The sequence below is a fragment of the Phoenix dactylifera genome, chromosome 4, assembly GCF_009389715.1.
Source record: "Phoenix dactylifera cultivar Barhee BC4 chromosome 4, palm_55x_up_171113_PBpolish2nd_filt_p, whole genome shotgun sequence".
In the NCBI taxonomy this organism is placed as follows: Eukaryota; Viridiplantae; Streptophyta; class Magnoliopsida; order Arecales; family Arecaceae; genus Phoenix; species Phoenix dactylifera.
In genome coordinates, this window is record NC_052395.1 from 24,416,251 (window position 1) to 24,530,845 (window position 114,595).

A 114,595-nucleotide genomic window follows, 5' to 3' on the forward strand; every position below is an offset into this window, starting at 1 on the left:
GAGGACCAGTTGTTCTTTGGATATTAGTATTGCGCATGTGCTAAGCACACGTTTTTTGGGAACGGCGGAAGAGGATAATGGGAGAAGGGGAATGAGAGTTATTGTGCGTGATCTTCTCTCTTTCACTCTCTTAATTATAAAAATTCATGTGGTATTTGTTTCTCAAAGGCTTCCACCTTCAATAATTATCTAGTTTGTCTAAGAGGGTTCGTTGTTGGGGTAGTCCCATGCGGCCAATTTTAGGGATTTCCATTATATAGCAGATAGAAATAGATTTTCAATTGTCACTTAAGAAGAAGCCACAAAGAAAATTATAGCCCTTAGTATTGGGTTGCTTCCTATGCTGCGAATCATCTAGAAGAATTTTTCTAAGAGTATCTCGAGGTTGTTCCCTCTCCTCTTCGTCAATTTCTTTTTTCTGATTTTTTGAATGTATTCAAGTTCGGTATGAGTTGCCGTTGTATTAAAAAAAAAAAAAACACTATAGCCATATATATATATATATATATATATATATATATATATATATATATATATATATATATATATATATATATATATATATATATATATATATATATTATTTTTTATTTTTTTGTTTTGGCAGGTTTTTTATATAATGCGTATACGAATACATTCAATAAAATCAAAAAACACTAGCTCGCAAAGTGCCTGTGGCAGCTCCCTCTCTCCTGACCAGAGAATGTACCCTGAGTGGTGGGCCGCGTAGGCAGCCATCCAGTCGGCCACCCCGTTGGCTTCTCTGAATACATGCTTAGCGTGGAAGACCACCTCATCTTCCATCATCATCCCTATGTCTCGGATCAGGGGATGGTCCGTGCTCTCACCTCTCGCCCTCCTGAATCTGCCTGATAATTATGGTCAAATCGCTCTCCAGAATGATCGAACTGGCCTGCAGTACCTGCCGCGTATGTCGGAGACCAGCCACCTAATGGTACTTTTTGAAAACAAGGGACATTGAAGAGGTGGAGTGGTAGCTTTCAGACTTCAGTTGGAGTCCTAGAGCCGTACAATAATAAACTGAAGCTTATGACAGCTTCGATTCGATCTCTGCGACACAATTATACAATGCTAGCTAGCACGCTAGATCTGGTCCGCCGTATAATAATACACCGAAGCTTATGGCAGCCTCGATTCCTTCTGTGACACACAAGTATACAATGCTGTCCATCACTCTAGATCTGGTCTTAAAAAAATTGGTAGGTGCCCATCGACCACACCAGCTAGGTTGTGGCAGTTCAGTCAAATGGCCCAATGGAACTCTGAAAACTGGCTATGAACATGCAATGAAGCTCATAGCTTTAAAGGCTGCCCTTAGCTTTAATTATGCTGTGGGGATTGCAATAAGCAAGACATGGTGGTTCAGTGCGGAAGACTCACATCGAAGTGCTCCATGTCAATGCAAAGAATAGGCAGAATGTGAATTCCCGGCTGCCTAGAGCTGGCCTTTGAGATTGGATCGAAAGCAGACAATGGTCCACAGGATCTACTTCGTCAGCAACAAAAAGAACAGAGGCCAAACTGGAGGGGTTGGTTTTGTCATTTGTGTCTCTAGGTCACCTTGGTGGCAGTGGGCCGGTCGTCATTCTATAGATGCGTTGAGAGCTATATGGGAAGATTTGGTTTATACTACTTTTATATAATAATTTTGGAAGGAGACTACTCCATAATTATTATCTCATAGATTTAAACACTCCGATTTGCTCAAAATGAATTTCGACGATAGTATCACGATGGATGGATGTAGCGGCACCGAGTTTGTCATCAGAGATCAGCATGCTAGATTAGTGGCGGCTGGGAGGCCGATGCATCTTCAACCAGATTATTGCTGGGGCCAAGGTCAGAGTCGTTTGAGAGGGCGTCTCCTATACAAGACGAGTCTTGTGTGCGGTTCGCATTATTCTTGAGGGGGATGCTGCCATGGTGATTAAGAGGATCCAAAGTCTCAGGCAATTTGTCGGAGGGATGCAGTTGCTCCACGACATTCGCCGTCTTTTAGATGAATGCATTGTCTTTTGGGCTTCTTCGGTGTACAGAGAGGCCAACAATGCTGCGGATTGGGTGGCTTTTTATGAGATCCATCACTCCGAAGGTGTAATCTAGGAGAGATATGGCTCTGTACCCGTTTATGTGTGTCACTGATGTACCAAAAAAAAAAGAAAAAGAAAAAAGAAAGTCGAGACACTCATTTTGAGTATCACTGCATGTGGAGCCACGCATGCCGCAAATAACGCGGCGTTACCAGGTTGCGATCAATGTAGTTGAATACAGTGGCACTATCTTTTAAGAGGCGACTCCAACTATACTTGGGTACCTCAGGGACATTACAATTTACAGGAGCCGATGCGATGGGTTGTTTACATACCAGGGTTTTTTTAAAGCAGCCGTTACAACAACAGGAAGAAAAAAAAAAAAAAAAGAAGAAGTGGCAGAGATTTGCAAGTGGGTTCAGCATGTTGTGTGTATAATATTAGGAATATATGAATGATTGGCTGTTAAATGATGTGAAGGTTTGGTTGGGCCTCAGGAGATTGTAGCTTTGGGTCAGGAAGTAGACTTGTTTTTTTTTTTTTTGTGAAAAATGGCAATTCATATAGCTCTAACATGAGTACATCCTGCCAAGTCATAAGAAAGTAAAAAGTACAATGAGGACGGTAAATCTTACTGTGGGCGTCCAAAGGATCTCTCCGGAGTGTCGCGCAACAAAGGAGGCGACTCAGTTTGCTGCCCGGTTCGCCTTCCGGAACACATGTGTCGCCTGGAAGTCATCCAACTCCATAGCCAGCCTACGAGTCTGACGAATAAGAGGGTGACCGTCTACGAATAAGAGAAAGTAGACTTGTTCGTGAGCCGGGCAGTGCGCAACATCAAAACTTTTTTAAACGGGTCTGGCCCAAGGTTTCTGCAGGTCCGACAGGTCAGGTCAGGCCTAGAAAATAAGCAAGCTTTTCCCTCGTCTCCGCTCAAATCTCCTCTCCTCCTCTTCTTCTCCCATTGCAGTCGGCAATCACCCCTCTCTTCCTCTTCTTCTCCTCCCATTTCTGCTTGCAACCACCTCTCTCTTCCTCTTCTTCTTCTTTCATTCGACCACGCTCCAATTCTCCCATCCTAACTCCTAAGCCTCTGGTGCTGCTGTCAACGTACGGCAGTACCATCATGTCAGTCCACCACCACCAATGACCACTCCCTCCTCCTCTGTTGAAATCACTACATTGTCCTAAAAACTTAAGCTGATAGAATGTGGTAGATTTTTTACATTTTTTTCTCACATGTGGACCAGACTATTTTTTAATAGATAAGTTGAAATAACTACTTTGTCCTAAAAGCTCAAACAGGTAGGATGAAATAAATTTATTTATATATTTTATATTTTTTTACTTTCTCTGCGTCACCGTTAACTTCAAAGAAACCCATCTCTTCCTAGGCCAACGACAGCTCTGCCGCTGCCCCTGCGCTGAGAAGCAGCTCCGACGGTCTTTAACCCAGCTCTACGCGGATCTTTTGTCTACAAAAATAAGCTTGAAAAAAGTCTTCTGTTTTTTCCTCCCCAAATTCTACGTGGTATCTGCGAGAAATCAGTGGGTTTTGTTAATGGATATTGGCTGGTTTAGGGCCTATGACTTTCAGGATTTTACAAGTATGAATCGTACTGATCCTATAAGTTTTTGGGTTCGCAGCTGAACTTTTCCTTCATGTTTGCTGCATCAGTGAATGCATGTGCTTTGCTATTAGTGACTGCTGCTTCTATGATGTGTGTCGAGAAGAGAGAGCTGTCATCATCACTTGAGTTGGAGAGGGGGTAATATGATAGAGGATTATAGCTTAACTGATCTTGAAGATGGCACCAACAATACATGCATGAGAGAGAAGAGCACCTATCTTAAAGAGGAAACCCAAAAGTCAAATAAGAATAAGATTCTTGCTAGTAACGGAGCCTGCGAATCTCATAACTAATGAATCTCATAACTTTAAAAAAAATAAATACGAAATGATTAATTACTTGGTGTGTATCATCTGGCCATGCGTGCTAATAAAAAGTATGTTCTGAAAATTATATATCGATTTATCTGAAAGTGCGTATTGGATCACTACTAGGTGTGTATGAGATAAGCTTACAGTATATATCAAAATATTTATAAATAACTTAATGTTTCATGTGAAACAACGCTTTTGACATCAATTGATAGATCTGTGTGTTCTAATGGTTGCAACTTATGTTAAGGTTCTTAAAGTTTTGTTAGTAGAGCTTAAAAACCTAGGTTGTCTTGATTTATTATTCTACATGTATTTACGATTCTTCTAATGTACCCTGTTGTAGGACTATTGTGCTGTTCTGCGTGCTCTTTCTTCGCTGGGTGTCAGTAAATTCGGGTGGACAAGTTCTGTTAGAAGAGATGGTTCCGTCGGGGTAAAAAAAAAGAGGACTCCAACTGAATGTTCAGTGATGGTCGCAGTCGCCGTTTCCCAGTTCTATCAAACTTATTTCAAATAACATTTGGTCTTCAAAATACGCTTGAAGTAGGAAGAGAAGGAATGGCCTAGGGGGTTATGTTTCACAGAGAAAGGATACACCCTATGGGTGGAAGAACAGATACATAGCGAGTCCAGAGAATCTCATCGGAGCGGTGAGCAGCAAAGAAAATGACTCAATCCGCAACTCTTTTCGACTCCTGATAGATATGCACAATCTGAAAGACATCACACTCCTCCAATACCCTTCGGATATCGACCAGAAGAGGATGGTCTGCCTTCCTCAGCTCAACTTGTAGAATCTGCTCAATGATCTCCACTGGATAGCTCTTTAAGATGATACTCCCCATCTGGAGCACCCCTCCGATATAGGAGATCCCTCCCCCGCCGCCCTGAGTTCAATGTAAAATGTTCAGGCCTCGAGCTTGGGATATCGACGAGCTCGAGGGATGCATTGGCTCCCAATCCATGACACGTTATCTTCCAGAAAGTTTGGCACCATACCCTACGTCGCCTCGGACGATAAGCCTACGCTACTCTGTTCTCTCGGCCTTATCCCTCTCGTTCTCACGTCGGGAGTCCAATCTCTTGTAACCGTTTCCTTCGTCACCACGTAACAAATCCAAACTCTCGAAACACGGAACCCGGACACAAAAAACAAAATTATATTAAATTCACCAACTGAAGCAGCCAAGATCTATCTCAAATCCAGTTGACTGATATATATATATATATATATATATATATATATATATATATATATATATATATATATATATATATAAACGAAAACTTTGGCACCCAATTCACGATGCTTGGAATGAAAAGAAAAGAGTTTTAATTTTTGGCCTGCCGAGATTGTTGAATCTTTCTTTCTTCAACTTGTTTGTAGAGGATATGTTTGTGCATCTAAGATTTCACATTGGAACAAAATAGCAAATTGGTTTGTTTTCCATGATTGATTCTATTATTTTCTGCCATGAAATGCAATTTCTCTTTAATGTCTGTGTGTGGGTACATGAGGCCCATTGGATTTGCTCCTGTGTTCTCTCTAAAACTTCCCAATGTTATAGGACTTACCAGCAGTCTAGTTAGCTAGCTCGTTGATTGCACAATGAAACCTAATTTTATAGAATGCAAGTTTGAATAAACTTGAGCTCAATATTCCTCCAATTTGATGAGTGCAATTGACCCAAACTCATCACAAGATTGACCGTGTGAAAAAAATATACAATGGATGAATCCGCTGCTTCACATTTCGTTTAAATTTGGGCTGAGGTTTGAAATCCTTTTGGAATAGATTTGGATTATTCATCATGATCAAGTTTGACGACTTCAAGTCTTGGCAGCTGCTGATGAGTTTTGTCTCCACCAGAAATGGACGCGTGGCCATTGATTGGACGGCTATGATCTGTTGAAGCACAGGTGTCCATCTTGCTAGTTCACACGCAGTTCATACGCAAGAAGAGACGAATCCAAAGCGTTAACTAGCATGAGCTGATGAGCTTCCAAGTATTTATGAAAGCTTTTGGAGGTATGGTCTCGTGGAGATGGCAGCCAACTACAGCCTAAAAGAGAGAAGAATTAATTACATCATAATAACCATGTTAGAGAGATGAACGTAATAAGTTGTCATCACCAAACATATTGGAAGAGGTACCAGTCTGCAAAGTTTTTGTTCTTTTCTTCTTGGGAAAAATGGGCTGTAACCATGCCTACTTTTTTCCGAAAGGATATGGATCCTTTTTCCTTTATAAAAGGAGAGAATGGAGGACACTTCCATCCATTAATTCGTTGCAGCCCTTATGCAAGCACCACCTCTCACGGTTTCCTCAATGGCTTCATCTTTTTCAGTGCCTTCAATGGTTAGTCTCTCATAACTAATTTACGATATCTCCATTCTTACTTGTTTCCTACAGCTGATTTAGTTTTTGTTCAGAGATGGCGGGACTGGGTTTCTAATTTCTGATTTCTAGTTTTGACATCATGGCATGTATCAAGGAACTTAGAACCAATTGCTCAAATGGGATTTTGATCTCTAGATTCTAGGCTTGGCTAAATCATTCCAGCATTAAACAATGAATTATCGACGAGTACTAAATTCATCTTGTTGATGTGCAGTGGGGGATATAAGGTTTCTTATTTAATTTTTTGGACATGGTACCCATGCTTGTCTCCAAAACCATGGGTTCCAGCTACTTTTGTATGTCCTATGAAATGGCTAGGAATTTTGTATGCATGAGGTATGAAACTTCTCATACGACGACGACGACGAACCTTTTATGGGTCCGCTTTTGTAAAGTGAAATATTCTATGGCACTTGACAATATTCCATCAGATTCCCAGAATACCAGTCGTTTTCTTTCTTCTTCTTTTCTTTTTGGTGATAAGGATACCAGTCTTCTACTTATTTGGCTATTTGCAAGTTCACGAATCGCTCAGTAAGAAATTTTTCCCATCACCTTGCTTTTATCAATAGCTTCAATAATTCCATTTCCAAATAGATATTAGAGAATAGCTGACAGTGACCCATCACACTATCTCAAAAAAAACAGTAACGCATCAACCTAGTTTATGAATTTTGTTTTTTCCTATAAAATGTATTTGTTTTTAATTTTACTTTTTTTGAGCAAAGAAAAGTATATCTCTCAGCTATTGCTTTTCCTCCTTCTGTTCTTCAGTAATTATCTCCCACCAATGGATGCTTTGCATTCCATGAACAGGCACATTTCCCCCTTGTTTTAATCATATTTTTTGGTGTTATATAAAGCTGATATATATAGTTTATTTGAACAAGAAATAAAAATGATTTGAGTGTTGCATTCTATATCATACATATACATAAGTACATTTATATTTATGTACATACATACATACACTATCATTAAAAAAAGACATGTTGTGATGTAATATATCGTTACTTTAGAAGAACACAGTTCTCTAGTTTCAGTTACTAGCACATTATATAGATACTTGATGTGAAAGAAAACGGTGCAAGCACACAGCATCTGAGTTATCGCATCGCAACCATAACACGGAGGGGTGGCGCAAAATTATGAGCTTTGCCTCGGTAACTTACTATTTTCATGGTAGACCCTAACCCATTCTCCCAGAAAAACAGGCCAGATGAGAAATTATATTCTACTCCTTGTGCACCAAGCCAATCACAGCTGCTCGATTCTGCAGCAGTATACTGAGACAAACGCTTGATGAATAGAATCCACAGAAACAAGCAGATATAATTAATTTCTCCATTGAGTTCTGCTAGGATGGCAATAGCCTGACTGACTGGCAAGACCCAGATCTGGTCTCATTTGGAAGAGAATTGATAGGGCCAATCCATGATTGGAGTTCTGAACTTGAAGAAAAACCTCAGATGCTTCATGAGATAAATAGATAGATACAACTATTCTATGATCAGCCTTTTTTTTTTGTTTTTTGGATGCATATGATCAGCATTCGGTAGCATAATTTGTCAATTGGACTACTGCAGATCATGGAGGAAGAAAGCCGGTTGGAGGCCGAGGTCGCCGAGGTGCAAGCATGGTGGAACAGTGAGAGGTTCAAGCTCACCCGCCGCCCCTACACCGCTCGTGATGTGGTCTCCCTCCGCGGCACCCTTCGCCAGAGCTATGCCTCCAATGACCTTGCGAAGAAGCTGTGGCGCACCCTCAAGACTCACCAAGCAAATGGCACCGCCTCCCGCACCTTCGGCGCCCTCGACCCGGTCCAGGTCACGATGATGGCCAAGCACCTTGACACCATCTACGTCTCCGGCTGGCAGTGCTCCTCCACTCACACCACCACCAATGAGCCTGGCCCCGACCTTGCCGACTACCCATACGACACTGTCCCCAACAAGGTCGAGCACCTCTTCTTCGCCCAGCTCTACCACGACCGCAAGCAACGGGAGGCCCGAATCAGCATGAGCCGCCAAGAGCGAGCTCGTACTCCTTATGTCGATTACCTGAAGCCCATTATCGCCGACGGCGACACCGGCTTCGGCGGCGCAACCGCCACCGTCAAGCTTTCCAAGCTTTTCGTCGAACGGGGTGCGGCAGGGGTCCATATCGAGGACCAGTCGGCGGTGGCCAAGAAGTGCGGCCACATGGCTGGAAAAGTCCTGGTTGCTGTCGGCGAGCACATCAATCGTCTCGTCGCAGCGCGGCTGCAGTTCGACGTCATGGGTGTCGAGACTGTCTTGGTGGCTCGAACGGATGCTGTTGCGGCCAATTTGATCCAAACCAACGTGGATTCTAGGGACCATCAGTTCATACTGGGAGCCACCAATCCTAACCTCAGAGGAAGGAGCTTGGCTAGTGTGTTAACTGAAGCAATGGCAGCCGGAGCGGCCGGCGCGGAGCTCCAAGCCATTGAGGACGAGTGGCTGTCAATGGCCAAACTGAAATCCTTCTCTACCTGCGTCAAGGATGCAATCAGTAGCCTCAACATCAGCGAAGACGAGAAGCGGCGGAGGCTCAACGAATGGGCCTATCATTCAAGTTACGAGAAGTGTCTTTCAAATGAGAAAGGGAGGGAGATAGCTGAGAGGCTGGGTGTTAAGAACCTCTTCTGGGACTGGGACTTGCCCAGGACCAGAGAAGGCTTCTATAGGTTCCAAGGCTCGGTCACGGCGGCAATTGTCAGGGGCTGGGCCTTTGCACCTCATGCCGACCTGATATGGATGGAGACGTCGAGCCCCGACCTGGTGGAGTGCACTAAATTCGCCGAGGGGGTGAAGTCCATGCACCCTGAGATCATGTTGGCCTACAACCTCTCGCCATCCTTCAACTGGGATGCGTCGGGGATGACCGACAAGCAGATGACGGACTTCATTCCCCAGATCGCAAGGTTGGGTTTCTGTTGGCAGTTTATAACACTGGCTGGGTTCCATGCTGATGCACTGGTGATTGATACGTTTGCGAGGGACTATGCGAAGAGGGGGATGCTGGCTTATGTGGAGAGGATCCAGAGGGAGGAGAGGAACAATGGGGTCGACACACTGGCTCATCAGAAGTGGTCAGGGGCAAACTACTATGATAGGGTGCTGAAGACTGTCCAGGGTGGGATCTCTTCTACTGCAGCCATGGGCAAAGGCAAGACCGTCGTCCTCCCTTCTTTACTTCATATTCTTCTGTGTAGTTTATTTTTTTTTAAAAAAAATATTTTTTAATATTAATATTTAGATATATCTACAAACTAATAATAAATTAACTTTGATCCTCATCTATGGCCAAAGAAAATTAAGCACTCCATTGACAAAGATATAAAACGAAGTTTGCACTTCAAAGCACATTCAGACAGACATATGCATGTATATTTGCAAAAGAGCAATAAGTCTTTTTTTTTTTTTTTCTGTTTGAATGGTTTACTTATTTAGGATAATTAATTTAGCTATTATAGGAAGAAATGATGAAAAAGATTATTGAAACTTGAGCCTATATGGATGGAATTGCATATTTTTGTTTTGGTTATTGTATTTTAATGGCTTAAACTAATAAAGTTTATTGACAAAGACTCCAGTGAAAACAATAAAGCTAAATTTACTTTAGAAAAGTGAAGGAAATGAAATGAATAATCAAGATTTAAATCAAGAGTCAAGAGGAATTGTCTCTCTTATATTTTTTTTCTTCGTAATTCATTTAAGTGTTCATGCGAGAAATCCACACATTTTATGTTGTTTGTTGCTCACAGGAGTTACTGAGGAGCAGTTCAAGGAAACATGGGCTAAGCCTGGAGGTATGAATGATGGTGGCAACATGATGGTTGCCAAGCCAAGAATGTAAGGAGGATTTGCTCATGATGCAATGGTTCTCCTTGGATTATGGGGGCCTCGCTGGTTTTTTTTTTTTTTCAGTTCATATAAATAATAACCTGTAATATCTCCATGGAGATTGGGCTGGTTGATTTTGATGTTAAACCTTTAGGACCTGTGGTGGTTAATTTACTGCATGGAAGAAATATGTCTACATGTCTTTATGCAGAAGTTTATGCTGGCACTTGATTGTTGGACATATAATCTAATATCACCTTGATTTATAGCCTTCATACGATCTCCCATGTGTTCCCCACATCATTTTGCCATGGTTTTGATGACTATATTATGGTTTACACCTCTGAACTTCTTGTAACACTCATTCCTATTATTTGGTGCCTGTCTGCTCATAATGAACGTCACCTTTCTCTCAAATGTGCAACTGTGAATAAAACTACTAATAAACATCATAAGGGATGGAGTTCTCTAACTATCAAAAATAAGAACAAGAGAAGAAAATATAGAGCTTTCAAAGCAATATATATGTGTTTAAGTTTTCTAAATTAAAAATATTTTCAAGATCATTTTGAAGACATGCAAGAATGTCTATGTGGGTGTTGAGTGTGTTATTAGCTTTCTTCTCTATAATAAATTCTATTTGTCAAGAGACCATGTAATCATGTCACTTGAGCATCATTGAAGATTTTAATAACACTAATATTCCTAAATAATTGAGCTCTTTCAAGTCTTATTTACTCAGTTTAGCTTTTATAAAAACTATTCGAAATAGAGTATTAGCCGTTACACTAGTTGTAATAATGGAAAACAAAAACTAATATGAGAAAATAATGATATTATTTGCTCAAGCTGCTGCTTTTCAAAAAAAAATTATCTACAGCTATTATTTTAATTTACACACACAGAGAAAAAGACAAAAGAAAGAAAGAACGTTGCGACAACGGCCGTTTCTGCAATTACGGAACTTTGTGGCACCTTAACGCCACTTCCCCTTCTTCTTCTGCTCCGGCGGCCGGCGTCGCTTCCCCTGCCTCCTCCGAATGCCCCCCACGCCTCCCCCACCTCCTCCTCCGCCCCGGCCCCTCTCTTCGAGCGCAGGTGCCCCGCCGCCTTCGATGCTGTCGTCGGCCCCGCCTTACCCGTGTGATGTAAGGTAACGTCTGTTCGACGGTCCAAACCTCCCTTCACGCAGTCCGTGCTCTTCTTCCCTGACTTCCACCGCCTCTCCAATCCCTTTCCACCCTCATAACCTCCGCGCAATCAATTCCGCCGACGAGCGCTCGCCTCCCAGATCTCCTCGTCCAGCGCAAGGACTGGATCCCTCTCCACCGATCTAAACCCTGCCTCCTCTCCCCCGATCTCTTCCTCCAAGTCCTCTCCTTAACCCAGCCCTACCCCGAGATCTCCCTCCACTTCTTTAATTCGGCCAATTCCAAGCTAGGGCTGCTCCCTGACCTCCGCTCCCTCTCCAGGATGGTCCAAATCGTCGTCGAGTCCGACTTCCTCGACCCCGCGAAGCACATTTTCTATTCGGTCATTCGATCCGAGCCGGCGCCGGCGGTGATCGGTTCGATTCTCCGCGCCTCCACCTGTTCTAAGTTTCGTTCTTGAATCTTATGCTTGTCTGCATCAATTGCCAGTTGCTTGGAGACTTTTAGAAACAATTAGGGTTTTGGAGTGTCAGCTGTCGGCCACCAGCTGCAATGCGCTGCTTGATGCATTGTGCTCGGACGATAGGACCGGGACGGCAGGGTGTTTCGACGCTGCCGTCGTCAGGACTGGGAGTTTGCCGGATTCCAATCCGTGGACGCGACTTCTTATACTGCACCTCTTGGGGCACTTTTCAAGAAAAGGAGGGTTGAAGAAGGCCATGAATCTGTTGAGATGCTGAGGTTGGGGCTTAAACTTGATGATGGCCACTTTCTGGATTTGTGCAATAAAAAGTTTCATTATTTAAGTTCCATTCATGAATCAAGTATGAGTGGCATGTTGCAGGGACATCATTTTTGGATTTTCAACATTTGCTGGTTTCTTATTCTGGGTATTTGTATTTAGGTTGGATTAAAGTGCAGGTGGGAGAAACTTTTCTGCAATCCACAGGTTTGATGCATAGACTTTTCATTTAACCATATCTACAATGAATTATAGCTGCCAAGGATGAGTTTTTCATGTAAATGTCCTTAGGCATGATTTCTGGAAAAAAAATATTGGACAGAATAATTCCTAGCCATATTTCTTGACTGATTGAGCTGAGAATAGCTGTTTGCTAAAAGTGCCCATTATATCTAGAATAATTCTTCCCTCTTTGAAACTTTTTCCAATCTAGGAAAACACACAGTCCAAAAGATTGAAGTCACTCAATTGAGGTGATATGAAGTTGAAGGGTTTCAAAGCAGAGGGCAGGACTAGGGAGACTTGGATTAAAGTTGTGAGAAATATTATGACTGCGCTTTTTTCTGTTAGTGAACTTGTTGGAGGAGAAATGTTGATGAACGAACTTAATGTTTATATTGAGGGTTGCATCAGAAATGATGAAAATTGTAAATTGACTAGAATCAATCATGGTGGGGACATGATCCTAGCTAGTGAGCAAAGCACTTGAATTGTAAATTATCTAAAACATGAAGATCAATTCTGGAAGTGTTGACTTCCTTTTCACCTCAAATTTCTCTGTGGTTAGCTATATTAACCCTCTTTCCTCAATTCAGTAGCTTGTCTAAATCCAGTTGTTTCATGGGTTGCTATAGTGGAAAAAATCAAATGCTTTTGCTATTGTTTTGTCAAAGAATAATGCTTTGGCATTGTTTATGAGCATCATTCAGATGTTCCACAATGCAAAACTCCACGTGCTTTGTATGTGTTCGACCTGAAAATTTGAGCGACAGTTGTCATATAGCCTCTCAAATGAAATATAGTCTTTGCTGAAAGACATCACATGAAATTTTTATTAGTTACAGGTTTAGAATTATTTTTTTGTTCCCTTGGTAAGAAGAGTTACGGCTGTGATTACTAATAGCATGCACAATATAGCGAGGACACAGAGCTCTTGCTGACTTCTACAAACATCAAGTGACCGATTCATAGAATCAAATATTTGCAGGAGAATTTTCTTGGGTTGATGCCTTGCAAGTATGACACCATATGAAGGATTGTCAAGTTGTGGAATTCTTGTTGAAATGTTTCTGGATGAAATTCACAATTATTATTATAGACATTAGAACTGATAGGATGCAAAAACATAATTGTTTCCTTTGTATTGTATTCATGCTTTGATTATGCTATTTTATCATGAAGATGATGGGAAACAATATCAATTTTATTTTGTTGGAGTATGAAGAGAATAACATTATAGTTGCTTTCTATTTGCAGACTTCGAATCATGTTCACTGATTAGAACTGACGTGTGCATTACCTCTTCTGCCAACCATCATATCCAACTCAGCACTTTGAAAGGGACCAGGCAAATGTCTGAACTTGAACTCCTGGCTGGCATTAAGGTTGTAGCCATTTATTTCAAGAACTAGAGGAATCTGTGCTTTGGAATGAAAATTATTAAGTTCTATCTAGCTACAAAATGAATTCGATGACATATAGCAAGGTCATGAAGGTTTGCTTTCTTTCAGTCATTTCTTCCATGGTTTCAGGATCGAGAGCACAATGATTGCAGCAATTACCAGAAGGATAATTATAGCAATCATCATACATTTCCTTGAATTTTTCTGAAGATTTTTTGCAGTGTGGAGGGCTTCTGTTCCAGACTGTACATGGTTCACAGCATTTGACACCTGGAAAGACAATAGCAATGTGAGTAAAGTAGATAAAAACAATGAGAGGGGTGTACTTAACTTTGCAAGAAATTAATAAAATTAATGATTGGGCTTCCCTAACAAACTAATGCATTATAATTTATTCAACTAGAACTCCGATTGACTGTATAATTAATTTGAGTATAATTAATGTGCGTACAATTGATTCACGGTGTCCTTGGAAAGCTTTTCAGGGAGTGAATAGTATTTGGTCACTCTGTTTCTGCCTGCTACTATATTGCTATACTAGATTAATCATCTTGATGATGGAACTAAGAACTAACAAACCTTTCTTACTGTAAAAAAGGAACTGAAATGAAAGTTACTACAGCATCATCCAAACATCATAGAGACATAAGGAAATGCCAATACCACGGCACATTGCCATTTCCCCTGAAAATTTAATGCAGACTGCTTGAAGGAGGATTTTGGTGGAAATGAGTATAGCATCAGTACTTAAGATGTTATTAGAAGTGAAACCAAAGACGCCAACCTTATGCGACGTAATCCAAGCGCTAGGTACTTTGTGCTTTTAGACCATGAGTTTGAAACCTATTGAGGTGAGTGAGGATTTTTGGATCATAATCGGTAAGAGTACTGGTGGAGTGGTGTAAGTTTGTGAAGCACTTTGGTGAGGCAGTGTTTGGAGACTTTGGGGCCTCGCATTCTGGTTAAATGCCCGGTCCCTCTTAGCTGAAGTTGTTCTGTGTGGGCATCACACAGGTGGTGAGGCAGGGGAGAAACATGTACAAGTTAAATAATCGAATGATAAAGAGATATCAATGGTATTCAATTTTGTAACGATATGAAAAGCAAAAGCAAAAATTTGCAAAGTTGCTATGCCTACATGCTAGTGCAAGCACTAACAAGCATGTTAGAGGCAATAATAGAATTGTTGAGTAAGGCCTGTTCGAAAGAATTGTTGGCGGTAGGATTTTTGAAAGTAAAGTTTTTATAAAAAGCTGTTTGCTATTTGGTAACTACATTTTTAAAGTACCGTGTAACTTTAGCATGTGTTTGGCAAACAAACTGAGAAAATACTTTTAGTATGACAAAATGACTATAAAGAATATTACATAGTATTATACAACAGAGCATAATAAAATATAATATATATTAATATATAAATTTATAATATAGTATAATATTAATGTGATGAAATATAATATTATTATAATATAGTAATATAATATTATATACTATAGCATAATAATTTAATATAATATTAAATTATTTAATATAACATATCAATGTATTATGATATAATGTAATATAATATTATATTTATAGTATAATATAATAATAAAGGTATAAAATATTATAATTATTAGCGTGAATTAATTTTCTATCCTTTTGATGACTGTGGTATAATATAACATCATATTAAATTATTTAACATAACATATTAATGTATTATAATATAATATTATATTTATAGTATAATACAATAATAACGATATAAAATATTATAATTATTAGTGTAAATTAATTTTTTATTCTTCGATGACCATTTATCTCTTTATGTAATTATTATATTTTATTATGGATATTTTGGTCCAAAAAAAATATTATAACTTAAAATAGCTTTTCAACAATTTTTAAAAGTGCTTTTTCCGAGATGCTCCAAAATTGAGTTTCTTCCCAAAAAGTTGTTTTAGCTTTCTAAAAAAGCTAAAACAACTTTTCGAAAATTTTATTAAACATTTCTATTTTATCTAAAAGTACTTTTGGAAGGCCAGAAAGTGCTTTTTGGCCCTCCAAAAGCTCCTCAAAGAGGGCTTATCCAAAGTTACTGAATAGTTTGAGAGTAAATAAGTTAATGATATTTCACCTGTCCTTAGTAAATTTCTGAATATAGCATCCTCTTGGTTAACAGTAAGTAGAGGGAAACAATTGTGTCAATGGGCTCCATAAGAAGGATCAAACAAAACCTGAATCATAATTGACATGAAAAGTACATAATAAAACCAATTCAGATTCAGATTAGGTTTAATTTTCGATATTAGCCTTGTTACTGTTGTCAATTAGGTATGATTATCATTCAAGGGGTGAATTGAAGTCAACTTTTAGGAGTGAAATATAATTCATCAAAGTTCAAGTCTAAAGTGCTGAAAATCTGACTGAACTGTCCATGCTATTAGAGGAACTTGGTTGAAAAGAGGCCAGAACTATTATTTAATTTCTTGCTTGTGATACAACCACAAAAGCAGGAGATGCAACTTCCTGGAATTGCCCTGTACTTGGATTAGGAAATTTGAAAAACAAATCGCCTGGTTTGGCGAACAAGATTTTTCTTCAGGCAATAGATTATCAGCCAAGGAACCAAGTCGTAACACAATCCCATGTCACACATGATTGGAGAAGGAATGAAAATATTGAACCTGTTAAATAAAACATTCAAGAAGGGGGTGCTATTTTGATCCAACTACATCAAAGATGAACTGATCATCGACCTTGAAGTTTCCAGTTCTATAAAATCTAGGCCAAAAATCTGGTTCCAGAGCTCAAGGAAGTGAGTCTAGATCATACCGATTCCAACTTTTCTGCGGTCCTGCCTATGATCGGCGATAGCACAGTGTCATCCATCCTCTATTGCGAGATGAATGAAAACACGGCAGTGCAAACCAAGTTTGTTGGAATTGTTTTCTGGGGCTTTGAAGTGATTAGCAAGGAAATGAAAGGGGATAACAAGCTGGCTGCAGATGCTACCCTCAGGAGCGGCCCAATATATTTGTGGCCTAAGGCCATTTTGTCTTTAAGACCTTCCCTGCAGTAAGACGGCCTAAGGCTAACTTACAGGAGGACCTTTTTTTCTTTCTATTCTTTGAGGTATTTTCTGGGCCTTAAGTGACCGCCTAAGTCACCTAAGGGTTGGGCCAGCTCTGGCTCAAAACATGGATAAAAACTATCATGGTGTGGTATCAATGAAACTGTTTTTATGCAGTGTTAATAAAATGAACGAATGAGAAATGAAGGTCGAGTACAGTAGAGTTTTTTCCATTGTTTGAATCATGGTGACCACAATAATGAATGCTTTGGTCAAAAGAACTAAAACAGCATAGCACATCCATTTCGGGACCTATGCTGCAGCGTTGTTCTAGTTTGGACATGATCAACTGCTTTTGAGACCTAAGGAAACCAAAATCATTACATAATCTATACAAGATAACCCGTCAAATATTTTCAACAGTAGCAAGCAAATACGTCCAAGTAAAGGAACAGGGCGGTATGCACCTTATAATAGAGATAAGCTCACTCTTATGCAAAAACTCCACAATAACAAAAAAAATTCAATCCATAGATCATAACATTCTGCTGCAGAGTGGTTACCACACATGTTTTGAGCACAATGGCTAACCTGACATTCAATGTTGTCTAGTATCTCTCCCTGTGCCTCAACTAGTACTGCCATATCCATGAAAATCTGGAAAGAAAATAATATTAAACCAAATAATTGCATGAATAAGCTTAATTATCTGGACATCGACAGAAGCTACCTGATGTAGTTCAAGTAGTTTTTTCTCAATCTCTTTGACAGCATCATGCCTTTCTTGAATTTCTTCCACAGTGCCAATCACCTGCAGAGCCTCATTATCAGTTATCAGAGCACTAGTAAAAATCTGGAAGACCATGTAAAACCTCTTGGAACAGGGTTGAAGACATTGGGTAGTAGATGACCAACATGGTGTGATAAACATATTGTTTGCATATTCTCCATAGCATACAGTGGAAATTGGACATACCTGCCCTCGACCCATGTCCTGAATTGCCTTTTGAAAGATTTGCTCACTGTTTCCAGTCTCAATCAGATGGTCAATCATCTATACAAGTTTGAGCAGTCACTAAGTAGTGTAATAGAGAGGCATGATCATGATGAAAATTCTGCATTAGGTGTAAGGCTAACCTCTTCAGTTGGCCGTGCTCCTGTGACTGTTCAAATAACAAGATCTTGAGCCGTAAGTCCAAGGACATAAACGCTGACGAAGAATGTAATATAAAGGGAACTACAGAACATGAATCTATTAGCTAAGAAGGAAAATAGAGGAAAGGTTTTGAACCTGCAAAGATCCTTCTTTCGACAACCTCTCTGTATTCATCTTGGATAGTTTGCCGAAGGTTCTGCAAAAGATATTCACTGATTAGAAAAGATACAATAGCAAAGGCAAAACATTTTTTGTGAGATGGATTGAGAAATAATAGCTGATATACACCTGAAAATCATTCATTTTATCCTTCAATTTCTTTTTCAAGGCACTGCATACAAGGGAAATAATAATAATTGAAGTCAACAATTGTAACAACACAATCTTCTGGCTCAGTTGACTTTTAATAGAAATGATAGAAACGTCAGATAAATAGCTTGTAAAACTCACGCAGTCATAGTCATCCTGGAGCGGTCGACGCCTGTTCCCTTCTCACAGCCAGGCTTACTTCGGTTTATTAAATTCTACAGAGGAAGCAAGTAAGTACTGCTGAAACTAAAGTCATCATCCTCAAAAAAGTAGTGACACAAAATCCAGAGGATGAATAATACATCTTTGTCAATTTCTTCTAATCGTGTTTTGATGTTACGCACGATTTTTCCCACTTCATCCACATATTTCTCCATTTGCTGCTTGATTGCTGCGATGAATCAAACATTAATTTTTGGCAACCATCTTGCTTGATATTTGACAAGGAAGATCATGATGGAACATAAAAGTTAATAAAAGAGAACTGCACCTTTCATGGCAGAGGCTTTAGTAACATATCTAGACTCTTCCTTAGCTTCCTGGTATAGTTTAGAAATGATTAGTTAACATCACATACTGTACATGTTATAATTGATTGCTGCTTGTGCCTTGGCCTTGTCATTGCATAACTTCATAGCACAAGATAGACATACCTCAAAAGAAGCCTTAGTAATCTTTAAGAAATGCAGAAAATATAAGTATAAAAGAGACGGGAACAAAATAATTTGCTCTAGGCAACTCAAGCGGACATATTACCAGAACTATAAGTGATTTTTTTTTTTTTAAAAAAAAAAATGCAATCTTCGTACCTGAAGTTTTTGAAGGTGTTTAGATAGCTTTTCCATCAGCTTTTCAACATCTTTAACCTAACATCATAAGAACCAAAATTCTTGAGAAGATACAAGAAAAGATACATTCTGACGTATAATCTAACATCTCTGTAAGTACTAATTAAACTATGCATTCCAAGGCAAGTGCTAAAAAGCGTGAGAGAAAAGGAAAGCAAAAGAACATGCAAGCGAACAAAACCAACTAGAAAATGAATTAACAGTACATTTTGTATGGTAAACAAGAAAGAAGAGATAGAGAAGATAATCAAGCCTTGCAAGCTAAACATATAGGCCACCACATTTACATCACATTAGATTCAAAAATAATTCATGACTCCTGCGTTCAAATACATGATGTATTGTCAGAACTAGACAGAACTGAGGTCATAGTAAGAGGTACCTGTTTAAAAAAATCTTCCATTCCATAGTCTGATTTTCCTTTTGGAACCTGAATTCCTAATTCCATATCTTTCTCCTTAGGAGACCGATCTGAGCTCATTACAAAGGAATCCTGCATTGGAATGCACCATGGTGAACAACATATTACTGATGAAGCAGCAGGACAAAATAAGTGCGTATGTGGTCTGAATGAAGATAGTAAAGATAAAAACAGAAGCCTAGGAACAAAATATTAGTGATGAAGCAGGAGGACAAAATAAGTGCGTATGTGGTCTGAATGAGGATAGTAAAGATAAAAACAGAAGCCTAAGAGTACATAAATTACAAAGTACACTGCTTTGCTTTGACGCCTTTTGATGTCTCGTTGACTTCTAGTCATCAGTCTATACACTGATGGTAGGGAGCACCTGTCACATGAAAGTTGTCCCCAAATTTTGCCATACTAAGGGAAGCCATCCAACTTTAAAATGTCTTGCTAGTTACTGAAGAGATGTACCCCTGTGGCCATATTTTCTTCCTTTTTTTTAAACTGCAATTCTAGATTTTCATAAAACTGAGTTCTCATAGCTCTATTCCAACTATATATTCTTGCAGCCAATTGTTCAGCTGGTTGCCGCTTTTTTTTCTTTGCTTCACATTTCATGAAATAGAACAAGATGAATCTACACCTTTCCCCAAGAAAAGTTTCATAATGCTTAGGAGCAACCTGAATCAGTTTTTACTTGCAATTCAGGTCCCTAAGTTTTAGCTACATGTCAAATAAAAATAAGAGTATCCGACATATGAACCTCTTTTCAGTTAAAGTGTCTGATTTATGACCCTTGAAACGAAAGCCATCAACTTACTAAGGTATATGGTTTGTTAGACTCTTCATGGTATATTTTATGAATCGATTCCAAGTCCGATCCAATAATCTAATTCAGTGTCAACTATATAGAAAGTTTCTGAGCAATTGTGGCTGTACTTTGTAACCATAGCCAAAGTACACTTTTGATGACTATGCTGCACGCACAAGCAAATCCTCAACTCAAAGACACGTACCTTTTTCAGCCAAAAATAATTAAAAAAAAGGCATGTACCTTAATTTTAGCAACAGCAAATCGAGCAAAAAAATGGATTCAAATTAAACTAAGCTGTTTTCTTGAAGAAGTTAATTTCCATGGGTGCCAACTGGTTCAGTTGGTAAAAGTGGGGCGAAATTCATGTATACAAGTAGCAGCTTACGTATATAAAGAAGTTTAACCAGTTCCAAACCCTTGTAACCGGTGCGAAATTTGTGTAGACAAGCAACAAAACTCCCTTTAAACAAAGAATTCTTTTACATTTGGACACGAAGCCTGGAAGAAGTCTCAAAATTAAACGCCAAAATTTTAAAGCCCCACAGGAATAAATGCAAGACTATGCAGTTTATATATAAGATTATGTGATCAAAAAAAAAAGAAGAAGAAATAAAGAACCTTTAGGCCATGAAAAGATCATATATGGGGAAAAAATTGGAACAGATTAACTCTACTTTTGCTTGCAACTACAAAAAGGAAGGAGATTATTACAGATAGAAGGTCGTTCATCTTGTTAGGATTCCACAAGGAGGGGATGCTGAACGAGCCTTAGGAAAGTTGAAGAGGGGTTTGGAAGACAGGGAGGAGAATCGAGAAGAAGTTGGCCGGCAGAAAAGAAGCGAGAGGAAGAAAAAAACGACAAAAGGAGGCGATGCCTGGCGTTAAGAAATACAAGCATTGGAGGCCTCCTGCATATAAAAATTAGAAGCATAGAAGACCACGTATCGTATGAAGCTTCCCACGTCCCAATCCTGTCGACTCGTTTGGCTCCGGGAAGGGAAGGAGGAAAGTATGGACAATAAAAAAATAGAAAAAATATTTTCTATTTGATTATTTTTTTAAAAAAATAGAAAAGTGATTTTTTATGGGTTTATATTAAAAAGAAAAAGAAATTAATATATGATATAAAAATGTCCAATTTTTATGGGCTGGAATTTAGAGTTTTTTTTTCCCAAAAATATCCTTAAACTTTTAAATAGAATAAGATAAATTTTTTTCATTTATTTAGGGCATAACATATAATATATATATATATATTAAAAAAATAATACTCAATCAAATATAAGTTACTTTACAATATGCCATTTTTTCATGCTCAATTAAATATACAAAAATTATTTTTTTAGATATTATATATTCAATCATCAGTTTTTTAGAAAAAATATTTTATTAAAAAAAAGGGGGCAAACCAAACGAGCCTATGTTCATGGAAAGCAATGATATTTTCACCCTTGATTTTTTTTAAAAAAAGTTTCCCCTTTTTTTCACGAACCAAATGAGCCTTATGTCCATGATAAAATCTGCCTTAACAATTTTTTCTTTTAATTTTCATGCAAGGTGTTAATTGAATTTGCAAGGGTGTTTGATCACCGTTGCAGTTAAATAAAGAGTTTTTTGCATAGATACCCTTCTAAATATCAGATTTTGCGTGAATACCCTTTGAAAATTGGTATTTGCATGTATACCCTCGTAAAACTCTGTTATTGTACAAATATCCCTAATATAACGATTGTTCTAACGGTGTTAAAAAAATCATATTTTTATTAATTAAAAATAAAATTAAAATATGAAATGACGTTATTATCCTTGCTCCCCTTCCTCCCCCCACGCCGGTCTGCCCCCTCCCCTACCCCCCGCGCCCGGATCCCCCTCCTCCCACCGCGCCCGTCTGCCCCCCCCCCCCGTCTTCCCCAACCCCCCGCGCCCAGCTTCCCCCACCATCAACAACCCCAACCCGCGCCCCCCCCCACCGTGCCCGTCTTCCGCACTCACCGCGCCCGACTTCCCCCTCCTCGCGCCCGTCTTCCCCACTCCCCGCGCCCGGCTTCCACATCACCCCCTCCCCCCCGCCCCCGGCTTCCCCCCGGCGCCCGTCTTCCCTCCCCCCCCCTCCACGGGATCGCGGGCGACGCGATCGGGAGATCGCGCTCGCGAGATCGCGATTGCTGGCGTTCGCCCGCGGGCGTTCGCGACGGCGAGATCGCGATCTCCTTCCTCCTTCCTCCCTGGTCTGTGACCCATGACTTGAAAGACTTGCAATTGACCTTCCGTCAAAACAGATGAACCATGACTTACCAAGCCAAATTTCATATCCCACTATTTTTTATCTATATGACTGATTGGAGGGAACTTGTCGTCTCCCAGCTCTCCTCTCACGAGGACAAAAAAAATCCCAGACCTTCTTCCAAAATCCAATTCCATTGCAGAAAATTGACACGACCCATATTTCGTTCAGTGTTCCCTCACTTTCTCCCTTCAAAAGTTACAAGAAACAAAAACAAAAAAACAGAAGGAAAAAAAAAAAAACCAGCTACTGAGACACCAGAAGTATCAACAGTGTAATAGATCGAGAGAGAGAATCCTGACGGGCCGAGGTTCCTTTGGATTCTGTGAACCTATGCTTGTTGCCATCCTTCCACGCTTGAACCTTACTCCCCTTATGATATTAATCCCATCATCAGATCAATTGCAGGAGGTAAATCTAGATGCAGCCAATTTGCAAATCCCATTGTATATTTTTGTTATATTCATGATAAAGAAACAGGCCTTTGGTCGTAGAACCAAATACATTTCCTAATAAATATAGAATTATAAAGGCTATCACATTAATTAATATATCTAAATTCTTTCCATCTACTAGGATTTGTTTTGCGTAAATACCCTTCTAAATATAGAAAATTGTATGAATATCCTTGTAAAGTTACTATTTGCTTGTATACCCTTATAAAAATTTCTATTTGCACGCTTACCCATTAAGGGTATTTTAGTCATTTTAATTTGAAACCGTTAATTTTTTAACGGCGTTAGATGGCATGGGTATATATGCAAAAATAAGAATAAAAGCGGATAGAATAGCAAAACAAGTATTTTACGAGGGTATACATGCAAATATCAATTTTGGAAGGGTATTCACGCAAAATCCGATATTTTGAAGGGTATCCATGCAAAAAACTCTTAAATAAAAGATATCAAATTTCACAGTTATGGAGTATGTTTATTTCCCCCTTTCTTGTACCTTAAGTTTGAAAATTATATTATTATGTAAAATTTTTGTGATACTAAAGTATTTTTTTTTAAATATTTCTTTTTTTTTTTGCTTGTTCATTAAACAAATCCTTCTATACTTTAAGCCAATCTAATGGGATGAGAGGGTGGATCTCTTCCTATTTTCTTGAAAATAACATTTACTAATTTGTGTCAAGAAAGTAGTTGCCCTAATTTGATTTGCCCTAATTTTTACATGAGAGAAGAATTAAATAAACTATCAAGTTAACAGTTTGTTAGTAATTGCCTCTAAAAGAGTAGCATAGCTACAACTTAATGTTTATATCCTTGTATCAATGTAAACCAAGTAAATATAGTGGCTCCAATAAGTCATAGAACTTATGAAACTTTTTTTACTTATACTCAATTATCATGAAACTAGTTGTCGGTTAATTCTTTAATATATGCAATGGGTCTGGGTTTGTAAGTAGTAAGAAGCAAAAAGCACAATATTACCATTTGAACTACAAAGATTGATATTTATAGAGCTTAGCAAGCACAAGAAAACCCTACTTAGCAATCAGACATTACTCCAAGTCTTTTTAATTGGCATTCCATTATGCTCCTTCTTAAGCGTTTGCAAAAGTCCAGAGAATTCAACGAATCTTCTACAGAAATCTGTCCAATCTATATTTTTTTAAAGGCCCATACTAGTTTTTGTTTAAATTTTATATAAGTTTGTTGGTACGCAAGAAGAAAAAAAAATTATAGTTGGGTTGATATTTGCCTATTCAAATAGACCGTCGACTTCGGAAAATTCAGTCAGATTTTCCAATCAGCCCTTGTTGGGTTTTTTTTGAAAAAATTACCTTTCCATCCCTCTAAAGACCTCACTATAACAGGAGGTCCCTGTTGACCCAAAAAAAAACTTCCAGTCCACCGCTACATGATTCTTTAATTTCCGGTCCCTAAGTTACTGTTTTCTTTAAAATATAGTACCCAAGTGCCCCCAGGTTACGTAAGTACCCCCATGTTACCGGAAGCGGGAAAAAAAATATCCCGCATTCTGTTTTCTAACCGGAAGACACTCTGTTTTTCTCTACCGAAGATGCTCCCAAGTAAGCTTCCCACTTGCAGCCCTTAAGCGAAGATGCCCCTGGTGATCCCACAAAAGATGTTTACCGAAGATGGCTTTGGAGGAAGATTTTGAAACAGAAAAAATGGTAAAAAAAATAGCCCGCAATAGGGTACGCATTTTGTCTCCGTTCTTCTCTGTTCTTCTTTGTTTTGTCTTTGCCAATGGAGATTGTTTGGTCTGAGAAGAGATAGGCACCTATTAGGATGGATGCTAGACGGATAGGGAGAGAGCATGTCGAGCCTTTGTATTGACCTAAAAACGTTGAGACTCCCTCTTACTCTTTACTAATTCCCTGTTTGAGAGAATGCTGATAGTCCCTCTTTCTCTGTGTAGTAAGACTCTACTCCACTATATTCCTAAGTTTGTTTGCAATTCGGAATTATCTGTTCATTGCCTCCTCTTTTTTCCATTGTCATGGCTTCGAAAGACACTGTTAGCTCTGTTTTTATGGCCATTTGTTATTATGGTAGCGAAGCTGTGATTATTTCCATCTCAAAGGACACAATTCTTGATCAAATTTTTAAGAAAATAGTTGAAAGGTAGAGACATTTATCTTCTACAATGATAGAAGTTAAGTTTTATATTCTAAACAAGCCTAGAATGCTTGTTACGCTCATGAGCGATAAGGATGTTCGTAACATGCATCAAATACACGTCAACTTAAATGCCAAGGTGATCGAGATGGTTGTTACTCATTCTCCAACCTTGATCGAAGGTGTTGCTATGGTAATTGAGAGGTATTCCATTTTTAAAATTTTAGTTTGTGCAACGGACTTTAGTAAGTTTGCTAAAATAATGTTTATCCTATTGTATGGACAGTGGCTCATCCCATTGTACTAAAATTAGTTCGAGAGGGAAAAAATTTTCCAAGGGTAGCTCAAGTAATTTTGGTCAAGTTGTTGAAGAAACAAGAGCCGCAATTAAAGATGAAGCAAGTCAAAAAAATTCGTTGGATGATTGAAAAAATAGTATAGAGGGCGTTGGTTAGGAGTTCATGAATGCGGAAACTCTACGTGACACCATTCGCAACTATTGCATTGCAAATTGCAGGAATTTTGTCTTCGTGAAGAACGATCGTGATCGAGTTACTGTAGAATGTGTTTATGAAAGTTGCGAATGGCGTATCCATGCTTCTCGCCTTGGGAATGGTGAAAAGTTTGCAATTAAAAAAATGCACTATAACCACACATGTGGAGGAGGGTTGCAGGTGCGGTCTCATCCAAAGGCTTCAAAATATTGGGTTTCGAAAATTGTTAAAGATCAACTTCAAGATATGCCGTTATATAAGCCGAGTGATATTGTAAAGAATATTCGTCGACAATATGGTGTTGAATTGCCGTATCATCAAGCTTGGCATGGTAAGGAGGTGGCTATGATGGATCTTTATGGTAATAGCCGGCTATCTTATGAGCAGATTCGCTGGTATTGCGATGCCATTCTTCAGACCAACCCCGACAGCATTGCAGAGTATGAAACAATTGAAGGTCGATTCAGACGTCTATTCATTTGTTTTCATGTTTCACTAATGGGTTTCATAAAAGGATGTCGTCCTCTGATTTTTTATGAATAGCACATTTATAAAGCATAAGGATGGAGGTGTACTGCTTGAAGCCACTTCCAAAGATGGAAATAATGATATGTTTCCTATAGCTTATGGTGTTATATACAGAAAGTGATGAAAATTGGGAATGGTTTTGCCGGTTTCTGAAAGAAGCTATTCATAGTTGTAGTGAGTATCGTGGTCAACAGTTCACATTTATGACGGATAGACATCAGGAAATTATTAAATCCGTGCCGAAGTACTTTTCTGATTCTTAACACTCATATTATATACGTCATGTGAAAGAAAACTTCAAGAATCAGGTTTGCATCGTCATATTATGAATAATTTAAACTACAAAGTATCTAAGTAATATAGCATGTGGTATATCTGATTTTAATTATCAATGCAGGTCCTTGTCCATTATTTCACAATAATGTGAAGAATACAAAATTTTAAGAACATACCTATGATAAAGAAGAAAATCAGTAATATCAAATTTCACAAGTGATACCAACATATCTAACAACGTCCACCCCAACGTCGAAACTCCACAAGGAGTTGTAGCATTCGAAACGCTGCTCCTTCAAGTCCAGAGAAAGTAGATACTAATGCCATCCCGTATTCATCGGAATGAAGAGATATCTACACTTTTGAAGATCGGCACATCTAAATTCCCGAAGCCATGTTTGAATACTGGGCAGCAATGACTCTATGATTCTTTTGGTAACATTAGTGGTAATTAAGAGGTAATCCAATGGTAGATGCTGGAGCACGGCAGCCTGCATACAATTTATTTGTTACAGCCCCATTGGCATGCTGAATTTCAATTGGAAAAATGTAAGGATGAGACATCATGAGCAGTAAGTCAAAATCTGGATCTCGCAGCGCAAATATAAACACGGATTGTCAATAATCTCAGTATACGCACGAGGCAGAAGCTCCAAAATGCGAAAGCACATAATGATTACCTGTACGCAATAAAAGAAGTACGCAGTCAATACCAAATTATATTCCTCCAGTAGTAGTGAGGTAGGAGCATACGTCACTCCGTAGCGGCTTGTCATGTAGGAGCTGCACTAAGGCATCAGGGCTGCATGCAGGTTTGGTACAATCTTCGTCCTTCCATATTATATCCCTACATAATTCAAATGTTTAAGCAACTTTCAATGCGATAATTGTGAAAAACGTTAAGTTAATATAATTAACTTACCCAAACTCATGTTCTTCAAGGAAGAATTTAATAGCTTCTTCATAGTAAATAGGGAGTATACCTGTCCCCTTCCTATGATAGCTACGTTTCAGTGCCACTCTCTCAAGATCGTTAACTTTAGTGGACGACACTATATACTAAGTTGAATAAATGATGAAGACAGAAATTTTGGTTAGGAAACTTAACTTTATAGACTTAGCAAAATCAATATGGATACATAAACACATATGGACGAGACAACATTTCTATACCGCTCCGGGGGGGGGAGGTTTCCTCTAATGTTGGAGCAGATTTTTGGAGCTCTATTAATGAACTTGTCGGTGGGTCGAATATGTTGGTTGACCGAGCGGGCGAATCTTCGATTTAAATAGTATTTTCCGTACAAACCTCACCTATTTGGGCAACTTTGACCTTTTTTTTAGCCCTTTTATAAGTCTTCGGATGCTGTGATATGGCCTTCACTTTCTCCGATGGCTTTCGCTCGCGTGCTCCCAGCTTCACGCGCTTGCATAAGGAGGACACATATGAGCTCGGAGCTCCAGCTTTCTTCTTAGCTTCAGCATCAGTGGACCAAATAACCTGATAGGAAAATGCATTTGAAGACGATTTATACTACCATTCTAAAAACTGCGAACACTACGTACCAAAAAATTACATACCTCCACCGAATCAGCACTATGCTGCATATGATCTTTCTGAAGAGCATCGTCGTGAATAGGTGGAGCAACTGTAGTATGCTCCTTCATGTAACCAAGGAAGATCATATTTAAATCAAGCGAGTCGATTCATACTAGAACTGATAGTTAACTTGTCAGACCTTATGCAGAGGAAGCATGCTTACCTCAGCGGGAACTGTAACATGCTCCCCAGGTTTGTCATCAACCAGAAGGCCCTTATCTCGTAGGACCTTCTCTATTGTCGACACCCTCTTATCGAGCTGTTCTATACGGGTATTCTCGACATCCCCAATAGGATGAGGGTCTGGTAAACTAAAGCCATGTTGTAGCAAACACGTCTCAAGCATTGTGATACGTGTGTGAATGCCCTGCAGTGGATGTCGATCACTTTGGCTGGATGACGGAACCTAAAACAACACAATAATGAATGTGGTGTATGAATTGAACAAACTGTAGGCATACGGCTATGGGTGCAGACTTGAACTATGTGCCAACAAGTAAAAAGTGCATGCCAAATCAAAAGTGCTTTTAACTGTGTTCGGAAATGCTATGTCACAGTAAGCTGGTAATACCTGAGTTCCGACATGCACGGATTGTTGCTGTTCTGAGTCCGTACGCCTCTCAACAGGCCGTAGTAATTGTGGCCTTCCTTGCGAGAGAAGGTGCAACTCCTCCTCTCTTGGCTCTAGCTTCTCAATAACCTAAAGCGAGCGAACAGTTAATTTTACGAACAAGTTAAAATATTTCCAATGTAAGAAATCAACATTCAAACCTCAAATCGTTTTAAATTTTTCATAACATTCGCAATCACGTCCACCCTGCGGGGGGATGGGGTGTTGTTCCAGCATACGAGACGTGGATACATGAACGGTGGCCGGTGCCTTCCAACAATGTTGTTAGCATGCTCAACAGCCCATACCTGCCAAAAATGTATTGTAAACATCAAAATACATCTAAATATATATATCGTAACAATGAAATTTAAAAAAAAAACATCTTTTGATGCTTACCACCAGAGCGACCGTGCAGCCATCCATGTATCTACCATATTCTTAGCCTGTGATGTTTCTAGTCTTCACACTATCGGCTAGACTAGGTATTTGCTGCCGAAGAAAAGAGAAAACGGCAAGACCCCAACTATACGAACCTAAGCGGTCTAAATCATCAACATATGAACATAATGTCTTAGGGACATAGTAGCGTACGGTTGGGAAAAGGATAGTCCCAAAAAGATAAAGAACCCATAATTTTATAAAATCCTCCACATCTTGTCGCTTGCTCTTACCGACAAGGACTTGTAATCTATTTTTAATTGCATCTCTACTGGCTTTCTGGTGGTCACCATCAAAAAACCGGGTGATGAGGTCAGACGTAACCCTCCCCTTCCTATGCAGTTGCACCTCATCACCCGTGGCACTCTAACCAAGGATTAGTGCGAAATCAGTCCTTACAAAAGGCATTATAACCCTACCAAACCAAAAACCCTCCTCAACATTATTCCAAAGGGAGAGCAATGTGTCCAAGACATGCCTACTCTGTTTTATATATGGTAGACCTAGCATGTGCCCAAATGGAGTGCCACGTATTCTATCCTTCTGTTCATCAGACATGCACGGGATTAGGGTGACCATAAAATTTACAAAGTGGGTGAAATAACACCTTCCATTAACCATATTACTCGGGCTAACAGAGGATTTTTTGCCGGTACTCTGCTTTGGGGCCATCTTAGATTTCTGCATCACAAATATAGTTACAAATTATATTTTTAATAATATCAATGGAAAATAAATCATCCTAAAAACTAAAATAAATAACACAATTAGCACGGAATAGAAAAATTTTTCCACAACAAATATCTCAAATGTACTACCACAACCTCTCTGTCTATTAATTCGACAAATCCTAACCATTCCAACAACTATCTGGAATGCCGTACAATACTGCATATCACATCCGTGTTCAAATAAATTATTCGAGAAAGTATGCGGTGACAAACCTGTTGAAGGAATGCAGAGACGCCTCAGGAAAGGTTGGAGAGACCAATGTCCACCTAAGCTTCCGCTACAAACGAACAGGGCGAAGTCGGTTCGAAGGTCGACTCCGAGGCCGGATAGAAAATATCTCCTTGCTCCTCAGAATCGGGCCGGAAAGGTTCTACTTTTCCAAAAGGCGAATGGCTTAACAGGGGAAAAGAGGAAGATCGAATATCGTTGGAAAGTGGTTTGCAGTTCTAGGGTTTGAAACCAGGGCATAAAAATCAAGCGGAATCGGGCGAGATTTTTATGGATTTTTTTCCGTCCGAAGAGAGGATTAGGATACGAACATTGGGGATGAAAGGAAGGCTGGAATCAGTGAAGTTTGAATAGGGCTCGTTCAAATAAACAAATAAGCATACGAAGAACGACGGAAGAGGAAAAAGGTCAGGGGTATTTTGGTTTCCTTATGGCATTTCAAATGTCAATGGACCGCTTATTAAAAGAATATAAACGGGTCTAACTTTGAACCGCTAAGCAACTTCCCCTTTTTTCTTTTTTTTTTTTCTCCTCGCGATTTAGGACTCCCCGTCATGGCTCCGATGAGGCAAACATTCGAGCACATGGTAAGCGGAGGCAAGGTTGCCGCACTTTGGAGTACATGGCAAGAGAGAGTTCGTGAGGACGGGGCCGAGTGCGAGGCCGGCGGCGTGGAGGGGGTGGCCGACGGAGGGAGGCGACGCCAGCGGCGGGGTGGAGGGCGGAGGCAAGGGTGTAGGTGTCGGGAAGCGGGCCGTAGGTATGGGAGAACATGCGATGAAGGAGGAGGAGGGCAGGGCGGTGGCGGCAGAAAATGGCATGGGCGTAGATGAGGGAGTTATGGAGGAAGACCAAGGCAGAGGGATCTGAATGAGGAGAAGAGGAGATGGGTGTCAGAGGCGGAAGTAGTCGACATCGGAGGCACAGAGCTTGGAGCGGATGAAGTGGTGACGGGCGAGGCTGGGGCGAGGAGGTAGGCGTGGGCACCGTGAAGGGTCGGGAAGTCGTGGGCGGTAGCGCAGCTGTCGTGGAGCGATGCATTAGCGCATCGCTAATGCGTGGAGGGGCACGTCCTACGGGATCCCCATCCTCCATCATCACCCCCACCTCTCTGAATCAGATTGACACTAATCAGATAGAGTTATGGTTAACTGTTGCATTAAGCTTGATTATACTATATATTATTTTGTTCTTTAAGTCTTCAATATATTTGTTGCCGCAGATTTGGACCGAGATCGAATTGCAGCTCGAACGACCCTAGAGCTGGCTGGAACCGAGCTGAGCATGCTAGTTGAGATGTGTTGGAATCGGTTTCTTCTGATGATGGCCTACAAAAAGTTCACTTGCTGAAGTATTTCCGTTAGGGAACCCTTCCATGCTTAAGTCAAAATAGAGATGCAACAATATAGAAGGAAAGAGAGAGAATTTCAGCAGAATTTTGTTCTCTCTAAATAATATGGCATACCTACCTGAGGTTTCTCGGGCTGTCCTTTTATATAGAGAAGTCGGATTTGTCGTTTACCTGGGTTGACGTTGCATTGCCAATATAAAATGCTTCATCGTTGATGCTTTTAAAAAGTGTCGCTAATCAGCATCGACATTTATTATAACTCATGACGCGGACTAAAAGCGCCGTAAAGTTGGTTTTCAATGCTAGCACAGCCGATGCTTTTGCAATGCTTTAGAAAGCATCGAAAATAAAACTACCGACGCTTCTTCGTGTCGATATATACATTAAAAAGCGTCGGCAATGTCTGATTTTTCTATAATGTTCATATGTAGCCTTGATGGATTATTTTTATCGCCTTCTCTCTTTTAATCACAAATAAGAAATCATGATAATTGTTATAATTACTATCATAACGTCATATATATTACAAAATATTATATATTTATCTTATAGGAATATAATATAATTATAATATGAAGACATACAAGTATTATAATTATTATTAGTGTAATAAGATAATAATTATTATAATATGTTATCAATGTTAATCAATTATTAAAACAAAATCAATGATAACTATATGGATTTTTATTATATTAGAGTATTCATTATGTATATGTATTATACTATAATTTTGTGTTATACCATAGGATTATATACTATACTAATACTACACTATGTTATATTATATTATACAATATTATATAATATATTACAATATTCTATCACAATATACTATATTAATGTAATACAATAAACTATGTTATGCTATATTACATTATATTTTATATTATGATATTATAAAATAATATCGGTAGAAATTAAAAAGAATGATAGAGACTGAATGTATACTTGATTATATCAAATTATTTGGTGCTACGTTTTAAACAGATTTATACACCCCCGTTCGATGTGGATATAGGCAGCCGTCTCAGCTCCTCTAACATGGTTTTCTTGTGTTTCATCGTCTGTCCAGCAGTCACAAGGGCCTGAGGCAGACCTCCACATTCCTTGATAACATCCCTTGCCATCCCTTCCAACTTTGGTGATTCCATCGCATTCCCTGCAACCTTCTTCAGCAGATCCCATGATTCCTTCTCCGACAGAACTCCCACTTCAATGACCATTTGGCACTCCATTGCCCTGCAAACATTGCTGCTCCGAGCTGTAATTGCAACTTTGCAACCCTTTTGCTCACCTCCGCGTGGAATTCCGACATTGCTAAGATCAAACCAGTCCCATAGATCATCCAAAATTATGAGGATCTTGCTCGTATCTTTCAGTCTGGCTGAAAGTTTGGCTGCAATTGCTGACTCACTCTCCTCATCAGACTTCAATCCTAATTTCTCCGCCATCTCATTTTGTAATCTTTTCATGCTTATAAGAGTTTGGGACACAGTGATCATCACCACCTCATCAATGAGTCCCTGGACCTTCGCTCGCATTGCAGCTTCTTTAACTAAAGTCGTCTTGCCAACACCTGCAACGCCATGTACTCCAATTATCTGAACTTTATCATCTCTTAGCGCATCCAGAATTTTGCTAATAGTTGATTCCGTAGATGAATGGTCCTCAGTTAGTTGAGTAGAAGGCATGGGAGGACCACTAATCGGAGGAGGCGGGCTATGTGACACCCTATCAAAATTCCCTTCGCTTAAGAGCTTCTTAATTACAGCCATCTTCTCGTCAGCTTTTTTACCGAGCTTGCAACGGAAGCACAAGTCCGGCAACAATCCACTGCAGCATTTGGTGTTATCCACCGAGTCCACAAATCTTCTCATATCCTGATGGATGGTATCAGAGTTTTTAAGCCATTGCTGCACTTCATTATTGATGATATCTCCTCTCTTAGTAGCCAAATCTACCTTCTCTTGGTTATCTTTTCTTCTTGCCTCCAATTTTTCGAGATGGTGTTCAAGATTTTCAATCCTTCGATCGTAACAAAGTGCATAGCTCATACGAAGCTTGAGAGAATTCCATAAGGTCTTTCCAAGATTCATGATGGACGAACAGTTTAGTTTCATGTCCCCTGCCAACCAATGAAAATACACTGAGAGTGATGTAATTAGAGGAGAAGCCGGGTGGCTCCTTCGGGTGGCTTCTCGAAAAGAGAAGAATGAAACCGGGTGTGCTTTGGGAGAGAGCCATGAGGAAGGACGAGGAGTGCATATTAAGCCAGAATCTTCTAAGAAATCCATGCATGTCACGCAAAGAAGCAGAAGGTAATTGTAGCCCGAAGCTTAAGCAAGGTAGAAAAACACGCTGGGCAAAAATTTTTAAAAAAAATCCACCGTCAAATAAGGGCGATTGGTCTAGTGGCACGTTCTGCAAGAGGTCACAAGTTCAGTTCTTGCAGCGCCCCGTTGGAGGAGGGTTCATTGGAATTTTGTCGACGTAGCTCGATGCTGGAAACGTCTATATTTTGAGACTGTTTGGTAGCAACCAAATGCAATGGCATCGGAATTAGCAAAACGAGGGATGGGTGCCACATAATCGATTAATTATATATATGATAACTGCAAATTATATTTGATCGCTGGTGCAATATATGCATGGGCCCATAAAATTTTATCTGACACCTCCAATCTATTGTTCTGATTCTCACTTATTGTAGTGGGAATGGGTTGTGATGTAGACCTATCCCCGTCTTTAATCGTACCTCATGAGTCTCACAGAATAATCAATTTATATGAATCAATATACAAGCTTGCGAAGGAAGCAGTGCTAATGTTACACAAAAAAAAAAAAACCATAAAAAACTACTCGTCAAAATAAAATTAAAAAAAAAAAAAAGTGTCCTCCAAGATGATGGTTGCTGAAGGCTGCTAGATTTTTGACATTTCAGTTTCTGGAGCGGAGCTGAAGATAGCATGGGCCAGCTTAGGTCATGCTCGGCGAGTGTTATGGGCTAGCTCAGTCATGCGTGAAGATGATTCGGCCATGGTGATTGGCTGGATTTAGGATGGTACTGGCTGCGGTAGAGAGTGCCATCTATTTTTTCGGAACATTCGGACTAATGATCAGTGGCGATGTGGCCTTTCAGATTAAGCACATGTTCAGAGATGCTAACGAGGCTGTAGACTAGGTGGCTTTTTATGTGGACAGTCACTTTAGAACTATCCTGTGCGTTGGAGAGACGCGTTGCTAAAAGTATTTTAAAATTTATTATTTTCTAATTTTGTACGATATACCCGTATTAGAATTGAACCATCTGTTTTGGGGAGAGAAAGAAAAGAAAAGAAAAGAAAAGACAAGACAAGACAAGACAAGGCAAGAAAAGAAAAGTAGAAGCAATCAGCATTCAAAAAAAAAAAAAATGTACGTTTTTTTTGGGGATCCAGCGCATAACATTCGGCACTAGCAGTTGGGTGCAAGGCGTCAATCACTCGTGCCTTCCTATTTTGGGTCCCACGTGCGAACTGCAAAGCAGCATGGCGGAATCAGGAATCTCCTCTTTTATTAAAGCAATCGCCGACTTCCACGTGTTGCAGCTACTTTTCTTTTGCGAGCTCCGAAAACACTCGCCATGCCGTTCTCGACTTGGAGAGAGAGAGAGAGAGAGGGAGAGCGGGGGGCGTCCGTCGAAGGGTTGGAGTGCTGTTTGCGTCGCCCTTCTTTTTCTTTTTTCGGTGAAGACGTCCTTCTTTTACTTTGATGGCTTTCTTTTTTTCTTTTTTGTTTTGTCTCTCGCAGCCGGCTGAAGATTCTTTGCGTGGAAACGCCGCGGGCAGGCACCCCTTTTCTCACCGTCTTTGGATTGTCTTTGAGCAACCTTTCGAAATGGCCATCTGCATTTGAATTTTCACAGTACTGCCATTTTCTATACTCGAATAGAACACGAAAAGCATCAGGGAGGGAAACTATTATCCTCTGAAGTTATGGTAATGATCATTAATGAAATGGCATTTTCTTTGTCCATGATGACCATCATTAGGAAGAGATATCATCATTTTTCATGGGATGATCGATTAGTGGTGCTTCCATTGTTATTTTTAATGCACACACCAAGTCACTCACTCACACAGAATAAAACACTATTATAAGTTTGAATGACAAAAGAAAAAAATGAAAAGACGATTGGAAGATCAAAGGCTTTTGTTGCTTGCTTTGGACTTAAGCATGGTACATCGTTTACATACAGCAAATAAAAGGTGCTACTGGTAATTTTCTTTTTCCAAAGCCAAGGGGTCTACTATATTAGAAGGATTCGAAAACAGCAACTAAAGTTGTTCCGCTGTATATCTTTTACACAAACATGAGAGCATAACATCCTCATACTAGGCTCAGCACCAACATTTAAAGAGAGGGAGAGTGGCGTGGGAGGGAGATGGACAAGGAGGAGAAGATGGGCGTGGAAGACCAGCTTGAGATGGTGGCGAAGGCCTTTGTGAACCACTACTACCACCTATTCGATACCAACCGCGCCGCCCTTGCGCCTCTCTACCACCACACCTCCATGCTCTCCTTTGAGGGCCAGAAGATCCAGGGCGCCGAGGAGATCGGTCAGAAGCTCGCACAGCTCCCTTTTGAGCACTGCAGACATTTTATCTCTACCATCGACAGCCAGCCCTCACCGTTCGGTGGTGGCATTCTCGTGTTCGTCAGTGGCAATCTCCAGCTACAGGGGGAGGAGCACCAGCTCAAGTTCAGCCAGGTAAAATCTCTTGGTCTTTGGTTATTCCTGTCAGTCGCCTAGAAGACGAATTGGGAAGACATGTATGGACCCAATTGGACGCTATGTCTATTTTGAAGAAGGTTTGGGTTGTATCTTTTCTCTTGAAAGGATGATTTTCACTTCTTTTGCAACATGACTGTTGGATCGCGCAACATCCATCCAATTGCGAAAAAAAAAATCAATCATTCATTCATGCGAAAGATACAACCTAAATCCTTTGAATAAAATTTGGACAGTTTAGCCTCCTTTTTTTAAAAAAAAAAAACTAAAATCTATAAAGCATGCATGCATGTGCTCCCCGCAATTTTTTTAAGAATTTTAGCTATTTTTTGATGACTTTTCAATCTAGGAATGCAAACTGATTGGGTCGACTTGTGACCACCAGTTAGACCCAGCCCGATCCATTTTTGAGGGACTTAGATATGATCAATATCAAAAATTGGATCCCATTAGAAAACCTGGTCCACTATGGGTCTTGCGATTTCTTATCCAAGTGCAATTTGGATTGAAAAAGAATATGTCCGATTTATTCTAAGCTCGATCCGACTTAACTGAAAAATCTACATCATGTAAAAAACCTTTTCTCCTCCTCTTTCAATATCTTAGCCAATTTACTGAGTGAATCTTCACCTGAACTCATCCAACTCAATCTCTCACACAGTCTCACTTGACTATATTTATCTATTAATTATCATATTTTTAGCTATAAAAGGGTAACTAAATGTTTAAGTTGAACTCCAGACTCAATCCAGTTCCAATATGAAGCCGAACATTTTGCATTGAGCTTCATCATGTGTGACCCCAACTTGGCCCTAATAACCCACTGGGTCTATAATCTTTTTCATTAGCCCAATGATGCCAGGAGAATAAATGGGTCGGTTTGGGATCCAAGACCCCAAATGAAAGCGTGTCATATTGGGTCTCACGCAAGCCCTCATCCAACTTGATCCATTTCCACATTCATTAGGTGTTTTGCCTTAAATTGGAAACTAGTATAATACTCTATTGATATTGTGCAAAACTCAGTATGAGTGAGATGAAATGTATATGTCTAATACTTCTAGGGCTGTAACTGTTGTTCCAAAAATATTAGCAACTATTTTTGAGAAATTATAGGATTTTAGATAATATATGAAAGAATTTATTTATTATGATTGCTGGAGGCTTGAAGGAAGTCTATAATTTGAAAATTTTGCTTGATTTTGCTTGCAGATGTTTCAGTTGATCCCTACACAGCATGGGAGCTTTTTCGTGCAAAATGACATGTTCCGCCTTAACTATGGTTGATTGCTCATGAGCCTAGAAAAACAAACGAATGAGATGGCCAGAATGGTGGTGTACACACCATTTAATTGTCCAGTCTCATATTTTAATGAGTTGAATGAAGCATTCATATGCCATGGTTGTTAGATTTGCTAGTTATTTGATTTTCAAAATGAAGTTTGATTACTTTAAAGTATGTTTGGCTGGAGGGAGTTGGGCTGTGAAATGAGAATGAGGATGAGGGACTTTTATTCCAATCACTTAGTTGTGAAGAGTCCCATTTCAAAACCAATTTCAGGAGGAAATCAAATTGCCCCATTCCTCCAAATCTAATTCCAACTTTTCTTTAGTATTCAAATTCCATTCTGATTCTGATTCTAATCACGAACCAAACGTATCAGTAAATATGTCCATTCCGATTGTCATTCCAATTCTTTCTAATTCCAATTCCGATTCTGGTTGCAAACTAAAGGCATCCTAAGATTGAATTTTCTTTCCAATTTCAGAAGTTTTTTGCCTCTTACTTTCATCATCAAGTCCTATATGCTGAAAAATGCTATTTGTTAGCCTGAAATCAGCATCTCCTGAAGAGACGCAGCACAATGAACGCCATGCTTCGGTGTTTGTAAGGATCATCCAATATTTGTAGAGAGGCTTCAGAACATGTTCACGCTTCTAGCTAGTTTTCCCAACAAACTACTCTGGCCGTTGCATCTCTGGATCGAGTACCAAACATGATGAGAAGTAAACTCGAATGGGCTTGCATGTCTAAAATTCAAATCCAGGCAATCTACTATTTATTTTTTCTTAAGAAAACTGAAAGTAAAACTGCAACAAAAGAGTCAGACTATTTGACAATGTGATTGGCACACATTAATGGATCTAAACAGTAACCAACAAAATGGCAAATTGATGTTATTATATATGGACATCAGGGAAGTGCCCTTAATTTCTGATACTTGGATCTCACTATGCTCCCTCGATTAGAAAAAACTACTGTGTGTACTTGATGGTTTCTCTATTATTTCATCTCTCTATCTCAAAGATGGATATGAATAACATAAATCTACTAAGCAATTTCCCTAGCTCGATATCAGAGCTCAATGCCAGTACCCAACCGATACACCCTATACCGAATATCAATAATATAAATACCTCAGTGTCGATACTCTTAAGTGTGCATACCGAGTTTTAATAACCTATCGGTACGATATGGTATTACCCATTGCGGGCGTTACGGTCTGCTATAGAAAATGATACTACTAAGTGCGACAGCTTATAAGACACTTTTAGATAGCTACTAACCCTAACTTTCTGTCTCTCGAAGATTACTTGCATAAGAACATAGGAAGGATCGGAGAAGATGGGCCACATGTGCTTTTACCATATTGTATATATTTCTTATCTTGTGTCCACATGTAAAGCAAAGTTTTAGAAACCAAATAATAGCATAATTTCTGAATTAACAATCAAGCTCCTGATAGCCCACAAGGCCTGCATGATACATACAATGTTCTCCAAGCAAGAAGAGGGCATGCATGTATCCTAATTCCTAACAACAAAGAAGACAAGATCCTAGTCCTTTCATTGTCCTAAGTAACTCTAGATAATTGTGTGATTTAATTCAGACTATCTTTGGGAATACCGCAACATGGCTTGGAAGCCCTATTTCCTACAAAAGATGTAGGTGATATCAAGTAAGGGCAGAAAAGAACATTGGAGAATTAATACACTATAAAGAAATGCTCTATTATATCTTCTTGCCATGCCTGCAAGCCTCATGGCTCGTCACAAGTACTCTAGCTGCCTATCTATGAGCAAATTAAATCAAACAAAAGGCACATATCACAGTGAACACTTTGCATGATTATAGATAAAGAACAACAGCTATGAAATAAGCATGTAATCACATTTTCCCTAATATAACAGCTACATGGTATAGAAAGAAAGCAGTACTCAACAAATATGGTGGACTATGGACATGAAGGATTTATTCCTGATATGTAATCCATAGTATACATGGTGGACTATGGACATGAAGGATTTATTCCTGATATGGTGGACTATGGTGGACTATAGAAAGAAACCGTTGTATATATATATAGTATACATTGTGTATCATCACAAATCCATCACCAAATATTCTCGGTGGTGTGACTTATCACTTATTTATCATTAACATGATCTATCTTTTAGTTTTAGACTAACCACGATTATGCTCCAACCCGTGATCGGCAAGCTCAAATACTATATTCTTGCTCGTAGCAAGGCTATCCGCAATGCCATATTTCTACCCATAGCGAGCTTTCCACAATGCAATATTTCTACCCATGACGAGGCTATCTATATTACCATATTTCTGCCCCTGATGAGGCTATCCATAGTGCTGCATTCCTTCCGGTGATGAGGCTATCCATAGTTTAATTCCGAAGGAGTCTATTTATAGACTCTATCCGTAAAACCAAAGAGTCGTAATGATTTTGAAGATATGTCATATTTCGGAAACACCGTATCTTTTCGAAAACCAACGTTCTCTTTCGAAGAGTCACAACCCTTCTAAAAGTGGCGTTTCACAAAAATGTATTTTAAAATATTTAAAACAACTAAAATTTAGGAGATAAAAAAATTTATTTTTTTAAATTAAAACTCCAATAGTCGATGCCACCGAGGAAGTTGAGAGAAGGAGCAAAGAGGATGGGTAAACGAGTGGATGGGTCGCTCAAGAAATCCAAAGAGAGAAACAACACAGCTAGCATGCCTCCTGTTGAGTTTCCTTCTACTCAATCCCACTCATAACAAGATTCGTATAATAGGTAATGTGGGATGATTTGAAAACCTATGTATATTTAGAGCTATATGACATTGCATGGGATTTTTGTTTAGAACCAATATACTCCCATTTAACATATACATAAAAAAAAAAAACAATTGCATCATCATACTGGAAATTTATTCGTCTTCCCCTTTTCTAAAAGGAGATATTCATCCACTTTCTAGAAACTGTACTTCTCATAAAAAAAAAAAGCCATTATTTCAACGAAAAAAAATAATAGACCACATTCCAATTACTATGTTCTTCAATATAACCCATCTCATCAGAACCATACCTTGTAAGGCACCCCACTATACTTCAACCAAGTGTCTCCTTGTATCAGTCGTGCCACTGTGAAATCCTCTACCTCTGATGAATCTGTGAACGAATGACATCCGGGCCACTTTACCCGGTCTTTAGTGTTGGCCCCTGGCCCCCAATTCTGATACTCCCCATAGTACACCGTATCAGGCCCCGCGTTCCATGAAATATACCCCTTAGGGTCGATGTGCTCGGCGAGGAACGATTGCATGAACACCACCCTCGCATACGTCCTCCATGGCCGGCCGAGGTACGTCCGAACAGAACCCATAACAGGCTTGAGGTCGTCGGCAGGCAATACCTGGCAATCCTGGAACGACATGCCCGAGTTTTGGGTCGGGCAGATCCGACCTTGGGCGGTGATGGTGTTCTTATTGTGGCCATTCAGGGGCTTGCGAGCAAAGATTTGACAGTTCTGGAAGGCGGCTGCAGCGTTCCCAAAGATGACGTCGACGGTGCCCGATATCCAAGAATCACGGTAGAACTGGCGATTGTTATGTGCATAGAGCGTGTCATGGTAGCCTTCGATGCCGCAGCGATTGATGACACTCTGGTCTCCCGCAACAAGGAGGGCTACCGCCTGTACGCCATGAGGCCCTGCCTTGTTTTCTATTTTGAGATCCTGAAGGATGAGGCCAGCACCGAAGGCAGCTGCGGAAGTGTTAGTATAATGGTAAGACATCTCCCAACCTTTCTCTGAAGTAGATATTATATAATGAGAATGGTGTGAAATTCTCAGCATCTATACGATATTTCTTAAGGAATTCAGTTGAAAGTAACTCTCGGAGTGCGGGTGGTGAGTGGGTGCGGGCGGTGAGGGCCGACCCCGTCCAGGGTCCACGGCGGCAGACGCTGGGGTGGTGAGACGGACGGTGGCGGAGTGCTTGGTGTGGGCGCCGGCGGTGAGGAGGGTGTGGAGGGTGTGAGGTGTAAGCAGCATTTCATCGAACACTGGGCGAGTGCAGTATTGATGGCGGACCACAAAGTGCTTGCGCCGGCCGGAGCGAGAGCGGAGGGCTTGGCGGGGCAGGGCAGACAGCCGACCACGAGGGGAAGGTCAGGTCGTCCCCAAGATGGTGTCGGAGTCGTCTCCGTCGTGGTCGGAGGTGGCGAACGGAGTGCCCCGGAAGCTGATCTGGAACACCAAGCCGCATCTCGACAAAGGAGTTGGCGAAGATCCAGTCCTAGTTTCCTGATGTGCTGCAACCGCCGATCGACTGACTGGAGAAGGCTCAGAGTTAGTGATGGGCATCGGGCCGTGCCGGGCCCGACCCGGCCCAGGCCCACCGAGCCACAGAATAAACAAGTCGTGCCTGGCCCGGCCCGCTTCGTAAACGGGTCGTGACGGGCACGGCCCGCTTAGCCTAAAAACTAAGCCCGGCCCGACCCTAGGCCCGTGGGGTGGCGGGCCGTGCCGGGCCCGGGCACGAGATGGGCCGTGCCTGGCACGACCCATCACGGGCCGCGAAATGGGCCGTGCCTGGCACGGCCCGTAACGGGTCCAAACGGGCCGTGCCAGGCACGTTGCCTGCGTGCAAACTACCTACCCCTTTTCAAAAGAAGGTCGATTTCAATCTCAACAAAGAAAGAACTAAAATGAAAGCAACATTGCTTGTTGTCCTATTACTCTTTCTTTTTGCCTGCCTTGTGGAGCTTTGGAAAGGAGAGAATTTGAAGAAAGTCACTCTCGGAAACTCTTATTGGACGAGAGAGAGTCAATATGATATTGGCGTTGGTTCTACCAACGAAACGAAGCACTTTTTGGTCTTTTTCATTCGGAACCCTATTAGTAAGTATTAGTAAGCGGGCCCACACCCTGACAGATGCACTATTAGATCCATACACCACAGAAAGATTCACATCCATCCCAATTGTTGGCTAAAAAAACAAGTTAACATCTCTTCGGATTCCAGGACTTTAGATACATTCCAGATATGGGGATCCCAAAGCAGCCAAACTCTACCTCTCGGGCTGCTACTATAATTGAAAAGATAGCTACAATCCTTCCAGAATTTCTTAGCAACCCTACAACACTTGTTTTCCTTGACTTTTGTTTCAACAAAACCCACCAAGTCCACTTTCTGAGATCTGATAAGAGATCTTATTACCCTCTGTCTACTTCTTTTATTCATTCCACGGACATTCCAGATAACGCACTTCATTGAGAATCCGGAAGGTTGGTAGAATTACTCCCCTTAGGTTTTTACCCAAAATACCCCTCCCAACAGTCCAAAAACGGCTAATTTGAGGGGTATTTTGGGGGACGGGCCATGCCTAGCCCGGCCCAGGCCCGGTTCAGGCCCTTATGGGCCGTTCCGGGCTGGCTCGCGGGCCGTGCCGGGCCCAGGCTCACGAATCGTGCCAGCCCAGGCCCTTATGGGCCGTGCCGGGCTGGCTCGCGGGCCGTGCCGTGCTTGGCCGACGAGTCGTGCCAGCCCAGGCCCTTATGGGCCGTGCCGGGCTCGGCCCGCGGGCCAGAAATTGGTAACCCAGCCCGGCCCCCTTTTATGGGCTGTGCTAGGCACGACCCGGTACTGTAGCAAGCGGGCCGTGCCTGGCACGGTCCACGTCGTGCCGGGCCGTGCCGGGCCATGGGCGGCCCGGCCCAATGCCCATCTCTACCCAGAGTGCATGGGAGACTATAGCTATGCTAGTCCGGAGCCTGGGGAGGCGTGTGCCAGGGGAATGGGTGGCGCGCGAATTCCGGGCACGGGGCAAACTCGCCTACGAGGTCGAATACATCTTGATGAAGGAGGACGTGATCACGGTCAGGTTTCGGAGTGAGGGCGACCCAGCGGCGGCGATGGCTGGCGGGCCATGGCAGGCGGCCGGCCAGCTACTGGCTGTGGAAGAATGGAGGCCGGATTTCGTCCCCGACATGTGCAGTGTGAACCGCACGGTGTTATAGCTCCTGATACCAAAGCTGATGCAGGACAACGTAGAGAAAAAAAAGGAGGAGGAAGAAGAGGAGAAGATGAAGAACTAGGCTTCGCACCTAGCCCCGCTCAGAGTTTCACATGCCAGAGCTAAAAAGAAAGGGAATCATAATTTCATTCAACCATTCAATAAATCCTAAATAAGTGCATGAACCCCTATATATATATATAGTCACAAAATAACAAAAAGATCCCTACAAAGAAAATAATTTTATAAAAGTCCTAAAATAACAATAAGCAAACAAGCTCCTAAAATAAAACAAAATAAAATAATATAAAATCAATCCAAAATAAAGTCAAGCTGGCTGGACCCTCTGAATTGGCTGGACCCTATAGCGATCGTAGACTCGAGCGCTGACTGACCTGGCACTGGTGTTTGCACCACCAGGCCTCCCATTGGAGTTTTGGGAGAGGGATTCCCTCCTCGACATCGTGGCATTGGTAGGGAAGCCTTTGGAGCTGGATGGAGTCTCGAAACGGATCCGGCGAGCGGGCTATGCTAGGGTAAAGATTGAGCTTGACACGACCAAGCCTCTTCGGTCGGACACCTTCCTATAGGGGAGGAATGGGAGGCTATGACAGGAATTCATCTACAAAGACCTGCCGATCCTCTGCTCCTGCACCAGGATTGGGCATCATGGAGATTAGTGCCTGTTCTCAAGCTCGGGGGAAGGCAGCAGTGGCAGTAAGGCCTCGGTAGAGCCTGGAGAGATGGCCACAACAGTGGCGACAGAAGGTTTGCCCGAGGAGCTCCCGGAGGGGGGACCTGGAATGGTTGGCTGACGGCTCTTCGGATCCTAGATGGCGGCGAGGCAGATCCGTCAGCCGAGGGTGGCCGAGGTCAAGGGAGGGATGAAGAAGAAGGGCGAGTCGCCCCCGGAGTCAACTCAAAAGGCGAGCATCTCCGATCCAGTGCCAAGTTCACCTAGGAGTGCGCCGAGTCTGGCCGCATCCTCGCTGGATTTGGAGGGCTGGCAGAAGCCCAAGAAGGTGGCGAGGCATGAATCGCCGGAGAAGAAGGCCCCGGGTGGTGACATGGTGATGGAGGTGGCAGACGTGGGGCTCTTCCACCCGAACTTAGGGTTGTGAGGTGAAATGGCAAGTTAGACTTGCCTTGTCCTGGGTCCGATTCTGGGTGGACCGAGCGGTAAGCAGCTTGCGACCCGACCACGAAGCTGGTGGACTGGAGCCAGGCCCACAACGGCGGGACTGGCCTAGGAGGGGCGTCGGGCGGTACTGGGCCTAGCCCATTGAAAAAACAGGCCAGGAGCCCATCGATGAGGAAAGCCCCCAGTGGGCCAACAACCCATGGAACGGGAGGGCACAAGCTGTCCCTCCCGTGTCGGGGAGGGGCCATTGTGCTAAGGCGGCGGTGGCCGCAGGTTCCGCAGCTGGAACCTCTCTCTGGCGGTGCGAGGGGGGGGGATGGCCCGGCTCCTCTTGGGGCAGATCGGCTAGAGTTGGAGGAGCTAGGCAGCGGGCCACCAACGTCCCTCTCCCGCAGACGCAGGAGATGACTCGGGTGGAGGCCGACATGGAGGTTCAGCTGCAGCTAGAGTCTAGGAAACTAGTAGCCGGGGAGGACCAATTGCGGGGAGAGGAGGAGACGAAGGGGGAAGGGCGTGACCTCAAGAAGGCGACAACCCCTTCCACCTATAAGATTGGGGAGTCAAGCCGTGTGATGGGCATGGCCAATTCTAGGGACGGCTCGAGCCCAAATGGACCATCTCATGGGGAGGTGGCCCAAATGCTGAGGCAGGTCCTGAATGGCTTGGCGTGCAGGTCAGCCAGGTGGGAAGCGAGTTTGGTGGGGAGGTGGAGCCGGAGGGGGCTCACGGTTTGCTTCTTCACAGTTTGCAGATGAAGATCCTGATGTGGAATTGCCGAGAGGTGGGAAAGCCATCCTTCGGACCGGCTTTTTGGAGATTGGTGCATGTACACGACCCTGACATTTGTATTCTGGTCGAGACCTGCTTGTCGGGGACCAGTTTGCAGTGAGTGCAATAGTCGATTCTCAGAGGCCGAGGAAGCTATGCAGTGGAGTCACAAGGCCTATCAGGGGGTATTCTTGTTGTTTGAAGGATTAGGGAGTTCAATTTGGATATTTTCCATAACTGCAACCAGCAAGTGGTCATAGGTCTGTCGGAGGGGAGCGAGCCCACGTGGGTCCTTTTAGTAGCTTATGCAGACATGGATTATTGGGTGTAGAGGAGGTTGTGGGTTGAGGCCTCCAGTTTGATTCAGTTGGGACACCTAATGGCGATGATAGGTGACTTCAACTGCATCGATGTCCTGAAGGAGAAGAGGAGAGGGAAATCCTTCACCAATAAGATTAAAGTTAGGGAGTTTTAAGAGTTCATCCACGACAATGGATTGGTGGACCTAGGGTTTACCGGCCCAAGGTTCACTTGGTGCAATAACAAACTGGGGCGGGCATGCATCTGGGAGTGGATTGACAGAGCATTTGCCTCGGCCATCCAGACTCAAAGATTTTCGGACTTTGGGGTGTGCCATCTACCTCGGATCGCCTGAGACCACTGCCCTATCCTGGTAAGTACCTCATTCCTTTTTCTAGTGCATAGTCCTTTTTGATTTGAAAATGTTTGGCTCTCCTACCCTCAGTCTTGAGAAATGGTGCGAGAAGCTTGGCGGACACCAGTGCCGAGGGATGTGATGTATAGGGTTACCCGCAAACTAGATCTGACTAGGCGACGACTAGTCAGATGGAATTGGAAAGAGGTGGGGAACATCTTCAGGAGGATGGAGGAGACCGAAGCTGCCATTGCTAGACTACAGTCACTAGATGCCGATGGGTCAGGGCTCTCCGACACTGACCTAGGGGAGCTCAGGTCCCTTCTATCCAGGCACCATTTATTACTCAAGTAGTAGGAGGTTTTTTGAAGACAGAAGTTATTGGTACAGTAAATTGCAGAGGACGACAGGAACACAAGGTTTTTCCACCAATCCACTATCATCCGGAGGCAGAGAAACAGGGTGAGCAGGATTAGGGACAGTAGTGGCTAGATGATAGAGGACCATGAAGCTATCAAAAGGACCTTAAAGCATTTCTTTAGGTCGAGATGGACCGATTCGGGGGGTTGTGATAGTGTGTCGGGTGAGCTAGCTTCACTGTTGGAGGTTTTGAAGGAGGAAAATGCAGCCTTGGTCAGCCCAGTGTCTGAGCTGAAGGTTCAGGATGCCTTGTGATTTCTGGATGAGGATAGAACCCGGGCCCAGATAAATTTCCTCCCGTCTTTTTCAGGAGATACTGGCAGATTATTAGGCAGGAGGTGACGACGTCTATTCAGCATTTCTTCTTTTCCTCGGCAGGGGCGGCCCAAGCCTTAGGCGACCGAGGCAGTCGCCTAAGGCCTCGGCCGAAAGGAAGGCCTCCGGGAGTCTCCTACGAGCCAGCATAGCTGCCTACGAACCAAGTCGAAGTCGGAACTCGGAAGCTTACGAGCTGCTCCAGCATGGCAGCATAGCTGTCTGCTGCCTATGAGGCTACGATCCAGACGTCTTAGCCCGTTCTCTGAGACTGTCCTCCAGCCGGCTGCCGTCCATAGCCCATAGGACCACCATAGCCTGTCTTCTCCATCCACTGTAGTCACCAGAATCCCAGTCTTCCCAGATAACCAGAGTCCAGGGCCCTCTAAAGTTCTAAACTCTTCTTCTTCAATCTTCGGTTCTTCCTTCCTGTTCCTACTATCTAGTTCTTCGGTTCACAGTTCACTTCCTCCTCCATCCTCCTTAGTTCTTCACTTCTTCCGTCCTTCGCCCGTTCGCCGTCCTCTCCAGCCTCTAGGTGGCAGTGCTCTTCAGATATTTCCCTGTAAAGACTTCAGTACATGCTTTCCTTATTGTGCTACAGTAACCCAAGTTCCTTGATTAACTTGTTTCATGTTTATGAAGTTCAAGGTTTTTTGTTTTTTTTTTTTGGTTTGAATTTCATATGCGTGTACTGGTGGTATCGGAATGCCTGTTGGACTTTTTTGGAGCTTGTTATCTGTTAAGTTGTCGTCCCTGTTTAGTAGTTTTGATGGCACGCCATCTGTTTGATAGTTTGACTGTGAGGATTTGGAGCTCGTTATCTATTAGGCTGTTATCCCCATTCAGTATTTCTGATGCCACGCCATCTGTTTGACAGTTTGACTGTAAGGATTTGGAGCTTGTTATCTGTTAAGCTGTTATCCCTGTTTAGTAGTTTTGAAGGCACGCCATCTGTTTGACAATTTGACTGCGAGGATTTGGAGCTTGTATGAACATGTGAATGTGATGTTATCCTCGCTGTTCTTTATGAACCAAAAAATAGAATGCTAGCTTTGGAGAAAGTAAAGAGCTTCATAGGTTATGATGTTGGTTTTTCGTCATAATATAAATTGCTACTGCCACTCAGGCAATACTAATGCAGATCCAACAAGAAGGTCCTTGCTGATTGAGAAGCTAGCTAAAGCTCCCAAAGTTCCTAATTACTCTAGATTTCACTTAGAAATTAGGACCTTAATCTTCATCCACACATTAGCAGCTTCAGCCATTATTTGACACTATGATTATTGTCATATATTCAATAGGTTCTGCAATTGCAGTTAAAACAATTCTTCTAGGTTATAGCAAAATATTTGTTCCAGTTTTGGTTTGTAGTTCTGACTTGCTTATCTTGTTTAGGTATCTTTAAGGCCCAGTACTTTGTCATCTAAATTTGGATTGTGGTGCACTGTTATTTTCTAGTTATTTTCTAACTTCTAGTTATGAAAGCCTGCTATCATTTAATGACTTCACATTTTGTTAATGAATCCTCTCATTTGTTAAGGTTCGAATATCATCAATATTGTAAGATTCTTCTGTTGCACTTACAATCTGTTAAAGATTCTTCAAATATCATCAATATTGTAAGGTTCAAACAATCTGTTAATTTCTTCTAGAGTCCTAGTCTGCTCTTTCTTTTAAAGAATGTTATCCTTTCTATGTTACAGTTATAACGGGTTGTAAATATGCTTGTAACTTGTATTGCCAAATTTTGTAGAATTAAGTGTAGTTGGTAGAATTAAGTTTGGTTAGTAATTTTGCATCTCAAAAAGCTTGAAGAATTATTTTTAAATAAAATTTTAAAGTATTTTATACTTATTAAAATTTTTTATTATTTTTTTTAAAAAAGGCCTTTCTTACTGAGTTCGCCTTAGGCCTCCAAATGCATTGGGCCGCCCCTGGTCCTCGGCGATGCCTAAGAAGTGGAAGAGGACCTTCACCACCCTAATATCGAAGCGACAGGATCCAGTGGAGCCGTGTCATTTTCGGTCGATCAGCTTATGCATAACCCTATACAAGACTGTGGCAAAGATCCTGGTCCTGAGGATGAGAGCGATTCTTCTTAGATTGATTTTCCCTAAGCAAGGGCTTTTGTGGGTGGCCGATCTATTTCCGATAATGTGCTGGTTGCACACGAGTTTATGTGTGACCTCCAGAGGGCGCCAAGGAGTAGGAGCTTGATGCCCGTCAAGCTTGACATTGAGAGAGCTTGTGACAAGATGAGGTGGAGATTTGTGACTCAGTCTCAGTCGAGCTTTGGTTTTCATCCGACTTGGGTTAGGTGGATTTAGCATTGCATTCAGTCCCCATCCTTCGACATGTTGGTGAATTCCTCCCCCTCGCAGTTCTTTGAGTCCTTAGTCAGCCTAAGGCAGGGCTACCCCCTATTGCTGCTGTTGTTCATCATTTGTACCGATTCTATGTCTAGAGCTCTTCGCAGGGCCGCGGCGTTGCAAGAGGTAGAGGCCTATAGACTAGTGTCGGCGTCGCCTCAAATTTTGTACTTACTTTTTACTGATGATTGCTTGCTGTTGGCACGGACAACCAAATGGTCGGCTCAGGGCATTTGGGGGGTTCTGGAGAAGTATTATGTGGCCTCTGGTCAGCAAGTCAATCTATCAAGGTCAGCAATCTTCTTCAGTCCGAAAGCTCACCTTGGGGTGAAGATGGAGATCTTGGGCATTCTAGGGATTGGGGAGCAGGAGGGTACTCTAAGCTACTGGGGTTTCCAATCACGAGCAGACGCCTGCGTAGGACAGAGTGCATTCAGATAGAGCAGGGCATTAGGCGCAAACTGGAGGGATGGTAGGCCAGCGCTCTTTTCATGATGGAGAGAGTCATCCTGGTACGTTCAGTCCTGAGCTTGACCCCTGTTTATTTGTTGTCCCATATTATGGTGCCATTGGCTGCGTTGCAATGTATGGAGAGGCAGTTCAGGAGCCTCCTATGGGGACGTCAGGGTGGCAGGAGTGGAGTTCATCTTTTGGCTTGGGAGGTGATCTGCCAGCTGACCAGGTGTGGAGGTTTGGGGATTCACTCCCTGATTGAGAGACAAGAGGTTCTCGTGACCAGAGTAGCAGCCAGATTTCTTTTGGAGCCGAGCAGCCTTTAGGGTGCCCTGATGAAGACTAAGTACAGGGATCCAGCTAATGCATCTATATTCTGTACTAGCCGTCGTAGCTCTTTTGTCTGGAGGGAGATCTGCACCGTGCCCCGGTGGTCCTACTGGAGATCAGATGGAAGATTGGGGATGGTCGGGGTATGGATATTTTGGAGGACATCTGGTTCTCTGAGGTCCCGCTCCGCGGCTAGTCCACTATGATTGATGTCAACTGTCTGGAGGGGCGCAGAGTTCATGATTTACTTACCTCGGGGCAGGCATGGGACAAGAATCTTGTTTGACAGGCCTTCGGGGAGTAACTAGCCAAGCGCATCCTCTCTATACCAGTTCCATCTATGGGGCGGTAGATAGGAGGGTGTGGAGCACGACGAAGAGGCCGAAGGTGAGGGCCCGCACTACAGAAAAAGAGAGATTTTCCGATGCTAGGAGAAAGCATCGGAAAATTTTGGTTCAGTGCCAAATTTTGCCGACGCTTTTTAGAAGCGTCGGTAAATCTGGACCTAAGACGACGCTTAAAAGTGTCGCCGAAAGTCTGACCTAAGACGACGCTTATAGCATTGTCGGAAGCTAAATCCCTTTACCGCTTACCCCCCTCTCGATCGATGCCCTACCCCCTGCGCCGACATCAATCCCTTAAAATCTCTCCTCTCCTCTCCTCCTCTCATCGTCAGATCTCTTTCCTCTCAGTCCCAGCCGCCATGCCCTAGCTACCCTAGCTGCTCCAGATTGACTCCTTCTCAGTCCCAGCCGCCATGCCCGACTCCTCCCTCCTTAAGCTCTCCCTCTTCGTTGCTGGTGACCCCACTGACCCTCCAGCTGCCCGCTCCCCCCGGAGCTTCGCCGACGGTGCCGTCGGCCTCGACAACTCCATCAGGAAGAGGGCGTACTTCGGTGACGGTTCCGAGATCGTCACTGGGGCCATCCACAGGGTTCGTGTGGTGCTCTTTGAGATGCCGCTGTCACTGGGGCCTTCCTCCTTTTGGGTGAGCACATTTGTTCTTGTTCTTCATTCTAGAATTGTTATGATAGTGTTTGGAAAGAAGATTCATCTTTCCCATTAACAGGTACATGGGTCAAGTCCCATCTTTGCAAGCGGTGGTTCCCATGGATGGGGCTTCGGGAGCTTCCAATAGCCTATAGGTTTCCTCAGGTCCTCTCTCCAAACTCCTCCCTTTGTCAAAATCTATTCCCACCCTTACCAGGCCTCTTTCCCTTCCCAGCCTTCTTTGAGCAGAGAAACACCTTCAGTTGCTTCAGAAATGCCTTCTCGGTTTGCTCGGCCAAGATTGAATCAGACGGAGGAGGGCCTTCGAGCGCGGGAAGGAGACGCGAGCAGCGGCGGTGGCTGTAGCGGAAGAGAGGCGGCAATAAGGAGACTCTGGTGTTGCAGCCTCTCGAGTAATCCATGGTGGGTTGAGGTTCTCATGGTTACTTGATAACAATCGCATGGTGAGTTGCAGCCTCCCGAGTAATCCACTTTCTTGGCTTCGATGCCGAGGTTAGGGCAGCTGCTGAGGGATCGAGCTCCGGCTTGTCTTCGTCCTCACCGGCGGCTCGCCTTCGTCCTCACCGGCGGCTCGCCTTCGTCCTCGTCGGTGGCTCGTCTTCTAAAGAAAATATTTTTAATTTTTAAATTTGAGGCTTTTAGCGATGCTTTTAAGCGTCGCTAAAAACCGACTTTTTACAACGCTTTCCCAAAGTGTTGGAAAAAAATTTTTCCACTCAGGTATCACTGACGCTTCGGTGACGCTTTTGGTAGCATCGGATGGATCTTTACCCACGCTTATCAGCATCGGTAAAGACCTTAAAAAGCGTCACTAATGCCCCTTTTTCTTGTAGTGCCGGGACTTAGCCCGGGTGCTTAAGAGGGTTCTGACCAGATAGATTGAGAGGAGCTAGATCTGAAGGTTGCGCATCAATCCACAAGTGGCTATGTTTGTCTATAAGGTGGCTTAGGGATGCTTACCAGAGGTACGCTAGTTCGGCGTGGGGTGCATGTCCCCTCCGAGTATCCGACGTGCCCGGAGGTGGAGGAGTCCATCTTCCATACTATCTTCGGATGCCGAGATCTACCCAAACCTGGGGATGTGCTTGGGTCCCCTATGATCCATGGCTGGGTGGTCATCGATTGAGGACTTCCTGCTCTTCTTGGAGACTTTAGTGAGAAGGCTGGGCCTGGAAGGATCGAGGATTAGAGCTGCCTACTTAGCCTACCGCTGTTAGCTAGATAGGAATGCCTGGGTCTTCGATGACAGCAGAGTTCATCCGAGGCTGGTTGTGGACAGGGCCCTTCATCATGCGGAGGAGATCTCCCGCGCCGTCACGCCATCACCCCTTGGGATGGTCGAGAAAATCTGAGGTTCCCCTCTCACTCCTGTAGCGTCGAGGACCGTACAGGTCTTCTGCGAGCCCCCACCCCCTCGTTTTTTCAAGATAAATTTTGACGGCAGTGTCGAAGAGGGAGGGTGTACCAGAGGCGTTGGTTTCATTATCAGGGACCACGAGGCTCGACTGGTTGCAACGGAAGGCCGGCGGATCTTCGACACATCTGTGGTCTGCGCGGAGCTCCGGGCTACATGGGAGGGAGTCACCTATACGAGGCGGGTGCTGGGTGCGGACCGCGTTCTACTTGTGGGAGACTCGGCCATGGTGATAGAGTGAATACGGGTCTTGGTGAGAGTTCGAGCCTGCTGCTTTGTGATATTCGTAAACTCTTAGGTGAGGATGATTTCTTGTGGGCCACTCACATTTATAGGGAGGCGAACAGTGCGGCCGATTGAGTAGCCTCATTTGCAGCCCACCACTCGGAAGGATTCATCTGGGGCGAGGGTGCATCAGTGCCCCAGTTCTTTGTCATCTTTTCTTTTCTGATTTTGTTGGCTGTACCCACGTCTGATGTGTGTAAGTTGCCGTTGGACCAAAAAAAAAAAAAGTAACTCAAAACACCTCCACAATACAAGTTGCACCTCAAGATAAGCACCGTGAGTGACATTGGCAGTAAGGTTGCAGTGATACCATTATTCTTTTATAATGGTTGATCAGATCACAGTTGAACTTGAAAAGGTTTGGTCTCTCCATCATGGTCATTTGAGTATCATCCAATGGCTGCGCGGGTTTAGGTGTGTTGTGCAGCCCAGCTTGATTAGGTCGAGTTTTGCTCGATTGGTTTACCACTCACAATTCAAGCTCAATTTTGAAACTGGGCCAAAGATGTGCCTAATTAATCAGCTTGAAAATCTCCAATCAAGCTAAAAATCAGTTCAAGCTTGAACTAAACCTTGGCATGAGCATGGTTCAAATCTGAATTAATATTTAATAGGCTCGAAAAGTAAACAAAACATTTGGACTTGAAACATCCTCATACTATGCATAATTGGATCTAAGATCCAACAACCACTATCTAAACCGATAATATTATATATATGTTTGAGCCTAATTGAGTTGAGTCTGATTGAGCTAGGTCTATTTTCGGCTCGGCTTGGCTTGAAATGAATTTCAAGCCTAGATTTTTGGTTCCAGCATGGTTCGGCCAGCTTTCAGTCGAGCATGAACCAAGCTTTTTCCAATATGAGCCCGAGTTGTTCGAATCACCCCTAGCATTACTGAGGGGCGTAATCAATCAAATACATGATGCAATGCCTGATTGGCTCCGATTCAGCATGGTACTAGAGATTATCTCAAGACCCTAATAATAAAGAGGATGAGGGGGACCTTTACCTAAGGTGGCGGAATGAATGGTGCGTACTCCACTAGCATTACTGAGGCTTCCACTGATGATTGTTGAATCGAAGCCTTCGCCAACTATCATGATGTTCGTCTTCGTTCGATGGATTCTCACGGTTTCTTTATACACACCATTCTTCACATGAATCACGTACCGCTGCGCACTTGAATTTGGGGCTGAATCCATGGCTTGCTGCACTGTTTTATAGTTTCCACTTCCATCTGCAGCCACCACAACATTAGGTTGAACTTCATTTTTGAACGGATGTCGTAGAAGCTTCTTGTCATGGTGTGGTAGCCATGATGGGACGTCGACAGCTGAACTCCTGAAAAAATCCTCGGAGGAGGGGGAGATGGCTTTGAGAGCACAAAGAGAGGTGGCGGTAAGGGTCGTCAAGCCTTTGAGAACGGATTCCATGGCCGACCTGGCTGGCCCCTTGAGCCAATCTAGGCAAGTATTGTGATTTGTGAGCACAGCACTCATCCATGTCTGAGCATCGATCCAAGCTCCTTTAGTGATAGCCAAGGCTGAGTTGGTAGCATGATCGCGGGAGAGATCCATCAAATGCATGCAGTCAGCGAGCGCAACTCGTTGTCGGGTTTCGTTGCTCTGATCGTAGATGTAGGTGGCCATGGTGTTGGCAACGTTCATTTCATCAAGGGATTTGTTAAGAATGGTGGTGAGGACTTGCACCGGGCCAGCTGGAGATTTTCCTGCAATGAGGGTAGCCTTGGCGAGGCAGGAGGAAAGGTCGACTGTTGGAGAACATGGATCAGATGTTGAAAGTTGATGGGAGAGAGTGGAGGAGAGTTGAAGGGTGATGAGAAATGTTAGGCATACTAGAGAGGCTAAGAACGGAAGATGGGGCAAAGAGAGGAGGCGATCATTGGTTGGTGCCATAGTCGAAGTGTTTGTGTATGTCTTAGGACAGATGTGGATCCTTTATGACCATTTGTAGGCAGAGATGGAAGACATTAGTAGATAGAATTGATGCTCGCACTATATCTCCTGCCAAAAAAAAAAAAATATTGTGGCGCCATTGTCTGCAAAGAAGCAAGAGAGATCATGTTTATAATTTGTCTTCTATCACGAAAAAAAAGGAAAAGAACATGAAGAAGGAAAAGAAGATGGTGGCATCTTACTGTATCTGCAAAAGAAAATTGGAAAATGATATAAATGCTTATGGTATGTTTTTATATGTTGAGACTTGAGTGATATGGCTTGAGTTCGCTGATATGATTTCGTAATATTGCAAGTATTTATGCTCTGTTCTAAGAGAGACGTACCTCCTCCATTGCAAGTGCATATTATGCAGAGATCGATGGAGATTTCACAAGCAGCACAACAATTTATGGTTTGCTTTTACGAGGCTTAAAGATTTGGCTATAGGAATTGTAAACATTCCAAAATTTGCTCAAAAAGAAATTACGCAATCTAAAACTGCAAATAAAACGGGAGAAAGCTTTTCTCGCTCGTAGGGGTCTTGAGACGCCAAAATTTTCTTCAGCTCGATTTAAGTTCTTAAGTATTCGTCATAATATCTATAATATTTGAAACAATAATTAAACGGTGCTTCTGGAGGACGGTGATAAGTTAAAAGCACTTCCGAAAGAAAAATTGTGTGCCCATACCGTAGCTCCAAAGGGAATATATTGCATGTATATCCTTCGTGGGCATTGAAAATCTTACATCTATGGTCATCATGACTTGGCTTACCGCATGCTTGCACCCCATGCAATTGCATCCACATACGGACGCGAGAGAGAGAGATACTCCTGGAACAAATAGCATGGACCATATACCATGTCCTCCATGTTATTCCGTATGGCAAAAGTGTTTCAACCCATAAAACAGGCTAGTTGCCAGACGGGGCTTGCCTTGGAAATTTGGTACAAGATCAAATGCTGGAGTTTTAATTTAGTAAAAAGATCTAAATTTTAAAAAATAAATAAATCAGCCTTATCCTCCAAATTTTAGCTAGTTTAAAAACTTTAAAATACTTATAGGAGGCGTTTGGTATGGGGTGATCGTCCTAGGATCAAGGGTGATGTGGGTGGAGGTGATAAGATCACCGCATTTGGTTGCACCACGGTGATCCTACGTGGTGGTGATCTTAAATCACCTTCACTCCTCAAATCATCTCCCAACTCGGTGATGGGATACTCGTCCTTGAGGTCGGAAATCCAAGATCACCCCAGGGCAGTGATCTTGGGTTGAAAATTAAAGACAAAAATACCCCTCAAGTTAGAAAAAAAATTGATATATCAATATACCATCAATATATTATGTCAATATTATATATATATATATATATATATATTATCTTGATATTATATATATTATATTAATGATATATATTATATTATAATATATTACTAATCATATTATTATCCTATTATTATTTAAGAATAATTTTAAATTCTAGTAGAAATATATTATTAAATTTTATATTTATATAATGAAAATATTTAATATATTACTATATTACTCCTATTTACCTTATTTTTCTAATCAAAATAATTATTAGTATTAAAAAAATCTATTATAAGTATAAATAAAAATATTAATTCTATAATAAAAATAACATATTTTTATAAGATTAATAATTTATAGGAGTAATAAATAAATTTTTATAGAATATATTAATAATTAATATATTGATAAATATATATATATATATATATTATAATATATTTTATATGATTAATAAATATATGATAAGGGCTACTAAAAGTAGAATATGTGACAAAATTATGGAGCTATTATAGGAATTAGTATATTGACTTATATTTTTAATTCATGAGAATTAAAAATACATAAAAAAATCCATCTAAGATATATCAAGGGTTTTGTGGTATTATGTAGTTAGTGATCTTGGATCTCCGTACCATATCAAACAAGTTACTCATGGATATCCGAGGATTTTTAATCATTGGACTATGGCCTACCAAACACATTGATTTTAGATCACCGGGATCAAATCACCCCAATATTCGGATCACCGGGGATCTTAGATCACCGTGGTGATCCTGTTGGGGTTACTAAACGCCCCCATAAGAGTTTTAGTTTCATGGGGATGCAATGTTTCTGAAATATCGCGTACCTCGGAAACACCGTACTCTATCGATTACCGGATAAAGTCTATAAATAAACTCTGTCTTCAATATGTTGGATTACTCAATCCACATTTACTAGTTCTCTGCTTTTTGAGACAAGATAGAGAATTCTTCACTTATTTTTTCTTTTCTCTTCTTCCAAGCCTCTTTCAAGTTTTCTTTTTCATCTGGGCATCTGAAGGAGTCGGTCAGGTCAAACCTCCGTAAACCTACATATAGGAGGCAAATCACTTTTTTAGGGCAATATAAAACACACAGCTCGATCGAGACAAGCTCTTTTCAATGCTCTGATTTTATTCTAATAGATTATTTATTTATAATATTTTTATGAAATAAACATATAGCAATTTTAGGCAAACTATTTCTAACATTAAAAACCTCCTGACTATCCTTAATGAGGATTAAGGAGATCTGCAAGAGCTAAGTAGCCTGTGGAAGATCTCCACGATGAAGTGGGCAAGTAGCTGTTGGTGTTACTCTCTAGCTAGTCTAAGTACTCACTCCTTTCCCTTCTTCCTCATATTTCGCTTCTGCTCTCGTACATACTTTTTTCTCCATTTTGATAAATTGGGTAACTTAACCTCCTCTTAATCAAAAAAAAAAAGAAAATTAATAACGAAATTTTGTGCATTGTATTAGTGACAACCTTTGGGGGTTATCCCCTAGTTAACATTTTGGTCGGTCCTATGCAAACAACTCATAAAAGCAGGACATCTGAAATTGAATAGTCAAAATCATTACCGTGGTTCCTTAAATTTTTTCACTGAACCCATGCTCCCATCCATCTGTTGGCTATGATATAAGGCACTTAAATTTATGCCGATGCTTTACTTTATCTTGTTCTTTGAAGCCCGTTATCAGTACCCATTATGGGCTCCCAATTAGAGGCCCATGAAACTAAGCCGTTATGATCGGGCGAATCTGGTGTTCTTTCCCTTGGGCAGGGTGTGATGGGATGGGTTCCCAACTATTGAAGCCTTCGGGCTCGTCGGCGAAGCCCACCTCTACCCAAAAAAAGAAGCCCACCTATATTAAATTCGGCAATGTATTTGCGGTCTTCTCCTCTATGCTCTAGGCCCGAGCACCGCGTAACCCCAAAAGACTTTTGTTCGGCGCAAGAATCACCGGACGAGAGAGAGATCGAGGGGGGAGCGAGAGAGAAAGAGAGCGGGACAGATGGAGGAGATCATAGTGGGCGTCCTCTGTATGCTTCTCGTGTTCGCTCTCTTTCCTCTTCTTTGGTGGAGGCGCCGCCTCATCGCTCGATCCCCTCACGAGCACGATGAAGAACCCCAACGCCAACAGGTGAATCCAATCCCGCACCTTTTTCTATTCTTTTGATTTGCCCCCGAATCTTTGCTTTCTTTTGTAGGTTTTAGGGTTTCGATTAATCTTGTAAAGTTTTGATGCAAAAACACTTATGGAGAGAGATTTGCCCTCGATGTGTGATAAATTTTTCTATTCGAACTGAAACCTAGAAGAGCCTGATCACATGGCCATTGAAATTTATGATTCAAATTATGTCGTATAAACAAATCAAAGGCGAAAAAAAGAAGACGTCGAAGTCAGAATTTTTAATAACGCAAGAATTAGAAAAGAGATCTTCTTTTTATTACAATGCCAAAATTAAATATAATAAGATTCTTATTGATAAGAGAAATTAAAAATATTTTTTTTAATTTCCTTTCATCTAGAGGCTTTGGAAGTTCTAGAAATCTTGAAGGGTTTCTCTTGCTATTGATTAGCTTCTCATCTTTGTAAGATCTTCAAAATTTCATGGAAACTCTCGCTTTTGCCTGAGGTTGCCATGGAAAATTCGATATTCATACTTAGAGTAGAAATTAACCGAGAGCAAGCCCTACAAAATTCTCAAACTCTAAGGAGATATATTCATAAAGCTTCAACGGGCAAGGAAAATATCAGTTATTCCCACAGATGTTGGAGCTTCTAAAAGGTAAAGTTATGGGAAAGAACTCCAACAAAGTTTTATAACCATGATAGATTAATTTGTCATAAATTATATAACAACAATGAATATGGACATGATTTTTTAGGACATGTCTATTAAAGGAAATTGCGGGAGCTTGAAAATAGGCAGTAAGATTCTTCATTTATGGGATAAAAAAACAAATCCAAGAAATTCAGTATCATGGGTGGAGTAGTCACGCAGGCCATCGATGTTGAAGGTTGATATTATGACTTGGCATATGGGGTCTTTTCTTTTAAGGCAGGGTTATCTTGTAGCAGTCACAAGATTCTAAATTAGATGATTGAGAAATGTGAATAACCAAAGCAGAAGAGTTTATTCTAATCTCATTCTAATAACGTCGGTATTAGCATCTTTCTTGACACTTGAAACAAGCACAGGTAACATATGGAAATTTATAAGGGAAACAACACAAAGACTAAAAAAGTGGATACTTTGGCATTTATATTTTGATTGCATTAGACAAATGTTGATAATTCATAATGCAGAATTGGAGAAGGAAGAAAAAATTAATCAAATGGAGGGCTATAAAGCAGATAAGCTCATTTCCCCTACTAACTGATTTGCCATATGTTCATACCCGATGCTTGTTGATTTTGTGAATGTAATTGTAATAAATAGTGGCACTGTGTCTTTTCATTTGAGGTTTACAACAATACCTTTTCATTCTTTCAGGTTTTTAGTTGTTAAATGTGTGATGCCATGTTGTGAGTATCTATTAGGGTCAGCAGAACCATCCCGAACTAGACGGTTCCTGTTGTTCTGAGTCGTACCGGTGGCTCATCGGTACGGTTCTGGTAACGAAAATGAAAACCGTTGCCGGAGGCAGAGAAAGAGAAGGAAAGAGAGGAAAAGAGAGAGCGAGTGGGAGGGGGGAGGGAGAGGGAGGAAAGCCGGTGGAGGGTGGTGGACGCCGGCAGAGGCCGGCAACTAGGTGGGAGGGGAGGCCGTAGCTGGTTTTCCTGTTTCAAACGAAATAGGGGTCCGGCAAATTTCGCAATTTTTAAGTGAATTCGGCAAGCGATTTGCCGACTTCACTTAAAAGTTGTAATTTTTTTAGTATCCAAACCTCTGTTTCGTTCGGAATAGAAAAACCGGCTGCAACCTCGCCTTCCGCCCAGGCGCCGGCCTTCACCACCGTCCAACGGCCTCTTCTCTCCCTCCCTCTCTCTCTCTCTCCCACGGTCTGCGTTGATCTCTCCTCTGTCGGTACAGGCCTGACACGGCATAGCGTGGGCCTATACCGACTCGTGCCGCCGGAAAATCGGTACGGTGCCCGGTATTGGTTCCGCCGACCCTGCGGTATCCATACTTAAATTAGGAACCTCATCAATTTTTTTATTACTTTTGTATTTTGAAATGCATATTCCACAGGTAGAAAGAGTAGTTCACCCTGCTAGGACTCGTCGCATGCATCGGAGGCCAGCCGCTGCAAGTTCATCTGCTGCCTCAACAAGTGCAGGTCCTCTTTGCCCCCTTCTAGTGATTTGCTTATACCAATTGATTTTGTGCATCTGCTTATACCTTATTAAGAAGCATTTTCTTTAATAGTTTTGCCTGTTTTTCCTGATTATTCTCCTATTTTCTATATCCATGATTGTTCTTTTTCTTAGTCATTCATTTCACTCTTGTTTGCATAAGTATTGATATTGGATCTGGCAACTTTAAATTTTTTAATAAAATTTTGCCTTTTGGTATCATCAACAAGAAAATAGTGAATTTGGTTGAATTTGAAAATCTTTTAAAGTTAGAATCACAGAATTCCTGGGTGTGAGAAACTAATGCAGTTTGATCCCCTAAATCTGTGCTGGACAATGCCTGTCAATGTCCTCAAGTCTGGGTTGCTGGAAAGATGCCTTATTAGGTAAGGATCGTGAGAGTCCTTAATCACACCGGGACTTTTGTTTTCTCTTTTTGTGTCCTATATGGCTGTCCTATAAGAAGAATTAGAGGCTAACAATTATAGGAAGTATTAGAGATCAGTTTGGCAATATTTGTTAGTTCTATTTTGAATAATAATATTATTGAAAAATATTTATAGCAAGTTTATATACACCGGCTATCATGCTGATTTTGAAATCTTCATTGTTAGCATGTAGTGGCTACTGACCTTTTTTATAATCAAAACTACCTTTCCTCGGCTTTTGCTTTGTATACTAGTTTCACAGGTCATTTATTGGGACCCATGTGTTAGTTTGTGGGCCATAGCCTCTTGTTAGAGTTCTTTACTAGCAACAAGTCTTTACTCTTTGGTTTTCAGGTTTCCTTGAGCTTCCTTCTAGTTTTCTTTAGGTTAAACATTCCTGTTTATGTCCCTTCTCTCATTGTCCTTTCCCCACTTCTAGCAGACATAGACTTAGAGTGTTCCAGCCTGATTGCTCTTTTCTTTTTTGGAAGTTGTGGTTTGTGAATATTAAGCACTTTATGAATAGCAAGTACCTCCTATGTTGTATTTCTTGCTAGTCTTATACTCTCGTAGTATGGCATCCTATGACATATTGCAACATTTACACCCACAGTATGCTCATGATACCTATTCTTCCATCAACTTTGTATGCATAGTATATCTATAGTAGTGATGTGTATGGTATCACTAGGGTGATTTCTAGCAATTTGAGTGCAAGATTTGTAAATGTATATGCTAACTTCTTTGCCTAACAAGATATTTAGCTTCACCTCAAATTGCAGATTGTGACAGTATGGTGCCTGGCACTTCTAGGAGGTGCCTTGGTTACCATCTATTCCAATCTCTCTCCCTTTCTCTAATTTTTTGTAATCTGGTGGTTCTTAAAAAAGTAACTTGTTTTTATCACCTTAAGCTTGAGATTGATCATATTTCAACTTTCTCTACGTTTGCGAGTTTAGACAACTTCTGCTGAATTTTGAGTTGATATTCAGAAGCTCTTGTTGAAAGTGATGAGGAGGTGGCTGAGGGTGATTATTATGTTGCTAAAGCATCTAAGAAAAAGGAAAAGAAAAAACAAGAGCGTGAAGCACAAAGACAGGTGGATTATCTTTTGAATTTTTTCCCTTCATATCTGGTCTTTGTTAGGTCAATGCTAATGTTGAGACACTGGCATATCTTTTATTAGGCTGAGGAAGCAGCACATGAATTAAGAACGACAAAGCAAGATCGCTATGCAGAAATGCGTAGGAAGAAGGATGAGGAGCGTGAAGCACAAGAACGTTTGATGGTTGGTGATAGTATTGTTAGCATGCTTTTTGAAATTATAAAATACTTATTTCTATACTAAAGCGGCATGTAAGTTGATATAGGAGGAAGAAGCTAGGGCTCGGCAAGCCAAGGAGGAAGAAGCTGCGGCTCTAGATTTTGAGAAATGGAAAGGAGAATTTTCAGTTGATGCTGAGGGTACAACAGAAAATGAACTGCAAGATGAGAACCAAGGTCAACTCTTTAATTTTGTGGAATACATCAAGGTAGGTGTCTCTTTTCATTTTATATGAACAATCTACTCTATATTTCTATATATGCGTCTCCTGTAAGTTGTTTATCTTGGCTTTATTTTCTTACATTTGACTTAACTGACACCGTGGTATTATTTTTTTTCCTGATAGTTATAATGTGTTGATTTTGGTTGGATGATTGATTTCTGTAGCAGTTCTACCATCATTTACAATAATTGATGATTTTTGAAAAGAAAATAAGTGAAAGAAGTCTTGATAATGAACAGATACAAGGTGTGATGATAGTCATGGTAACTGAGGAGTTTTGCAATATTATTTGCCTCATGAGGAATTTGATTCCCCTAAAGATATAAAGATAGTTCACATAACTTAGGGAACCGCTCCCTCCTCCAGAAAAGTCCTGACTTTATCACCCCACCCCACCCCCTCTCTCCCTTGTGTTTTTAATGCCTGACTTGTCTAACTGTACAGGAGGTCATCATTCACTTGCGCACCATGAGAAAAATATAAGAAAAATATACTAATACCCTTACTATAGATGTTCTTCATTCCTTGGTTTTAACGCCCTTGCTGGTGCATATACCATGCCATGCGAAAAAGTGAATGGTTAACCTTAGGTCGAGAACACACCAGGATAGATTTCTGACTATGACATGAACCCTCATTTGACATATTTGCCTAGTACCAACCATAAAGACCGGGGTTAAACTTAATTGGATGTCAGAACATAAATACAACTGTTGATTCACCTTAGCATCCTTTTATTAACTCCAATCTTTATAGGGTCCTTGATTACCTTCTAAGCTAATTTAAAATTCAAAGTTTGATAGCTCTAGACATTCTTCTCTGAAACATATATAAGCATAAGCATGATTGCTTTAACTATAAGAATTACAGTAATTAGTTGTCTAGGTTTTCTTCACTCTCTTGGCTCTAGCACAAAATCGAACATTTCTTTTGGCAGGATATCCTCATACTCTTATGGCATGGACACATAACATCCGAATCAAGGTCCGCCGTACCGGTACCGGTCGGCGTACCGGTGGCCGGCCGGACCGGTACATACCGGCCGGACCGGTACCGTACCGGCCGGTACCGCGAGCCAAACATTTTGTTTTTTTTTTAAATGTTGTCTCTGTTGGATCTTAAATTAAGTGAAGATTTATGTTTTTTTATTGCTTTTTTCATGATTTTTGATGTTTTTATATTTAAATTTAGGGTTGAAATTTGAAACATATATGATGCATGATTGCATGTTATGTTTTCCTCCGTTCCAAATGATAAAATGATACACATAAAATATCTTCAAATTAAAATACAATCATTTACATACATTTCAAGTACTGTAGGATATCTACAATCGGGATGAGTGCCGATGGCTCTCGTAGATATCCGGATCATAAGTATAATCAGGAGGAGGCAAATCAACCCAATCAGAAGGAACGCGCGCCAGGTTATAAGAACTGTCGGATCTCTCGCTCACGCTCTGGCTCTGAGAGGTGTCCTCTGATTGTGTAGGGGCCCATCCAAATATGGCGGAAGCAAAATCCAATGCACCATATCCATATTCGTTAGGCTGAGGCTGTGGATAATAGAATCCGTATCCGTATATTGTCGGATCTGCAGTCGTATCCTGTCTTCCTGAACGACCTCGAGGAGTCCATCTTCTATATCCAATGATATCCTCACGAAATCTATCAGGTGGTCGACCGTGGTCCGTATCCTGTGTAGCACCCGTAAATTGGGACTCACCGGTGAAATAAAGACCACCCTCCGACTGTGTCTCATGAGTACCATACTGTCCTCCGCTCCCTCCATGGCTAGAAGATCCATCACTACCAAAACCTTCATCACTGCTAGTCCAAGTCTCTTCCTCGACACTCTCCATTGGGACTCTTTATTTTTCTTTTCTGGCCCTCTCTGTCTGGCTCCCCTGTGCCTGCGGTTGATCAGCTCTGGGAGTGCGTGGAATATTGCGCTCAGCCCATTGCTCTGGATCGACCCTAGCTTCGGTGGCTATGAAGGTAGCTGGTCGTGGAGGCGATCCTGGCTCGTCAAGCTCGGGCTCCTGCTGCTGGCCTACAAGCCAGCCGAGTAGTGGATCATCGTCATTAGCGGTGAAGGTCCCGTAAATCGGATCTGTATGCTTGAGCTCCACTTCCTCCTGGATGCACTTTAGCCTCAACCGCAAATTGTAATGCACATAAACAAGGTCGTTGAGGCGTTTTTGCGTCAAACAGTTTCTTTGTTTGCTGTGGATAAGGGCGAAGGTGGACCAATTGCGCTCACATCCACTAGAGGAGACTGTTTGGGAGAGGATCCGGATAGCTATCCGCTTTAGATTTCTCGCGGATCCGCCAAAATGCACCTACCATTCAGCTGCAAAAATATTTATGAAAATTATATATATGATAGTTCTATAATAGTAACTAAGTAACACCAGGTGAATGTTTTCCTGATGTGTCACGTACCTGGATTCATATTGTGTTTGCTGACGACAGCCGCTCGTTGGCCAAAACTGTAGCTGCCCTCTCTAAATAATTTGCTCTGTGAAAAATAAGCATAAGAAAACCATGTTAATAATTGAAGATGCCGATATACTTACACATGCTGGTAATTACTAAATCATAATTATCTCTTCAAGACATAGGGCCGCTTTTTCTGGATCATGCTCCATCTTGTAAATCACATTACGCAAAGCATCTAGAAGTGTTTCATCCATACCAATTCCATCTATGCTGTACTGAAACCGGGGGTTTAGGTAGTATGCTGCACATATACGAAACTATCCTAGCATAGTTATATAATTACATCACTATAATTATCAGTATAATTATATCTTAGCTTACCTGCTAGATGTAATTCCGTACCCATTTGCGCTCTCCACCGTTGCTCAATGATGTTGATGTACGACCGGCCATGTGCTGGATCTGCCTCCATAATCTGATCCTTTGCTTTGACCATCATGTGATATAAAAACCCCATCTGGGGGTAGATCTCGCTATCTACGGCCCGCAGCACTTCATATAATGGTTTGATAGCCTTGACTATTGTTGTAGCTCGCTGCTAGAATGGCTGTCTCGTCACCAAGTATTCTATCTTGCTCCCTTCAGTGCCGGCATAAGAATATCTACTATCATACCACTCGGAACTGGCAAACATCTGACGTAGGGCTCCTCTCTTCTCGAGGATGCTATTAAGTGCGATGAAGCTGGTAGCAAACCGTGTGTCTCCTGGTCTCAGAATCTCTCCCCCTGCATACTTTCTCATCAGTGAAAGGACCTAGTTATGGTTATAAATATACCTGGTAATGCGTTAGGCTGTCTCCACCGTTTGTTGCACCCTACGAATCTTTCCAATGTCCATCAATATAAGATCGATACAATGTGCTGCACATGGGGTCCAGAAAATATGTTGTCGCCGCTCCATCAAGACCTGCCTGACAGCCTTATATTGCGGTCCATTATCAGTGACGACCTGCACGACATTCTTCTTTCCTACCAGATCAATCACATCCTCCATAAGTTTCAGCATGTACGAGGTGTTGTGCACATAAGCCGAAGCATCAACCGACTTATGGAAGAAGGTCTTAGCATCACAGTATGTCAGAAAGTTGATGATGCTCCGCCTGGTTGGACCGGTCCAACCATCGCACATGATGGTTAGTCCATATATGGGCCACTTGCTCTTGTAGGAGTCAATTCAATTCTCCAGCTCCTCCTTAATGTTGTCAAGAAACTCACCGTATATGTCCTTCGGGCCTGGAGGAGCTACACCGAGATCGGCAGCTTGTATGGCGGCAATGGCAGACCTGTAGTATGTATTGTCTGCCACATTCGCTGGGATGTGGCTGAAGTGAAACCAGGATCCAATAGCTCGCCATATAGTTTTCTTCTTATCCTTCATCCACATTGTGTCTACCCTCTGCTGCCTTGAATCTCTACTGGGGAGAGCATGCGGATCTACATCATGAATTGTCGCTCCTTGTGGAATTCCTATAGATTACTTCTTTCGGCTACCAAAACTACCCATCATAGATGCAATCCGGCCACGTTCTTTGCCGACGCCCTCCCTGACTGAAGTTGTCCTCAAGAACTCTGGATCTTGTCTAGTGCTCCTAGAACCGCCGCCCGACTCGTATGCAGAGGGCCCAAATTGAGCTCTATGCCTGGCCACCTCCTCCTGCTGCCACTGATCATCCAAGCTTGCATGCATGGCCGCCTGAATATCTGCCTCCTCCTCATCTAGATCTTCGACCTTCTCTGGCTCCCTAGAGTGATAGGAAGGTGGCTCTGCCGCTCGGCGATCGACCTCCGCCCTCTTCTTGGAAGCCATCTCCTTCGCTTCTTTGACCTCAGCGAGATTCTGCCTCATCAGCACACGAATCTCGTTAGGACAATTTGGGTACGTAGCAACCTCACCGGAATTTGCGGCTAAGTGTTGCTTCAACCTGGTTACCCCTCCTCCCTTGAAAACCTTATCGCAAAACTTGCATTGAAACTGGTGTCGTTGCCCCTCAGTTTCAAGTCTTCGCCCATAAGACCAGCCAATATCACGCTTTGCAGGGTTCGTTTTTCTTGATGGCTCCATTTCTATCATAAAAGGACAACTTATCAAAAAATTAAGCTAATAAAGTAAATTTTTGCATTATCTTATTATTTAAGTAATTTATAAACTATTTTTTTAAATTACTTATTAACAAATTAATGAAATAACATAGGAAAAAAAACGCACCTTAAATAGTCTCCGCTGGATTTTTTGGGTAGGACCTCCTCCTCAATTTGTAGGCTATCTCTCAAATCTTTCCGTCTCTAATTACTCTTCAGAGGCTCGCTCCTGGATTTTAGTTACTCTGGAGTCTGGACAGAGCCTCTGTTCGGTTTTTATAACCGAACGAGCGAGAAAGAAGTGGCCGAGAGGCCACTTCGTTTTCGTATTTTCAACTGATGGGAAAGGAAGTGGCCTCTCGGCCATTTCTTTTTTTAAAACAAAAATAACAAAAAAGAAGTGGCCTCTCGGCCATAAAAAAAAAAAGCTGTGGCCGACAGGCCACAGTTTTTTTTTTTTATGTTTGAAAGAAGTGGCCCGTGGGCCACTTCTTCCTTGAAACCACGCGAGGCGTTGTGGTTCCGAAAAAAAAAAAAATCGTGCTCCGTACCGGCCGGTTCGCAGATGAAAACTGAAAAATACCGGTTTCATCTGTTTCCGGTACCGGTCAAGGACTGGACCGGTATGTACCGGCCCGTACGTGCCGGTGCGGCATTCCTTGATCCGAATGTTAACACTTCCTCCTGCACTACTTTCTAACCCCATGCTTCTGAGCTTTATGCACATCGACCTTTTCATTCTCATCCTTGTAGATGCAATATTTCTACATTTCATCTACCATATTATTTATATTTGTTTATTATATTCTTCCATATAATAGATTTTTTCTCTCTTTAATGAAATTTAGATTTTCAGAGGATTTTGTTCGATTCCGTTTAGTATGACCTTTGATTCTCTTATTAAGATAGATGTATAGGCATCTATGAATTTAATATTGAAGTAATGTAAAAGAAGAAATTCTTTTCCCCCCTTTTTCTCCAGACTAGTGGTGGAACACCACTAATTAAATCTTTTGAGTCAGACTCTTGGGAAAGACTTCTTAAGGTTAGGGGCTAGAACCTCCTCGCAAGTGGGGGATTCAAGCACTAGGACCCAGTTTGTGTGAAATAAGTAACTCTTAGCAAAAGCATTTGTCAGTCCAAATGTAGTCCTATCTCTCATTATCCAACTTATATAAAACTTCCAAGTTTAACCTCAATGTAGGTCTTAATTTTGCCAATTTCTTTGACAGGATCTCCTTTTCATATGGGTGCATGTAAAACTACCTCCATCAGAATGCCAATTTTCCTTTTCCCACTTGTGCAATATAAATATGATCTCCCTAAAAGTTATGTAGCTTTGTCTCATGCTGACCTATGAAAAGCCTTGGAACCATACCCACCCCATCAACTGAGAATTATGTCTATGACCTACTTCGTTGGCGCATATTATATTAATCATGTTAAGAGGAATTTATTATTAATAAATTAATGAAACTACTGATAGATACTTGATAAGAATATCTTATCCTCTCAATCATTACAACTAGCTTTGAGATGTAAATTTTATTTTCCTCCTTGCTATTTTACATTTGCTGGAGAACCTATAAATAAGCTGGTGAAAGTTAAAACAATAATCTTTGACCTGGTTTAAGGTTGGAGCTTTTGATTGTAGGGTTGCATTCAGAAGGGAGATTAGTTTAAGTTGGTAGATAAGGTAAAATTTTCGGAGTGGCTGAGGTGTGATCCTACTCGTATGAAAGATTCTGGGTTTTATGTTTTTATCTTACAATGATTCTCCAGTACATGATTCCTCTGTTATAACAGGGAATAAGGATGTCTGGTATTCATCTTCCTTTAAATGACACTTAGGAATTATGAAAGTGGTGACTTAACCTTCTTTCTAGTGCTATATAAGGGCATATGTACTTTCACAGGAAGAACTCAAGTTTGACATGCTGTATAATAGAAAAGGATGAGCTTCCACAGTACATTGATATAGTTAGATACAAGTTAAGGGATTTTGCATGTCCTTTTACCAGGGTTTGATGAACGAAATCAAATTGATGAATAGTTGTGCTTTAATATTCGGTTGTCTTTCTTTCTGTTGGTTGATATTTCTTGAGCATTCAAAATTAGGAGTCCATTGGACCATGGGAAAAAAGGTAGTTATTGGCCTGTGGTCTTTGGTGAGATCCCAACATGTGGATATCATTTAAAAAAGGGTAGAAAATAGACAAAGCTTGTGTAAAAGGATCAGGACAAGTTTTCGGCCCTAAATGCAAAAACCCATGGGTGGAATGGCTTGAGCTCGTATTTTTGCTTTCTACTTGTCATGAGTAAGATTTGTATACTTATTTCAGATTCATTTTCAGCCGAGCAAGATGAACTTCACTTCGATAACTTCAATGGTTTGGGCTCTAGTTTTGGCAGTTTTGTTAAAAAGATCCAGTTAAGCTTATGATATGTAAATTGTGGAGAAAAATAAAATGAGGCGAGTTAATGTACTATGTGCAATTTAAAATTATATTTATATTGTTTGGGACCTTTGCATGTATTATTTTGGCAGTCTTGCACTGAAACAAGCTTTTTAACTGTTCACATGACCTTGTTAAAGTTGAATTTGATGGAAACAGTATGGAACATATGAATATGAATGTCTATGAGATCTTCCTTCATTGTAATTTAGCCTCTCTTTAATAAAATTGGGTCACTTTTTTCCTCCCTTTTCATCAAAAGCAAAAACTATGAATATCTGTGAAATTTGAGCTCTTGGATATTTTGCCCATGTTAGAAGATCGCTTTTCCTTTAAGTCTCTTTTGAATTTAATGTTCGGTGCTTCCAAATTGTCTCCGAACTTGAAAAATCTAGATTAATGCTTTTTGACATCTGAAGAATTCAAGAAAACGATACCATTGTCAGAACCTTACATATGGCAAACTTGATATAAGTCAGTTTGGTAGAAAACAGACCTCAGTTGCACTAGCTTCAGCTTGATATTGAATTGTTTCCGTCAAGTGTGGATTTCTGGAGAAAATTCAAAACCATGGATGGGAGTTTTTTCCTCCAAGGAAGATTCCATGTACTATACTGCTCTGTGGTTTTGGAGGAAATCTGATATAGGCACTTAGATGACATATAATGTGTTAAGAGGATCTGCAAAAATGTTTATGCTGCAATTAGAATTGTTAAAATGGATAAAGTGAGCTCTTTAGTGTTGGCTCTTTCTTGCCGGAATCTTTCCCCATAAGTGTCACATCATGGCTTGAAGTTTTGGTTGAAACTTTGAAACTAAAGTCAAAGATTTTTTTTTTCACTTTCAGTCTGAGCTTCCAAAATTGGGTCTCAGTTGGTCAAATTCACTTATGGGTGAGTTCATGCTAATCTTCTGTCATTTCTTCACCTTTTCCAGTCCCAAGAAGTATTTCCTGAAGAATAGCTTGAAATTGTGAATTTCGAGGCCTTGTTTGGATTCTAAAGAATTTTAGACAAGTAAATATTTTGGCATAGGCTCTGCTATCCTATAACTTCCCCTCCATTTCTTCAAATACTTCAGTACCCTGTCATACTGAGCTTAGTATTTGAAACCACTCTTCTCTTGTTTTTGTTCATCAATTGTGCAGTTGTAACAAATTTTTCTGTTTCTTCTTTCCTTTAACAATCTTTATTCTCTTTTCATGTCAACACTACTACAAAACTGAAACAGAAAAATGAGGATTGCTTTTTTAGGGAATCTATCTTGCTTTTTTTTTTTTTTAAAGAAATACTTTTTAGGGAATCTGCCATAACATAACAAATGGTTCCTTATGTGGCATATTGATAAATTAATTTATCAGTCCTGATACAATTCCCTGTATTGATATGATTCTATTATAATATGTGGGTTTCTGCTGGCAGGTTCATATACAGTATTTTTCTGTGTTATGACAATGTGAATTTATTGTTGTATGAGGTGTATGCCTTCTCTTCTATTTCTAGTTCAAGAGCTTTATTTAGTTAGGCACTTGTCTTAAGCTGTGCTTAATGAATGTATATCCTAATTTATTTTGTGGATTGAATTGGATAAGTTAATTGGACTTAAAAAGATTCTTTGCCTAATACTTCAGGTGGTATGTAAGTATATGTCAGGTTGGGTTCAAAACTTCCTTTGTTTGTTTTGATGGCTAGATGATTATTCTTGTGTTTTAATAGGAATCTTGCCATATGATGCTTGGGCTGCAATCACCAACACTATGCATCAGCATTTGGTTCCAGATTCTGAAATAATTACTCCCGGCACAGAGTAGGCATTCATGAACTATGTGTTGCTGAACAACTAAATCAGTGCATCGGACAGTTAAAAGCCCTAGGTTTGCTTTCATATTGGCCTATTAAGAAATGTTAAATTTGACAGAGAGTAAACAAACTTCTTATCAGTTAGCATGCTTGTGAATAAATGCTTGCTGGAAATACATGCTTTTGTTGCTGTTTGAGCCCTGCTCTAATGCAAGCAAAAGTAACCAGGCAGGGTTGCATGCACTCTTTTCTTTGATGAATGTGGGAGAAATTTTTTGTTGCATAGCATATGCATGAGGTGTGGATCAATATTGATCTTGGTGGCGTCCATGCAACTGCATGTCCACGTTGTTTGTTGTATGTTTGTTCGTCTGTGTATTCTTGTGCTCGAGTACTTTGCTTGTAACATACAAACATATGCATGGACGACCGGATTTATGATGAAGTCACACCTATGAAATGAGAACACCACAAGTCTAGTACTAATGTTTTAATTTTAATTGATTCAGAAACAGAAATGTGTCCCATTGGAAGACCTTGCAGCAGAATTCAAGCTGCGCACTCAGGTATTGTCAGTGGTCTGCCAAGAATGGATGTTTTCGGTGTTATAATTCTGATTTGAAGTCATTTTGACTTTAAACATTTTATATACAAATTGCATGCTCTTTTACTGTTCCTTTATTTGCCTTTACTATAGAAAATTAGCTTAGTTTGTTAATCAGCTCTGCATCTTATCCACCATTCCAGTGATGCATGCATGGCCATATCATACCTGACCTTAAAAATGATTACACCTCTACTATTCCTATTTCAAAAATGATTATGCTTATACTGTTAACATGCAACCCAACCAAATACATGATCAATTGTTACATAGTTATGATCTTTAATTCATGTTAGAATCCTAGTTCATCTGTGTTGACTTCCATGAAAATGCATGTCTAATGTTTTATTCTTTTAATTGCCTGGTGGTTTTGTAGGACTGCATCAATCGAATAATATCACTGGAGAATATGGGTATGTGTCATGAGCTCTCATCATTCCTAGTTGGCCCGTTACTGCTTCATAAGATTAAAATTGTATTTGGAGAATCACCTTAGCACCGGCAAACTACTAAATATATTCTCGCTTTTATCTGTTTGGCTCATTGCCTTCCATCTTGGGTATTTCTAACTGTTGTTGCACCCTTAATTTATCATTGTTATACATGGTGATGCCACATTGAGTGACAATGCTTCAAAGATTTTCCAGATCATCTCTTAATAACTAACCGAAGATTTAGTTGCTGACTGTTGCTCGCCAGATGAATATTACTTCGATGCTAGAGAATCATTGGACTTTTATGTCGTGCAGGGAGATTATCTGGTGTCATGGATGATCGTGGCAAGTATATATACATCTCACCTGAGGAAATGAAGGCAGTTGCAGATTACATCAAACGGCAAGGAAGAGTCAGCATTTCACATCTTGCCAGCAAATCCAACCAGTTCATTGATTTGGAGCCAAAGCCACAGTTTGATGAACAAAATTCAGATGGGATTGCTGTTGCATAGGCCTTGTCTAAATATATGTGACTATCCGTATGTTGGCTTCTGTCACCTCTATGCTTTTTCGTTACCATGATGTATATACCGCACTCACAACAGGTTTTTCAACTTTTTCCTTAAATACAGTAGCCTAACCCTCCCCCTGTATGTTATTATTATTATTATATTTTTCCCCCCCGTTGTTTGGGCTTGGGGTATTGGGATAAAACACCCTGTATGGTATGTTTTTTGGAATGTTGCTTTCTTAATGGTGAATCTGTACGCATAGACTGTATTCCCACAAGGTCTCGTAAGTTTTATTTGGTTAGACTTACGAGCTTCGGCACCCAGTTAGATGTCCACCCATCAACATGGTTGTTGTAAAATAAGAACCACTTGACGTAATTTTTCACGCTATTGCATCACATTAGAACAGTGCTGGTTACAGGCCTCTGGGTTTGGCTGCGGGGAATTTGTGAAACATCCTTTTATATATATATATATATTGTTGCGGGAACGGCATTCTGCCGGAGCCTCACACAACAGCCTAGCCCACATTAAGCTAGCAGAGAAAGAGGACCGCGTTCTTCCCGAGGTATTGTCCGCTTTGGGGGTCGAGCGTACCCGGAGCCCTCCTCAAGGTTTTGTTCCACAAAAGGGCCCTCGAGAGGAAAGAATTTCCATCCCCCATTTAAGGCACGGAACCTTTCCGCTACTAGCCGATGTGGGACTAAATTCAAGACCCCCCCAATATATATATATATATATATATATAATAGAAAAGAAAGGCTCTCCAATCTCGCCTGAGAAAAATAAATAAAGAGGGCCCTTTGACCTCCCGATTGGACAAAAAGAAAAAAAAGAAAAAAAATCTTGCTTGAAAAAATTTAACAAAGTTTTACGATCACCTAAATGTTGAGAAGTCTGAAACTCAGGACGAAGGCAGAGAGTTCGATCCGCTGGCCGCGTTAAGCCTCTGTCATGGGCTATGTCAGTATTAGCAGGGTCACAAAATTTTCTGAGGCTAGCGAGAAGATCCGACCTGCCTAATCTACTGCAGATTCTTGGGTGCAAATATCAACGAGTCATCTTTACGACATGGAGGGAATTAGTGACCGTTGCGTCCTCCCTCCAATTCCGTCAAACCAAGCGGAGGACATCCAACTGACTAGGCCTTCCTTCTCCCCCTGCCCTCAATTCAAACATGAGCGAAAATTTTTCCGTACAAAAAACTAACAAAACAAAACGAACTAATTTTACCACCATCACCTCCTCGTCCTCTGAACTCCAAATTCCCACAAAAATAAAAATCTTATTTTTCATTAACGTCGACCCATCGCTCCTGGGTTAAAAGAGGGCAAATCTCTGCATCAATGCCGCCGAGTCCTCCTCTCCGCAGTCTTCTTCAACTCCTTCCTGGTCCCTACTGGAGTACGAGCGTCAGCATGCGCCTGGGGCGGGAATATTGATGCCGAAGACAATTAAGCTGGAAACTGATGGGGTCAAATGTTCTGCACCCACTCGCCAAGGTAAGCATCATACTTGGTAATTTGCACTGTTTTAAGATAGGCCCTTTTCTTTTTCTCCAAGTAGAAGGATGTATATGTTAGCATTGCGACAGGTGATGATGGAGTAGAAGAAATTTTTTACATGGCTGACAGATGCTTTATGTAAGGTAACTTTCATTCTTTAGGAGGTTTTAGAAGAAAATCGAAAGCCATTTCAATATATTAGAGATAAGATAAAAAAATCGATTATTATCCTATTTAATTGGAATGTGAATATATGGAAGTGGCAATCTTTTATGGGGTCTGCATTTAAAAGTGGCAATCCTATAATCAGATATCTCCATCCATCTGAAGTAATAATTTCCAAGCATATTACCATACAATAAAAACCAAAACAAAAAGAATTAGGCTTTCATTTTTACTAAAGATAAAAACCATGTTTGTCACTTTAATTCTTTCGAGGAAAACCAACGTAATTGGAAGGAAAATTGCTGTTTGTAGTTTCTACTCGATTTTGAAGCCAAAGAACTTATTTTGTATGCATTTGAATGCCAATTACCTGAAATTTTTACCAACATATACAAATACAGACAGCTTCGTCGTGGCCAGATATGCCCACATGAAAACAAATGTAAGGTTCCAACTGAACAGAAGTCTCTCTGAGGAAGAAAAAATGGAGAAGATTTCAACTGAAACTACTGAATCTTGATTCTTCTAATAAGCAAGAATATTTCCTCCTCTTATATCACATGCTATTTAGTGGAATTTCCCTTGTAACGAGACATCTGTGGCATGCTTGAAAGCATTATGTTTCTTGAATAAAATGTTCTGTAACAGATCATTCCTTTAGTATGACCACTGTACATGAGACATAATAAGAGCTTATATCAGCAGGGAGCCAAATGTATGTATGTTGTATCAAAAACCCTAAATTCAAGCCCCACAAGACTGATGCCACCAGGTTCCTTCCTCGATTATAACTCGACCTCCTCATCGCCTATGATGTTATCCAGGCCTATGGAAACAAGTACGCTGCCCAAGCGACCATTGAAACAACAATACTATTGGCTGGCTCAACAATTGGAACCTCACATGGGAGTGGAAGCGTGAAGAATTTTTTTACAGCGTGAGGCGAGCCTGCACTTTGAAAAAAGACACCTCTGACTGCATCTATGGAGAAGCTGGAAACTGTTAGCAGAGCTTAGATTTCTCCCGGGTCATGAACTATGAGAAGAATTACAGACTTCCCTCCTGAGAGAGCCAAAGACAATGCCATCAGAAACATTCCTGATTGCCGTAAGTGGCATTCTCTTTACGTCCATCATGGAATCCAGCCAGTCTAAGGCCGTCTTCCAGGTCCAAGCATATAAGATTCCACCAGATCTTAATGATTATACCCGCCTCAGAACTTCAAGATCAATGGCTTCCTCCCTTGCAACCAAAGATGCTACTTTGTCCGAAGAAGACCACATTCTTAGGATCATTGTGGACTTTGACAACTTCAGGAAAAGAACGGAGAAAGAAGGGCTTTCTTTGATGACAAAAGCGCAAGGACAAGTTATAGAAAGCTTATTGCCTGTTCTAGACAATTTTGAAAGAGATAAAACTCAGATAAAGGTGGAGACAGGGAGAAGAAAAAAAGTACACAACAGTTATCAGAGCATCTACGAACAGTTTCTGGAGATTTTGAGCTCATTGGGTGTTGAAAGGGTGGAAACTGTCGGCAATCCATTTGATCCTTTGGTAAGTCGTCTTTGTTTATGATGTCGAGTTATGCTCCCTTTATATGTGCTGCCTGCTATGAAGCTTTAGAAGTTTCATTCCTGCCTAATCCATGAATAAACCTGCGCGGTATTCAAGCTGTTCTCAATTTTAACCAGCAAGCCTCTAATTACATGCATAAGGTGCAAGAATTATTGTTAAAAATATGAAAACTTGAGGTTTATGAACATTTGACTGACTCTCAACAAGACAGCAGCGCTGCGATTGTCATTGCCAAATTGATGTTTGATGCAACATTTGGCATAACCATTCAGTTATGCAGTCTAATCTCGCTATGGACGCAGCCATTGAATTGAAGGAGCTGCATTTATCTTGGAGGCACAGGTTACATGCCAAATAACCTAATTGAAGCAGAATGGTGCAAACAGATAATCGTACTTGTGCTCCGGATCTAACAAATATATGTAACTTTTCTTTTTACAGTGACAGGAAAAGAGTTGTCTGCAAAAGATTTTTTCTCTTTCCTTCTTATTTTTGTGTAAAATTTGAAATACACACACATCTATATACGCAATCTCTACATTTCTCATTCACTTATGTTGTTACTCTTACGTTACTTTCATTTTTTTTGTAAAAGCTTCTTGAATGCATGAGGAATCAATGGAGTTTGAAGAAGGCATTATAATTCAAGAATTTCGTAAGGGGTTCGAACTCGGTGAAAGGCTCTTGCATCCATCGATGGTGAAGCTATCGGCAGGACCAGGCCCCGCAAAGCCTGACAATGGAGGCTCACCAGCAGATGAAGACAATGGAGAAGCAAGTCAAGAAAGCACCAAGCAAGGTGGAGATTCTGATTAATTAGTATTGTCGAGTTCGTTAGTTCTTGAATCAATTTTGTAAGAGCTCGTGTGTCTCAGAAAATCTGAAGCTTTAGACTTATGGCTGCACCATACTAGCAGTCAAGTTCTCAATATTGCAGCTATTGTTCTGGAGAGGGAAACTCCAAGAGTCATCGTTTAAGTCCATGTGAGATTTGGATGTTGTGTTTAAAGTCATGTTGCTGAACTAAAATAGATCGATAGATACAAAGTCTCATATCCTGACATCTTTACAGAAAGATGCATTACTTTCTTGCTGAATTCACTTTCTTCTTCACTCCTAGGATTTTGAGAATAAGATGAAATTCAGCAAGCTGGCCATGGAAATTCAGTAATCTAAGCCATTGTCAACAAATGCTATGTCGGCCTATTTGTGTCAATACATCAATAGTTGGAGGTCCTGGAAATCCAATTTCAATGGCTACTTAGGACTTAATGTTTGCATTCTTCATTATAATGCTGCAGCTAGGGTCCTACATCCACATCTAATACTTACATTCTCAAAGATCTGTGATATTTTTGCTTCTATCATGTTTGAATTAGTCCCAGCACTAGGTGTGTCAAGACTAGTTTATTTTGAACATGTGTGGAACAAAAATTTTCTCATCTTTATTACTAACATCTATTCAAGGGTTTATATATAAGATTACTTCTATTGTATTATAGCTTATCTCAACACTTGGCATGTCAAGACTAGTTCAAACTAGATATTGGTATTCTAATACTAATATTTGTTGACGTACTATGTTTAAGGTTGCTATATCATATATATATTTTTATACAAGCATCCTTTACTTGGCATGCCGAGACTAGATCAAGTCCTATATACATGATTCTATAATTTTCGGGTGATATGATAAACATGATTCTATTTTTGGTTGTCGCACTCCTTTGGTGTATCTTAGAAGGCAAAGTTTTTAGTGTAGATATCAAAAATAGGAGTGCTTATATAAAGGTCGGTGCTCCTTGACTCTGCTAGTAGTACTCATACTAGATGTTGTACCAAAAAAAAAAAAAGGCTTAACGTGCGTACATAATATCGGCAAGCAATGCCGACTTACATGAAAAAGATCTCGCTAGACGCTCGAGAATGAGAGGTCGCATAAGACGTAAGCTACGGGGTATTTGTAACGGCTACATGACCCATAGCTATATAAGGAGCCGCAGCGCTTCCCAATATCCCACTCGCTCGGTTCTCCCTCCGGCTTCTCCTGGTACCAGGATGGTTCTTGGCATCTATGGAGTTTTCTTTTGTTACCGTAGCACCGTTCCTCGCTTCTTCTTCTTTTTCACATTCTCCTTTTCTTATTCCTATCTCATGCCATCTTGTTCTTGAAATCAAACCCCATATCGTCTCTCCTCTCCTCTGCTTGTCTTCTCTTCTTGAACGATGGGCGAGGCAACTTTGGAAGGCCGTCTGTACCGTAGGCAACCAGTATGCAGCCATTGTTGGATGGAGAGGTCGCAGGAGGAGAAAGGAAGGGGGATGTTTCGGCTTTGGTCTCATCCATTCAAGAATCTGAGAGAGCGTCTTTTTCTCTCTCTCTTCTTCTTCTTAGCTTTTCTTTCTCTTTGTTTCTTGATTTTCTTCTTCATTTTTTGTTCCCCGAATTGGGAAAGTGGCAGCGGTTTAAGCTTTATCTGAAGAGGCTGTAATGATTTCTTGACGAACGTTTTGCTGCATTGTGAAGTAGAAGACGACTATTTCTAACGGCAAGGCAATCTTGGATGGTCTGCTGCTGTTCTACGGGCAATTTAGATGCGGAGACTTGGTGACTAACAACACAATACGAGATTAAGTGGTAAATCTGAGCCTCTTCCTCCTTTCGCTTTGCAATTTCTTTTTCTCCCTTCAAAGATTTCGTTTTTTTCAGGAGTTCTTTAATTTCTTCACCGTAATTAATTTCTTCGGATAATTTTTTTCTTTGGCTCCCCAAGAATTCATACAATTTGGAGACCGTTGAAAGATTGGGGTGGGGATCTTGCATTGATAGTCGCTAGGGTTTGGAGAACCCAAATTCCGAAATCTTCTATTTTGGTTGTTCAAGATTAGGGATTGTACGCTGTGGATTAGGGTTTATTACATATTTAAGGGTTTTGAATCTACTCCCTTCCAGCCGCATATTCTCAATTTTCGTTACTCATTTTTCGGCTTCTTTTTTACTTCAGTAGCAAAGGCTTTGGTATTGCATAGATTCCTTTTTCCTCCCTTGCTGTCTATTCTCTTGTTTATATGAACAATGATAACATACGATACAACTTGAAAAATCTCCAATGCTATCCTCCAGACCAAATTCTATGTTGCTGCACCAATCTGGTTCCGTAAGCTGGTTTCCCTGGCGTTGCTCTTCTAACGTTGCTAGCCGAGGAGTTGACCGGGATTAATGACAACTTTAAGTTGCTTCATTTTTAGAGCCTCTTTTATGCAAGAGTTTCACAGCATATAAATTTTGCTGGAGACAGTATTAAATAAGGTTATCCACTCTAACTTTTCCTTGATAATGTTGTCAATCTCATTAATATCCAATAGAACCATTCAACTATTTATTCTGCTGATTTATCTGCCTTTCCTTTTCTTAGTCTTCCTACTTATCTCTAATGAGGTGGCAGTAATCCGTTATGCTTTATGTTTTTATGCTTCAGGTACCTGGATCATGTTTCATATTGCTATCAAGTGGTGTACAAGTGCTTCTCGAAGAATTTCTATACAACATCTTCGAATTTGATATGAACTCTGTCCATTACAACTATTCTTTGCTCTTAAATATCTTAGTATTGCTTGTCTAGGGGACTTATTCATGAAAGCAGTTACTCACCATACATTTTTATATTCATTTCAAGCAAAAATATATTTTATATCCTTTTGAAATTGAGGATTTATACTTATACTTGTATTTTTGCTATATAATTTACAGATTAGTTGGGAAAGAGTGGAAATAAAATGTAAACATTGTATTATTTGTAATTCGGAAGGTCAGTTGTTCTGCAGCCTACTACTGCAGCATATTGGAGACCGGACAAGATTGCTGGTAGGCAGGAAAAATGAGCCTTTTCTCTTATTCAGCTCCACATAAGAACACTTCTATACTTTAACTCAATCTCCTCTCCTTTGTCTTTTCTAACAATGTTGGAGGAACTTTTACGGTCTGCTAGGGTTGTTTGGATCTTTCAGATGCATGGATGGGGTCTGTTAGATGCAGGACTTGTCAGAGCCTCAAAATCCTATTTCACAGCTTTTTCATTGGATATGCCTAGTACTATTATTATATGTGGAAAATAAGGTGCCTTCAAAGACTTTTGTTGATTTTTATTATGAGGATTCTGGAAGAACTTGGATGGTTGCCTCTTCAGTGGTTATCGTTGCATGAAAAGAGATGCATGCACATATAATTCTTCTTTCATTTTTTTTTAATTCTAATTATTGAAATTTTTTTGTGAAGCTTTGGTAAATTCTTCCCAATGGGCAAGACAAATATTTTTTTGGTTCTCTCTTAGCAAATCTATTGGAAATGGCAAAGCAAGACTATACTGCAAGACATATAAGGAGTCACAGCGCTACCGACAGCTGTCCCATTTCTTAGCCCGCTCAGTTCTCCGGTTCTCCTGATATCAGTGCAGTTCTTGGCGCCTATGAAGATTTTTTTAGTTCCTGTAGCACTCCTCCTTTCTTCTTCTTCTTCTTCTTGTTCACCTTCTCCTTGTCTTATTCCTATCCTGTGTAAACTTATTTTTGAACCAAACATAGCCTTTCTGCAGCTTAAAGTTGTCCTTGAAATTAACCCCCATCCCGTGTCTCCTCTCCTCTGCTTGTCTTCTCTGCTTGAACGATGGGCCAGGCAATGCTGGAAGGTCTACTGTTCTGCAGGCAACCAGTATGCAGCCATTGTTGGATCGAGAGGTCGCTGGAGGAGAAAAGGAGGGGTATCTTTCGGTTTCAGTCTCATCCATTCAAGAATCCCATGAAGCCTACAAGCCCTGGGTATTATTCTATTTCTTCTTCTTTTTCCTCCTTTGCTTCTTTTTCTCTTTCTTCCTTTTCTTTTCTTCTCTCTTGCTTTTCTTCTTCATTCTTTGTTCCCCAAATTGGGAAAGTCTTACCTGTTTTAGGTTTATATGAAGAGGCTGTGATGATTCCTAGGGGAGGGTTTTGCTGCATTGCAAAGTAGAAAATGGCTACTTTTACGGCAAGGCAATCTTGGATGGTCTGCTGCTATTCTGCAGGCAACTAGCTGCAGCCTCTTGGGCTTGTAGTTTCAGAGACTTGAATACTAACAACACAATGCTGGATTAAGTGGTGAATCTGAGCCTCTTCCTCCCCTTCTTTGCTTTTAAATTTCTTCTTGCCCCCTACAAAGATTTGGTTTTTTCAAGATTTCTCTAATTTCTTTACTGTAATTAATTTCTTCAGATGATTTTTTCTTTGGCTCCCCAAGAATACATACAGTTTGGAGACCATTGAAAGATAGCAGTGGGAATCTTGCATTGATAGTTGCTAGGGTTTTGAGAACCTAAATTCTAATCTTCTATTATGGTTGTTCAACATTAGGGATTGCACACTGGGGATTAGGGTTTATTACATTTTTAAGGATTTTGCATCTACTCCCTTCCAGCACATATTCTCAATTTTCTTTACTCATCTTTTTACTTTTTAAGCCTTTTTTATGCATGAGTGTCGCGTGCACATAAATTTTGCTGGAGCTGGTATCAATTAAGGCTATGCAATTATTATAATTTCTTAATCTTGTTAATACTGAATACAACTATTCAATTATTTATGCTGCTGCTTTATCAGCATTTATTTTTCTTAGTCTTCCTACTTGTCCTTGCAGAGGTAGTTATAGTCTGTTTTGTTTGTAAGTTTTTATGCTTCAGACACCAGGATCATATTCCATATTGCTATCCGGTGGTGCACAAGAGCGTCTCCAAGAATTTCTATACAACTTGTTCTGATTTGATTTGGAATCAGCTACTCCGCATGCAAGGCTAAGGTCGCATGTGTCTGGGATGCCCTATTTATATTTGATATGTACTCTGCTTACTACAACCATCCATAATATTTTGTGCTCTTAGATGTGAGTATTGCTTATCTAAGGGGCTTATTCATGGGAATAGTTACTCACCCATATATTTTGCTAGTCATTTCGAGAAAAAATATAAATTTTTTGAAATCAAGAATCTATACTTATCACAATATTTTGCAATATTATTTGCAGATTAGTTGGGGAAAAGTGGAAATAAAATGTAAACATTGTATTATTTGCAAATTGGAATGTCAGTTGTTCTACAAGCTACTACTGCAGCATATTAGAGACTGGGCAAGATTTTTCTTAGGCAGGGAAAATAAGCCTTTCTTCTTATTCAGCTCCACATCATTTCTTCTTCTATTTTTGGATGGCATGGAACACTATTAATTTAACTCCATCTTCTCTCCCCTTCTTGTCTTTTATAACAATACTGGAGCAACTTTTTATGGTCTGCAACCTAACAGGCAACCTGCTGCCATTGCTGGTGGGGTTGTTCTGGTCTTTCAGATGCATGACTGGGGTCTATTAGATGCAGGATTCGTCTAAGCCTCAAAATCCTGTTTCACAGCTCTTTCCCTAATACATATTCATTGGACATGCCTAGTACTATTACTTCATGCGGAAACAAAGGTGACTTAATTTTGTTGGTGTTTATTATGAGGCTTTTGGAAGAACTTGGATGATTGCCTCTTCAATGATTATCTTTGCATGAAAAGAGATGCAAATACATTTCTTTTCTCATTATTTTTTTTAAAATTCTAATGATCTATCCCTTTTGTGAAGCTTTACCAATTTCTTCACAATGGGTAGAAAAATATTGTTGGTGCTTCCTCTTTGGAAGTCTATTGGAAATGGCAACATAGGACAGTACTGCAAAAAATCAGTTGTATCCATTTATTTTGAACATATTTGCGAGATGTTTCCCCTCAATAGGATAGTAGCCCCCCACCCCCCCCAACCCCAACCCCTAAAAAAAAAGGTCAAAGTGAACTGCCTTCTTTCCTGTCTTAACATATGAGGCATTCAATCCATCATATGTGGAAATTAACCCAAGAGAAAAGATAATGTAAGAGGGAGTATATATTTAAGTTTTATTTAAGAATATCTCCACAATTAACTGATTAAGTGAACCTTTTCAATGATAACTTTCTTAGTTTTCTCAATCTCTATCGATTATTTATTAATGTTCAGTCAAGCAATTGATATGTACGATACATTATATTCCAAAAAGGTATTTGGTTTTAGATATATAATGCTCATAATAGATATATAGATTATATCAGGTATAGTCTGTTGTGTTTTTTGACATAATAAAGATGAGAGCATCACCAAATATAACTTGATTATGGACTTGGATTTGTTTGGCAGAGTTGAGTTGGTTATATGCTGAGCATTCAAACAATGGAATTACTGGAATCAGTTCTCTTAACTTTCTCTGTGATCTTTACTATAATGATAAGGTAAAGTGATAAGAGTTTTATCATGTTGAATTGGTCTTTGTGAGTCAACACTTTTTCAGGTTTCATACATGTGAAGATATTCTAATCTCAAATTTATTGCTTTGATAGAAATTATTCAGTTTTTTTTTTTACTTACTCTTTTAATTTATTTGATATTTCTGTCTGCTTTGAAAGCTTATAATATTTTCAGAACCAAGGGAACAAAAAGGTGACTAGATATTAGAATGGCAGATGAGGTGGAGAACTAAAATTGGTGGGAGTTAAAGATGTCTGCTGGTGGTTTCTTTTTCATCTAACATCTGCACCCTAATTCAAGCCTTTGAGGTGTATCAAACAAGCATGGAAGCCTCTGATAAACAGGAGTTTGACTAACATACATGTTGTCGTTTATGCAGAGGTTCATTGTTCCATATATTTGGAAATGTGTGGACACACTTAGGATTTTTATTAATAATTATAAGCTTTATTTTGGAATAAAAGAGACCAGCTGATCTCTAATAGTTATGAAAAGGCAATGAGTATGTTCTAAGTAATACATTTACCCTTTACAGATCTATGTTTTAGAGTGGATAACAGTGTGACCTTATGCTCTTGTGTTTGCTTATGTTGACCAATTTTAGCTTGTGATGATTGTTGCCCAAGGTGACAACCCAAGAGGGGGGGTGAATTGGGTTTTCTAAAAATTATGTTCCCTAATTTTTACTTTGAATTGAATGCAGCGGAATGATAAGATGTTATTTACTTAAGCTCTAGGCAATTACAAGTAAAGCAGTGGAAAATTAAGCTAGAGCAATTATACTATGGCTTTAGGGTGCAATTGATCTAAAATTAACTTATAGTTGTATGATCAATTTTAATCTATGTGTATGGTAAGAATGGAGTGGAAGCTAAGCAAATTCTAAACAATCACTTATAACTCTATAGAAAACAAAGCTAGAGATATTACACAATCAAGTATAAATGTAAGGCATGAAATACACGAGATAAGGTATCACAAACACAAAGATGTATAGTGGTTCGCTGCACCCCAGCACCTACATCCACTCTCCAAGACCTCTTGGGAATTTCACTATAATCCCCCAGATTACAGCCGGTTATTTTACAAGCTCACAACCTAACTTGTTGTTTTCACGAGATCACAACGAACTCAGTCGGTTTTCACAGGCTCACCGACTAGAACCAACCGATTGTTTTTCCGGGTTCACAATCAAACCCAGTTGGTTTTTTCCGGTTCACCAACCACAACCTTACACCGTTGATTTTCCCTTTGGCTCACCAACAAACCTTAACCCTTTGATTCAATCCCTTGATTGAATCAAGTTACAAGATATTAGAACAAGAGTTTAAACAAATACAAGCTTCTTAAACAAGCAGATATAACAATATAAACAAATAGAGTAAAGAGAAGAAACCCTCAAACAAGTTTTATAGATGAAGGAACTCGGCTTCTTCTTTACTTGATCCTCTTCTAATTTCGCACGAGGTAGAGGATCACTGAGGCAGCACACAGTTGGAGAGGAAGCTTTGGGATTCACTCGGATGCTCTTCTTCTCTCTCTTTTGCTTTGAATGGCCCTTTTGTGCTTTGGGGAGGTTTCTCTTGAAATCTCTTTGAAATCTCTTCCCTATGTGTTCTCTCCCACTTTCTTATTTTCTCCCCTTGCTCTCCCCTTGATTTTATAGCTTTAGAGGGAGTGGGAACAAATATCTAGCCGTTAGAGATAAAAATAGAGCCGTTGGAGTCAAGAAAAAACTAGCCGTATGCCTCCCAGCGTGCTCGAGTCGACTCGGCTGAAGCAGGAGTCGACTCGGCTGAAGCAGGAGTCGACTCGGCTGAAGCAGGAGTCGACTCGGCTGAAACAGGAGTCGACTCGTGAATAAGAGTCTGCCGGCACTGTAGCTGGGAGTCGACTCGAGCACTGTAGCGCTGAAAATCAACTCTCTGTCTTTTTGTCTGTTCTCAATTGGAGTCGACTCGCAGAGTCTCGGAGTCGACTCGAGCACTGTTCCTTGAAACTCCAGAGTGCCAGAGTCGACTCTGAACTTCCAGGAGTCGACTCGAGGACTATTCTTTTGAATCTTTCTTTGAATTTGCTCCTCCAACTTGAATCCTTTGAACTTGAAACTTGGGCCAATGAAGTGTAGCTTTCTTCCAACTTTTCTTGAGAGCTTTTGAGGCCTTCTTGTATTTTTCCAACTTGCTATGTTCCTTGCAAAACAAATTATCTTTCTTTTTGCAACACAAGCATTAGTAATTATACTTCAAGGTTTTGTGATCATCAAAATTAATCTTTAAATCAATCTTTGGGTCATCAATGATGTTTATGTAACTCTCAAGATATTGCCTCCACTCTGATGGCACTGAGTGTAAAAATCTTGTGATCAGAGAGATAACTAATACAATGCTAAGCACTTATAAGTGCAAACTGCAAAAGAGTAATCTTGTGCCATTCTAATTTCATATTACAAATATCATAGAAGTTTACAACTTTCATGATTTAACTTTAACATATTAAATTTGAATTGGTATTTTTGTCAGGTAATGGCTTCTGGATTTTGACAATCTTTATGTGCTAAGATTTCTGAGAGTGTAATGGAACGAGGACCTGAAGTAAGTTTTCTCCTGTTGGTGATTCTTGTAATCACTTTATTCATTTTAATTTAAAGCTTGTGACATGCATGAATGGAGTGAAACTTTTGCATGGACAGAGATAAGTAGTCTTGGTATCAAATTTTAGTAGTATATGACTATAGGTTAAGTATTTAAACTGCAGCTGAATACATTTTTTTTTACAACGGCTTAAGGAGGACATGGTTGTGTCTAATATTGAAAAATTGAACGGATAGATAAGTGCTTCTTGGTTATTGCATCTGTAAATGTTGTTTTGATTGATCTTATGAAAATAATAGCAGGGTGCGAGAACCTTGACCCAGAGTCCATGTAGGTTTGAGACAACAGAAAATTAGTAATATGAATTTAAGAATGTGATGAGGAACCTGCTGGTTCAGCTTTACTCATGATTGGGTGCATGGCTCAGTTAGTTCAGTCATACCAAAGTCAAAAGCTTTCGAGAGCATGCACCAAGAATGAATCAGATGCTTGGAGAACTTTTTGGAGAATTGTTTCATAAACTTGACATAAGCTGGTGATGACAGAAAATGCAGGAAATGTGGCGAATAACTAATATAAGCATGCAAATTAGTTACAGTAATACTCGCATAAAATTCAAACTAATTTGGATTACATACTCTTATTGTGGACTTCTTTTATGTATAATTGGTAGTGGTTAAACCAAGATTTGCTGTAACAATGGGTACCACCGTGCACCACTGGTTTCGAAGTGAGACTTGGTATGGGGGTGTACCAAGTCTAATACACTGAATTGACTCCTGTACCGAAACACTGTATGAGCATGATACCAGTACATGGTCTAGTACCGAGATGGCGAACAATGAAATGGTGTTGTGCTCTAGATAATAAAGGGTAGAAGAAAAGAACTAAATTTTGAAACAACAAAGTAGACTGAAGCGTGCTGGTTAAAATTTTTCCTGAAAAAGTATATCTTCATCTCTTTAGATCCTGTTTCGCTTCTTTTTTGTTTTATCATACCACAATTCTGTATTGGATCTATGCCATCTACTACTTCAAGCATTAGAATCCTCTCTCTCTCTCACACACACACACATACACGCATGCAGACATACAGTGGTTATTCACCAAACTTGAGTCCTCTCACTTGGAGAGATGGGTACCAACCAGCTGAGATACTAGCTATTGATGAATCCACTCTCATATTACACTTTTACAATTCTCACATATAGATAGCTACTGATACTTGAGATTTCTAGTTGTCTATGTTGTCTCTGGTTTATATTTTGCTTTTAGTGAGTTCTCAACATGAGTAGGTAGTAAATATGGATTTCAGCAGAATTTTGCGAAAAAGTCTGTCATGCGTAATTCATTTAGAAAGTTCTTGGTTATAATTTAGGAAACACAAATAAATGGTTCTCTGCTCATATCTGATGGCAAAAGATATCTGGCAATTGTTGTTTCATTTATGTGGCTGTACTAAGGAAAAAACAGTATTTGTGAGGATATATTAGCACAAGGTATTCTTTGCCGATATGTGGCTACAAGATGTTTCATGTGTGCCACATGTAAATGATGCTTTCCAGCAGCTACTTTAACCTAATGAATAAGATCAACTGTCTAATATCACTTGGCATATTAGCCTATAATGACAGCACACCGAGCTTATCAGAGATGAGGATATTTAGGTGGAAAGTAGTAAAATGTATGTATAGAGAATACAAGGCACAATTACCTGAGATTGGTTTGCAGAGCTGTCCATATGAAGGGGTTATCCAAGAAAATTTAGAAGTTGTCAACAATGAATTTGAGGAACCTTTCAGGGACAGAGCATGGCCATATCTAGAAATATATGTAAAACTTTCATTTATAAAGCTTAAAGATATGCTTGCCTCCAAGATAACTATGCCTTAAATTTCGTTATCACCATTTGAGTCAACATTAGATGTCATTGGATACACTAATGTGACCTTACATTCTACCTTTTTCTAAATAACATGTAAAAATGCTTTTCTTTGGGTTGTCATGCAAGAAAAATCAGTGCCCCTTATTTTTAGACCTTATTCTTTACTGGACTGCCTTTCAAAATATTTTATCCTTTGATATTCAATCCTTTGGTAAGCATTCTTTTTTATATCTTGACCTTCTGTTTTTGATTTTCTGATCTATCTTTCTTTATCAAATGCTTTCTTTTTATGCAAATGGAGGAAGGAAACCTTCCCCCAGATTTAATATCAAATACTTTAATGCTGTAATTTCTGTAATGATGAATACATTTAAATGAGATCTGGTAAATTCCTACCTATTCTGATCCTCTAATATGTTTTCTCCCTCATAAACTCCCCCTTTTTGGATACTGGGGGAAGGCAAGGATGCGCAATGAAAAGGTGTTCAGATAAGTTACTGTTTTCTTGCTTGCATCCTTTCTTTCAATTAGACCATGTTTAAATACCACCTGCCTGCTAAAGTTGAAAGATCTTAGCAGTTTCTTGCATTAATGAAAGGATGAGCAATCCTCTTTGGGCTTAGGAAGGCCACCAACACTCTGCAGCTGGGTCAGTAATGGGAGGCAGAATCATATCATCTTCCCACCACCCATTTTTTCATACTAGCTACCGATAAAGTGATCATATGCATGATGGGTATACCTCTAGAAGCTAAATGGATTATGTGCTTGATTTGGAGAAACTGGTGCTATCCATCATTATTATAATAGTAAATTGTAGTAACAGAAATCTACAAATGCTGCTTGTCAAATATTGTATTGAGCGTTAATCACCATATAATTGGCTTTTTGAGAGGCTCTTCCTGGTAATATATTGGTGATATTACAATGAGATTGAATATCTGGATTTGTTTATTTTTTAAAGACAGGATTTGTTGAAGCTTGACAGTAAGAGTCATCACCCTAAACTAAATCTAGCTATATTATATTACTCAAATAAAAAATGGAAAAAATATCCTGGCTATACTCCTATAATATATCATGCTTGATTAGCGACTGCCTTAGGTGGCCCTAGTTATGCTTTGTTCTCTTTTCCTCTTTTTAATGTATTCCTGCCAAAAAAGGAAGACCAACTAGGACACAATACAAGACCAGAGCTGATCGAATGCCAGCCAAGGCTAGTCTCTACAGCATAAATTAGGACCAGTGTTTATGCTCAGGCACGGCCTGATCCGGACATTGGGTCTCTATTTTTTGTCCTGGCCCGCACATTCCTGAAAGGTCAATATCAAACCCGCCTAACAAGTCCGATTTTGATATATTCATTAGCATATAATATGAAACTTTATTGTTATGATATATATATTAGATATATATAATTATCTCAGGCCGGGATGGGCTAGGTTCATTTGTTAATTTTTCTAGGCCCGGCCCGATTTTTAGTTTGGGCTTTTTTTTTTTTGCCTAGGTTCGTCCCACATTCGTAGTTTTAGTGTCCAAATCTGCCAAATGTCTGGCTGGGCTAAGCAAGCCGGGTGGGCCGTCAGGCTCATGATCAGCTCTGCATAAGAGATGTAAAAATCGGCCCTTTTTTTGCCTAGCACATTCATAATTTTCATGTTCAAATGTGCCAAATTTTGGGCTGGGATAAGCAAGCCGGATGGGCCGTCGGGCTCATGATCAGCTCTACATAAGAGATGCAAAAGTGGGAAGAAAAAAAAATAATAATAGCCCAGATTCACACGGTGACTCTGTAAGCTGCAGGTCAACAAAGACGGTGACGTCCAATTCCGGGTCGGTCAGCTTTCCCCGTGCGGAAGCTTCTAAACTGACCAGCTACCCCAGTCCGCAAAGCATTGCTTTGGATCTAACACAGGAACTGCCTTACTCTAACCCAGGTTTATTCGACTCAACATTTACATATGGTATCACTTTATTCAGACATTTTTATAGGTTTAAGGTACCTTAAAGCTCCACTCAGCTAAAAATCACGTCAAACCAGGAAAGAGCTATAGGAAGGCAGCATATGAATCTCAGCACCATTGAGGAAGAGATGGCAGATTTGGTCGGGGCTTCCCAATTCCTCCATGGCGTTCCCGACAATGTTGGAAGCTGATCACCTCCACCATTGTTTCCATTGTTTCCTCCTTCAGGTACCATGTTCTGCCACTGCTTCTGCCATATCTCCTTTCTATTAGCTTATTAGATAGAGTGGAATCTGGACTATGGAGGAAGCCAGTCAGGTAGAATTCTGTCTTAATTATTTCACTAACCAAGATTGCAAGGGTCTGAACTGGCCCCTGGTAGATTGGTGGGTTTGTTTTGGTTGCAGTAATTGTTGATTGGAATTCCTCCACTTGGTTTGACCGTTTGAGCCTGAGCTGCTAATAAGTAGCTCAGGTCGGTGTCTGACCATGGCTAATGTGTTTCCACTCATCCAGCCAAGTCCTGACAGACTCACTTATAGAACAGGTCATCCTGTCACCTTTGATGGGTCTCAAGTATAAGTTGGGATTATCAAGAGATTAATCATACAAAAACCAATGACAAGGTGCCCAAACAAAACTAGCCCTACTCCTGACCAGTCCTCCATGCGTAGAGAGTAGTGACTCAATCCACCACCAGCCCTGGTCCAAAAACAAGATGAAACGGGCCTACCACCTGTTGCACCAACTTCGGATCCAGGGCGTATGAATATATTACCATTCCTTCACTTTCTTGTACCAAACCTGTACCAAAACGTGAGAAGGGAATGCTTCCATACAGAAATCTTAAAGTGCACCGATTCCCTACTCAAAGATCTTTACCTAGGTAGAGAGTAATAAAATGAAAAAATAAAAAATAAAAATGTATAAGAACCATACAAATATATTCGTACTGGAAATCTTATAAAACATACTATCACATGCTAAACCAAATCTATCGATGTAAAACTCACGATGCAAATACAACAGTACAAATCAATAACATATATATATTTTATAGCAGTAATTAAGTATAGGAATCTTTACCTCTACCGAAGACTGACTAAAAATAACAATCGCTGACCCACTTTATGGTCTATGAGCTAAGATGCAAAGTACCCTGATCAGAAATTTCTTGCGCATAAATTGCCTCATTTCAAAAACTGCCTTTTTATTTGCTGACATAGGCTTAGTGAAGATTGACTGTAGAATGGGTTTTACTTCCACATATCCATCTTGTTCTTTAGTATTCAGAACCTTGTTTGCATCCTCATCACCAACCAGCTCTATAATCTCTGGCACACACCTGAAAGCACATCCTTGAGCTCCTCAATGCTGACAAACCACAAAGGGCCTTGAAGTCGGTGAGGGCAATCGCCATCTCCGGCTTCTGCTTAGGATCCTTATAAATATATACTCGGCCGCATCGTGTGCAGCACCCTCGCCAATTCCTTATCTGGGTGTGCAGCGTGTGCTTGCATCGACAAAGCCTTCGCCACCGATAAAACCTCGAACAGGAAGGGGAGTTCACTCCCCCATCTGTCCACGACCGTCTCTCCAAGAAAGCCAGGGTTGTCCAGAATCCACTTCCTGAGAGATGACTCTTAGATTCCTAGTCATTCTGAAGTGATGGCTCTTAGATTCTGTTTCTTATCCAGCTCTTGAGAGTGCATGCGATTTGTTTTCCATCGCCTACGAGTTTCTGCTTAAAAGGTTTCCTGAAGCACAAAATTCTCTTTCTGACAAGTTATTATGAAAACAGCTAGTCGTTTTCAAAATAGTCTTTCTTAAATCTTAATGCAACCAAAGCCCAGAATTTTTCTTTTCAACTTTTATTAAAACTAAGAAGTCTCCAAGCATTTCCTGTTCTTCTTAAGTGGTACATGTTGCAACAATGGTAATTTACACCGTTTTGTGTATACAATGAGTTGAGATGAATACAACACTGACATATTGATAATCTTACAAGTTGCCAGCTCAACTCCAAAACATTTCTGGAGTGACGTTTCTTTGTTTGTAGAAGAAAATCAGATCCGGACCCTAAAAAATTAATGTATATGAAAGCACCTCCATCACCAGATCATTGAGCAAGTTATTTTATATTATTCAACTGATAGAAAGAAAAATTAGCCGTATTGAGGAGCTGTGTTTTACATTGGACGCTATGTTTTCTTGGCCTGCGTACATAAGAGAGAGGGCAGTAAGATAATAAGTTTATTTATCATAACAAAATAGACAGAATAAGACAAATCGCTATCATCAAAGACAACCAAGTAACATCAAAATGTAAAGCAAAATCCTTACCTTTTTCAGATATTTCTTGTGAAGTTTCATTGCCCCACTGCAAGCTTTTTTTGCATCTAAATTTCCAGTTATGTCATTTAAAATCTGAAAGTGAAACAAATAGATAATGTAAGATTAAGTCACCGGGCAGGGGAGGGAGAGAGAGAGAGAGAGAGAGAGAGAGAGCAATATCTCAACATTTGATTATATCTATAAATAAAATTGTACATTAAAATATTTTCCCAAAAAATGCATCTCATTTTAGCAAAAAAAAAAAAAAAATGCATCTCAAAATTTTATGTAACAAAGAGTATATTAAATAATACCTAGACTAAACCTCATCCTGTCTATTTGTGGTTTGCTTTATCAATCCAATAGCAGTCTGTGTCCTAGAAATATATCTCATAATATCTGAGACCTCTTAGATATGAGTCCAAAAATATTTACTGTTTACATTTCATGAGTTATATTAAATACTACATAGACAAAACAGCATCCTGTCCATTTCTGGTCTGCTTTATGAATCCAATAGTGGTTTGTGTCCTAGAAATATATCTTGTGGTATCAGAGAGCTCTTAGATATTGGTCGAAAAAATATTTATTATTTACATTTCATAAGCACTAATAATTAAATGGTTGCATCCTTCAGTAACAGAAAAGTACTTAGATATTCTATCCAAGCTAGTTTTAAAGGACATGCCTTCTTGCAGAAGCAGGGTTGATTTTATTGTTTGCAGGCAATCATTTTTATTTATTTAGGTCTAGTTATAACTATCAATAGATCACAGACGATGTACAAATCATTATAAAAAGCCTAACTTGGTTTTTACCTTAACAACATCATCCAATCCACGTGCTTCCTGCATCAGAGCGCTTTTGTCCTTGAGAACACTAGCAACAAGAAAAACTGTAATGGGGAGAGGGGCTTCAGAACTTTTGCATCCATTTTTCATATTCTCTCGCTCGTACTTCCCAAACTGGCGTATCGACTTTACTTTCCCTTTAGATCCCTCATTTTTTTCAGTGGGAAACCCTGGTTCTTCATACATGGAGAAGGTATCAGGGTCATATTCTAGAGCCCACATCATCTGTATAGAAGTTTGAAGATAAAGCATCAGGTTAGCATAAGAAAAAAGGCAGGAAAGTGTTTTTTGTGCTTGCGTCAATGGATGTATCGCTCATGAAGCATATGAAAGATATGGCAGCACAAAGCAAAAATCTCAATGAAATATTTGAAGTTCAATGGAGTTAATGTTCTACCAGTATGCCCTCATACACCATTTATTTTCTCCACAAGACACTGTTGTCATTTTTTCAGACATTTTTTGCCTTCCTTGAACAATTAAACAACGTTCTTTGAACCTTTTAAGTATACAAGAATCAAGTACATATATTAATGCCAAAATATGGAGATACATTGACGACATGCATATATCCAGTCATAGATCAAGAGATAGTGACATATCTTTGAAAGCAGAACTTCTGGAATCTGTCTGGTAAAATGGGTTGAGTGTTTTGAGGCATATTTAGTGAAGTATCATAAAAGCATTATATTGTTAGCAACTGAGTAAAATTTAGAACAACTGACTGAAACTTGCAATAATGTACTGGTCATTCAGGTCCATATGAATTTCATACCTCCCAAAGGTACAATGAGTCTCCAAATGACAACTCCCGGCGGAACAATACCATAAACATACGGAAAGCAAAGAGATAGTCGCCTCCACCTAGTGTTTCTGTGCTCAAAAGACAATACAATATATTAGCACCTGTCTATAAAAATAGAGATGCTATTTATGTTACAAGCATAATCAACAAGCCATAATGTTTAAACAACGAGTACAAAAAAAAAAAAAAACAATAACTAGCATTTGAAAAGCAGAGGTAAAGAATTTCAAAAGCTGAAGGATGACTAAGACATCCATACAGGGCAAGCACTTTTCCCGGAGATCTATCTAGCATAATTGAAGCCCGATGGACCATGATTGGTACTACTAAACAGTTATCTCCATTTGAGAATGAACTAAGTATAGATACAGTAACTTTATAAAAATGAAATAAAAAATGATTATACAAACCAAAATAACAGAACAAACTTTGACTGAAAAAAAGAAGCTGGAGGACAAGAAAAAAGAACTAAAGAAAATATGGTTATTATCTGATAAACAAAGTTAAAATTTTAATTATAAAGACGGTGATACATGATCACAAAAATTGAAAATATACCTAGGTGTTGATGAAGCTTTGGGTCAAGAACTTGAGTGATGGATGCTAGAATTTGAAGTTGGTCCTCTACTCCAACAGATTTCTCTGTGCATCTAAAATTTCCTCGCTTTCAAATTTCAAATGACAATGGATTAAAAACCAGTTGATGAGAATAATAAAATAAAAATATTATCCATAAGAATTTAAAAAATCAATATATCAGGAAAGGTCATTATAGTATGCGGCACTTTTATTATCCAATAACGATCATGCACTAGTAGCATATAAATGAAAACGGACAATGAGAATAAGCGTACAGAATCTTGGATCTATAAAAGAATAGTTAAAATAATCAGAGAAAGAAATTACAGGAAAATTTATTATGAGAATCACACAATTAATTCTACCAACATGAATCACTCAACATTTCAGAAGCATTTCAAATGAGAATTGGAAGGGACCATATTCTCAAAGTTCTCATATGATTATCTTGTTATCCAGAGCATAAAAGGTACTAATGATGGCTAACCTGACATACAGAATCCAGTATTCATTAAATAAGGATGTCAATGAGCCTGGTCATGGTGGGCCTCGGCCAACTTAGTGTCAAACTTGAGGCCCAAGGATGAACCAAACCCCAAAATTCTGAAGGAGCCAGGCCCAGGCATGACCCATCCCACTCATTTAATATCCCAAAAAATTTAAGTCTATTAAGGTATATGTCGTTAACTTCTTGTATATGTAGAAAGTCATCTTTTTTGTTCTCCATTTACCAATTCTAAAGGCAAATAAGCATTTAACTTGACAAAGTAAACAATTAAAAACAGTATTATACAAATAATCATAAGCTGTTTGATGTAAAGACTTTATAAATGAGCTCCTGTTGACTCAGAGAAACCTACCCGTAGAAAGAGTTGTGTGCTTGTCAATATAGAAGGGTGTCTATGTAGGAGTTCCTTAGATATAATTATTTATACTCAATACATTTATTTGGAAATCTCAATGGCTGGTTTTGCCCGACTGCAGCCAATTCATGAAACAAGCCACTGTATCAGCCAAGGCCCAGGTGGTGGGTACTGGGTACTATTCCCATGTTATGCCGAGCCTGGAGTGGGTCAAGTCTATAGAACTTACTAGATTAACCTGGACTATGGACGGCTGTCATTAAATGCTAAAAGCAACATAAGTTACCAAATGTTAGGACTAGAACTTTGAAGGGAGCAGATTAGCATATAACCTTTCTCGAAAGAGCATCATGCTGAAAAGCAAGCAATATATTAGACAGATTCATAATTCCAAGAAATCTAGGCATGATGAATGACTTAAAAGCTTGTAACATTCTTGAGATGATCCTTGCAATTAATAACAATTTAGACCTCTAGTTCAATCAGTTTTCTTAAAAAACATACGGAAAAGCCATGAGTACATTTATTTATTTAGGCTGATGTTGTGTCAACTGATAATTTCCTTCGAACAACACTGATGGTGGAACAAAATTATCCTCAATCAGAACATTTCATATTGATTTCCATATCCTGTCTTGCTTACTGATCTATCGGCTATCAGTGTGTCTTCAGGCCATTCATACTCTTCATTAGATCCTCTTTAAATCCTTGCAATTAGATCCCAATGTCATGAGAGTGTTCATATTATTTGGTTCCTCCAGATTCTGTTCTCCCAAAGTGGGTTTGGTGTAAAACTCCAATAGTCTCAGAAGGAGCTTCCTGAGAAGTTGAGGCATCATTTTGGGCTGCAGAAAAGCTCAACCGAACCGAGTTTGTGCTGTTTAGGCTCTACTTTATCATATCAAGGGAGTTTTCAAGCTTAGCTCTAGCTTAAGCCAAGCTCTAATGCAAGTATTCAAACTTGGCCTGTGAACCATATAGGTCTTGCACACTCTTACTTGACCTTCCTACACAAATTTGAGCAGTCATTACTGAAACTGACTCAATACCTTGTAGCACAAGCCTGCACACTTTATCCTCAACCAGTGCAACTCCTAGTCCTACTTTATTATAATAAGTCATCAACCTTTACTTCCTATTTTTACCACATATAAACAATCTTAACTTTGCTACATTCATTTTGCTTGCTTAGGCCACCTTTGTTTGTCCTCCTAAAGAATTTCCTAATAATTCTTTTTTTTTTTTTTTGAGTGAAAGGAGGGATGAAGCCTGGAAGTCATGAATACAAGAAGAGAAATAGTCTAAGTGGTGATTGCTAATTTGTCCCCACTTCCTCACAACTAGTGGAAGTCTTAGAATAACAGAGGATCATTCAGTAATAAGGATGTGGTGCATAACTGAGTCAGGGGATGTTCTCTTCTCGAGGAAGACCTGGTTGTTTCTTTCTCTCCAAATACTGGTGGATAACAGAATCCCCTAATAAGCCACCAAAGCATTCTTCTATTACTTAATGACATAAATCACCTCTACCTTCACTCACCCAGCTCTAATTCTCACAGAGGGGATGAACAAAAGAAAATTTTCAAAAGAAGATTTAAACCTCAAAAAGGATGAGAATGTTTGAGACTTGAGTGGATGCCTATACCCTGAGAAGAGAGGGTCGGGACCTGAAACCTTTAAAAGACATAGGAGTTGCTCAATAGAAAGAAAGTGAAGAGATGAGGACGTTGGATGAGAAAGTACCAAGAAAACAGCAGAGCATTATTGAGAAAAGGGCTTGGATTTGTTTGGAGGACTAAAAGGAAAGTGGAGCTTCTGAAAGGCAAAATGAGAAGAAGGATGGATTGTGATGAAGGGCTTCAAGGCTCTGTATAAATGCCCTTGATAAGAAAGAATGACCAGTTGGGTCAAGGGAAAGCACATTCAGAAACCAATAACTAATAGACGAAAGGATTTCTAAGCCAACTCTAAAATTAAGAGTTGAGGGACTCTGCTTGGTTATGTTTATGATTTTTTCAAGAATTGTAGCAAACTAGATACATGCAATCTCATTGAGAATATAATACTAGAACACCTCTAGTATGTAACTGATTAAAGGCAGACATAAATAAAAATTTCATTAAATTCTAATTGTTACCTTAAATGTTTGATAACAAATGACCAGCTTGCAGATGAGTTTAAGGCTCTTCACTTTAACTAAACTGTGAAGAACAGGAGAACTAGTCCGAAAGCAAGAAACATGTCAACCAGTCTACAGTTGCAAGATACGAGGCAAAATTGTAAGTGGAAAAGCTCCACTACATTAGTTAAAGAAATGAAATTTTGAACGGAGAAATAAAGTGGACAAAACAAAATACACTCGCACTGTTCCTATCCTATTCTTGATTCTTAAGTGTTAATAGAAAAAAAATTTAGGGTAGCCTCCTCCTGCATGATGTAGATTTATCACCATAAGCACGGCAGTCTCCCATTTTTCTAACAGACATCCACAGTGGCTGTTTGACCATATTAAAGGAAGAAGAGATACATGGCAGGACATGTCCAAAGCTGCCATGTACTCCTTCAAGGTAAGTCAATTTGCACGAGGAAATATTACTAACCCAGAACATAAAGTTATCTAGAAGTAATTTTTAAAGAAATCTAGGAATGGCTCAAAAGAATCAATTATTAAAACAACAGGTAGCTTGACAAAGATTATACCAGTCTGCGCATCAAGCGCTCAAAGCACCAAAAAGCATCTGCTTCATCTTCAAGAAGAATTATCATCGGGGAGCAAAGATCACTCATTCCTGATCATATATATCACAACCAATGCATGTTATCCAAGTTGTCACAAAATCCTAGTAAAGGAACATAACATTCACAGTGCTCCCTCTTGACCATAAGATTTATATATCTACGTATATAAGAAGACAGAAGGAATAAAAAAGAATTAAATATATTCCTTTCAGAGGAAGGATAAAAATGATGTCTTCAAATATGTAACACACCTTGACAATAGCCAACATCTTTGTCAATCCAAGCATAAACAGCTAGAATATCCCAGAGCTTTGCTAGATTCTCTTGCTTCTCATAAAATACCAGGGTCCTATCAGTGCGAAGCACATCGAGACCTACCATAAATAGTGCTTTTCTTGAAAAACTCGCTGCAAATTTAAGTAGCAAGAAGAATGAAAATAAGGTCATCAACTTAAGTCATACCAATTTGATGTAGTGTAAGCTTCCACTCGATTACTTCCTTATCCAAAGGAACTTGAACTCTATGTTCATTATTCTCAGCACCACCATTTGAAGTGGCTTCCATAAGCACCAGTGGGTCTTGAATAGGCTCACCATCTTCAGTGATTATTGGAGCTGTAATAATCTTGCCACTACCAACGTGAGAATCCCTCTCTCGACACTCTTCCTTCCATCTAGCATACTGTACTCTGCATGGCATATATACATGAATTTCTAAATTTGGAAATTTGTAGGAGTTTTATCATGGTTTTTGAGATTCAACCTAGAAATAAAAAGTGCAATATAAAAATAATAATGATGATGATGATGGAAATAATGATGGCGACGACAAAATGAAGATAATGATGATAACGCAAGGTAAAATTGTTGAGACTGTTTAGAGTGCACACTGGAGCATGAATCAACAGCGAATAGCAAAAGATGCAGATCAGAACATACCCTAACTTGCTCCCACTAAAATGATGGTTATCAAACAACTAACCTGTATGAAAGGGTTACTATAGAAACCGATCTTCTTATCATACCACCCTCATTTCCTTAAATTCTTGTAGTTTATGTAGGATGCACTAGGAATCTTGATCATAAATAGGTCTATCTATGAAAAATTGTTTGGAGATATTAGACAGCCACAACCTAGGCCAGAGATTCCACTTGTGGGAAGGGCTTCTTGGAAACTAGTTGAATGGGCATGAAAGAGGAATTTGAGGGCAAAGAAGACTTGAACAATTATCACGAGTAGAGATTAGAAGATGCAGGCATTTTGATGGGCAAGACCTTGGATTATGAGTCAGGACAGAGTTTTTCCCCAAATCAGGAAGGCCTTCATGTAATTCTATTCAATTATGTTCATTTCAATGTCTAAGTATATTCCTACTTCCATTTAATGTTTGACTAATAAATTTAATAACTCAATTGGGTTTGTTCAATAGTATTTTCTACGCTTTATATGCTTAACAAAATGTTCTTGCTACTTTGTTTTGTCGTATTTATTATTTGCTGAGCTAGGCTTTTCCCTAGTTAGTAGCTTCTAATGATAAACAACAACTATCCCACATATAGCGTGTTTGACAGTTAATAGCTGATAAAAGAAACTGTAGATGCTCTTATTCAAGAGCTTCAAATTTCAATTGATGCCTTGTTAAAATAGTTAATACCCACATCAAGATATATCATACAAAATTCTGCAATAAGATAAATAGCAACTATAGCATAGATTAAGCCCTGGGGACCAGGGTGATGAGTGCAGTTTTGGTAATATGGCAAATGGTGGAGCTACTCCAATAAGTTCTTTAGGGAAATAATAAAGGATCAAGAGAGATCTATGTGATATTATGGCCAACTTCACATTGTAGACTCACTGGAGTCAAGAGATATTTTGGTTACATGAAGAAATTTATGGAAGCATGCAATCTCAAAGGAGGATCTTTAAAATAATGTTCATATTCAATTGAATAATCTTCTTACATTAATGTGCACCACTCTTTGTGATATTCTTGAAACTAATAACAAAACCAAAGAAAAAAAAAAGTGTATTTACAGCATTGCAATATTTAGCTAAATATAACAAGCAGGTTTGCTTTGGAAGTATTACTACCTCCTACGCTGTCTCAGCTGCTCTCGCTCCTCAAAAGTGCTTTTAGGATCAAAACAGCCAAGCAGAAACTCCCAAACCTCTCCCCTTATTGAAGGATGAACACCCTAATCAAACAAAGAATTGAAATAGAAGAATCATTAATGTTGAAGATTCTCTAATAATCATTCAAAGGACAGAGACAATCTTGTCAATTTTTTCTTTTCCTTTTAAATAGAAAGGCCTCGTCACACCTGTTTATTTTGACAGTGAATATGATGGAAGAAGAAACTTCATCACACGAGATAAAAGAAGAAGCTGCGCTTGTTGACTTACCCCACGCTGTATCCGGCTAAGGACCGAGGCAATATCCAAGCGACCTTCTGGACTAAATGCAGCCTGCCATCTTCGTGTGCTCAGAGTTTTTCCAGCCTGCGTAAACAGATGAGAGCAAGACATCCTCAGCTCCTGTGCCACGCCTAATGGGAGAATTTATGATAAGGGGATCCAAGACCAAGTAACCATTAATAAAAAGACTGCCCTTCATGTTAAGATTCACGATTGATTGAAAAAAAAATCTCCATGCAAGTCAATTACTCAGACAACTCCACAATCCATACGTGAAGCACAAGTAGAAATGCCTAGACGTAATTCCAATTATCTTCACCTATCACCCAAGAACGAATTTAGGAAAAGAAATGGTGAATTTATAAAATCTGGAATTTTTTTGATAATTCCAAGAAAAGCATGGTTGGCATGGATGGTCGGTCCTTGAGAAAACATCAGATAGTTCACTTCGCCTATGAATCCTAATCATCAGTTCATGTAATACGAGAAAACAATAAAAATCATCATGTTGTTCAACATGAACGTTCCAATCGAGAAAGATAGAAATAATCCAAAAATATATATAAAGGAAGATTGAGCCGGACCCTGATCTTGAACTTGCTCTTTGGAATATCGCTGCACTCCGGGCGGACCTCGTAGAAAGAATCCGCTGGAGCTTCAGTGTTCCTCCACATCCCTCGCCTAAAGAAAATCTAAAACACTGTCTCGAAACCACCAAAAATCCCCAAATCTCCGCGAAAAACCCAGTAGAAATCTCGGCAACGACGCTCGAGCTGGATCCCTTAATCACCGAATCACCCCAAAAGTTCCTTCCTTTATTTTCTGATGGGATTGAAGGGATCCAGATCGGGCGTCGGGCGGAAGAGAAATCGATTTGGGGGGAACTTGGAGGAAGGGAAGGCGTAGGGCGGGGGATGGGGAGAGGGCTAGTTTCGTAAAAAGCTTGGGTTGGAATGGTTCATGGCTCCGCATAGAAATGATTAATTTAGATCTTCATGTCTATTTAGCTAAATAATTGCCGCTCGAGGGAAGAGCCGCGGAGGACCAAGACGGACAGGGAGACCCGTTCCAACGCCCCCCTCCGACTCGGTTGGTCGCTTCAACGACCCTGGTTAGGTATGTTAGTTGAGTTCCTTTCTTTAGCCTCTGCGGATGGATTTGAGTTGCCAAGTTTCCTATATTCTTGTGATGCGTGGGGAATCCAAATATGTCGGAAAATTTTTTGTCCTGCTCTAGAATTGAAAGGTTCTAAATACTTACCACATTATTTCTCTTTTTTTTCAATTTCAAAATCCTTCTACTTAAGCTTTTTCTTAGACGACCAAAATCTATGATCTAAATCTTGCAACCGTTAAATGAAGACAAGGAAAAAGATAAGATTTTTTGGATGGTGTCGCATTGATTTGTGCAAGGCGCTAAGATTTTCTTTTTTTTCCTCCTTTTTTTTTTTTTTTTTTTTAACCCAGTAAGCCAAAGGAGGTTTTTCTGGACTCAAATTTGAAGATAACATAAACTATAAGCATCAGGCATCAGTAGTAGACTATCGAGGATGATATATTCTTTATAGGATTTGGAAAACTAGCCAATTTGTAGCTCCCGTTTAGTTGACTTGATCTGGAGCCTAATCATAAACTGGGCTTCGGTACGGCAAATATGAAATTTTAAATAGACCTGGTCTAAAGTCCAATTAAAAATGAATATAGTAAAGATCTAAGACCCAGCTCATAACTAACTTCAGCTGGATGATATTCTTGAAGAGGGGGAATACCTACACACCTATTACTAAAACAAATATTAATTCAAGAGATGATGGTAAAGGAATCACCTTCCAAAACTTTAGACCGAATATATTCTTTTCAACAAGTGGTTTAAAATGATCGTACAGAAAATATGAAATTCTAAATAGACCTGGTCTAAAGTCCAACTAAAAATGAATATAGTTTAGGTCTAATGCTCAGCCCATGAGCAACTCTACCTTCAGCTGGATAATATTCTTGAAGAGAGGAATAGCTACAAGCCTAATATTAAAAGAAATATTAATCCAAGAGATGACTGTAAAGGAATCACCTTCCAAAACTCTAGACTAAATATATTCCTTTCAACAAGTGGCTTAAAATGATCGTACCTTTGGAATTAGAAAAATATCGTGGGACTTTGCCATTGATCATACAAAAAGTTCCGTGTGCCAAAATGGCACAACACATCTTAATTTGATTAACCTCGCATGGATTGCAGCTCTAGGCATAAAAAACTCTTCATGAAATAAGAAAGACCTACCCGCAAAGTATATTTACAAGATCATATATATTATGAATATGTAATTAAAATGAGGGATCACAACTACAATGATTCATGCTCTATGTCACACGCATTAAGATTGTCACAAGAAATTAACATCTTTTTCTCACTCTGAACTAGTTTATTTGAGATGTAAGTATATGTGGTTTTCTACAAGTCATCAACACGCTTTCTCCTATATATATTAAACTGCTCTAAACCAGGCCATCACCATAATTTCTCTATCTGCTTTCAACTGCTCTATATAGTTATTTGCATTTTAACAATGCCATATTGGAGTTATTCAATTTTCAAGAAGCTGTTGGAGCTTTTATATAAAATTGTTATAGGTTTAAATAACCATCGAAGACTATGCATCAATAATAGTTAAAATATAATTTTTAGGATCTTTATGTAATTTTTAAATTTCTTTATATAACAAGCCAAGCATATATTTTGAAGAAAAAGTAATTTGTAGGTACCAGTTCAAAATTTGAACTTTAACCTAACAAAGTATCCAAGAATTAGCTTAATGACAAATCCTCTCACTTTCATGTGAGAGGTCGAGGGTAGGAGTCTTGAAGCTGTGTTATTTCTCAATACTTCAGCCTCAGCTTGCCCCGAAATTTTTCCAGAGACTGTCCTGTAACAACTCAGGATCTCACCCAAAATGGCTAGCCGAAAGTTATTGTTTGGGTTCCTTGATCCTGTATAAGTACCCAAGATCTACTCAGCGAATAACCGATGTGGGACTAAACACACGCCCGCACGGATCCTCACATATTCCCCCCGTTCAAGCCCTGACATCCTCATCAGGCTAAGGGTTCAAATCCATTCAAATCTAATCACAAACACCACGATCGGTCCGTGGTCAACCCCAATGGATCCGTGCTGCAGTGTCCTCCAGTCCACATAAGTTATGAGCCGGGTCCGCTCTGATACCATTTGTAACAACTCAGGATCTCACCCAAAATGGCTAGCCGGAAGTTATTGTTTGGGTTCCTTGATCCTATATAAGTACCCAAGATCTATCCAGCGGATAACCGATGTTGGACTAAATACACGCCCGCACGGATCCTCACATGTCCAATAAAAATGATTGTAGTAATTACTTCCTTGAGTATATTTCTGCCTGAGTACCATGGTATTCTAGTATGAATTTAAAAATAGTGCGTGCAACCCACTAGCCGGCACTTGTTATATTACCAACTTATCTTGAATTTAATGTATGAAACTTTCATGTGAAGCAAAAGCTATACATCACCCGGTACTAATCACTGCTTAATCACATTTCAGATCAGTTGAGCCATGATGATTAGCGGTGATTGATAGCAGTACTTTTTCTGTAATAGTTTATAAAAAAATGTAAATATTAATAGATATTTTTTTTTTGGTGAATCGATTGCTTGTACTGCTCTAGTTTGAGCACAACCAGCTACATCACAAGTAAAAAGGCTACACAAAGCAAAAGAAATTGAAGAGTGCTGGTCCAGATAAACTCTTCCGAATGATAAGCAGCAAATAAGACGGCTCATAGTCAGCAACTTAGTTCACCTGCTGAAGGACATGACTGACCTGGAGAGCCCGGCACTCCCGTGGCATCCATCATATGTCGCTCAGAAGCGGATGCTCCACCTTCTTCTACCCCTCCTTCCAAAGGCACGCAATCAATGAGACTGAGTTCTCCTTAGGATGATACAACCAGCCTCCAAAACATATCTCATATAGAAAAGTTCTTCTTATGCTGCTCTGAGCTCCGCCTCAAATACCAGGGCTTCGAAGGAACGAGATCCTTCGCAGCAATGTGGCACCATGGTTTCTGGTCATAAATACCACTCCCGCCTAATCATCACCGGCGGGCGGGCTTCATCAAAATTCATTTTTGAAATAAAGCAAGAAGCACTGTGGATGGGCAATTCTTGCATATAACATTATAACCTCTCCTGCGGTGGAGCATCGTATTCTTCTTCCTCGCCGCCGCCGAAAAGAAAAGAAAGAAAAGGAAAAAAATGATCTCTGTACGAAGGACAACGCTTCTTCTCATAAATAGTGTTTCTTCTTCTTCTAGGGTTCGAGCCCTTGCCGTCGCTGCCCATTCTCCGGCTGATCCCCCGCCCCACCGCCTCGACGACCTCCTCCGATCCCACCTCGACTCCGGCGACGTCCCCGCCGCCGTCTCCGTCCTCCGTCGCTCTTTCCACTCCCCCCTCTCCCGTCCTCCCGCTACCTCCGTCAACCTCGTCTTCGCCCATCTCTCCAAATCCCGCCAGTTCGAGTCCGTCATCTCCCTCTACCACTCGCTCCGCGAGTCCGGTCTCTCCGCCGATTTGGTCTCCCTCAACATCCTCATCCACTGCTATTGCCAGACGCGCCAACTGGACCTCGCCCTCAAGGTGTTCGACGAAATCCGCGAACGAAGTTACCGCCCCGATATTGTCTCCTTCAACACTGTGATCAAGGGCTTCTGCAATGAAAACCGAGGTTCCGATGCTTTTAAGGTTCTACGTGAGATGAGGGAGAATGGGCCGAGTCCAAATGGCTACACCTATGCCATGTTGATTGGTCTCGTGTCGCGAGGTTGCTCAAATTCGGAGCTGGGCTTGGGTTTGATTCAGGAAATGTTGCAACTTGGATTGGAACCGAGCATGGTTAATTGTAACTGTGTTCTGACTGCGTTGTCTAAGCAGTTTAAGATCCATGCAGCAAAGGCTCTCTATGGGAGGATGAGTAAATCAGGAATTGCGGGAGATGTTGTCTCTTATACTAGTTTTATTGATGTCTTGTGTCGAAAGAGGATGATAATCGAAGCAAAGATGCTTTTTTCCGAGATGCCAGAGAAGGGAGTGGCACCCAATGTGGTGACCTATAATACTATGATTCATGGGCTCTGCGTTAATGGGCAGGCAGACAATGCAATGAGAATGTTAGACCAGATGGTGATATGCGGTCTTCGGCCGAATATAGTCACCTACACAACAGTTATTAGTGGGCTTTATAGAGATGGGAAGCTAGAAGAGACGCTAAATCTTTTGGATGTGATGAGGCAAACAAGGGTTAGAGCCTGACAAGCAAATGTATGGCACGTTGCTCGATGGGTTGTGCAAAGGAGGCAGAGTGGAAATTGCACTGCAGCTCTTTCGTGCAATAGAAGCTAGTGGATTCAATGATATCGCTTCTTACAATAGTTTGATCAGCGGGTTTTGCAAATTGGGGAAGATGGAGGAAGCCAGCAAGCTTTTTGAGGAGATCATGGAGAAAGGATTCAAACCGGATGTGGTTATGTATACCACATTGATGGATGGTTTCTGCAAGATTGGTAAAGTTGAGGCTGCACAAGGGCTAATAGGTGCTATGGAAAGGCGGGGCCTTAAACCTGATCTAATCACCTATTCGACCATGGTAGAGGGTTTTTGTGATACTGAACAATTTGATGCTGCAGAAGAGCTATTGTGTGATATGGAAAGGCATGGTTTTGAACCAAACTCAGTTATCTATAATATGTTGGTATATGGTTTGTGCAAGGCAGGGAATTTTGATAGAGCTGAGCATTATCTAGAAGAGATGAGCCATAAAGGGCAACAAGTCAATGCCAAGACTCGTCAAATTCTTTCAGATGGTAGGCAGGGAGACTCCGGGATGCTGAGAAATTGGTTCCGTCATACGGCTGAGATAAGATGGATGCTGATGCTGTCATAAATTAGTCTATCTGCGATTATCACTGCAGAACAGTTTAACAAAACTAAAGAAGATGGGTGATGGGAAAATGTTTCCGAAACCAATTTATAACTTGGAATACCAGCATTCAGATCAAAGGTAAAAATGAGGAAGCCATCAATATGTTTTATGAATTGGTTGTATTGCTTCATGTGCATATGCAGCTTTCCTTTCCAGAGCATTTATGTATGTTGGCCAGCTTAGAAGGTTCTTCCATATGCTTCCAGTCACATTGGGAGGCAGGGAAAGGATGGAAGTTGATTTTCGTGCTGTACCGGACGAATCTCATGTGGAAGCCAACTACTTGGAATGTAAGAACTGGTTGCAAGGCACTTGCTATCAAACCTTATTTCATAGTAGAGCTAATATTGTCGGCTATTCATGTATTCTTATGATAGTTTGATTCTTTGAGCATAAATTGCTTCAAATTCTGCAATATGAAAAGGCCAATCTATGACATGATTCTGTTGAACTAAGAAGTCATGATGTTCCTAGAAAATCATTCCTATGCAATTTGTAATACTTGATTTCATGTAATATGTTATAATTTCAGGAGTGCAGGGGCTTCTATTGTATTGTCAAAATGAGGCATGTGCATTCTTCAAATCAAATATGCCCTTTTGGATGGTGACCAGAGAATTGTGATTTTTTGGGCAAATGGCGGAAGGCCTCCTTAGGAACTTGCCCCATCAATTCACTGCCGGAAAGGGTGGACTACTATCCAAGCATACCTTCCAGAATGACAACAACCAGCAGACTCCCTTGGTACTTAGACATAGTCAATCTCTAGTCTCTACCTAGGAATTTCTATACCGCGTGCACAAGTTTGTCAGGACTCTCAGGGTCCAGGCCTCTAAATTTTTAGATTTTCATGCTCTGATCATTCTTTTTATCTATATCTCGTCACTTATCAAATATATAATTTCCTGATAGGTTTCGCGATGAAGCCTTTACCCTGTTTACTTGCGCTATCATACTACCCTCACATTTAGTTTAATTTGCTCAAATTGCTGTTCTTTCAGGTGACTGCTGGAATCAGTTTTCATGGGTAGCTGGTGCTTTGTTTTCTGTTAGGTAACTGCTCTACTTACTGACTTGAGGCTATTGACACTATAGTGAATTGGCTAATCTTGTAGAGATGCTCTTTAGGCTGTCATGTTGACATTGAGATATACCAGGAGAAATGTTTGTTTTTAAATTTTAAATTTTCTTTTTTTTCCCTTTTAAGATGGATAGCAACTCGGAGATGCCAAGAATTTGATAGAACTCATATCGTTTTTGTATCATTTTCTCTGCCTCTTATAGACTATTTTATTGCTTTTCTCTGGACAGCCACATAGCTGCAACTTTCCTAATGATGCAAGAGCAAAATTGTATTCAGGCAATTCAAGTTTGCTCTTGGCTATTGGAAATTAAATTTTCTTTATTGTTGTTTGCACCATTTTATGGTCTGTGAGAAATGATGGTGTTGTGGAACTTATCCATTATGTCCTAAGGGCTCTCAGAGACAAACTCAATAACAGCAAAAGGGGGAGGACCCGATGATAGAGAAACTACATAGAAATCATGGTTAACACAATCCATTTGTAATTAATCCTGCTGAGGATTTTTGGGTGAATATTTTGAAACAAAAATATATCTAGAGGCAGCTGTTCAAATTACAGTTGACAATGCTGGATCAACTTGTTTGCATGCTTCATTCTCTTGAAAGGTTGGGTTAGAAGTTCTACAAGGAGCATGATTGAAAATAAAATTGCAATTAGTAAATTGCCTGTTTCTTCTGATTTTCAGGAAATTCATTAATGCAACTAAATGTGCAATTAAATGTAGATTTTTGAACCTAGGATCCCTAATAACTGCAGGAAATTATGCAATTATCAAACAAAAAAAATAAAGAAAAAGAAAATTATGATGCCACTGGAAGAGATACCACCTTTCATTGAGGTCTTCAGCCTCCATGGCTAAGGTGCTTTATATATAACTTCTTCTTTATCAATTATCATCACTCTTTCTCTTTCTCCCTCTTTTATATATATATATATATATATATATATATATATATATATATATATATATATATATATATATATATATACATTGTGTATGTGTGTGTGTGTATATATACATTGTGTATGTGTGTGTCTATATACATACATAATGTCTATATGTGTGTGTGTATAGAAAAAAAAAGAGAGGGAGGGTTTCACTAGGATATAATCAAGTGAAAATCCACTTAGATCAGTCAGATTAATAGTAGATGATGTGAGTCGAAGATCGATGTTCCAAGCTGTTGAACATGATCTACTATATTTAAAATTATTTATATAAAAAAATTTATGTGATTTAGAGATATGTAACCTATATATCAAGTAGGCAAAAATTGTATAGTTTTAAGCTTAACGAAGTAATACATATTTTTTGATGACTTGATGCATAAACTTCGGTTTTCAAATTGCACAGTTTTTGTTGTAGAAACACCATAAAAGTAATAGATCATATACAATAGTTTGGATTATCAATGATAGATATGTTGGATCCCCATCATCTAATATTGGTTTGATGGAATCTGAATGGAGATCGATCAACTAGATCCTAGAAGAGGAGATAATGATCAAATATGAAAGGAGATCGATCGACAAGATCCTAGGAGAGGTGATGGTGTTTGTGCTTATGTGTGTGTATGTATACATATACACTTGCGTACAAGTGTTAACAAAGGGAACAGAGTCCAGCACATGTTACGAAACCAGAAATCAGAGGCCAACCATATTGCTACCTCCTCTCTAACGATGTTTTTTGAGGCATCACGGACCCAAGTTTTTTCTTACGGCCATGGGCGATTGACGCGTCTGGCACTAGTGTACTAGGGAACATTTGTCAGTAGGGTATGCAAAGGTCTTCCATTTGCGCAGGACTCTTCTTTCTTTTTTTTTATTACAGTTAAAATAAATAAAAATTATACAAAATTTTAAATTATTTAAAAAAATTAGTTTTTTATAAATTTTAATTTAGTATAATTAGATCATCGAATTTTTACATTCGTTCAATTCATATTCTGACTATAAATTCTGTACGACTGTTACGACGAAAACTATCACGTGATATCATGTGATATTAAATGACAATTCTATCACAGCAGCTAAATAGAATTTATAGCCAGAATTTGAGTTGAATGAATTTATAAATTTGATAATCTAATTACACTAAATTAAAATTTAGAAAAAAATTAAAATTTATAAATAGTTTGAAATGTTTTGTATGATTATTTGAAAAAGAAATATCATCTTACGTCAAGTAATATATTCTAGAGATTTTGTTTGGAAGGAGCGCGAGATAGTGCTGGAGTCTTTTTCTGCTTTGTTATTTTTGAATTTGTTGGTCGTATCCACACCCGTAGGACCTGAGCCGCCGTTGTACCAAAAACAAATAATATTTCACCACCGAATGTTAATGTGTCGTCAAATGGATTTGGCTTTGTTAGCCAGAAGGGATGTTGGTATGGGACTTTGCATATAAAATCAAGGATCCGAAATGGAAAAAAAAAGAACAAAAAAAAAGAGAAGATGAGGTATGGTCTAGAATCTAAGATACTCGGATATAAAATGAATTCCAAAATACAAATAAAATGCTTGTAACAAGGCCTGGTCCATTAACTTGGTACATTGATCAGAATCTACCACTCTACTAGTTTGAGGCTTTGTGCCATGGAGTATAGATCTGTAATTTCCTTTTTAAATTTTTTGAGAAAAAGGGGGAACAAATTTCTCCTACTTCATTAAGACTGTGAATGAAGAGCAAAGAAGTATGGATCCGTAACATTGAGTCGGGGTTATGTCAAGTCCAATTATGTCAGGTTCGATATCGTTTCAACTCATGAATATGGAAGAATAGAGTGGACCTAGTGTTATGGCTAATAGGATGAGGATACCGACACAAAAAGTATATTTGGTTGGAAGAAGTTGAACTTTTAAAAAAAGTAGAATTGGAAATAAGTAATTTTCATTCCAATCATTTAATTAAATTCAAATCTTATCTTGATTTTAATTATAAACTAAATATATCGAGAAAGGATATGATTATTTCGATTTTGATTTTTGTTTCGATATCGAGATGGTGGACCCAATGTGCTGCAGGATTTGGTGCCCGTAATTGAAATTCTCAGCATAGTGTTTTCAGAGTATAGCCCATCTTTTGCCGGCTTTACCGACCACACCCATGGGCTGCTTTGGGCCGGATGACGCCCGTATTGACTTGTGACTTGAGGAAAGCCAGAGGCAATGCTGGGCGAACTTTGTCTTTCCTTGCGCCAAACGTGGAACGAGAGGATTGGTGCAGTTTGTCGAGCTTACGATTTATCGATCAAATCATGAACAATACCCAAAGTAAAAAAAAAATCATGAACAACATGACAAAGTTTCGTATTTTTTTTCCTGCCTTTTTTAGCTGTCACCGTACAGATTGCCAGCTTGATCACCAATGAGAATCCTGGACATCAACGTCAGTTCGGGTATTTTCTTTCGTTTTTTTTTTCTTCCGGAAGATTGCGAGCATAAGAAAATGGGAATATAAAAAACTATACGAGATATTTATGCTAAAATCTGTTTAGTCATTAAAAATTTTGGAATAGTTGAAAAAGAAAAGTTTCCAGTAATATTGATATTATTATGTAAGAAAATATTATAATATAATATAATTAATATTATATTGTATTAATAATATTCTAATATTAGTTATATAGGAATACCATAAATACTAGATATTTATTTTAGTATTATTATAGTAATATTGTTATAGTATAATCATATTATTAATAATTATTATACAATACCATGTTACATAACATAAAATAAAATAATATAATTATAATATTGTAATACTTTATTATAGCACTAAAATAATTATAATATTTTTGGTAGTAGTACCATTTATATTATATTGGTTGTCATAATATAATTTTTTTGGTACAACAATGCCTCACACACGACGGGTATGGGTGCAGCCAACAAGATTAGAAAAAAGGAGATTGCACAAAGGGGAAGGAGCAGACACGTGGTCCTCCTAAATAAAACTACCGGAGTGATGAGCCACGTAGAAGGCAACCTAGTCAACTGCACTATTCGCCTCTTTATAAATATGTGTGGCCCAAAAGAAGTCACACTCCCAAAAGTTCGAATATGTTGTGGAGCAGTGGCACCCCGCCGGTAGTGTCGCGCCGACCCCAAACCCATTCGATTACCGTGGCCGAGTCTCTCTTGAGAAAGATGCAGTCCGCTCCCAAGACATGCCTCCCATAGGTGGTGCCTTCCTATGGGGCCCTAAGCTCGGCACTGATAGTCGAAAGTATCGAAGATTCATCGACCCCGTCCGCTACCAGTCTGGCGTCGTAGGCTTTGATGACAAATCTCACACCTCCACTACTCCCTCCCTCACCAACACTACTGTCGAAGTTCACTTTGAGAAAGCTATGGGGTGGGGGCTCCCAGAAGACAAGTAAGATCCTGGACGTTGCAATGGAAGAATAAGAGTCCCAGATGTCCCTAGCCGTTCCTAGTGATGACGACGCAGTAGTGCCAATGACCTCCGCAGCATGAAGTAGGGCTCTGTTCGCCACGACCCTTGGATGCACTGTGTTGTCCTCGAAGATCAGGGTGTTTCTATCCAGCCAACAGTGGTAGGCTAGATAGGCAACACTGATCCCCTGCTTCTCAAAGTCGGGCCTCCATGAGAAATTTTGCAGGAAGCCAGAAAAGTTCCAGATTGACAACCATTCCTGTCGCGGCTCGGAGGAGGCCAAGGCACGTCCCCAAATCTGAGCGGCCAACGGACATCCAATAAGGACATAGAATGGACTCCTTCACCTTCGGCCAGACCACACAAACTGGAGGAGTCCTCACTCCTCACCGAGCCAGCACGCCTCTGGTAGGCAGGCACCCCTACGCCACCTTCTAGATGAACAAGGCCACTTTGGGGCGGATACGTAGCCTTTAGATTCAGCTCCCATCAAACCGCCGAGTCGAAGACCTCCTAACCAACTCGAGTAAGTCTCGGGCTTTCACCTCTGACCTCCTAATCTCTCTCTAGACCCTCCTGTCCACAGCTTCTCCTGTGGGAATCGGCAGTACAGGATCTGCTCGGCCAACTGCTCCCCAAATGCCCGCCGGATGAGATCCTCGTTCCACTTCCGATCTTTTGGTACAAACAGATCGTAGACTCTACGCCCATCCAACCACCTAAGGTCAAACAAGGTGGGCCAACCACACTGCGGCACCTCAGACAACCATCTGTCCTCCAAGACGTAGATAGCCCATCCATCTCCATTATCCCACCTAATCGCCGGAAGAACAATCGAGGCACGGGCACAAATCTCTCTCCAGATGAAGGAGCTGCGCCAGCCTATGTGGAAGACTGTTGGGTCAGTCGGATCTCCGTACTTGGCCCTCATTAGGGAGCCCTAGAGACTCTACGGCTCCAGAAGAAACCTGGCCGCCAATTTGGTCACGAGGACCTCTCGTCGCTCAATCAGGAAGTGGACTTCCGGCCCACTACTGCTAGTTGACTGACAAATCACATTCCACGCCAGCAGGTGGACACCACTGCTTCCCCCTTGCCGCCCCCAAATGAAGCTTTTAAACAGTCGCTCCATGCACCGCAGTGCTACGAGAGGCACAACAGTATTGGATAACAGGTAAATAGGGATCGAGCTGAGAACTGATTGTATCGGGATGATGCTGCCCATCATCAGGAGCGGCCCAATGTATTTTGGGGCCTAAGGCCATTTTGTCTTTGAGGCCTTACCTGCAGTGGGTCGGCTTAAGGCAAATTCACAATGGGGCCTCTTTTTTTTTCATTTTGTCTTTGAGGCCTTTTCTGCAGTGGGCTTTCTTTAGGCCGGAGCCTTAGGCGACCGCCTCAGTCGCCTGCCATCCTTCTAGCCTGTGCTTGACGCTCTGCTCCATGGAGGAGCACTCCCTCCTGCGGAGATGCCGGCCTGTGATCGAGACCTCGAGATATCTCAAAGTTCCCTTCTGCTCCCCAATCCCTAGAATTCTCGTGATAGAAGCCTTCACACTTGGATGGATCTTCGGGCTGAAGCAAGTAACCGACTTTACCAAGTTGACTTGTTATCCAGACACCGCACAGTACTCCTTCAGAATCCTCCGGACTCATAATATAACTTTAATTTTAGAGCTACAACCTAAAAGAGCGCATAAAGGATTAGGCATAAGCCTGTTTCAAGATGAATATAGAAATGGAATAGCCTACACTAGAAAAATGGACATACGGTAGTTGGACCAAGCATGGCCATTCTAAATCTGTGCGCATTTTATCACCAGAAAAAAAATCTTTATAAAAAATGTTTGCATAGCATAAGGCTCTATGGTAGGTCATATGCTCCAATCGAACATCTCCTAAGAGAGTAATGGGGACAGAGTGTCTAAATTTTTTTATTAATTAATACAAAAATGATTAGAGAAGAACAAGAGAACAAAGAAAAGAATAATGGCAAAGAATTAACATAAAAGATACTTTTCGCTCTAATCTTCCTTAGAAACAATTGCCCGATGCTAGATTTCTTCCCTCTCTCTCTCTCTCTCTCTCTCTCTCTCACGCACAGAGCAAACATTTGTTAATCTGTTTTATTTAATCAAATTATTTTTAATGGGAGGTTTGGCATGTTAGAGTGCTGCTGGTGGCTAGGAATCCAATCACTTAAACTTCCTTGTCATCCTTTTTGCACTTCCGGTCGGCCATCAAATTAGCTATCTATCCGAGAAAAGTATGATAAAGACTCTATCTCTCTTACAATAGATGAAAAAAAAAATCAATATCCTCTGCAGGGCATAAGTGCGTCTTTTTTTTGGATGCCATGGCATCGAGCACCGCTCCCACAATGAAAGGTAGCCATTTGTTTTGTTTTTGAAATGAATGATGTGGTAACCATTCAGAACAGCACTCTACAGTGCAAAAGCATGCTATGAAAGATTCGAACTAAAAAAAATCGTTATATATAATATATATATATATATTAATATAGATTATAATATATTTTTATATAAAAAATCACAATTTCGACGCACACATCAAATTATCCTTTTTGACTTAAATGTCCTCTCATTAGACTTTGGGTTGACGGTATTAATAAATAACTATTCTAAGTGGAAATGATTTGATTATCATTTTGCATTAATATTCTTAAAAATTTATATAAAAACATAGCGCTTCTAGATACAAACTGAATGTTAAATTCTTTAAAAATATTAATATAAAGAGTAATAATGAAGCT

General features: G+C 40.2%; 10 protein-coding genes, 3 long non-coding RNA genes and 1 pseudogene across 17 annotated transcripts; 8 read left to right on the forward strand and 6 right to left on the reverse strand.

The window, feature by feature from the left end:
* The first annotated feature begins 6,326 nt into the window (after nt 1-6,326).
* LOC103716821 (isocitrate lyase) lies at nt 6,327-10,277 on the forward strand. Its single transcript, XM_008804993.3, has 3 exons — nt 6,327-6,356; nt 7,985-9,587; nt 10,186-10,277. The coding sequence occupies exons 1-3, from the start codon at nt 6,327-6,329 to the stop codon at nt 10,275-10,277; spliced, it is 1,725 nt and encodes a 574-aa protein (XP_008803215.2).
* Nucleotides 10,278-11,216: 939 nt separating this feature from the next.
* Nucleotides 11,217-13,886, forward strand: LOC103716819. Of its 2 annotated transcripts, XR_005511703.1 has the most exons (3): nt 11,218-12,156; nt 12,320-12,364; nt 13,634-13,886. It is a non-coding gene; the product is annotated as an uncharacterized LOC103716819 (long non-coding RNA). The 2 variants fall into 2 exon arrangements; XR_005511702.1 differs by having other exon boundaries at nt 11,217-12,364.
* LOC103716820 (syntaxin-132-like) lies at nt 13,172-21,099 on the reverse strand. 2 transcript variants are annotated; one of them, XM_039125934.1, is made up of 13 exons: nt 21,082-21,099; nt 19,533-19,643; nt 19,112-19,168; nt 18,793-18,841; nt 18,605-18,693; nt 18,444-18,517; nt 18,282-18,324; nt 18,129-18,189; nt 17,975-18,000; nt 17,814-17,891; nt 17,568-17,648; nt 17,429-17,494; nt 13,172-14,049 (listed from the first exon to the last, which is right to left on the reverse strand). In XM_039125934.1, exons 1-13 carry the CDS (start codon nt 21,097-21,099, stop codon nt 13,888-13,890), a joined length of 915 nt encoding a protein of 304 aa, XP_038981862.1. In that variant the 3' UTR covers nt 13,172-13,887. The 2 variants fall into 2 exon arrangements, with proteins under 2 accessions (XP_038981862.1, XP_038981861.1); XM_039125933.1 differs by lacking the exon at nt 21,082-21,099 and having other exon boundaries at nt 18,793-18,867; nt 19,105-19,168; nt 19,533-19,637.
* A 5,453-nt stretch (nt 21,100-26,552) lies between these two features.
* LOC120110581 lies at nt 26,553-31,267 on the reverse strand. 2 transcript variants are annotated; one of them, XM_039125935.1, is made up of 6 exons: nt 30,139-31,267; nt 28,915-29,875; nt 28,715-28,843; nt 28,307-28,549; nt 28,125-28,205; nt 26,553-28,044 (listed from the first exon to the last, which is right to left on the reverse strand). In XM_039125935.1, exons 2-6 carry the CDS (start codon nt 29,083-29,085, stop codon nt 27,829-27,831), a joined length of 840 nt encoding a protein of 279 aa, XP_038981863.1. In that variant the 5' UTR covers nt 29,086-29,875; nt 30,139-31,267; the 3' UTR covers nt 26,553-27,828. The 2 variants fall into 2 exon arrangements, with proteins under 2 accessions (XP_038981863.1, XP_038981864.1); XM_039125936.1 differs by having other exon boundaries at nt 28,915-31,267.
* A 1,230-nt stretch (nt 31,268-32,497) lies between these two features.
* LOC103716841 (probable disease resistance protein At1g61310) lies at nt 32,498-33,628 on the reverse strand. Its single transcript, XM_008805018.2, has one exon. The coding sequence runs from the start codon at nt 33,626-33,628 to the stop codon at nt 32,498-32,500; it is 1,131 nt and encodes a 376-aa protein (XP_008803240.2).
* A 2,196-nt stretch (nt 33,629-35,824) lies between these two features.
* Nucleotides 35,825-37,738, forward strand: LOC103716818 (nuclear transport factor 2B). Its single transcript, XM_008804990.4, has 2 exons — nt 35,825-36,258; nt 37,492-37,738. Exons 1-2 carry the CDS (start codon nt 35,932-35,934, stop codon nt 37,564-37,566), a joined length of 402 nt encoding a protein of 133 aa, XP_008803212.1. The 5' UTR covers nt 35,825-35,931; the 3' UTR covers nt 37,567-37,738.
* A 2,672-nt stretch (nt 37,739-40,410) lies between these two features.
* On the reverse strand, nt 40,411-41,906 carry LOC103716840 (pectinesterase 3). Its single transcript, XM_026808374.2, has one exon. The coding sequence runs from the start codon at nt 41,415-41,417 to the stop codon at nt 40,638-40,640; it is 780 nt and encodes a 259-aa protein (XP_026664175.2). The 5' UTR covers nt 41,418-41,906; the 3' UTR covers nt 40,411-40,637.
* An 11,817-nt stretch (nt 41,907-53,723) lies between these two features.
* LOC108511638 (pectinesterase 2.1-like) lies at nt 53,724-54,662 on the reverse strand. The gene has a single exon (XM_017845121.2). It carries the CDS (start codon nt 54,660-54,662, stop codon nt 53,724-53,726), a length of 939 nt encoding a protein of 312 aa, XP_017700610.2.
* A 3,276-nt stretch (nt 54,663-57,938) lies between these two features.
* LOC103716816 (DDRGK domain-containing protein 1) lies at nt 57,939-72,917 on the forward strand. The gene is made up of 8 exons (XM_008804988.4): nt 57,939-58,183; nt 60,240-60,327; nt 61,764-61,870; nt 61,958-62,059; nt 62,142-62,303; nt 71,663-71,719; nt 72,134-72,170; nt 72,507-72,917. The coding sequence occupies exons 1-8, from the start codon at nt 58,055-58,057 to the stop codon at nt 72,704-72,706; spliced, it is 882 nt and encodes a 293-aa protein (XP_008803210.1). The 5' UTR covers nt 57,939-58,054; the 3' UTR covers nt 72,707-72,917.
* LOC120110582 lies at nt 67,319-70,663 on the forward strand. Its single transcript, XR_005511704.1, has 2 exons — nt 67,319-70,130; nt 70,182-70,663. It is a non-coding gene; the product is annotated as an uncharacterized LOC120110582 (long non-coding RNA).
* A 2,539-nt stretch (nt 72,918-75,456) lies between the features above and the next one.
* Nucleotides 75,457-77,122, forward strand: LOC103716839 (protein GrpE-like). Its single transcript, XM_039126262.1, has 2 exons — nt 75,457-75,930; nt 77,072-77,122. The coding sequence occupies exons 1-2, from the start codon at nt 75,457-75,459 to the stop codon at nt 77,120-77,122; spliced, it is 525 nt and encodes a 174-aa protein (XP_038982190.1).
* An 866-nt stretch (nt 77,123-77,988) lies between these two features.
* Nucleotides 77,989-100,329, forward strand: LOC120110583. The gene is made up of 5 exons (XR_005511705.1): nt 77,989-78,589; nt 79,076-79,261; nt 79,431-83,271; nt 85,810-89,958; nt 100,243-100,329. It is a non-coding gene; the product is annotated as an uncharacterized LOC120110583 (long non-coding RNA).
* Nucleotides 91,578-101,402, reverse strand: LOC103716815 (TBC1 domain family member 15). Of its 2 annotated transcripts, none has more exons than XM_039125937.1 (11): nt 100,905-101,402; nt 100,309-100,451; nt 99,997-100,100; nt 98,364-98,590; nt 98,153-98,275; nt 97,863-97,951; nt 94,279-94,384; nt 93,691-93,788; nt 92,883-93,140; nt 92,074-92,157; nt 91,578-91,946 (listed from the first exon to the last, which is right to left on the reverse strand). In XM_039125937.1, the coding sequence occupies exons 2-11, from the start codon at nt 100,429-100,431 to the stop codon at nt 91,932-91,934; spliced, it is 1,227 nt and encodes a 408-aa protein (XP_038981865.1). In that variant the 5' UTR covers nt 100,432-100,451; nt 100,905-101,402; the 3' UTR covers nt 91,578-91,931. The 2 variants fall into 2 exon arrangements, with proteins under 2 accessions (XP_038981865.1, XP_008803209.2); XM_008804987.4 differs by having other exon boundaries at nt 100,309-100,404; nt 100,905-101,400.
* A 2,917-nt stretch (nt 101,403-104,319) lies between these two features.
* Nucleotides 104,320-107,737, forward strand: LOC103716814 (annotated as a pseudogene).
* The last annotated feature ends 6,858 nt before the right edge of the window (nt 107,738-114,595 follow it).

Coding starts and splice junctions, on each gene's coding strand:
- LOC103716840 (XM_026808374.2), bottom strand. CDS start 41,417: ATGCTGAGAATTTCACACCATTCTCATTATATAATATCTACTTCAGAG.
- LOC108511638 (XM_017845121.2), bottom strand. CDS start 54,662: ATGGCACCAACCAATGATCGCCTCCTCTCTTTGCCCCATCTTCCGTTC.
- LOC103716815 (XM_008804987.4), bottom strand. CDS start 100,994: ATGTGGAGGAACACTGAAGCTCCAGCGGATTCTTTCTACGAGGTCCGC. Junction 97,952..98,152: donor AGATGTTGGCTATTGTCAAG/GTGTGTTACATA, acceptor ATATATGATCAG/GAATGAGTGATCTTTGCTCC. Junction 93,141..93,690: donor ACTCATTGTACCTTTGGGAG/GTATGAAATTCA, acceptor ACTTCTATACAG/ATGATGTGGGCTCTAGAATA.
- LOC120110581 (XM_039125935.1), bottom strand. CDS start 29,085: ATGTTTACAATACATTTTTGGCAGGTATGGGCTGTTGAGCATGCTAAC. Junction 28,206..28,306: donor ATGTTACAGTTCCCGCTGAG/GTAAGCATGCTT, acceptor GGTTACATGAAG/GAGCATACTACAGTTGCTCC. Junction 28,045..28,124: donor ATAGTGCTGATTCGGTGGAG/GTATGTAATTTT, acceptor TTTTCCTATCAG/GTTATTTGGTCCACTGATGC.
- LOC103716820 (XM_039125933.1), bottom strand. CDS start 19,631: ATGAGCTCAGATCGGTCTCCTAAGGAGAAAGATATGGAATTAGGAATT. Junction 18,325..18,443: donor TCCAGGATGACTATGACTGC/GTGAGTTTTACA, acceptor CCTTGTATGCAG/TGCCTTGAAAAAGAAATTGA. Junction 14,050..17,428: donor TAGACAACATTGAATGTCAG/GTTAGCCATTGT, acceptor TTGTCTTTCCAG/GTGTCAAATGCTGTGAACCA.
- LOC103716816 (XM_008804988.4), top strand. CDS start 58,055: ATGGAGGAGATCATAGTGGGCGTCCTCTGTATGCTTCTCGTGTTCGCT. Junction 62,060..62,141: donor AAGCACAAGAACGTTTGATG/GTTGGTGATAGT, acceptor AAGTTGATATAG/GAGGAAGAAGCTAGGGCTCG. Junction 72,171..72,506: donor AATATCACTGGAGAATATGG/GTATGTGTCATG, acceptor TATGTCGTGCAG/GGAGATTATCTGGTGTCATG.
- LOC103716839 (XM_039126262.1), top strand. CDS start 75,457: ATGCCATCAGAAACATTCCTGATTGCCGTAAGTGGCATTCTCTTTACG. Junction 75,931..77,071: donor GCAATCCATTTGATCCTTTG/GTAAGTCGTCTT, acceptor CTTCACTCCTAG/GATTTTGAGAATAAGATGAA.
- LOC103716818 (XM_008804990.4), top strand. CDS start 35,932: ATGGACAAGGAGGAGAAGATGGGCGTGGAAGACCAGCTTGAGATGGTG. Junction 36,259..37,491: donor ACCAGCTCAAGTTCAGCCAG/GTAAAATCTCTT, acceptor TTTTGCTTGCAG/ATGTTTCAGTTGATCCCTAC.
- LOC103716821 (XM_008804993.3), top strand. CDS start 6,327: ATGGCTTCATCTTTTTCAGTGCCTTCAATG. Junction 6,357..7,984: donor CTTTTTCAGTGCCTTCAATG/GTTAGTCTCTCA, acceptor GGACTACTGCAG/ATCATGGAGGAAGAAAGCCG. Junction 9,588..10,185: donor TACTGCAGCCATGGGCAAAG/GCAAGACCGTCG, acceptor TGTTGCTCACAG/GAGTTACTGAGGAGCAGTTC.
- LOC103716841 (XM_008805018.2), bottom strand. CDS start 33,628: ATGAAACTAAACTGTTCGTCCATCATGAATCTTGGAAAGACCTTATGG.